General features: G+C 38.7%; 1 protein-coding gene and 2 long non-coding RNA genes across 3 annotated transcripts; 1 reads left to right on the top strand and 2 right to left on the bottom strand.

Moving 5' to 3' along the window:
* Nucleotides 1–54,698: 54,698 nt before the first annotated feature.
* LOC129045447 (uncharacterized) lies at nt 54,699–94,830 on the bottom strand. The gene is made up of 4 exons (XR_008505195.2): nt 94,725–94,830; nt 93,861–94,122; nt 91,768–91,828; nt 54,699–56,666 (listed from the first exon to the last, which is right to left on the bottom strand). It is a non-coding gene; the product is annotated as an uncharacterized LOC129045447 (long non-coding RNA).
* Nucleotides 94,831–97,576: 2,746 nt separating this feature from the next.
* LOC123834631 (uncharacterized) lies at nt 97,577–101,158 on the bottom strand. Its single transcript, XR_008505194.2, has 3 exons — nt 100,849–101,158; nt 97,961–98,216; nt 97,577–97,807 (listed from the first exon to the last, which is right to left on the bottom strand). It is a non-coding gene; the product is annotated as an uncharacterized LOC123834631 (long non-coding RNA).
* A 2,089-nt stretch (nt 101,159–103,247) lies between these two features.
* On the top strand, nt 103,248–105,813 carry RAP2B (RAP2B, member of RAS oncogene family). The gene has a single exon (XM_045903516.3). The coding sequence runs from the start codon at nt 103,754–103,756 to the stop codon at nt 104,303–104,305; it is 552 nt and encodes a 183-aa protein (XP_045759472.1). The 5' UTR covers nt 103,248–103,753; the 3' UTR covers nt 104,306–105,813.
* The last annotated feature ends 38,366 nt before the right edge of the window (nt 105,814–144,179 follow it).

Genomic DNA, 144,179 nt, shown 5'->3' with positions numbered 1-144,179 from the left:
AGGGAGAAGCAGGCTCGGGAGCCCGATGCGGGGCTCGATCCCAGGACCTTGGGATCATGACCTGAGCTGAAGGCAGCCGCTTAACCGACTGAGCCACCCAGGCGCCCCAGTACAAAACTTTAAGTTCTCATTTAGAAGATTGATCTCAAGACACTTTGATTTTTGAGCTTTGCTTTTCAAAATAAATAAAATTTATGGGGCTTTCAGTAATGTTTTCTATGGTATTTGCTTTCATAGTTCAAGATTCCAAGTCGTTCAGATGATTTTATTTAAGAATTAATGTACAGGGGCATCGGGTGGCTTAGTCGTTAAGCGTCTGCCTTCGGCTCGGGTCATGATCCCAGGGTCCTGGGATCAAGTCCCACATCGGGCTCCCTGCTTGGCGGGAAGCCTGCTTCTCCCTCTCCCACTCCCCCTGCTTGTGTTCCCTCTCTCGCTGTGTCTCTCTCTGTCAAATAGATAGAATCTTAAAAAAAAAAAAAAAAAATGAATTAATGTAGACAGTTACGAAGTGGCAGAATCCTCAGTGTGTTTAGTCTCAGGACCGCCTCAGTGTTGCTTCTGTCTACCCTGGCATTTTTTCAGTTTAAAATGCTAAAACCATTAATTGCAGAAAAAAGACGTTTTCTCATTGATCTCCCCAATAGGGTGAGAGACCCTGATACTGCTGTTAAATCCTCCTCCCAGGCTCACTGCTTGGAATTTATTTTTAGCATTTCGTTTTGCCTAGAAATTGGGAGTTCTGCTGTTTCTCCTTCCTGGAGAAACTGCTATCTTGCACTTTGCTTACCTCAGCATGGACTTCTGGATCAACTGTGAAATTTTCATTTTTAATTGGCTTAAGAGATGTATATTATGCATGCAAATTTCATAACATACAATACTTCACATAAAAAAAGCTCCTGTCCAAATGGGATGGTCAGAACACAACACACACACACACACAGATACACACATGCATGCATGCATTTGTATATGGCATTTTAATTTTATATCTATGGATTATGCTATCTTATTTACATCTGGATTTGAACTTGGGATCCATGCAGGACGTCTAGAGAAGGCCTGTAAGCCTGCTTACCACAGTTCTAATCCTCTTTTCTTTCACCTTCATTCATTCATTCATATATTCTGACTGGACTCAATGCATTTGAAGCTGTGACTTCTGCTTTAGGGATTCTGAATCAGGCCAGGACAGACAAGTGTACCTATGGGAAAAGGCAGATAGGAAAGAGTTTGTCTTATGAATGGATAATTAATTCATAGATTGGAAGCCAGCTTGGCTTTAAGGGCATTAAATCGGACCTTAGAAATCTGACGGTCAGAAGCATAAATAAGATAAAGGATTTTCCACCTGTACTTCTGTGACTCTCTTTCGCTCATTTTTCACAGAATTTAGAACAGAAAGAGGCATGTGTAGTATGGAAACCCTACATGATAATGAACATGAAATGGTTAAATATTAGAACCCAGTGATGGGCAACTCAGGGAGTGACAGAGAACACCATTTTTTCATGCAATGGAGGACTGGCTCCGGTTACAACAAACCTGAAGCTGTGCCAGAATCTAAAACAGGATGAGACTTTCTCAGTGAGGGACCAGTCAGAGAGATGGAATGCTGCACAAATACAGAGACGTCATTTTTGGAGGATAAAGAGTTAGAGCAAGCTTTTTGCTAATAAAGCTGGGAACTGAACAACTTCATTAAGCTCTGTGTAATTCTGAATACAGGTAGCTAAAGCCATAGACAGACATTACTTAGAGCCTAAGTTGGAGTAATTGCAGATAAGGAGAAAATTCTCTGTAACTGGTGATTAAGTCAATGTTATAAAAAAGCAGCCTGGCTGGGATCCGTTAAGGATATCAACCCAGAACAAAGAACAAACGGGGGTAAACTATACCGTTTGATTACGTAAGACATTTCTCCTTTTTTCATGTGGATGAGCATGCGTGTAGATCAAATACAGTTTTAAAACGTACTGTAGTTAACCTAGAAGAGCCCTGATACTCAGAATTCTCGGCTCAGTTCTTATTTTAAGTCCATTATCAAATACCTCCCAGACGCATCAATGGAAGAAAACGACACTTGCCACCTCACCAGGATTTTCTTGTCAATGGACTTAAACCTGGTCATAGGTGGCTTTTAACATAGAGACACCAAACACTGCAGAACAAAGTTGGCAGGAATAGAGTGAGACAAGCAAAGCACAAAATTTAAGGTGGAATTCACTCTCAAGGTCGTGCAGGTGCACTCAGCATGTTTAGTGAGTGCCGCCTTGAATTGTGCATCCTACCTACCTCATTTGCCCCACCTTAGTCCTAGCTCAGGCTTCAGGGGCTCTCTCCCCATATTGGCCTTTTCATGAAGTTCAAGTGAGGCATATTTGGTGTCCTTGCCACCATTTTCAGGCAAAACTTGGCAGAAAAAACTGGATTCTTCACTTGCATCATTGCCAACATGCCCCCTTCTACCACCAGCTGTCCCATGAGACAGAAAGGCTACTTCAGCTGTCTTATCCCACCCACCCCAGCAGCTGCTGGGACCTGCTCCAGGCAGCACACAACAGGTGTGTGTGTGTGTGTGTGTGTGTGTATGCCTTCAAGACTTGTCATGATGTAAGCTGTTGGTTAGACATTTTTCCATAAAACCTCTTTATTTTTTAAAATTTTATTTACTTATTTTTTAATTCAAATATAATTAATACAGTGTTATATTAGTTTCAGGTATACAACGTAGTGATTCAACACATCTCTACATTACTCAGTGTTCATCATGGCAAGTATACTCTTAATCTCCATCACCTATTTCACTCGTCCCCCCACCCACCTCCCCTCTGGTAACTATCAGTTTATTCTCTGTTTAAGGGTCTGTTGTTGTTGTTGTTGTTGTTATCTTTTTTCTTTGTTTAGTTTCTTAAATTCCACATATGAGTGAGATCATATGGTATTTGTCTTTCTCTGACTTATTTCACTTAGCATTATACCCTTTAGCTCCATCCATTTTGTTGCAAATGGCAAGACCTCAGTCTTTTTATGGTTGAGTAATATTCCATTGTGTGTGCATGCATGTGTGTGTGTGTGTGTGTATGTGTACCACCCCTTCTTTATCATTTATGGATGGACACTTGGGTTGCTTCCATATTTTGGCTATTGTAAATAATGCTGCAATGAACATAAGGGTGCATATATCTGGATCATATGGTAATTCTATTTTTAATTTTTTTGAGGAAACTTCATACTATTTTTCACAGTGGCTGCACCAGTTTGCAGGGGTTAATATCCAGTAATTTACACAACCCAACACCAAAAAAAAAAACACCTCAATTTAAAAATGGGCAGAAGACATGAACAGACATTTTTCCAAAGAAGACAGACAGACAAATGAAAAGATGCTCAACATCACTCATCTTCAGGGAAATACATATCATAAAACCCGTTTATAATATATCTTATTAGTATACTTGGATGATGTAATGCTATACTTTTCAAAAGCAATTAAAAACCCCTATCAGTTGTTTGATGTTAACGCAGTCTGATATTCCAGCTTAGAAAAAAACATTTTAAAAGACCTCAAAAGATTATTTTACTGAATTATGTACTTTTAGAGCTAAAAGGAAGCTATTATTTCACCCTTTTAATTTTATATACTTTTTTTTATTCTTATGTTAATCTCCATACATCATTAGTTTTAGATGTAGTGTTCCATGATTCATTGTTTGTGCATAACACCCAGTGCTCCATGCAGAATGTGCCCTCCTCAATACCCACCACCAGGCTAACCCATCCTCCCACCCCCCTCCCCTCTAGAACCCTGTTTGTTTTTCAGAGTCCATCGTCTCTCATGGTTCGTCTACCCCTCCGATTTCCCCCGCTTCATTCTTCCCCTCCTGCTACCTTCTTCTTCTTCTTCTTTTTTTTTTTCTTAACATATATTGCATTATTTGTTTCAGAGGTACGGCTCTGAGACTCAACAGTCTTGAACAATTCATAGCGCTTACCAGAGCACATACCCTCCCCAGTGTCTATCACCCAGTCACCCCATCCCTCCCACCCCACCCCCCGCTCCAGCAACCCTGTTTGTTTACAGAGATTAAGAATTCCTCATATCAGTGAGATCATATAATACATGTCTTTCTCTGTTTGACTTATTTCGCTCAACATAATACCCTCCAGTTCCATCCACGTCATTGCAAATGGCAAGATCTCATTCCTTTTGATGGCTGCATAATATTCCATTGTATATATATACCACATCTTCTTTATCCATTCATCTGTAGATGGACATCTTGGCTCTTTCCACAGTTTGGCTATTGTGGACATTGCTGCTATAAACATCGGGGTGCACGTACCCTTTCGGATCCCTACTTTTGTATCTTTGGGGTAAATACCCAGTAGTGCAATTGCTGGATCATATGGTAGCTCTATTTTCAACTTTTTGAGGAACCTCCATACTGCTTTCCAGAGTGGCTGCACCAGCTTGCATTCCCACCAACAGTGTAGGAGGGTTCCCCTTTCTCCGCATCCCCACCAACATCTGTCATTTCCTGACTTGTTAATTTTAGCCATTCTGACTGGTGTGAGGTGGTATCTCATTGAGGTTTTGATTTGGATTTCCCTGATGCTGAGCGATGTTGAACACTTTTTCATGTGTCTGTTGGCCATTTGGATGTCTTTGGAAAAATGTCTGTTCATGTCTTCTGCCCATTTCTTGATTGGATTCTTTGTTCTTTGGGTGTTGAGTTTGATGAGTTCTTTATAGATTTTGGATACTAGCCCTTTATCTGATATGTCATTTGCAAATATCGTCTCCCATTCTGTCGGTTGTCTTTGGTTTTGTTGACTGTTTCCTTTGCTTTGCAAAAGCTTTTTATCTTGATGAAGTCCCAATAGTTCATTTTTGCCCTTGCTTCCCTTGCCTTTGGTGATGTTTCTAGGAAGAAGTTGCTTCGGCTGAGGTCAAAAAGGTTGCTGCCTGTGTTCTCCTTTAGGATTTTGATGGACTCCTATCTCACATTTTGGTCTTTCAACCATTTGGAGTCTATTTTTGTGTGTGGTGTAAGGAAATGGTCCAGTTTCATTCTTCTGCATGTGGCTGTCCAATTTTCCCAACACCATTTGTTGAAGAGACTGTCTTTTTTCCATTGGACATTCTTTCCTGCTTTGTCGAAGATGAGTTGACCATTGAGTTGAGGGTCCATTTCTGGGCTCTCTATTCTGTTCCATTGATCTATGTGTCTGTTTTTGTGCCAGTACCATACTGTCTTGATGATGACAGCTTTGTAATAGAGCTGGAAGTCCAGAACTGTGATGCCACCAGCTTTGCTTTTCTTTTTCAACATTCCTCTGGCTATTCGCAGTCTTTTCTGGTTCCATACAAATTTTAGGATTATTTGTTCCATTTCTTTGAAAAAAGTGGATGGTATTTTGATGGGGATTGCATTGAATGTGTAGATTGCTCTAGGTAGCATTGACATCTTCACAATATTTGTTCTTCCAATCCATGAGCATGGAACGTTTTTCCATTTCTTTGTGTCTTCCGCAATTACTTTCATGAGTATTTTATAGTTTTCTGAGTACAGATCCTTTGCCTCTTTGGTTAGGTTTATTCCTAGGTATCTTATGGTTTTGGGTGCAATTGTAAATGGGATCAACTCCTTAATTTCTCTTTCTTCTGTCTTGTTGTTGGTGTATAGGAATGCCACTGATTTCTGTGCATTGATTTTATATCCTGCCACTACTGAATTCCTGTATGAGTTCTAGCAGTTTTGGGGTGGAGTTTTTGGGGTTTTCCACATAAAGTATCATATCATCTGCAAAGAGTGAGAGTTTGACTTCTTCTTTGCCGATTTGGATGCCTTTGATTTCTTTTTGTTGTCTGATTGCTGTGGCTAGGACTTCCAATACTATGTTGAATAGCAGTGGTGATAGTGGACATCCCTGCCGCGCTCCTGACCTTAGGGGGAAAGCTCTCAGTTTTTGCCCATTGAGAATGATATTCGCTGTAGGTTGTTCATAGATGGCTTTTATGATATTGAGGTATGTACCCTCTATGCCTATACTCTGAAGAGTTTTGATCAAGAAAGGATGCTGTACTTTGTCAAATGCTTTTTCTGCATCTTTTGAGAGGATCATATGATTCTTGTTCTTTCTTTTGTTAATGTATCACGTTGATTGATTTGCAGATGTTGAACCAACCTTGCAGCCCAGGGATAAATCCCACTTGGTCGTGGTGAATAATCCTTTTAATGTACTGTTGGATCCTATTGGCTAGTATTTTGGTGAGAATTTTTGCATCCATGTTCATCAGGGATATTGGTCTGTAATTCTCCTTTTTGACGGGGTCTTTGTCTGGTTTTGGGATCAAGGTAATGCTGGCCTCATAAAATGAGTTTGGAAGCTTTCCTTCCATTTCTACTGTTTGGAACAGTTTCAGAAGAATAGTTATTAATTCTTCTTGAAATGTTTGGTAGAATTCCCCTGGGAAGCCATCTGGCCCTGGGCTTTTGTTTGTTGGGAGATTTTTGATGACTGCTTCAATTTCCTTAGTGGTTATAGGTCTGTTCAGGTTTTCTATTTCTTCCTGGTTTAGTTTTGGTAGTTGATACATCTCTAGGAATGCATCCATTTCTTCCAGGTTATTGAATTTGCTGGCATAGAGTTGCTCATAATATGTTCTTATAATTGTTTGTATTTCTTTGGTGTTGGTTGTGATCTCTCCTCTTGCATTCATGATTTTGTTGATTTGGGTCATTTCTCTTTTCTTTTTGATAGGTCTGGCCAGGGGTTTATCAATCTTGTTAATTCTTTCAAAGACTCAGCTCCTAGTTTCGTTGATCTGTTCTGCTGTTCTTTTAGTTTCTATTTCATTGATTTCTGCTCTGATCTTTATTATTTCTCTTCTCCTGCTGGGTTTAGGCTTTATTTGCTGTTCTTTCTCCAGCTCCTTTAGGTGTAGGGTTAGGTTGTGTATTTGAGACCTTTCTTGTTTCTTGAGAAAGGCTTGTATTGCTATATACTTTCCTCTCAGGACTGCCTTTGCTGCATCCCAAAGATTTTGAATAGTTGCATTTTCATTTTCATTGGTTTCCATGTATTTTTTTAATTCTTCTTTAATTTCCTGGTTGACCCATTCATTCTTCAGTAGGATGCTCTTTAGCCTCCATGTATTTGAGTTCTTTCCGACTTTTCTCTTGTGATTGAGTTCTAGTTTCAAAGCATTGTGGTCTGAAAATAGGCAGGGAATGATCCCAATCTTTTGGTACCGGTTGAGACCTGATTTATGACCTAGGACGTGATCGATTCTGGAGAATGTTCCATGGGCACTAGAGAAGAATGTGTATTCCATTGCTTTGGGATGGAATGTTCTGAATATGTCTGTGAAGTCCATTTGGTCCAGTGTGTCATTTAAAGTCTTTATTTCCTTGTTGATCTTTTGCTTAGACGATCTGTCCATTTCAGTGAGGGGGGTGTTAAAGTCCCCCACTATTATTGTATTGTTGTCGATGTGTTTCTTTGCTTTTGTTATTAATTGCCTTATATAATTGGCTGCTCCCATGTTAGGGGCATAGATATTGACAATTGTTAGATCTTCTTGTTGGATAGACCCTTTCAGTAGGATATAATGTCCTTCCTCATCTCTTATTACAGTCTTTGGTTTAAAATCTAATTTGTCTGATATAAGGATTGCCACCCCAGCTTTCTTTTGGTGTCCATTAGCATGGTAAATGGTTTTCCACCCCCTCACTTTCAATCTGGGGTTGTCTTTGGGTCTAAAATGAGTCTCTTGCAGACAGCATATCGATGGGTCTTGTTTTTTAATCCAATCTGATAGCCTGTGTCTTTTGATTGGGGCATTTAGCCCATTTACATTCAGGGTAACTATTGAAAAATAGGAATTTAGTGCCATTGTATTGCCTGTAAGGTGACTGTTACCGTATATTGTCTGTGTTCCTTTCTGGTCTATGTTGCTTTTAGGGTCTCTCTTTGCTTAGAGGACCCCTTTCAAGATTTCTTGTAGGGCTGGTTTTGTGTTTGCAAATTCCTTTAGTTTTTGTTTGTCCTGGAAGCTTTTTATCTCTCCTTCTATTTTCCATGACAGCCTAGCTGGATATAGTATTCTTGGCTGCATATTTTTCTCATTTAGTGCTCTGAATATATCCTGCCAGCCCTTTCTGGCCTGCCAGGTCTCTGTGGATAGGTCTGTTGCCAATCTAATGTTTCTACCGTTGTAGGTTACATATCTCTTCTCCCGAGCTGCTTTCAGGATTTTCTCTTTGTCTCTGAGGCTCATAAGTTTTACTATTAGATGTCGGGGTGTTGACCTATTTTTATTGATTTTGAGAGGGGTTCTCTGTGCTTCCTGGATTTTGATGCCTGTTTCCTTCCCCAAATTAGGGAAGTTCTCTGCTATAATTTGCTCCATTATACCTTCTGCCCCTCTCTCTCTTTCTTCTTCTTCTGGGATCCCAATTATTCTAATGTTGTTTTGTCTTATGGTATTGCTTATCTTTCGAATTCTGCCCTCGTGATCCAGTAGTTGTTTATCTCTCTTTTTCTCAGCTTCTTTATTTTCCATCATTTGGTCTTCTATATTACTGATTCTCTCTTCTGCCTCATTCATCCTAGCAGTTAGTGCCTCCATATTTGATTGCACCTCATTAATAGCCTTTTTGATTTCTACCTGGTTAGATTTTAGTTCTTACTTCTCCAGAAAGGGTTTCTTTAATAACTTCCATGCTTTTCTCAAGCCCAGCTAGTATCTTAAAGTGATGATTCTGAACTCTAGATCTGACATCGTACTAATGTCCGTATTGAGTAGGTCCCTGGCAGTCGGTACTACCTCTTGTTCTTTTTGTTGGGGTGATTTTTTCCGTCTTGTCATTTTGTGCAGAGGAGAATAGATTAATGAGAGAACAAAATGCTAGCAGAGCAACAATGTCCCCAGAAAATATACTCTAAACAAATCAGAAAAGACCTGAAGCAGTGGAACAAGAAACGGAAAGAGAGAAAAAAGAAAAAGATAAAGATAAAAACAAACAAAAACAAACAAAACAAAACAACAACAAAAAAACCCAGAATGTGATCAAATATGATCAGGCTGGTATATAGATCAGTGCCACACACTAGATTTGGGGTGTATTTTGTTCTTTTAGAAGAAAGTGCCTCCCAAAATTTTAAAGAAAGAAAAACTTATATATGTACAAAAATAAGGTTTCATATGATGAAGGGGTGGAATATGACTGTAAAGATGGAAATTATAAAAAATTTTATAAAAGGAATTGATAAGAAGTTGTTTGAAAAAAGAAAGAAGAGGATTTAAAAAAAGAAAAAAGAAAAAAAAAAAGGGAGAGAATGTGATCAGGCAGGGGAGTAGAAAAAACCATATACTAGAGATTTAGGGTATATTTTAATCTGTTAGAAGAAACTATCTCAAAATTTTAAAGAGAGAACAACTTATATATATATGCCAAAAATATGGGTAACTACTATGAAGAGATAGAATATGACTCTAAAAATGAAAAATAAAAATGTTTTTTAAAAAAGGGATTGATAAGATGTTGGTTGAAAAAGGGAAAAAGAAAAATTCAAAAAAAAAAAAAGAAAGAAAAAAGACAGTTAAAAAAAATTAACTTTGAAAGACTAAAGAATCATGAGGAAAAAGCCATGAATTCTATGTGCAGTATTCCCCTAGCGCTGGAGTTCTGCCGTCCTCATTAATCGGTAAACTTGGTCTTGGCCGGCTGTTCTCGCTGATCTTCTGGGGAGGGGCCTGTTGCCGTGGTTTCCAAATGTCTCTGCCGGAGGCGGAATTGCCCCGCCCTTGCCCCCTCCCAGCTAAGTAATCTGCTCGGGTTTGCTCTCGGCAGCTTTTGTTCCCTGGAAGCTTTCCGTACAGCTTTGGAGGCGGAGAGTGAAAATGGCGGCCTCCCAATCTCCACCCCGGAGGAGCCGAGAACTCGGGGCCCCGCTCCTCAGTGAGCCCCCAGAGAAAAGCCGTCAGTCACTCTCGTCTCCCCGGTCTCCGGCTGCACTCTGTGCTCACCCGGCCTGTAACCGCGCGTTTCTATCTCTGGCACCCGACCCCGGGTGGAGTCTCCAAACCCAGCAGATCCCCGCAGTGCACTCCCGCGCGGCTCCTCCCGGGGGAGGAAGGGGAGTCTCCCCGGACCTGCCGCTTGTTGGGTCCCTGCTGGAGGAGCAGGGGCCCGACTGTGCCGCGGATCGCGGTTTATGGCCACCCCGAGCTGAGAGCCCGCGCCTGGGCTCCGCCTCTGCAGCCGGCTTCCCGGCTCCGATCCCTGGGAGCTCTGCCACACTCAGGCACCCCCGGTCTTTCTGTGACCCCGAGGGTCCTGAGACCCCACTGTCCCGGAGGGTTCCACCCCCCGATTAGCCACCAGAGTGACGTCCCTCAGCGGAGCAGACTTTTAAAAGTTCCAATTTTGTGCTCCGTGGTTCTATCACTTGCCAGAAGCGGCCGACGGAGGCCCCTCCCCCGCCGTCTATCCTCCCGAATATCACCTCGGATTCACTTCTCCACACGCCCTACCTTCCAGAAAGTGGTCGCTTTTCTGATGAGAGTTGTTGCTCTTCTTTTCTTCGATCTCCTGTTGAGTTTGTAGGTGTTCAGAATGGTTTGATCCCTATCCAGCTGAATTCCTGAGAGGAGACGAAATCCAGGTCTCCTACTCCTCCACCATCTTGCTCCGCCCCCTAATTTTATATACTATTTAAAGGCACATTTGATTACAAAGTAAAATTTTACTGGAAGTATTGTGAGAAATTTTTTAAATCCCTTAACAATTCTACCAAATGTAAATACATGGAAGTCTACAGTGTACCAAGACAAATGAAATTAGAGTTCAGGGATATAATACACATGTGTCTTTCCAGAGTCACAGTATAGGGGGGGAAATGACAATTCTAAAACGTTATGTGAGTTGCTTGCATTCGAGAAATTAAGAAGTTAATGAATCAATATCAGTTATGTCAGAACAACTGTGCAAGCAAACATCCTCCAACTTCATAAAACATGGAAGTTACTATGAGTATCTCTATCACCTGAAACAGGACGATGTGAGCATAGGGAAGTAAGGCAAAGATTTTCATCTGGGATGATTATGAATCTATTATCCAGCCATATTTTCTATTGGATTTCTTCAGGTACTCAAAGGCATGTAGTTAGAAGAAGAATCTATATTTTCCACATTAAATGAGTTTCAGGAAGGCATGGCTATCTCTTTCCAAAATCAAGGTATTTTCTCATGACATAAGTAATTTAACATACTGAAATTAACCTGATAAAATAAAATATGCCATAAGATAATAACTGCTGATAAATGGATTCGGTTTTCCTCAATTGAAAGTAATGAAGAGAATATACTTTACTTTCTTAGGAAACTTTTGCAGATAAGCAAACCATCTTTTTTTTAGAAGCCATTTAAATCAGTATTTTTGAATTATGTTCAATATATTCTCATATTATTACATATGAGATAAACAAAATCAGCAAAGTACCATATCCATTAGAATGTATTAATAAGAAGTTTCAGATTTAAGGTTTAAAAATATCACTGCAATGGGCGCCTGGGTGGCTCAGTTGGTTAAGCGACTGCCTTCGGCTCAGGTCCTGATCCTGGAGTCCCGGGATCGAGTCCCGCATCGGGCTCCCTGCTCAGCGGGGAGTCTGCTTCTCCCTCTGACCCTCCCCCCTCTCATGTGCTCTCTGTCTCTCTCATTCTCTCTGTCTCAAATAAATAAATAAAATCTTTAAAAAAAAAATCACTGCAATGACTTCAAATAGAAGAGAAAAAAAGTCTGAAATACTAAGTGAAAGCTAAAAGTCCCAATTTAATTTTCTTTTGGAAGTCAGTTCTTTATTTTTTTTATTATGTTCAGTTAGCCAACATATAGTACATCATTAGTTTTTGATATAGTGTTCAATGATTCATTAGTTGCATATAACATCCAGTTTAAAATAATGTAGTTTTTTTCCAGATTATACAAGTAATACATGCTTAATTTAGACATTACAGAAATTTAGAAAGAAGGAAGAAAGAAAGGAAGGAAGGAAGGAAGGAGGAAAGAAAGGAAGAAAGGAAGGAAGAAAGAAAGAAGGAAGGAAGGAAGGAAGGAAGGAAGGAAGGAAGGAAGGAAGGAAGGAAGGAAAAGAAAGAAGGAAGGAAGAAAGGAAAGGAAGGAAGGAAGAAAGAAAAGAAAGGAAGGAAGGAAGGAAGGAAGGAAGGAAGGAAGAAAGAAAGAAAGAAAGAAAGAAAGAAAGAAAGAGAAAGAAAGAAAGAAAGAAAGAAGAAAGAAAAGAAAGAAAGAAAGAAAGAAAAAGGAAGGAAGGAAGGAAAGAAGGAAGGAAGGAAGGAAGGAAGGAAGGAAGAAAGAAAGAAAAAGAAAGAGAAAGGCAGGCAAGCAAAAGTAATAGTACATATACCCCCATTAGGTAGGTTGGAAGTGGCCTAAACATCCTGACAGGACTAAGACTCATGCATGTATACACAATTATTTATTTCTGCCTGTCAGTAAATCAGAGATGTTTTATTTTGTTGTTTACTTTTGATTTTCTACACTTTTCCAATTTCCTCCCTCCTACTTTTTCAATATCATGTATTTTTTTATGTGAGGTCAACATGGACCTAAAAGGTATCATGCTAAGTGAAATAAGTCAGACTGAGAAAGACAAATACCATATGATTCTACTCATAAGTGAAATCTAAACAAACAAAAAGCACATGAATGAACAATCAAAAAGCAGAATCAGATCTATAAATACAGAGAACAAACTGATGGTCACAGAGGGGAAGACAGTGGGGGGTTGGGCAAAATGGGTGAAGAGGAGTGAGAGATTCAGGCTTCCAGTGATGGGATTAGTAAATCATGGGAATAAAAGGCACAACAGAAGGAATATGGTCAATGATGCAGATGATACTGTAATAGCGCTGTCTGGTGGCAGATGGGAGCTGCGCCTGAGGTGAGCACAGCATAATGTATAAACTTGTCAAATCACCACGTTGTACACCTCAAACTAATGTAACACTGCGTGTCAACTATACTCAAAAAAAATGTTAAACTTTAAAAAGGCCAATGGTATAAAGATAAATTACTGGATTTAGATTTGGGAAATAGGAATTCTAGACCTAGGTTGGTCTGAAAATAACACTTAAGTTCGGCCTGGTCTCACAGGCCCTTCGAACTGATAGATTCCTTGGAAACCCTCTAGATTCCTGATAAGCTTCATCCAATTTCTTGAAATTATTTTTAATTGTATATAGTATTCATCACTACCTGATATTTTCTTACTTGTTTGCTTATTATCTATATCATCAAAGTAAAATGTGGACTCCAGGCGATTAGGACAATTATCTGTCTTGTTTCCTGCTATCACACCCAGCACTAATACGTGATATGTAATAAGGGGTCATTAGAAGCCCTATATAACATAAATATAAGGTACAGTTTTCAAAAAAAAATTATAGAAAAGAAATAACCACATACATTTGGGTCCTTACACAATCTCTGGTATTATGGATCACTTCCATAAGCTATAAAATACTGCTTATGACCACACAGCCACAAACTACCCTGCAATGCTTTTTCTACAATTAATGCTAGTTTTGGTGTTTACAAAGATCATATGTTAAAATTAGTATAAAAAAAGGCAAGAAGATGAACACTTTCAGTATTCATTCCTGGGTTGACTTTATGTTTGCTAGGTTTGGAGGCCATTAGAAATATGGTCTTTAAAGGTCACTTTAAAAAACAATAATGATTCTTGCATTATGAGGATTAGGAATATCAACCCAGAAGAAGAATACAAATTAAAATAAAACTGTACTAACGTCTGTGAATGGGGGCATCCAGTGCCAACATCGCACACACAATCACATAATGCTGCATCTCAAAACAACTGAGATACAAGCGACACTTTTTAAGTGTGGCTGGAGAAAAAAGCAGTATTTCTAAATTACTGTGTTTAGATAATACGAAATTTAAGTGTATGTGTGAATAAAGTAAAAACTTAAATTCTGGGGGTGCCTGGGTGGCTCAGTCGTTAAGCGTCTGCCTTCGGCTCAGGTCATGGTCCCAGGGTCCTGGGATCGAGCCCCACATTGGGCTCCTTGCTCAGCGGGAGGCCTGCTTCTCCCTCTCCTACTCGCCTTGCTTGTGCTCCCTCTCTTGCTGTGTCTCTCTCTGTCAAATAAATAAAATCTTTAAAAAAATATTAAATTCTGTAAGTACACAATTCACCGTTTCATCAACATCCTTTAAAGTTCACATTTTCACAATGGACAAAGGCTTATTTGGGGAAATCTTCTCGTTGGAATACATAATAAATCTATGTTTAAATATATCCTGCTAAGTATTTATACAGTATTTCAAGATTAAATTTTATTCTTTTCAGTTCTGTGTCTTTTCAGGGGTGCCTGGGTGGATCAGTCGGTTGAGCGCCAGACTCTTGGTTTCTACTCAGGCCATGATCTCATGAGTTGTGAGATCAAGCCCCGCGTGGGGCTCCACACTCAGTGTGGCATCTGCTTGAGATTCTCTCCTTCTGCCCCTCCCCCACTCACATGCTCACACCCCCCTCAAATAAATAAATCTTAAAAAAATAAACAATAAATAAAATAAGAATTTTTTTCAACTGCATTTAGTCTTGAGTTCCTCCTGTTATTTTCTCTATAATAATAATATTTTTCATTTGGAGGTTTTTATTGATTCTGTTTCATACGTTACTGCTTTTGTTTTTCATAATCTTTATATTCTTAGGATTGTTATGTTTTCTTTTCTCCCTCTGAAGAATCTTGTTAAAATCTTAAACATGCTTGCTTTAATTTTTCAGATTGCTCCGTTATTTTCATTTCAACCAGAGTGATTATATATCCCAATCTTTAAAATTTTTGGTTATCTTTTCAGCTATAATATTTCTGATGTACTTTGGAATTTTGGTTTTCAAGCTCATTTTCATGGCAGGTTGTTTTCCCTCCCAGGTTCTTTGCTTCTTTTCTTATGCTCTCTCCAAATATTTACCTCTCCCACTGAGCACCACCTAGACCATTGGGAGCTCCAGTCTAGAACAAGGTCATGCATAGGTGATTCTGAGCTTACCCAGGGATGATATTAGAACAAATACGGACCCAGGCACTATACCAATGCACAGGTTAGCATAAGTCCTGGGTGCTAGGCAATTTTTGCTTTCCTCTTCATCCTAGGTAAGTAACTTTATATAAACCATAATCCCAATTACAGTTGGTCAAAAACTGTTTTTCTCTTCATTTCATGGGCTAGGGTGCCCTTAAACCCAGGCCCTTATTTCAGGCAATGGTCAGGTTCTGGTCCTCCACTCTTCTCACACTGTAGGAGCTAAAATTATAGCCATTCTCTAGCTTTTATTTCCAGAGCTTAAGAGGTTATGGAGAAAGGGGAGCCCTCTTACACTGTTGGTGGAAATGCAAACTGTGGCAGCCACTCTGGAAAACAGTATGGAGGCTCCTTAAAAAGGTAAAAATAGACCCAGCAATGGCTCTACTAGATATTTATCCAAAGGATATGAACATAGTGATTCAAAAAGGCACCTACCTGTACCCCAATGTTTACAGCAGCAAAGTCCATAATAGCCAAAATATGGAAAGAGTCCAGATGAATGGAGAACACATTCATCTGTCACACACACACAATGATATATGTTCAGCCATCAAAAAGAATGAAATCTTGCCATTTGCAATGACATGGATAGAACTAGAGGACATTATGCTAAGTGAAATAAGTCAGTCAAAGACAAATACCATATGATGTCACTCATATGTGGAATTTAAGAAACAAAACAGATGAACATAGGGGAAGGGAAGGAAAAATAAAATAAGACAAAAACAGAGAGGGAGGCAAACCTCTTAACTATAGGAAACAAACTTGAAGGTTGCTGAAGGGAGGTGGGTGGAGGGATAAGGTAACTGGGTGATGGGCATTAAGGAGGGCACTTGATGAAGTGGGCACTGGGTGTTATATGCAACTGATGAATCACTAAATTCTACCTCTGAAACTAATAATATACTATATGTTAATTAAAATGAATTTAAATAAAAAATTTTTTTTAAAAAGAGGCCCACTTCCACCCCACTACTTTTCCATCAAAGTTACTAATACTGCTTTTGAGCAATGCTATATTTTTTTAACTTTTTTCTTTATATTATAACTGTTATTTTTATGTGTTTAGAGAATGAGGAATAAAAGGGTCTCAGTGATGAACAAAACAGTTTTGGTGGCATTTATGTCCAAAGCAAGTTGAGTTTTCTCCAAATGTAATTAAAATCTAGAAACTTGTCTTATTCACTGCTGTATCTCCAGTTCCTAGAATGTACTAGGCACACAGTAGGAGCTTAATAAACATTTGCCAGCTGAGTGATTTGCTGTTCATCCCTAAGTTAGTAAGGCAAGGAAGAGGGAAGGAAGAGAGGAATATAAAATTAGCACAGGACAGGATGATGTTGCCTTTGATTCATCCATAGTCAGTGGAAGTGATATAACACATGATATAAAAGACAATCTGCAATAAATTTCTCAACTAGATCATGCCAACTGTAAGTGCCATGGTATTTGATAAATTTACAAAGTATAGCCAGCCATAATTGTGATTGGAGAATACAGCAGGGAGACATGTAAATAATTGTCACAAATTTTTTAATTGGGAGGAGGAGGGTGGTATAAGGAAGAGGAGCATTACTGCCTGCATTATTTATTATATTTAATTCCCTATGGCCAGAAGGATGTAGTCACAACTTTGGGAAAAATAGTGCACATCTTGTGAAACAAGACAAGTTCACTGAAGGGGACAGTAAATGTCAAAGGTTAATTTTTCAGAGCCAGTTCTTTATTAAATATGTCATTTCAGAATGTAGAAAACTTGCTTACAGAGCTGAGCGAATGCATCACATCACAATTGCTTTCGGAAGAAAGACTTTTATTAATAAGCAGCGTCTCCATGGTAACCATAATGGCAACTCTCGCTTGGGAATATTATATCAACACCAATAATAACGGGCATGGGTTGAACAAAAGTGGCAGGGGGGCAGAAGCTGGGGAATTTGGAGTGAGAGGGAGTGAAGAAAATGACAGCCCAAACCAGAAGCTGTGTAACTTAAACTGCCTTGATTCATTAGTACTATGTGTGAAGAAAGCGGACTTTAAAAGCAATTTTTTTCAAGGATACTTCCCCTCCACTCTGCTCAAATCAAAGGTGAGAAAAACTATTACGCCATTTTTTGAAGAAAAATAAATGACTTGAATTCTGTCTATCTTTAAAATCAGTGGGCATTGACAAAATCGATTTACATTTAAAAATCTATGTCTTTGACAAAAGTCACACAAAGAAAATGAGAACCAGACATATATGCCCAGGCTCAGATAATGAATTAATGCAAGAGGAAAGCTGTACCGTTAAGGGATTTCTTTTCACACTTCAAAAAAAAAAAAAACTACTGTATAATGCATGTCCATATAGCACAAAAATAAGGGAGCACTGAATCACTTGTTAGTGGATGAACCACTAACAATAAAAGCAATGCAGCAATGAAGCCTGGCTGCTTCATTGGCCGAATGAACCCTTATTTTTATATCTTACTTTGTGGCCAAAATTACACCCTATAAAATTTTTAATTCACTTTTCTTACAGACATGGGAAAAATAATTCTAATTAGGATAATAGGATTATCTCCAATAATTTTTAATTATACTTTTTATTTTGAGATAATTATAGATTCACATGTAGATATAAAAAATAACACAGAGATCCCTGTGTTCCTCCAATGATATCCTACAAAAATACACTACGATATCAAAAGCGGATATGGATCCTGATGCAATCCACGGATCTTTTTTTTTTTAAGATGTATTTATTTATTTGGGGGTGGGGGAGGGGCAGAGGGAGAGAATCTTCAAGCAGACTCCCCACTGAGCATGGAGCCTGACCCAGGACTCTATCTGAGCCCAAACCAAGAATCTCGGAGGCTTAACTGACTGAGCCACCCAGGAGCCCCTGACATTCACAGATCTTACTCAAATTTATCCAGTTTTACATACAGCTGTGTGTGTGTGCCTATTTCGTTCTATGTAATTTTATCACCTGCGTAGATTTGTGTATCTACCACTGTAGCGATGAGACAAAATACCTCCCTCACCACAAGGATCATTGGTCTTACCCTTTGTGACCACATCTCCTGCCTCCTCACCCAGTTACCCTATCCCACAGCACGAATGACCACAAATCTGCTCTGCGTGATTGTCATTTCAAAAATGTAATACAACTAAAATCTGTCCCTAACCTTTTAGGAATGGCTTTTTCACTCAGCGTAATTTCCTGGAGACACACGCAAGTTGTTGTGTGTATCAACAGTCCGTTCTTTTTTACTGCTGAGTAGTATTCCAGGGCATGGCTGCACCACTGTCTGCCTACCCATTCACCTGCTGAAGGACCCGTGCATTGTTCCAGTTCAGGGCTATTAGAAATAAAGCCACTGTGAACATTCGTAGAAAGGTTTTTGCATGAACACAAGTTTTCATGTCTCTGGGCTACATGCCCAAGAGTGCAATTGCCTGGCCATATGGTGGTGGCATGTTTAGTTTTATAAGAAATTACTAAGCTGTTGGCAAGTGCGTTTGCCATTTTACATTCCCACCAGCAATGCATGAGTGATCCTTTCTGACATAATTTTAACAAGCCAATTAAAATAACTGTTGTCTCACCAGAACAAGGGAATTAAGACAGTGTGCTCTTGCCAGAGTTTTATACTCAGTCTGCCTGGGTTCAAATCCGGACTCTACCACTTGATAGCTGGGTGATCGCACAGGAATTATTCTTCCACTCAGCCTCAGTTTCTCTATCTGTAGAATGGGAATAATAATACATCTATCTCACAGGCATTTTCTGAAGGTATGATAATGATCGTTTAACTTATTATTTCTGACGTAATTGTAAAGAGGTTTATATGAGGTTAATGAAAAATGCCACATATTTTATTGTGATAGCCTAATAAAGTCTGTATAAAAAAATATTCTGGGAATGTCTCTGAGCTGTGATATAAGGATGGTTTTACACATAAATTCTTTCAGACTTGAAATTACGTTATTGATCACAGTGAAACAGTGGCAAAGTATCTGATTTGAAATGTAGGAAGGTAACAGAATGACTCCTCCAAAGCCGTACCAAACCGTAAACCATACTCTCCTAAGCCTGAGATAAGAAGAGATTCAATTTTATTGCAAGTTGATCATCTGACCAACAAGATGGCTCTAATAACCAAATGGAATCAGGGAAAGATGTCAGGGTGTGACTGATGGTGCCCTGTTTCTCCCTACCACCCTCCCCCCAGTTACAACTGCTAAAGAAAGGCAAAGAGAGGAATAAAATGTTTACTCTTTAAATCTTTTACCCAAAAAAAATCATTTCATAGGAAATGATTCAGAATCTTATCCTAAAAGAAACTATCATTTCAGTTTGTTTTGTTTTGCTTTTGTTGTGTGTGTGTGTGTGTGTGTGTGTGTGTGTGTTACCTGAGACAGAATAAAATGCAAATAGCTATAACTTTCAAGTCTTGTTATGGAAATTTAATCCAAATAATTGTAAATTTACTTTTGTAAATTGTAAAATCAATGTCTCAATTAACTTTGAAAATGTTTTCATCTTTTATTTGAGTTTCTTTTAATAAACTATTTTCATTTTTAATGTTTACTTCAATTGGAAGTGCTTGGTTTGGGTTTGGGGAGTTTTTTCTTCCTTAGATTTGGTTTCCAGAAAATGAAGGTAGAGAGCTAAAAAAGTAGATTTGTTTAATTATGGGGGAAATACATGTAGTAATTGAAACTTGTAATTCAGTGTGGAAAATTCACTTTTGGCAGGAACCTGAGATGGGAAAAACAAAGTGATTTTGGATTAACATCTATGTTGATGTATGAAAATATGAGAGCACCATTTTTAGTAGGCAGCATGCTTATTACAATATGGATCTTGTGTGCTAAAGTTTGGCTTACCTATTTTTCCATTTGTATGACAAAGCATTTGAGAAAGTTATTAAAGCTTAGTTGGTTTTTTTTTAAGATTTTATTTATTTACTGGACAGAGAGAGACACAGCGAGAGAGGGAACACAAGCAGGGGGAGTGGGAGAGAGAGAAGCAGGCTTCCCGCCGAGCAGGGAGCCCGATGTGGGGCTCGATCCTAGGACCCTGGGATCATGACCTGAGCCGAAGGCAGACGCTTAACGACTGAGCCACCAAGGCGCCCCTATTAAAGGTTAGTTTTTAACAGTCTATTAAATTGTGGCACCCATGCAGTGTAAGGAGAGTTTCTGTTTTCTTGTCTTTTTTATTGTTCTCTGTACAGAATTTATCTCCTTCTTGTTTCAATTTAAATTTCACCAAATACATTTAGTTAGACTTTTTTCAATGCGCCATTTGTTGGTTTTTTTAAATACAGGATTCTCTCTCTGATGCGCTAAAATAAGACTCATTTTCATATTAATACTCTTTTCTAACAGTGTTTATTTTTTTAAAGATTTTATTTCCTTATTTGAGAGAGAGGGAGAGAGACAGATAGCAAGAAAGAGCGGGAATGGGGAGGAGAGGAAGAAGCAGCCTCCTCGATGAGCAGGGAGCCTGATGTGGCTCAGTCGTCAGATCCTATCCCGGGATCCCAGGATCATGACCTGAACCTGAGCAGAAGGCAGATGTTTAACTGCGTGAGCCACCCAGGCGCCCTTCTAACAGTGTTTAAACAAACCATTTCTGATAATTTATCTCTTATATTCCACTTATATGTTTTAATTAAGATGTTTTCAACTGCAAGTAACAGAAAAATAATCTCTAAATGGCTTTCTAAAGGAGGTTCTTTATTATTCATATAATAAGAAGTTCAAGGTAGAGCAGCCTCTGGGTTGGTTAGCTTAGTAGCTCCCATAATGTCAAAAATACCTATCTCCCCATCTATTTAGTATATGTGCTGCCAAAGCAAGCACTCTTCCCATCTGTTTACTCTGTCTTCCTTAATATGTGAACTCATTCCCCTCATGGCCACAAGATGACTGCAGCAACTCCAGGCATCACATCTTCAGAAACCAATGTCAAGAAGCAGAAAAGAAAGCATGTCTCTCTTATATTTCTTGTTATGCAGGATAAGAAACTTTTCTGGAAGACCTCTTCTCTGTCTCATTGGCCAAAAATGGGTTACATGTCCAACTCTAAACCAACTCCTTGGATGCAGGCAATGGTACCGAAATGATACACTTTCAAGCCAAAAACCTTCAGTGGACTTTATGGCTATATAAGCTAAATCTCTGAGCCTTGTTATTTTTTAAAAATTACCCAATTGTCTTTGTGAAGATTATATAAATTAATGTATAAATAAGACATCTAGCTCATCAGAGAGATACAACGTATGCATATGTGAATCTCCTTCTTCTATCTGTGAAAATGTGCAAAGTGAAAGAAAGAAGAAAGAAAAAGAAAGAAGAAAGGAAAGAAAGAAAGAAAGAAAAAGTTAGCAGATAAAGCTGAGTAATATGAATTTTAGAGCTGGAATATTCTAGATTTTCTGATATTCCATTTCCAACTCTGCAAAGAACCCCTAACATGATTTTGAAGAATCCACAATAACAATGCTTTGATGCAAAGAATTCTAATATTTTTTTATCTAAAACGATTTGTAAAAGTAGCACCATCCCTTTAAAAAACATAGGTGGGTGCAATACCCATGCAGAACAAGATATATATGGTTTCTGAAATCCTGTAATATTTGTCTCCATTTATTCATTTTGTTTCAAACAGGCTCAGGGCAAGTTTATACAGCGGGCCAGATGTCATTCTAGGTGCTGGCAATTGAGCAAAAACTGAGAGGCAAAAGTCCTTGCCTTCTCCAAATTCTTGCTTATACCAATGAGTATTGATTTCCTTAATAAGTTTCAAACTAATGCCTTATCCCTGAAACTCAACTGTTATGTCATACTCATTTTTTTTTTTCCCCTGGGAAGGAAATTTTTAAAAATTCCAACTTTTAGTTGCCTTCCTCCACCTAACCACTAGATGGCACCCAAAGCATCTATGTCCCTCCAATTGGCAGGCGAAAAAATAAAACTGGAACAGTAACTCTTCCCAGTGTATAGGAGACAGAATCTCCACTCTCTATTGACTTTATATTTATCTGTTGTTTGGGAAAAGATGCACAGATGTTTCCATTATTATTTGGCACTCACAGTAAATTTTAAAAATAGTCTTTCGAGTCCACTACGGTTTTATAAAGGCCTTTCCTTCACAATAAGTCATTTCTATGCCTTTATCTTAGACAACCACAGTTATTTACTTTGCCCTTCTCTTATTCTGATACAGACGCTGTTCTGCTTCTCTAGAAACACTTGAGTCATTCTCTTCTCATGAGAGTTAGAGAACTACCAAATGTCATCCTGTACTCCCTGCTCACCATTCTGCCACAACTTGCTGTCAAAGTGCATTCTGGAAAATTCCCCACTGCACTTCTGCCTTCCAGCTATTTCGGAGTTTTCACAACACTGATATCTCCTTTAGGTATTTACACCATGATAGAATCTAGGGAACCAAAATATGTGTGTTTGCTCTCGTGAAAAAAATATTCATCATTTCCTAAGCACTGTTTAGGGAAGGGAGGAAAAAACACTGCAAAGAGAAATTAATTTGGCTGTGAGCAAATTCCAACTGAAGAATTACAAAACTTTTTTTTTTCTCCTCTGTATTCTGCATGAAGACTTGGGGAAACTCTTTGTCTCAGTAATTAGTTAAGAAATAACTGATAGATGATTTATTGAAATTGTTTTTATGAGTATAATCTGGAATTATGTATATATGTGTGTGTGTGTGTGTGTGTGTGAATTCATGTGTGTTCATATATGTGTGGGAGAGTAAACACACACACACACAATCTTGCTCTTTGTCACCTCCACTCAGTGTCCCTGGACCCAGATGTCACTCCCCCTGCCCCTTCTAAATGGCACAGCCTTGCATGCCCAAGGTGGAGGTCGAATTTCCATACCCATTTATTTCATACTCAATATACCCTCCATATTTGCTTCTTTTAATTTATTTATGTTATCCATAGTATCTGGAGACTGAGGGATTGGCTTACGCTCAGGTTTTGAACTTATTCATTATATTTCCTCTTCCCATTAGTACTTTTCAAAGTGATCTTTCATTAACTGGCTATCTGACCCTAGTTCATGTATTGGCATCCAATAAAGGTGAGTCTGGACTCTCAAATTATTACCCTTGGAAAGTTGGACTCTTTTGTTTTCCTGTTCACCATGTGGCTACGGCAGCTAAGTGGTCCTCCAGCACGTGGGGAAGGAAGGAACAAATGTACGCTCAGGGTCGAGCACTGTGCTGGGGATGCTCATGGGCTCAGGGCCCCTGGAGCCAGATAGCTCAGGCTCATGATTCCTGCTCTACCCCTTATGAACTGTGTGACCATGGGGAAATACCTTCATTTTGTTTGCCTCAGTTTCCTCATCTATAAAATGGAAATAATCGTAACAACCTCCTCCCAGTTCTATTGAAAGGATTAAATAAATGAATGCATATAAAGCATTTAGAATAGTGCCTGACCCTGAGTACATGCTCAAAAAGTTATACTCTTGTTTTGATGATTATATTTATTACTCAGGAAAAAACAGTCTTACGAAAGAGATGTCATGATCATAATTTAAGATAAGAAAACTGAGGCTCATACAAATTAAATACCTTGCCCAAGGTAACAGAGCTAGTAAATGTTAGAACTGCAATTCAAGTCCAGACCAGGTGACTTCAAGCCCATATTCCTCATACCTTAAGAAGCTACTTGAGGGGCACCTGGGTGGCTCAGTCATTAAGCTTCTGTCTGCGGCTCAGGTCATGATCCCAGGACCCTGGGATCGAGCCCCGCATCGGGCTCCCTGCTCGGCGGGAAGCCTGCTTCTCCCTCTCCCACTCCCCCTGCTTGTGTTCCCTCTCTCGCTGTGTGTCTCTCTGTCAAGTAAATAAATAAAATCTTTAAAAAAAAAAAAAAGAAGAAGAAGAAGAAGCTACTTGAATCTCTCTAGGGTTAGCTGAAATAAGTGCTTCCAAATGCAAGAGTTTTTATCATTAGAGACTTCTGACAAATCACAGTAACAGTCATGATTTATGAAGCAACTAGTCAACCACTGTTTGTTGAATCCTTAATACCGGTTGCTACACTGAGAACTTTGCAAACATTGTTGACTCATTTGATTATTATAATAACCTTGTAAGTTAGTTGTTATTTTCCCTACTTATCACACAGGGAAACTGAGCCTCAGAGTGGTAAATATCTTGCCCAGCTCCTATAATAAGCATGTGGTAGAGCAGGTATTTGAACCCCCGCCTTGGGGGTCTATCATTTTTGTAGTTAGCCACTCTCTGGAGCCTCCATTCATTGCTTCTGGTTTTCTGTGAGGTGTTAGAGAACAGGGCACTTAGTTCGCTAGGTCAAGCTAACCTTCTGGTTATTTGGAAAAAGAAATGAGGGCTGGCCATTTCCTAGATTAAACACCCAAGTTCCTTCAACAAATCTAGACTGGACATGACCTCATCTTGAGGCCTTTCACCGCCAAAGTCCCTCTTCTCTGAATATGCCATCTACATCTTGGTCACTCAAACCGTGATGTCCTGAACCGTGGCTGAGAGAAGACAGATCAGCTGGAGGCCAACTCCGACTTCTGACACAGACAATGAGTGCTTCTACATAAGTCCATGAAGAGGATTATCATTTCAGTGTCGTGGTGTTTTCTGTTTTAAAATCTAATGTTATAAAGGAGGTTTTGTGTGTGTGTGTGTGTGTGTGTGTTTAAATTATTTCTACCTTGTGGTCTAAAGGTAATCTGAGGTAAACCAAAAAATTAATATTTGAAATTTTTGTGCTAATTTATTCACAAACAATATTTTGTTTAGCCTTAGGTTTCTGACCTAGCAAAACAAGTAATTTTTAAAAAGCGGGGAATACATTCTCCATCCAGCTGGGCTGTTGGTAATTAAAGACTATTTGGGCATATTGATAGTTACATGATAGATCAGAAACCTGTTTTTTCTCTTGACCCGATACCCGTCCGTACAGAGAAATGCTGCAACATCCAACTCATGTAAATGCTGCCATTTCAGATTAAACTGTATTGAGTTCTCTTCACTTCTTGGGGACAAACAAGTTTAATGTCCACATTCCATGGTTTTTGTTTCTACAGAGTAAGTGATTGCTGCTCAATCCCCCTCAGCCCTGGCGAATTCTCTTAATTAAAGAGGCTTATATGTTATTATTATGGGGAGAAAAATCTCTTTCATAGAAACAATAATGTAGTCTTCCTTTTAAAATTGTTGGCTTCATTATTTTTAAATCATATGGAACTGACTCAAACGGCCTTAGAAATTGTCATATTAATCACAATGAAATAACTCAAAGCTGAAAACAAGGGGCGTCATCTTCGGAAACTGAGGAGACGTGTAAGGGAAAAAGATACTGGGACGATCTAGAGATCTTTCAGATTCTTTCTTATGACCCCATTCCAAGATGCTCAGAAAGTTGGATGCAGGGAATCAATCTGTTTTGGTTACCTTTTCATGGGGATTTCTACCAATCAGTGAGAGAAATGTATCCAGTAAGATAAGCAGTGAACAAAAATTATACGTAGTGGAAAGGTTGCATAGTCTCTATGTCTTATCTTGGCCAACTTCAAAGTAACACTAAATAATAAATCTAACTTACTAATACAAAATCTCAAGACTTTCTAGAACATGATTGGGAATTAAAGCTCAGTTACCCAGATTCTGGCAATAATCTTTTTGTTCGTTTGGTACTTGAATTCCAAGTTAGTTTTAGATTTGTTTAGAAAATTATTTTTGTATGAGAAACCCCAGGCACTTTGATGATTTCCTAACTCACTGGTGGACTTTGAGTTCCTACCTGAGTATCTAGTCCTTCAAATTTTGCTTGCAGTAGTACCCAGGTGTTCCTTTGAGAGATTCGATCAATTTCTAATTTGTAGCTCTGACCTAGCACCTAGAAATGGGCCCGGATGGACCAACATTTCCCAGCACCCGCTCACCCTCCTCAACACTGAGTGATTAGTTTGGGAAGAAATATGTGACCTGACAAGAGCCAGAGAGAGAGTAAACCCAGGGCTTGCATGGGCACCACAGTCTACCCGAGCAATGAGGTATGAGGTCCTGCAGCGAGAACCCAGGGCTTCTGGGAGGCACAGTGTAGCCTAAAGCCAAAACCAACACTTCAGAAGACACAAAGGAGAAATAGAAACTGGGACAATGGTGATATATTTTAAGGCTTTGGACCAAACTCTACATCGACCTCTAGACTTCTCAGCGATGCGACCCCATAAATTAATTTTATTATTGAGGTCCCCTTGAATCAGATTTTCTATAGCTTGTAAATAAGTCAGCTTTTCTGAGCTTTGGTTTCTTATCAGGTACGGGGATGTTAATATTATCCACTTAGTCAGGTATTTGTGATGATTACATCAGATGGCATTTGTCAAGCGTGTGGTATATGCTGAGCATTCGGCAACTGTCTGATCCTGTTTCCTTTTCTTTTCTTCTTTCGAGCTTATAAACTTCTGGGCACTGATGAGTCAGACCAATGCTCCATTGATCCAGGGAGTTTTCAGAGAAGGGTGTGGTGCAGGATAAAGCCTGAGGTCATTACAGGCCACAATTCCCAGGGGCTCTCCTCAGACCTGATTCTACCCTAGTGTCTTTTCCAGAGAGCTTTAGTGGTCAGCCAGCTTGGGGTAGTTCTGGTAGAAAGACAATGACAGTTCTTCAAGGCAAGAGGTAAAACAAGTGGCTAGACAAACTAGATTTTTTTATACGAAGCACATCGCAAAGGGGCAACATTTAAACACCAATGGGTACTCTGTCTTCCTAGAACATAAAGCTTATTTGAGACAATATATCTTGAGTACAGATATTTAAAGATGACTCTCGTTTTTGATGAGAAAAATTTTAGGGAACGACAGATTAAGAAGATGCCCAGTCTATATTATGTTAAATATTTCCATTTAACCGTGAGGTAATTTTTTCATTCATTATACAGTTTTGGAACAGGAAGCAACGAGCTAGTTCAAATCCTTATTTGACAGATGAGAGAAGGGAGGCCCCAAGTGGTGACTTGCTCAAGCCCTATGACCAACTGAAGGCAGAGCCCGGGCTGCCGCTGTCTACTGTCTTTAAATAGATTGTGCTCCAGCCATTGCAACCCTTGCTTAAGAGACTCCATTTCACTTTCCATTACAAACACACCAACTGTCTGGGAGACACATACACACCCATCAAGTCTAACAAGCACAGCCAGTTTTCCCAAGGTTCACACAATTATCATCTGTGACTCAGCATCAGGTCTCATAAACACATTTTCTTATTGCTGCCCATGATCAGGCAAGTCTTTTTTTTTTTTTTAAAGATTTTATTTATTTATTCATGAGAGACAGAGAGAGAGACAGAGGCAGAGGGAGAAGCAGGCTCCCCGCGGAGCAGGGAGCCCGATGCGGGACTCGATCCCAGGACCCTGGGATCATGACCTGAGCCGAAGGCAGACGCTTAACCGACTGAGCCACCCAGGCGTCCCTCAGGCAAGTCTTGTAACAGGGCCCAGCCAAGGTCTAGAATGTGGTTGGTTTCTCGACCTCGTCACTGTTGCCATTGTGGCTTGATCAGTCTTTGTTTGGCAGCAGTGGGTAAAGCGGAGAGGTACAGGGTACACTGGAGGATGTTTAGCAACATCGTTGGCCTCTTTTTTAAGATTTTATTTATTTATTTGTTTGTTTGTTTATTTATTTATTTATCAGAGAGACGGAGAGCACAAGCAGGGGGAGCAGTAGGCAGAGGGGGAGGGAGAAGCAAACTCCCTGCTGAGCAGGGAGCCCGATGTGGGACTCGATCCCAGGACCCTGAGCCACCCAGGCGCCCCAACCTCTTCAGTTTCGACAACGAAACATGTCTCCAGATATTGTCAAATGCCTCAGGGCAGGAGGTAGGGACAAAATCAACCCACTGGGAACCACGACTACAAGAAAAGCCTTTGGGCACTGGGCAGTCCTTAAACCATTTCTCTCAAAGTGCAATTCTAAATGTAGGGAGCGGAAAGAATGGACAGAAGATGTGAAGTATGCATGGGACTTGGAGCACGATTAAAAAATCGTCAGGCTTCCAAAGATAGACTTTATTTTTTCACCTGACAGTATTTTAAGTTGATTGCAAAGACTAGACCCAAAAGAGTCTGATACCGTTACTACCACAACAATGAGAAATTTTATGTTAAATAAGAAAAAAATTTAATAGGATGATAACTCCTATAAAGCAAAGGAATGACAATAGGGAGTCCACGGGAAGTAAAAAGAAAGAAAGAAGAAAGAAAGAAAGAAAGAAAGAAAGAAAGAAAGAAAGAAAGAAAGAAAGAAAGAAAGAAAGAAAGAGAGAGAGAAAGAAAGGAAGAAAGGAAGAAAGAAAGAAAGAAGAAAGAAGAAAGAAAGAAAGAAAGAAAGAAAGAAAGAAGAAAGAAGAAAGAAAGAAAGAAGAAAGAAAGAGAAAGAAAGAAAGAAGAAAGAAAGAAAGAAAGAAGAGAAAGAAAGAAAGAGAAAGAAAGAAAGAAAGAAGAGAAAGAAAGAAAGAAGAAAGAAAGAAAGAAAGAAAGAAAGAAAGAAGAAAGAAAGAAAGAAAGAAGAGAAAGAAAGAAAGAGAAAGAAAGAAAGAAAGAAGAGAAAGAAAGAAAGAAGAAAGAAAGAAAGAAAGAAAGAAAGAAAGAAAGAAAGAAAGAAAGAAAGAAAGAAAGAAAGAAAGAAAGAAAGAAAGAAAGAAGAAAGAAAATGCCACATACAGACTTCAAATTCCTTCAAATTCCTGGTCCTTCCTTTCTCGCAGATGTCCTTATAGAAGGAGCACATTGCGTTTTTCTCCTGAGAGCCTCTGCCAAGCTCCACAGAGCTGTGGGTGCAGAGCTCTGAGCAGAAGCTAGGATAAACCAGAGAAGAGCCGAAGGACAACAGCGAGATATAGAAATGTGGAAAAAAGCAACCTGAGAGGAAGCAGGAGAAAAAAAATAACAACAGATAGGGAGTAGGTATAAAGCAAAACATGCCAGAGGATGCTAGCCCCAGTCCTAATAAAACCATTTTTAGGGGTGCCTGGCTAGCTCAGTCGGAAGAGTGAGTGACGCTTGACCGCAGGGTTGTAATTTTGAGCCCCACGTTGGGGGTAGAGATTACTTAAAAATCAAAAAAGTCTTAAAAAAAAATTTTTTTTTAAACTAGATTTTTCCAGATTAGATTATTTCTGTGGGACTTATTTAAAATATTTCTTTTAGGAAGGTTTGCCTCAAAACAGCAAGTGTGTTGCTTTCATTTAGAATATTTGACTATGTCAAATGTATATTATTAAATCTGTTAGAACAAGAAATCATACCAAATACTGTATCAATCCTACATGATCAGTCCTTCTGAATTTCATAATGTTCCTGCTGCTATTCCAAGCTGTTCTTGGAGATAGCAGTACCCAGCAACATACAAAAGGTCTCCTTTCTGCCTTCATAATTGTCTAGGACAACACATTCTTACATTTCATTTTTAATCATCTAAAGCTTTTCTTATACTCCAGTGTATGCCTTCGCTAGTACCATAAATGAGATCCAAGATTTCTAGGGGTCTTATGTGTCTGTCTTCTTGCGGTTGATAACATGCTGTGTCTGTCTTGTATTGGATACCAGATGTGGAGCAGACAGCATAAGGAGAGGAAAATGAGAAGGCTGTTCACGGGAGGGCCAGATTCATATGAGAGTGAAAATAATTTCCCCAAACCAGGAAGCCTCTTTCTTAAAAAGAGTATCCATTTATCTCAAGTGCTGAGATAAGGCAATTTAGAATGATTTTCACCTTAAGTAGAAACAGTACTATTAGAAGAAGATTGAAGAACAGTTCTTGGTAGAGAGAGGGGGAACGGAAATGCAGACAGAACAATAAAAACCTTCCAACTCAAAAAATTCTCCAGAATTATAAAATGGATTATCCATATGCTCCCATATGGAACTTCAGAGAGTTACAGAATTGGTGATGTTATAGTATTTTCATTTATTATTATTATTATTTTATTATCACTATTATTTGATGTATTATTTTAAAAGAAAGATCCTGGTTTTGTTTTTATGCATAAATAATTAAGATTTTTACCAACAAAAGCAAGACAGTAGAGACTGTAAGTAAGTCCTTCTATAAGTAAAAATGTATCTCAGTGGTTCTCAAACCTGACTGGCTATTAAAATCACTTTGGTCCTCCCCTGTAGGTCCTTATTCAATAATTCTGAAATGAGGTTTGCAACTCTGTACTCCTCATAATCTCCCTAGGTGATTTTGATGCTTTTTCAGGTTTAGAAACCACAGGTGAGGAATGCCTGGGTGGCTCAATCAGTTAAGTGTCTGCCTTCGGCTCAGGTCATGATCCTGGAGTCCTGGGATCGAGCCCCACATCGGGCTCTCTGCTCAGCAGGAAGCCTGCTTCTCCCTCTCCCTCTGCCTGCTCTGCCTGCCCTCCCCCTGCCTGTGCTCTCTCTCTCTCAAATAAATAAATAAAATCTTAAAAAAAAAGAAGGGAAAAAAAAGAAACCACAGGAGAATTCAAGTTAAGGGACAATTTTTAGAACACCCACATATTATATCAGAACTATATGTGGAATAATTGAATTTCTAAATATGCCCATCTCACCCACAGCAGGGCCTTGTGTCTCTTTCTCACGTGCTGTTGACTTGTGGGGGTCATCTAGCCCTTTGCTGAGCTGATGAAAACTGCCGACCAGCACTCTAGAAAAATAACGCATGCCCAGAAAGGTAAAAATTTTACACACAATTTTAGGGCGCTTATAGTCTGCTGAAATCCATCAGAGCTAAGAACCCCTGTTTGAATGACTGCCCCTGTGATTTGTAAGGGTTCATAGTTCAGTGGCTTCCCCTCCAGTTTTAGCAGTTAAGGATAGCCTATGTGATTTTTGAAAGGAAGCTGCTCTACTTAAGAGGCCAGGATTAAGAAACAACCAGGAAAGCCATAGGCAGTAATCTGGATTACCACATGAGCCTCTTAAGTGGTCTCTGCCTCCGGTCTCACTCCCCTCCAGCCCACAAGTTGGCAAGAGTAATATGGTCAAAATGAATCTCTTTCATGCCCATGCATGAAACTCTTCAAGGTCATCCTATTACTCAAAGGATGGTATTCAAGTTACTCTCTGTAGTAGTCAAGGTTAGGCCTTCTGTTTGGTACCACCTTTGGTTGTTTTCATCACCTTATGCTGCAGCATCACCTAGGATGCACTTAAAAATACCAAAGCATGCTCACCACCCCTTGACCCATTACTTTATTTATTTATTTATTTATTTATTTTAAAGATTGTATTTATTTGACAGAGAGAGACACAGCGAGAGAGGGAACACAAGCAGGGAGAGTGGAAGGGGGAGAAGCAGGCCTCCCGTGGAGCGGGGAGCCCGATGCGGGGCTTGATCCCAGGACCCTGGGATCATGACCTGAGCTGAAGGCAGATGCTTAACGACTGAGCCACCCAGGCGCCCCGACCCGTTACTTTAAAATCTCTGGGTGCAAAGAGGAAAGGAAGGCAGGAAGGAAGGAAGGAAGGAAGGAAGGAAGGAAGGAAGCAAGCAAGCAAAGAAGTAGGGAGGGAGGGAGGAAGGAAGAAAGAAACAAGGAAAGAAGGAAAGACAGACAGATAGGAGTGGGAAAAACCCAACTCCTCTGGAGGTTCAGCTGCCTAAGAAGAATCAGGAGTCTCTACTGGAGTCAGGACTGAATTACTTGCGGTTCCAGAACCCACCTTGCTGCATCTGGTCTCTGAGCTTTTTCTGTGTTCTTCCTTCTGCTTACACTAGTTTTCCCCCTTCTGCCTTTTTACTAAGCTAAGCCTACTTCTCCTTATTCCTGAAATCAAAATTCCCTCCTTCTCCCAGAGCTGGATTCGTTTTCTCTAATGCGTGTCCACGGCTCATCTCCTTCTGACTACATTCTAAGCTGTTGAAGAGTAGTAGAGAGTTGTGGTGTTTCGGGTTTGTTTTGTTTGTTTCCAGTCCTAGAACTGGAGTGGGGCACTGAACCTGGCACATTAAGTAGCCACTTGACAAGTCTTTGTTGATTAAGAAAGGATTCAGGATCCGCGTTTTCATAAATTCAGATTACACCAGATCCTTTACCTGGAAGGACATGTGATACCTTGACACGGAGACTTGCTAGCATAGATGGGATTTTTTTCCGTTTGCTCAGGCCTACCTGAGAAGACAATAGCCAGAAAGGGAGATGAAACAAATCTTGGTTTGGTGTTCAGACTCTTTCCTTTTTATTATCTCTCGATGACTTTGCTTTGGAAGATGCTACTATATCTTTCTAGCATCGTAGGGAGTTAGAAATACTGTAGTCTGTCACCCAATGAACCTTAGTTCTTCAATATTAGCTATTGCCTGAATGAGTCTCAGTTCGTGAAACGTGGGCTACAGGTCATGTGTGCTCGAGAGCATAGCTGCCTAGCCACACCTGGTCTGATGTTTCTCGAAGGAGACAGTTTGGTATCTGTGAGGGTAGGTACTTTTGCACTGCTGATATCACTTTGGACATCTTATCTTGGAATAGATAATAACAGAAAACTTTTTTTGAGCACCCTCCATATGCCACATACTTTTCCACAGACTTGAGATGTATTAACTCCTTTATGCTTTACAACCCTAAAAAGAAGTTTCCATTATCACTCTCTTTTACAGATGAGGAAACATAAAACACAAAGAGGCTGTTTAACTTTCCTAAAATTACACAGCTACTAAACAGAAGGGCCAGAAGCCAAATTCTGGCACCCTCACTCCAGAGCCCACGTTTTAGCCATTCTCCTAGATTGCTATTCAAAAGACAGAAGCGAGGTCACAATGCTGCTTATTCTATAAAAATGCGTATTTAATCAGAATCCATACCTGCAGTCGGATTTCAAATTTTTGAAGGAGAAATCAAACTTTTCTGTGGCTTACCTAACTAGAAGGCTGACTAATGTTTTTTTTGTTTTGTTTTTGTTTGTTGTTTTTTTCTAGAGATAATTTAACAATATGTATCTTTTCACAGGCTCTAAGATCTCTAAATAAAAGCCCATGTTTCTGTAGCTTATTCTTAAATTTTCAGATCAAGGGACACTTTTCACTCATCATTCATGACAAAATGTTCTTCCTCCTTCCCAACTAGAAAGAGACAACAAGAAAAAGGAAGAAGTTTTGTTTTTTGTTTTTGTTTTTGTTTTTAAAGAAAGGTTAAGAAAGGCATCTGCAGAACTTTTGGAGAATAGACCTCTAAAGAGAATGCCCCACTCATGTTTCTTTTAATTATCATTTAATGTTATAATAATTTTCTTAAAGGTTTTGTTTGTGTATTTCAGAGAGAGAGAGAGAGAGACAGTGGACGGGGGGAGGGGCAGAGGGAATCTCAAGCAGACTCTGTGCTGAGTGCACTGCCCAACTAGGGGCTCCACGCAGGACTCGATCTCACGACCCTGAGACAATGCCCTGAGCTGAAATCAAGAGCCAGATGCTCAACTGACTGAGCCACCCAGGCGCCCAATATTATGGTGTTTTTTGAGGCTCTATGTACCAGTGACTGCACAGGGTGTTGGGAATTCATTTGTGAACAAAGCTGACAAGGCCAATTGCTAATTAACAAGGAAAGATATCACAAAGATCATTTTAGATGGTGATAAGTACTGAGAAGAAAATAAAACAAGGTGCTTTGATAGTAAAAAAAAAAAAGTGAGATGTGAAATGAATCATTTGGAGTAGAGATTAGTTAATGGTTTGATTACAAAGAAAGCGTATCTCACTTCCTGTGTTGTCCTTAAGTTTTACCTGAAACTAACTTTTCATCAAACTTTAAAATCCTTGCTGTTTTTCATATTCTGTACTCGTCATACAAAAATGTCAATCAGGGGCGCCTGGGTGGCTCAGTCGTTAAGTGTCTGCCTTCGGCTCAGGTCATGATCCCAGGGTCCTAGGATCGAGCCTGCATCGGGCTCCCTGCTTGGCGGGAAGCCTGCTTCTCCCTCTCCCACTCCCCCTGCTTGTGTTCTCTCTCTGGCTGTCTCTCTGTCAAATAAATAAAAAATCTTTAAAAAAAAAATGTCAATCAGACCATTTATCCCCCCTCCAAATACAATCAGACTTGCAACTTGTGGAAAATTTAGCTCTGAGATATTTTCTATTAGTTGGTGAATTTTTCATAAAAATGTTTCTGAACAGCAGTATTTCCCACCTGGTCAATCTAACGGGGGACTAAGAATAATTAAGTGAAGTAAAACAAGAGAATGGGGATCTGTGTGCTGATATTGCTTAATTTTATTTACAGATCTGAGCTAATCCTTGAATATCACTGTAATCCTGCCAGAAAACAGAAAATGAAAATGAAACTAGTGGTGTCTCATTTTAATAACTCACAAATTTACAGCTTATATGATTAAAATATGGAAAAGTTAATTTGCACGTTTCCATAGCTCAACTTACAATTTTTAATGAGGTATCCTGGAGTTTAAACTTGAAAAAGTGAAAGTAAATCTGCCGTGATTTTTCTTATCTTCCCTTGTTTTATATCAGTATTTTCTCAAACCATGTTTATGAATCAAAACTACACCTTCGTTAAACATCTGATGCTAGAGCCACTCCCCGAAACAGAATTTCTTTTTTCGGTTCTCTATTATTAATTCTGAATGGTATTAGGCAAACTTTTGGCTACATACAAACATGCAGCTTTCATGCTGATCCCTTTTGGCAGATATAGTATTATATATATTCCCTGTCTTTAAAATAATAATCACAACCATATAAACAACAGCCCCTACCATGTCATATGAGGAAGAAATTGTCCTCTTTAGTTCAATGATTACAGTGTGCATTTTGTGAGACAGCCTTTGAAAATGGCTCATAATGCTTCCATTTTTTTCCCTTGGATTGCAATATATTGTTGGTCATAAAACCTATGAGTTCTGCCAAAAATAAAATTGCAAATCCAGGCTGTAGAGAGACTGCCATCCAATCTGTCACTGTTTATAGTTACCACCATTAATTTTAGTCCATAACTAAGGCTGAGACTCTGTATTAGGCTTCCGACAGGCTGAGTACATATTTGTTTGGTAATTAGACTGTAGGATGTACAGCAGTCAGGTGGTATTCTTACTAAATGTTTACTGTCTGATAAATAGAACTGAAATTGTATGACATCTGAGGTACCAATGGTCGACATAATAACATCTTTCCAAGGTCCCTCTTTCAGAGATCAACGAGTCTTACTTACTAAGATTTTCAGGTTGTAGAATATAACAAGAATTAACATTTATGTAGTACTTTCTAATATAGCATGTTTTCCTACCCACCCAATTATTTGCATCTTATATTAATACTTTAAGATAGGCACAGATATTTCAGTGCCCAGTCAAGAAGAGAGAAAAGCAAAGAGTTGGACCCATGAATGTGGACTCTGAGTGCCAAATTAGAATATGCCTAAGCCAAGTTGTTTATCCTCAGTCTTCAAAGTTCGGAAATGTACATTGCCTTAAAGCCTTTCTAGAATTCAAGATCAGTAAAGCCTGGAGACCAGTTTGTGATATGCTGGCAAGAAGCTCTGAATAGTAGATTTTAAAGTTTTACTTACCACCTATTTAAAAAAGAGAGAGAGAGGTGGAGGTTTGTGGGTAGAAGAAAGAAAGAAAAAGAAAGAAAGAAGAAAGAAAGAAAGAAAGAAAGAAAGAAAGAAAGAAAGAAAGAAAGAAAGAAAGAAAGAAAGAAAGAAAGAAAGAAAGAAAGAAAGAAAAAGAAAGAAAGAAAGGAAGGAAAGGAAAGGAAAGAAAGGAAAGGAAAGGAAAGGAAAGGAAAGGAAAGGAAAGGAAAGGAAAGGAAAGGAGGAAGGAAAAGAAAGGAAAGGAAAGGAAAGGAAAGGAAAGGAAAGGAAAGGAGGAAGGAAGGAAGGAAGGAAGGAAGGAAGGAAGGAAGGAAGGAAGGAGGGAGGGAGGGAGGGAGGAAGGAGGGAGGGAGGGAGGGAGGAAGGAGGGAAGGAAGTTAGGAAGAAGGAAGGAGAGAAAAGAGTTTTTCCTTGCCTGTGAAATGTGCAATTATTCCAAGTACAGAGCACGTCTCATTCTAAAAGGCATGATCTTGTTTCCAAGACTTTTGGTGAGTTCTCAGTGTGGTTTCTGCTCCCTCCCTATCTTTAACCTCTCAGTGCTCCAGCTTTCTACTCTATAAAACTGTACACTCATGCATGTGCACACACACATGCATACCCACACAAAAAATATATTTCAAAATTTTTATCTGGATTAACTGAAACAAACTATAAAAAGGAGCCTCTTTTCTTCTTTTGTTTTCCTTTCTAATGTGTGCATTTTAAGACTATTCAAACTAAATTGTATTTGTGCATCATTTTGGTAACAGGGACTTTAATACAGAATTATACTGAATTAGGAAAAACAGATTTTGACCCTTCTCTGCCCTAGGACCCTTGTCCTCTTGCTGCATATCTCCCAGACCAAATAAGAGTTCTTCACATCAGGGACCAAATGGATAAATGCCAAACACCCTATGGACTAAACCTTTCTCAGTTGTTCTGTTTTAAATATGACCTATATGTGTCTATGAATTAATAGTTATTATTCTAGGGGCGCCTGAGTGGCTCAGTCAGTTAAGCATCGACTCTTGATTTCAACTCAGGTCATGATCTCAGGGTCCTGAGATCAAGTCCCCCATCGGGCTCCACGCTCAGCAGGGAATCTGCTTGAGATTCTCTCCCTCTACCCCTACTCCCCGCTTGTGGGGTCTCTCTCTCTCTCTCTCTAAAACATAATAAAAATAAAAATAAAATAAAATCTTAAAAAAATAGTTTTTGTTTTTATAATAGATAAGTCAAATTCCAATAAGATATTCCATATCAGAAACTTGGCTAGGTTAGATGTTTTCAAAGTATGACTATCAGGGATAAAGTATTTTATTATCTGAATTATTAGGTAAATGGTAGTACCTTTGGATAAGGCAACCCTATCCATCATCATGAAAATTTTTCAATTACTAAACTGTTCAACTTTAGTTGATCTGTTTGTACTGACTTCAGCATTTTGTAGTTAATTTAATCTGAAATCAGAATAGCATTTACAATTTCAGAAAAGCATTGTCCTAAGCACTTTACATGAATTATCTCATTTATCCTCACAACCATCCTGTTATTCCTTTCTATAGATGAGAAAACTGAGGCTCAGACAATTAAGTAACTGTTGCAAAGCCTAACCACTGTATTTACAACTTTCTGGAATTAATTCACTATTAAAAATTTAAAACTATTATCTATGTATATCTTTGTCAGGAAAACAGTTACCATTCTGATTTTTAACTAGAGTCAAGATAGAGATTTTGTTTAACAATTGTTTACAAACTCCTAGCAGTAGATTAATCTTTTTCGAGGCTCCCTTATTACTCAGTTTACACAAGAATATTTAAGTAAGAGGTAGATAATCAAATCCAATATACTGGGTAGTGGTCCTCTAGTGCATCAAAATCTTTATATGAAATGAACTAGTAAGTTAAAGTTAGTGAAGAGGTGACTAAGTTAGATGGTATTCTTTTAATGTAAAAAAAATTTTCACTAGTAATACTACTGTTGCTCATGTTATATCTTTCCTGGTTTCACCTTATACATCCTTTATAAGGAAAGGAGCAATCTTGTAATGCGTAAACTGAGTTTACTTTGAAGAGAAGAGGCTTTCTTTTTCTGCGTCTGGTTTCAAGGAAGTTTCTAGGCAAGACCAAATCTCTTTTACACAGATGGCTGTGGTTAGGTTGAGAAACTGAACAGGGGGCTGACAATTTCATAGTACGGATCTTTCCACTCTTCGGGGATTTCATATATTTGAATCTTACTTCAAAGACCAGATGATTTACTGGCAGAAATAAGACCAGTATTCAAGTTTTCACTCTAAGTTTGGCCATGGAGAAAGGTTTTGAAAGGCAGTGTAACCATCTCTGTTGCAATTAACAAAGAAACTCAGATGATGCTCTAGCATGATTTGATGAACCTAGAGCTGCACCAAACTTCTAAGAGGATTTGCTTTCCCCTCTCTGATTTTGTCTGTAAATTAGGACTATTTCTGATCTACCATAGTGGTGAGCTGAAAAATGGTCAAATGACTGCAGAGTGAAGCTGCTAGTGCTACCATGTTTTTCTGATAAATACCTATCTTGAGATTTCAATGTTGTTTTTATTTTTTTAAAAGATTTTTTATTTATTTATTTGAGAGAGAGAGAATGAGAGACAGAGAGCATGAGAAGGAGGAGGGTCAGAGGGAGAAGCAGACTCCCTGCCGAGCAGGGAGCCCGATGCGGGACTCAATCCCGGGACTCCAGGATCATGACCTGAGCCGAAGGCAGTCGCTTAACCAACTGTGCCACCCAGGCGCCCTTCAATGTTGTTTTTAAAGTAAGCTTGTGTATACTGGTAATTTTCATCAGATCCCTCCAGGAAGCATACTGTGCCTCTAGGCACCTATATTATAATTATATAATTATATATAATTATAGGCACCTATAATTCCTCTAGGGCAGCAGTTCTCAAACTTTTCATGCATCAAAGTTACCTTGGAGGGCTTGTTAAAATACAGATTGCTGGACAGCACCTCTAGAGTTTATGATTCAGTAGGTCTGGAGTGGGGCCCAATAATTTACATTTCTACCAAGTTCCCAGATGATGCTAATGCTGCTGGTCCAAGGATGACACTTTGCAGTCACTGCCCTAGAGAATGCCACAGAGATCTATTTGCTTGGGTTATTATGACCATTCGATGAAATCCATTTCAATGGGCTGCTAGATTGAATGAATGCCATGGACACAGCTTTGTCCTCTGGACAAAGTGGATATGGAAAAACAATGCCTAGATAGACTATTTGGCAAATAAAAGTAGTAGCTCAAAACAGATTTCATTATAAAATATTAAATGCATATCAATACCATGCCCCCAAGGTAATGAAATAAGACCATAGAACGTAGGTGGGTTAGGAGTCAGGGTGGAGAGGGAAATTCCAGACTGTTTTATCTGTCAGCTCTTTAGCATTTACCTAACTAATCCTAGAAGAACATGCTTCTGAAATTAAAGACAACTGACAATAAGCAGATAACATTCCAATAGGAGCTGAGGCAAATGTGTTTTCTGGGGCAAAGGACTCCTCTTTATCTCTCCCTAGTAGGAAATAGCCAGTCGATTATGAGAATTATAGAATTAGTGTTATCATCCAATTGTTTAAAGAATTTGGATGGAGAAAACTGTTCCACTTTTCTCAAGCTGAAAATAGAAGATTAATTTCTGTTCATTTTTTTCTTTATAAAAATGTTCTTGTATAAAAGTCTCAGTATGGTATCCTAAAATCTTCCTAATGTATAGGTGCTTCTTAAAAGTATAGTTTCACAAGGTTCACAAAATTTTCCAGTGCATCGAACCCCATATTTTTTCAGAAACTACCCTTGTAATAATGCCTTGAGCCAACATCACTGAAAAGTTCAAAGCTCTTCCTATATCTTTGTAGTACTTGTTCTCAAAATACCTCTGGGAAGATGCAGACAGGGTATTATTAAACCCATTCTACAAACAGAACAACTGAGGTCCAGGCTGCTTTGTATCACCTAGCAAATTAGTGGGGCGGAGTCAGTTATTGTAGACTCATTTTAGAATTTTCGCACCCCACCTTCATTTTGAAGCCATAGGTCATGTGCTTTCAGAAGGAAGGTGTTCTCTCCTTGAATACTGGCTTGGCAAAATGCCCGGTTCCTGAACTGTCAACTCCTTCTCTAGTTCCTACTTTTCACATGTTCTTGTTAACTCTGCTCTCTCTTTTAACAAACCTACAGCTCTTTTCCTCGTTACTCTAATGATCCTATAATGACTTTCTTCTTCTTACAAAAGTAACATATATGTATGTTTGTAATGTATTTTAACAGTTTAAGAATACATTAAAACTTAAAACACTAAAAATAAAATCACCTCTTAATCCCATCACCCAGAGATATATACCAAGGCCACTTCACGAACATCATCCATTTATTTTTCTATAAAATCCCTTAAGACAGAAAAGGATTTTTATGTTTTACATTAGTAATATATGCTGAACTGCTTTCTTTCTTTTTTGTTTTTGAAGATTTATTTATTTATTTTAGGGGGGAGGGGGGGCGGAGCAGAGGGAGAGGGAGAGAGAAACTTTAGCACACTCCACGCTGTGCGTGGAGCCCAACGCAAGGCTCGATCTCACGACCCTGAGATCAGGATCTGAGCCAAAACTGAGAGTCAGAGGCTTAACTGACTGCACCACCCAGGCACCCCTGCTGAACTTCTTTCTTTGCTATTAATACTGCTTACGGCCTTGCTTCTGGTGTTATTGAAGAATGACAGACATGCAGAAAAGTAAACAATCATCAGGTACAGTTTGATGAACATTCACGAGGTGAACATCCTCATGTATCAGTCTGAGACCCAGGAAACAGCACTGATAGAACTCCAGAAGCCCCCTGTGCCTACCTACAGTCATCAGGCACTCTCAAAGTTAACCACTAATTGTTTTCTCCTCGTTTTGAACTAGACATAAATGACATATATAGTCTTTTGTGCCTGGCTTCTTTTGTCCAACATTGTGTTTATTATTGTGTGTATATTCATGCAGAAACTTGTATTAATGGCAACATGGTATACTACTGAATGGCTTACTATGATTGAATCAAGCATGAAAGCAAAAACAATGGTCTTCTATGAGACATTGAAGCTATTTCTAATTTCTCACTGTCATAGACAATGTTTCTGTGAGCATCCCTATTGGTTTGTTCATATTCTTATATAATCTGTAGGGTAAGTTCCTAGAAATGGAAATGCTGGTTGTAAAGCTAGCCACAATGTTAGGACTTTTGATGAGCATTACCAGATAGCCCTTGAGAATGGTGAAAATATATTTCCAGCAGTAACATGTGAGAAAGCCTGTTTCCCAATATCTTCACCATCACTGCACATTACAAATGTTCTTTAATGGCAATATTTCTGAGTTAAATTTCTGACTTATTTCAGAGGACAAGGACCGTTTTTATTTTTTATTTTTTTATTTTTTTTTAAAGATTTTATTTATTTATTTGACAGAGAGAGAGGCAGCGAGAGAGGGAACACAAGCAAGGGGAGTGTGAGAGGGAGAAGCAGGCTTCCCGCGGAGCAGGGAGCCAGATGCAGGGCTCAATCCCAGGACCCTGGGATCATGACCTGAGCCGAAGGCAGACGCCTAATGACTGAGCCACCCAGGCGCCCCCGTTTTTATTTTTTAAAGCTAAGTTATTCTTATATAATATGATATTCATATGAATTGGGTTTCTGTTTAGTGCAATACTCTTCAGTTAATAACTTGTATTATAGGATCCTTTGAATATATACACGTAGCTTAGCTAAATACTTCACTTCTCAAATATGTACTCTTCCAGGGTATGAAAAGAAATATAAATACTATTTCTTTATGTCTATATTTTAATTGCTTTCTAGTCCCTTAAGTCTAGAGATTTACTAGTCTAAGTAATAATTATTGCCCCATGCTCTCATAAGTTGAAGTTTTCTTCCCATAAGTCACTTTTAAGAACTTTTTTCTTATTCTAAAAGTAATATATGATTGTTTGAAAATACAGATTAAGTCAGAAGAAAATGAAAAGCATCTGTATTCCCTCCACCTCACTGTTTGTCTGTTTGAATGCCTCACTGCAGTCTTTCTTATGTACATTTAGAGAACTATTTTTCACAGAAAAAAATGAATTATACTGCACATGCTGTTTTCCTCTTAATATATCATATCCATCCAATCATCTCTTGATTCAAATAACTTTACGCAATCAAGTAGGGTATTATATGCTAATATACATTCTCTCCAGGGTGTTTTGTAAACACTAAACTGTAAAGAAGGTGAGAGTTCCTTCTTTATAGGGACTTCTCTCTCAGTAATTGCGTTTGGTGTTGAAAGAGTCCTGGCATCCTGGGACCCAGGGAGCCCAAGTGAGAATGTGTTTATTGATGTAATTCTCTAGGTTCTATCTAGCCCATCCCCTCCTCTTAGTTCGCTCCTAGCACCTCTGACCACCAAAAGGAAAGGACCGCTCCTCCTTCTTGACTTTCATGTACATTTCAGCTTCGAGCCATGAGTCTTGAAAGCAGAGATCTGTAATTTTCTTGGATCTTTTCTAAACAGGCTACTTCTGGGAGGTAGTAAAATGGTTACATTTGTTTCCCAGAGTGTCACTGTTGTTTATGCTTCTTTTATAAGCATGCCAGGCTTATCAATTAGAAGTGTTGTTTCCATTCATAAAATGTATGCGTTGATGGTACAATGGTTAGTTAACTTAAAAAAATATGTACTCGCTGTATAGAACATACAGTTTTAAATTAAGTTAGTTAGGATTTGGAATGAGCCCAGTATTTTTGTAATAAAATATGTGTATGTGGTGGGAGGCTTGGGAGAAGCGTATTACTATAGTTTCATGGTAGCATAATTACTTACAGCAATATTACTTTCTAGTTAACCTATCAGGAACTGGTGTATATTTTTAGTGTTCTATTATTGTTTGCATCTTGCATACTTGAGCAGAATGAGAGATAACAATTCCCTGATTTAACCCTTTGCCCAGGATAAGAGAAAGCAACTGTTACAAATCTTAGCTTCAGCCAGGAAGGGGGAAAATACAGGTATATAGATATAGATACAGATACAAATATAGATAGAGATAGAGATAGAGATATTGGTATAGATATATCACCCTGAGAATCAACTGTGATTTATTTACCAAGCCCAGTCAGTGTTTAAGTACCATAAGGAGTATTAAGCATGAGAATATGTATTTGAAAAGTTTGTTGTCTTCATCCTTTGACAGAGTTAAATGCATAAATCATTAGGTCCAGAACTAAACTTGAGATGAAAGGTCATTGTCTTTTTTCCACCAAGCCATCTAACCCCTCGTTTTAGAACAAGTATAAAACCATCTGCTTACCAGGAGGCAGAGGAGCTCAAAATCCATTAACGCCATATGTATCAACAGAAGTGTGACTTCAGAGCCTCAAATGTTTTCAATTTTTTCCCTCATTATTATCTGCCAGAAACTTAGTTGGAATGCTTTCTCTTTCCTTAAAAATGCATTGAATTTCGGTTTAATTATACAAGTCTCCCCTCTTATTAAGTAATTACACACATTTTCTCATCTGTGTGTCTACGTTTTAGAAGTAACTGCTTCATTTTGTTGGCAAAAACAGGAAATTAACCAAAAAAGGGGCAATAAGATTTTATTTTCAATTTCTCTTCTTTCTCCCAAGGGGAACTAACACATCTTCCAATGCATCACAAGATAAAGATGCTGACTCGGTCTCGTAAATCATCCTTGGAGTCTACAGCACAGCCTTTAATGAGAGAGAATTTGCTGTACAAGAAGTTGGTTCATTAAATGACCGAAAAAGAACTTTTCGTCCTCCAGAATTGCCCTTAATGAAATAACTGAGGTCTGAAACCAAACCCTCCCATACTTATCCCAAAACACAGGGGCGGGCAAACAACACAAATTCAAAATGATGAAATGGCTATTTAGTTTGAAACTGTACTTTGGAAATCTCACCAAAAATGGAAGATTAACCGTGGCCAACATATGGAAGTAAAATGCTCACCACCCGAAAGAAAGACAAATCCAGCAGATCTTCAAGGGACGGGGAAGAAAACAAAGTGGAAACATTCCAAATGAAGTTTATAATGATTGTGCCCAATTGATGCAGATGTAGATTGGTCTAAATAATAATCCTGTGCATTTGTGGCTTATAAAACATAAGCACTTTTATATCAGCTACTCCCTTTGATCCTAACAATAACCCTGAGAATGAGGCAGGAGATAAATTATCTTTCCAATATTACAGATATGGAATCTGTGGGTCAGGAAAATTAAATGACTTGTCCAAGGTCCTATGTGGCAAGTCAGTGGCAAACCTTCTGATTCTGAACGAGCCCTGCCCTCCTGCCTTTTTAAATTAACTGATAGAAAAGTACTTACATAGAAGTTCTTAGAACACTATCGTGATTCAGCTGTATCACTGGAACAAATTGAAGTTAAGAATTATTGGAACATATACTCTCCGTAAAATATTAAATTCAAGTGGTTAATGTTAGCCTGCTCCATCCAGATCATTCAAAGATGCTTACCTTCACATACTCAAAGATATTTAAGTTCCTCTCTTTTTTATGGTAACATTGGTTGATTGAGATTTCATTGATTTTCCTTTTACCCACTGGCAGAAAAATCCAATGGGAAGAAAATAAACAAGATCCGTGTATTCTGAAAACTCAAAAATAAAACTTTGATATCATTGATTGACCATGAAGTAGCATCACCCTGAGGATTATTGATCAACCAGCCGACTACAAAACAGCTTCCTAACTTTTCTCCTGCCTCCTCCCTCTCTCCCCTTCCATCCCTCCTTTACATTGCTGGCAGATTATTCCAACTGTAGTTACCTTGTGCAAATCTTCCTTTAGCTGGCTAAAAAAAAATTTAAAAAAATAAAAAAATACACTTTTCATCCTGCTATTCAAGATCTCTGCAAAATAATAATACCTACCATTTACTAAATAACTATTACAGAATTTTCTCAAAACAATTCCAGGAAATGCATGACTAGATCAATTTTATTTTATTTTATTTTATTAAAGATTTATTTTTTTTTTTAAGATTTTACTTATTTATTTGAGAGAGAGTGCTCGAGGGAGTGAGCATGAGCAGGGGGAAGGGCAGAGAGAGATGGAGAAGCAGACTCCCACCTGAGCAGGAAGCCCAACATGGGGCTCCATCCCAGGACCCTGAGATCATGACCTGAGCAGAAGGCAAACACAACCGACTGAGCCACCCAGGCACCCCAAGATTTATTTATCTATTTGAGAGAGAGAGCATGAGGGAGAGGGAAAGAATCTGAAGCAGACTCCATGCTGAGTGTGGAGCCTAATGTGGTGCCCGATCTCACCACCCTGAGATCATGACCAGAGTGGAAACCAAGAATCGCTAAACCAACTATGCCACCCAGGTGCCCCTATGACTAGATTAATTTTAGAAATGAGGAAACCGAGGCTGAGGGTAGTTAAGCGACTCACCCCAGGTTGGATAGTTATCAAGTGGTAGCACCAGTGTCTAAACTCAGGCCTGCCTAACTGCAAAGTCCAGTCTTTCCAAATTTATTTCTGACCACTGGGGTATACATAGCCTATATTACCACGAGCCTACAATGCTAGCTGGGCGAACATTCCTGGCCCCATCACAGTTTTGTGCTATTGCCGAGATAGCTTTTCCATCTGGCATGTCCTGCTCAGTCCTACTATAGGGATGCTGTTAGTTCTTCAGGACTAACGTCAAACATCACCTCTTCCTTAAAGTCTTTGCTGATTTGTATCTTCAGTGGCCTCCCACACATGAAAAATTCTCATTCTTTGAATACTTCTAGGTCTTTGTATAATTCTTATGGCACTTACCTTATTCTTCTACTGCAGTAATTTTCTTGCCCTCATTAAAATGTATCTGGCTTCCTCCCCCACCATTCAAGGTACTCTTTCATCTCCTCAGCTGCAAGGATTTTGGTGTGAGCCATTGGAAGGATGGAGATGCCATTTATTTTGGTGCAAGGGATGTGTTTGTTTTGGACCTGTAGAAGTGAAAATGCCCATTAGGTTTAAGTTGGACATGTAAAGTTGGTGATTGTCAATCTATAGAGGCTAGGTAAGCTCTAGTCCTGGATGAGTTCTCTTAAAGCAATGGTTCTTAAGCCTGGTTGCATATTAGAATCCCCTGGTAAACTTAAAAGTTCCAAGTCCAGGCCCTACTTAGGCCAATTTAACCAGACATATACAGGGTAGGATCCAGGCATCAGTATTGTTTTAAAAATTCCCTGGATGGGCCCCTGTGTGGGTCAGTCAGTTAAGCATCTGCCTTCAAAGCTCAGGTCATGATTCCAGGGTCCTGGGATGGAGTCTTGCATCAGGCTCCCTGCTCAGCAGGGAGTCTGCTTCTCCCTCTGCCCCTCTCCCTGTTCGTGCTCTCTCTCTCTCAAGTAAATAAATAAAATCTTTTTTTAAAAAATTCCCTGGATTATATTTATCTAGGTTGAAAATAGTCCAAAAAAAAAAAGGAATAAATTGCTTCCAAACAGTTAGTATTCAGCACAGCCAGGACTTGACTTAAATGCAGTTCATTATAATCAGCAGAGAGAATGTTTCCACTGAATTTTCTCATGCAGTGAATCTGTCCCACCATGACAAGAAGTTGTCTGAAAACCAGAGTTGGACTTTGAGTTTCCAGAATCCTTCCATACCATTCTCCCAAATTCCTCATTGCTTAAAAATCTACAGCTGTGGATTGTTCTATCTAAGAAGACAGATAGAACAGAGCAGAGAATATTGATCATCATTCATTCAACAAACACATTTAACTCCTGAGACACTAGTGTTAGTTTCAAGAGACTGAAAAATAAGACACAGGCTCCACCCCAAGGCCACTCAGAGTCTAGCCAGGGAACACAGGCTTGTAAACAAATAGGCATAATCAATTGAGCTATATGGGGGTATAAAAGTAAAATGGTCAGTTTCATCTGGTGTGGTGGTGACCAGCTTAGGCTTCACAGAGGAGATGAAGCTTGAGCTAAATCTTGAAAGATGAACTAGTTGCTATTTGCAAGAGAACAAGGACAGATTGGGGAAGGTAACCCCAGGAACGAGGGGTTTAATAAGGCAGCCTGGTAGGTTTGGGAAACTACAAATAATCTGGAGTGGAGAGTGTGTCTGAGCGTGCAAGGGTGGGGAGGGATGGGGGTGGCAGAGAGTTGATTAGAGAAATACCTAAGTGGGGAAGGGGTTGGACTTTATAAATCGTGGTAAAGGCTTTACACTTGCTTCTTCCCTGTAGACAGGTCTTACTGCATGGGCAATGGGAAGCTCCTGAATGAGAGTTGCATAACCAAACCTTTGAGACATTTCCTATCTCCTAAATTACCTTTGTAATCTTTGGAAACTAGGTGTGGTCAAATGGAATCTAGCCATCGCATTTCTAGGTAGATAGGCAATCTCTAAGGTGGGAAAATGAGCTCAGCCACACTAACATCAGGTTTCAGTTGCTTGTCCCTTTCGCCTCTTTCCCTCCCTCCTCATCCTCCTGGAGTCTCTTTCTGTTGTTGAACAACCACTTGCCCCAGGTGGCCCATTACCATGGGTTTCAGAGAGATGGTGTGACCTACAGCGACGGCTCCTGACTCAGAGTAACTGAGGGCCAGGTGAGCTGAGGATCACTGTGACCACTCCTTCCTCCACCCTCCAAGGCCAACTAGGGAAAACCGTCTCTTTTGGTGCATTTGTGATAAACTCTATCGCACCCTAAAGCACCACTACCTGCCGCCCTCAAAAAAAAAAAAAAAAAGGTTGGCAAGATGGTCCAGTGTATTAGTATTCAGTTCTCAAGGAAGAGGGAGGGCAGCAAAGAGGCCTCAAGTTTCTCCACCTGTAGCTCAGGCACTAAAGTTTTGCAGGCAGTGCTGAAGAGGCCCGGGAAGCTGCTGAGGGCAGCACTTATTCAAGAGGTAAATCCCCGGCTATTCTCTTAGGTAGTGTTGTTATTTAATTAAAAAATTCTGTCATTCTTGGACCCAAACAAGAACTTCAAGTTTCAGCTGCCTTCTGGAGAGAGGGTGAGGCCCTTGCTCTTGAAGGACTGTCTCTACCCTCTTCCTGTTTAGAAACACCTGATATGTAGCTCTCATCTCATTCTGCTACCCTCTGGAAGGCAGGAAACCTCTAGCTTTATCCTCAATCCCACTGCTTGACTTAATGATCTTGGCAAGCCACTCAATGTCTGGATGCCATAATAGCTTTTTGCACCAGAGGTAATACATGCCTCTTCCTAACTCTGAAATGCTGGATAAACGCAAATGGAGCTTTTGGGAGAAAATAGTTAAAATGCATGCACCTAATGTAATCAACTGATTCATCTCACAATCATTCTCTTAATTTTCTTTTGAAATGGAAAAAAATATCTTTCTTGTGAGAAATGGTCTTCTTTGGTAACTTTTGAGCATGAACACACCATAATTGTACAAAGTTTTAAAGTATTTGTCAATTCCAAATTAAATGCTTCATTACAAATGGCAACTTTTCAAGATGTTAAGTATTTACTGCTCTCATAGCTTTCCAAAAGATAAGGCAAAACAGAATTCTGGGAACACTGAGATCCTTGACCAAAAGATTTGAACACTCTCTATTTCAAACTACAGATGAAGTCATACAATGTAATATTCCACTAATATGATATAAATGGGTGACTATTACCTTATAGCTCAGAGGTGTTAAGTCTGTTTATTCCTGATAAAGACAGATCCCTTTCCAAAATTGCTTTCTTTACCTCCCAGAACACAGCAGTTGTGTTCCTACAGCTAGGCACTTAATCTACTTTTTACTCAGACCAAACTGAGGCTGTTCTTAATGACAAGAAAAAGGGGCGGAGGGGAGCCTGTCAAATGGGATTATTCAGAGAAAAGAAAACTAAGTGGATTCAAAATTGCAACCTGTCATTACCTTCTACAAGTCATACTGGAAGGACTGAAAAAAATAGCATTTTATCAAAACTATAAATCTAAGGAGGAGAAAGGACTTCTGCTTTGTTTCGTTTTTTTTTTTTTTAATGTGTTATTTTAACCACTATGATTACTTGGTAGCTTAGATGGCTCGATATGAAAGGTATTAAATAAGAGCATTCGGGGTGTGCGTGCGTGTGTGGGCACGCACACCTGTGTGCTTCCCGACAGCACTAACAGCTCTTTATACTCTCGGGGGCGAAAGGTCAAGAGCCCCTGGGAATGTCAGATGTTCTCAGCTGGATGACTGATACCTTGTATATGTCTCCCATTCATTTCTCTATACGTTATCAACGATTAGCTGACAAATCTTCAAATGACTGTGTAGATTCAGGGCTCTCCTCCTGTTTTATAGTTTAAGAAACTGAAAAAGGAGCTTTGTCCTCAATGTTGTAAAACAACCCTTTCTGCTCTTTTGCTCCCTCACTTACACCCCTAACCCCAACAGCCCCTCCCCCGTAAACACATATACACACACTGATGTCATTTGGCTAAGAGCCCAGTAATATAGTATATCGTATATTAAGTCATAGCATGTTATTAGGGTCTTACTGCATTACTTCCTTTTGCTTTTTAAAAGAGAAAGAAGAGGGGCGCCTGGGTGGCTCAGTCGGTTGAGCGTCTGCCTTCAGCTTGGCTCAGGTCATGATCTCTAGGTCCTGGGATCGAGCCCCATGTTGGGCTCCCTGCTCAGCAGGGAGCCTGCTTCTCCCTCTTCCTCTGCTCGTGCTCTCTCTCAAATAAATAAATAAAATCCTTAAAAAGAGAGAGAGATAGAAGGACTTAACACAAATAAACTGACTTTTAAAAATAGAACAACAGGCACTTTGGCACTTGTCTGCAAACAGTACTAGTACCACCCCCCCCCCCACCATTATACTTTGTAAGTGTCCACCCTCTCCTTAAAAACAGTGATGACCTTGTTGCTTTAGGCCAAAACATGAGTCAATAAAAAGACCAGAAATTAAAGTTATACCTCCCAACTCCTTATTCTGAGGAGCTCGTGCTATCAAACTAATTCATGGATCCTCCTAAATGATAATTACAATGAAAAAAAAAAGCAGATTGAATTATGGAATTGTTGTAAAGCAGAGGAAATCCTAAGATCTTCAGTAGGGCCATGCTAGAGTGGTACCTATAATAAAGAGCTCTACCTGTAATAAATAGCTTGTCATACCTATAATAAATAATAACTCCAGACTATTAGTGGCATAGTTTGACCCCAGTTTTAAATTTAGCTTTAAAAAGTTCATTCACATGCTTCTTACTATAAATCTTGCAAATGTATCCTATAGACTAAGCTATTTACATATGGGAGTGAAAATGAAGGTCCTGATGATAACTTAAAATCTGACTTCCTCAAGTGTTAAGTGCTGAAGCAGGGGGCAAAAATAAAGCCCCAGAGGAGTTGGGGAAGGAGGAGAGAAGGGAGGGGAAATTTACTATGCAACTCTGAGGCAGACTGCTGCAGAAATTTAGTTATCATGGTTTTATAGGGAGAACTAATTCAATTAATTTGGAAATGTAAAATTAGGAGAAATCATAGTAAAGTAACATACATCTTAATAAGTGGGATGTGGCAGAGCTCCATGCCATCCACTGCTTTCGTACTGAAATGCCATTTAGGATAAGGTATAATTTCCACAAAACGCTGAATTAAAGGGATGATGCATGGCCTAGGGAATTCCATAGGGTGCATACAGACTTTTATTTTTAGATTGTTAGTTTACAGAGTTCAAATCTTTATTTGCTGCTAGTGATTTGCTCACCAAGTAGAAAGATAGGAAAAAGTGGTTCCATTTGAGAGGGGTTGGGAGGGTAGATCATAGAAGCCTTTCTTGTGTGTTAGCAGGCTGCACCAGGGTTCTGAGTGACCAAGAAGACAGAAAACTGGGCTGCAAAGCTAGATGACCGCTAAAGCATAGCTGTTACAGCCCATCATCCTCCCACCAAAGACTCCAGATTAAAAGGAAAATCTTAGCTGAGAAAAGGAACTCTGATGCCTTAGACCTATGAGGTGGGGGGTGGGGGGGTATTACACTGAAGAAACACTGAATTCCAAAGTTCTAAGGCACCTGATCATCTCAGTACCCTTCTTTATCATTTTCTAAGAATAAGTGCTCTTAGAACACCACTTGAGGCTGTGTCAATGGGAGACAGTTCTTGCATCAAGCGCTTTCCTATTAGTAGCATGGTGACACGGTTTGGGGCTTATTATTACACCAACCTGTCCAAACCATTTGCTCTAATTTATGAGACTTACAGTGTTACTTTACTAGCTAATCATGCATATTCATTCATTCAGTCATTCCTTCTATTGTTCTTCCATTCCAGAACATCTATACATATAGCTAGGCATTTTATGTACCTGGTTCCAGTAAAATGAAAGAGAATGACAGAGTTCCTGCCCGCAAAAATGCTCACGATCACAGACAAGATGCTCAGACATAATTGTAAGACTATGACATACATTATGATTTTCTACAAATGTAGTGGGCCTCTCTCTTCTCTCTCTCCCTGTGTGTGCATTTAAATCTTCATACAGTTTTCTATTATTGAAAAGGAGAGCTGGAGCTGACATAATTAAACTAGGATTCAAGTCCTGACACCATCACTTCTCAGTCTTGTGACCTTGAGATTCTGGTGGAATGTAGCCTCTAAATCATTCCACTTCTCAGGGGCTCCAGTTTCCTGGTAAGAGCTCACACATACTGATAGCTTAGTATGCGCTAGGTACCATTTTATGTTTTACACGTATTAATTTATACAGCCCTCACAACCAACCTATGAAGAGCTTGCTAGTATAATCCTCATTTGACATCTGAGAAAATCATGGTTACCGATAGGCTAGATAATTCACCAAAGATCATAGAGCTTGACGAGCTTTGAACCCTGGCCTCAGCATCTGTGCTCTTAACCAGTGCCTCTTCAAACAGAGAGCTAACAGTGGGGTTAAAATTAGAAAATATATGGGAAAGGGTTTTAAAAACTTGAAGTGTCCACAAAAGAAAAAGCATAATTTCTAAAGACTTTTAAATCCAAAACTGTGTTGGAGGAAATCAGCTAACATCCGCAGGGTCCTGCTTATTTACCCAGCAGTTGTTCCCCTTCCTTGGATAAAGAGTACCTTGATTTCTTTCCTTTACTCTCAGTCTCTCTGTAGGTTAGGAAGGGAGGAATAGTCCCACTCCTGCCTCCAAGCATGGGCATACTGAAAGCTGGTGATAAGCCTGTTCTAGAGCAAAAGTAGCGGAGAGCTAAAGTCAAATCCCAACACACCCTCCAAACTCCAGGGTCCTGGGGATGCCTAGCCTCACGAAACACTACAACCAGAAGTCTTTGCTTTTCCTCCTGGAGTCTGCCATGAAACAGCTGCCTGGTCTCCATTTTCCCAATTATACTAGCCCTCAAGTTTCTTTTTCATTGATGGCCAGGAGTCAACAAAATTATCTGGGTCTATATAAGGCTCTTTACCTATAGGTTGTGTCCAAAAACAAGCAGCGCCATGGACATACTTTTGGGTAAACAGGTTTTCTTCTCACCGTCCTTAGGCCTGACAGGGAAGAAAGGTGGGGGAGCTGCTAGCTAGAGGGCATGCCCCACAATCTCACCAATCTCATGGCCCTCTGAAGTTAAGAGAGATAGCACTTTCAAGGTTGGTCCAACAAATGAAGCCATGTTGTCAATGACTATAGAATTGCAAAGACCAGATCTCTCAGGCTACCTCAAAAGACAACTGAACGTTGGCTCTTTTTTGAAGCTCAATGGGTATAGTCATGGCTCCCAGCATAGTCTAGATAGCACAGAACCTTATTGTGCCATGCAGTTTAGTTAAAATTGACATCCACACATACACATCATTATGGAATTGATGACCATGTTAGGCCCACAGAGTTTCTACTAATTTAACTCTCTAAAGGGAACATCATTCAAATGAGCCAAGACAAGCCAACTTCACGGAGATTTTCCTGGGATTTTCTTCCAGCCATTGGTTCCTTCTAGCTTTCTATTTTTAGGATTCGATTACCACTACCCTGCCCTTTGCTCTCACTGCCCTCTTTCTCTCTCTCAGCTCCCTTCCTTTCTTCAGCATACCTCAACTTGAATAATAGATGTTTAGTCTCTGTGCAAAGAGCAAGGTTTAAGGGCAACAGTAAGGTGAAGCATGCAGCACCAAATAGGATACTCTGGACTTCAGAAACCACCATTGTACCAAGTGTACTTGTTCCTCAGAGTGATTATATCACTAGCTGGGGCATGAAGAGCCTATTGGCAGACTTCTAGGCTGGAATTCAGTGAAGCTGGGAATACATACAGATCCGGTGTTTTGTTTTGTTTTGTTTTAACCTGTAAGACTCCTGAGGCACTCTGCTACATTCCAGTCAGCTGACTAAAGCAACATCTTCCTTACTGCATTTACCTCAAAGATCTCAGACATGGTTTCCTGTATATTATAGCTACTAACTAATACATTAAATATTATAAAACATTTTTTGATTTTCTCCATTATGTAGGTGAATTGCTTGCTTCTAAACAATTCCTTAACCAAGGTTCTATCTTTGTTCAGGCAAGGCTTCCCTCTGTCCCAGCCCACGTAGAACATCTGTATGCAACCTGAATGTTCTCACTGCTGACAGCCCGGCTTCTCCCCAAACTGTCACCATCTGGCCATTGGCTGTGCACTTCTGAGAACCCACGCATGCGAATGCCAATCTTTTCCCTGGAAGGCTGTGAGCTCAGCATTTCTCCCAGATTCTTGCCCAGTGACTCAAGTGAATCTAAACTTGTTTTTTTCTCCACTCTTCTTTCTCCTAGCTTTTAAAATAATAGTTCACACCTCTCAATAAAAACAAATTTCCTTTTTAATTAGAGGAAATATCTTCAATTTGTCTTACCACCAGATTGAAGGTAAAATGTGTGTATATATATATATTTTTTCCATGTCATTTGCTATGACATCATCATGGAAATATAAATAAATTCTGCTAAGAATTATGATATATATACTTGGAAAGTAGTTAGCTTCAACTGTCCCTTTAAAAATAAAAATCTGATAATATTGCTTTAATCAGACCCTTTAATTTCCTCACTTATTTCAAAACAATGTCCCTATTAAAAAACGTAATTCCTTTTGCAGCTTTATACAATTACTTTTTAAGTTGTATATGAAAATCAAAATGCTAGTTCTGCCATCTCTTTATTAATTCAGCCACTAATCTTCCTTAAGTAATAAGCATTTGGCTCAGTTAATTATTTGGTGATTTGCAGAAACATGTATCAGTGCTTATATTAAGTCAGCATCAAAAATATAGAGATGTCCAAGACATGGAAACTGCTCTGAAGCTTGCAGGCTGGTAGGTAAGCAAACACTTCCACTTGAGGTCAGAAAGTAGAACTATAGAGATACAAAAGCCCTTCAGAGAACAGTGCTTTATTTTTCAACCACTTTGGTTTCTTTTAAGGCAGAACTGAATGACTTTGAATTCAGATTTTATTTATTAATACAATAAGGGCCTTTTGTTCATAAATAAATAAGTACATAAATAACGTTAAAACCCTCTTGCCTCCCTGATAAAATTTCTTTTCAAAAGTTATTTTGTTTTTCTTTAATTATAGGTGATTTCCATCCATGCGGTGGTTCTTGACGTTTTGAGGAGGTCCATGCAAATGTCAGAATTAGAAAAATAGGTTTTTCAATCTTCATGTCACCTCACTATTCCAGTGCTCACAAACTTCAGTGTGCTGTCTCTGTAAAAAGGTAAATGGCTGGGCCCACCCCCAGAGTTTCTGATTCAGTAGGTCTGGTCTGGGGTGGGGCCTGAGAATCTGTATTCCCAACTAGTTCCTGGTGATGCTGATGCTGCTGGTCTGAGAATCGAGCTTTGAGAACCACTGCTCTAGTCCATCAGACTATCAAGAAAGGGGTTGCTTGTTATGAACTCTCCCAAATTACTGAGATACTCATGTCTTAACCACTAATAAACTCTGAACTTTCCCCCCAACCTCACCAGATCCTTTTTTCACATTTGGTGTTCATGCTCCTCATATATTTAGAGAAACGTATACTCATGTCTTTTTTTCTTCTTCTTTATTTTTGAATGGCACCAGATTCTACAGATAGAAAGCTACAGATTTGCCCTGATCTTTTACATACTATTGGTGATTTCGGAGTCTCTCTAATTATAAAATAAGATCTGTGACATCATTCATCTACATGTCTATCAGGGATTCAGAAGGATAAACTTATAACAATGACACTAACACGACCATGGAAGTTGACATGGGTCATGTTTTCACGGTTCTAAGAGCTTCATGCATGTTAACTCATTTATATCCTCTCAACAACCCAATGAAGTAGGTATTATTCTCCTCCCCATTCTATAAAGATTGAAACTGAGGCCCACTGAGGTTAAGAAGCTTGCCTCAGGTCATCCAGCCAGGGAATGGTGAAGCCCAGGCAGTCCAGCTTCAGATCCATGCACCCAACCACTCTCTACCCTGCTGTGACCTGGAAAAGGTTAAAACAATTAGTATTATCAGTGATTTTTTTTTTGAAATTTTAAAACTTTTCTGAATTTCCACAAGATTTTCCACAATTATACTATGTGCATATCCTAAATTTAAACAGTCTCACCAGGAAGCAAGAAGTAACTCAAATATTCTTAAATCTCCCAACTCTTCCTGACCACCCATTTTACCAGTATAAATCACGAAGGGCTCCACTTCCTAGTTTATCATATGATAGATGGTTTAATGGCTAGTGGAAAGATAAGCTCTCCATGAATTTTAGAGAAACAAAAGGAAAGAAAAAAATCTTGATACTCTTCAGGAGAGGTTATCAAAACTTAACATTATTCAGATATGACTCAAGGCAAAATAAGGTTTTTTTCTTTCATTTTTTCTGTTTAAAAAAAAATAGCTCCTCAGAGAGGAAGATTAGTAAGAATAACAATAGCATGTCTGCTATATTGGAGTTCCCACTGAAGATATCCATGAAAATAAAGTGTCTCATCAATCAGTTTATACAGGAAATGTTCCATAATTTAATTTAAGGTGAATCCAGACTCTGGGTAAGTTTTCAAAGGTTGGCAACAATAAGTAAATTTCACCCCAGATTCTAATACTCAAACACGTCCCTTCTCCCCTGGTTCCAATGTGGAAGCCTGAAGACTGTCTCCCTCCCTCCCCCTCCAGGTACCCATCTTGAAGGTTCCACGTGTAGGGTGTTCTTACCACTTAGACCACATGATGCTATCTCTTTGAAACATTTTAACAAAGGAAATTCCCTTGGCTGAGTCATCCCAAACTGTACTGTTCTGGAGTGCCAGTGTCTGAAACTGCAGCTTAATTTTGATCTCCAGACTAGAAAAATTTGATTAAAATTAACAGAATATAATATATTTCTTAAAGATATCCTTTTAAAGCCCATGAGGTTTCCTGAGGAAGAGACAGTTATTGTTTTTAACATTTAGCATTTCTATTTAATCAAATTATAATATCTTAAAGTTTAAAGACAAGGCATGATTTGAATTAATAAAATCATAAACACTTGCAATCACAAATATTATGTTCAAGTGTTCCCTCCCCCTCCCCCCAAAAAAGCCAGGAATCCAGATTCTAGACCTGCTTTGGCCAGTAGTAGCCATGTGACCTATAGCAAATAATAACTCCTCAGCCTCTCAATTTCCACATCAGAAAAGAGTATACAACCAAATGTATAGAATATTAGAGACAGAGGACTATAATAAAGATGAAGCGATCCTCAGTCTGGGTGGGGTTCCTGGGCCAGCCAAGTGAATGATGCTTTTCAACGGATGGCAGACAATGATCTATTTTACTTATAGGAGTTCCTCCAGAGACCCCTGGTAGGGGTACCAGTTGCAAAGGAAATAAAGTAGATGTAACCTGAAAAAAAAAAAAAAATCACTCAGAAATGAACCACTCATAAAAAAAAAATAGCCCCCCTTTATTCCCATTCTACCACTAGATCTAGCCTTGCCTTTGGCTTCAGTATCTTTGTTCTCTTTGACTTGATGTTTATAATCCTTCAACCACACAATGCAAGTACAATGCAAAAATCAGCTGCAAACTGAAGTTCAAGATTGGGCACGAGGATGATCAGGGTGCACAAGAGAACAATTTGATTAAGGATCAAAGGATTAAGGAAGTCTTTGGGCCTTGACTATTTTGTACCCACTATGCCCCACACCATCCTCTCCCCCAACCAAAAGGACCCTTCTTGCAAACTTCTAAGTTAACTGTGAGGTGAGGTCTTGTTGGGAAAAAATTACATCAAAATAAAACAAACAATATTCTTGTCACTCTATTATTCTATGATGTATTCAGGTACACATATACCCTTAACTACAAGTATAACCTGAAATAAAATAAACTCATTTTCATAATTATAAACTTCAAATTTCAAGGCAGAATGACCTGTGTTTTACATGGACTCACTGTAAATGGCCCTTTTCTGGAATCAATTATCCTCATACAATCAGCACTGCCTATATTTTAAAATGTCTGATGGAAATAGTAAATTTTACCACAGGCAACCTGCACAGGTTAACTAAAATATCAAATTTCTTTGGCTTTGGCCAACAGTATATCCACCCAGTGTGGTAATCCTGGATATCTTCTACTGATCACAAACAGTGATTAATATGTTTCATTAATAAAAATCTGAGAAAGGATTTATTACTCATCAGATGCAACTTGGTTAGCAAAATTTTTGAATTATATGGCCCACAGTGAGTGAGTGAAATAAAGGTGGTCTTTAGTATTAATAGCCTGGGATTCGACAACATACACCAACCCTTAAATTTTACAGAAGCAGAAACTGAGGCCAAATGAGGTTGCAATTTGCCAAAATACCCTTCCAACTCTGAATTTTTATTTGTCTGATGAGTCTACATTCCCAAGCCTTCCATATATTGTAAGGCTTAATAAATCTCACCGGTGATAAATCTATTCAACCTCAATTCCTCATGGTTCAACTAAATTCCATTTCCTCTGTAGGTAAGTTCCATTCCATCATACTTTAGGAAAGTGACTGATTAATTAAAACAATCCCATGGCTTGTGTTATAATGGGCTAATGTTTAGGCATGGTCACCTTAGCTTAGTAATCTCTACTAGTAGAACATATTTATAAAAACTTTTGTAACATATGCATTAAATCCCCTTCATAGAACATGTGGCTTTAAATAATGAGGGAAAAATTTGGCAAAAGCATTTTGTGTTCTGCCAAATCCAGAACAAAATGGTTTATGAAATTTAACTAAGGCTAAAGCACTAGTTCCTGCTTTTTTCTCTCTGAATTCTTTGCCTTGAGGACAAAGCTTTTCTTAATTTATAACAAATTCTCAAGGCAACTTTTTGTTGTTTTTCCCCTGTTTTCTGGAAAGATGTAAAAGAATGTTAATTGAAAACTAAGAAATAAGGAAAATATTCATTCAAGTGGTCTCATGTTTAGTATTATTAAGGGCTTATTTAGAATTGCATGACTAGTAAGATTAATAAATTTTATTTTTTTATGGGTCATGTCGACATTCCCACAGAAAATTAAAGATTGGAATTAAAGAAAAAGAATCCCCTAAAATGCTGCTCTGACTGACCTAACCACTTTGATTATACACATATATCTCCTGAATTCTATCTGACCCCCAAAGACCTTGAGTGAGAAAGGGTTGGCCCCTCCCCAACAAACTGGCTACCACCTTATAATAAAAAATAAATCTCAGACGAACTTTGCCATACATATAGAAGACATTCATTTAACAAGCACTTGTTAATGACCAGGTTCTAAAGCTTGAAGATGTGCCAGAGGAGTTCTTTAGGCATCCTGCATGAAAGTTTACTCAAAACAAAAACCCACAGGCAGGATTCTGTCCTTTACAGTCTGCCTTGGACAGCCAGTCAACTAAAGAACCATGAATGGACACAAGATCATCTAGTAGTCCAGCCTTGGCTCCCCTCTCTGCTGGCCTCAGTTTCAGGATTCACCAGATTCATACGAAGGTAGAAAGTGTTTCTAAAATTCCTTAGCGATCCATGAATACCTTTAATGTCACCAATGATGGCCCATTTCTAACATTCATCATGCCTATAAATAAACCATGAATTTTCCAGATAAAAACCACTTCTGACATTTAGTATGCTAATTAGCCAAGTCTCAGGTGTAGAGACGCAGATAGCTGAGGCACTTGTACCAGTTACCTCGGAAAAGTGGCATTTTTCTGATAAATTGCTTGCCTCCCATCTCTGGAATCTCTATTAAGGCAACCAGCTGCCCCTTGGGTTAAAGCCGAAACCAACAGACACATACATGCTGTTATACCATCTATGCTGGAACCTTTTAAAATAGGTTACAGATTTCATTAAACAAGACTTGATTATTATTAGTAGTAGTAGACATTTTGAGATAGCATGTATAGCAGTAACCAGTGAAATCACAAAAGGAGAAATTCTGTCTCGAATTCTCTTTGATTGCATTTCTAAAGCTGTTGGGTGTTTTCTCTGTCCAGAGAGTTAATTTTCATTTCACCATAGACATTTCATTTTACCATCAACCTTTACCTCTATAAATTGGTAAATATATTCATGGCAGGGATCTTGAATAGTTAATTTACTGCTATGTTAAACTTGGAGTTTATTTTATTTTGCCTTAATTCCTGCTGATTTAAAGCACTCACAGCTAGAGATGGTTTTATAAACAGAATGGTCTTTAAAGGAAAAGGAATGTTACTGTGCTTTTCTTTCCCTTTTTAATGCTAGTTGCTAAGCATTAGAATTGTGAAAACTATTTTTATATTTAAAAGCATTTTCATTATCTAGCTCCTGTGAATTCATATATACACAGAGGCATCTACTGAAATAGCGAACAGGCTTTGACACTGAGTCGAGAGAACCATTATGGCCCATCTTTTCAAGACGTGTATTCCAAATTGGCATTCCAGAAAAACCAGGAGAGAGAGAAAGAGGTGATTCAAATGCTATTGTCCTTTAAGCCCGTAGTGTTAGGGGCAGTAAACTGACATTTGTTGAGTCATTATGTGTTGGGCACTGTGCCAAGTACTTTACATGCACTATTTTATTAGATACATTCACAATCGTTCTATTAGGGATGGCAGCACTGTGTAGTTGTTAAAAGAACAGGCCTTGAAGTCATGAAGATCTGGGTTTAAATACTAGCCCCGACCTTCTATCTCTGGGATCTTTGCCAATTTGTCTTCTCTCAGCCTCAGTTTGTGCATCAGCAAATAATACTATTTACCTTATAGGGCTAGTGCGTGCGTGTGTGCGTGTGTGTGGGTGTGTGTGTGTGTTAATGACTGGCATACAGTCATCACTAAAAAATGGGTCTATTTTCTTACTGTTAAAGAATTAGCATTTGTAACAGACAAATATAAGTTGTGTTCCTCCCAAATTGTATCGAGGCTCTAACCCCCAGGACCCCAGAAGGTGACTGGATTTAGAGACAGGGCCTTTAAAGAGACGATTGAATTAAGGGAAGGTCTTTGGGGTGGGTCCTAATGCAGTCTGACTGGTATCCTCAGACAAAGAGGAAATTTGGACACACAGAGGGATACCAGGGCCATGTGCGTGCACAGAGGAGAGGCCATGGGAGGACACAGTGAGGAAGTGGCCATCTGCAAGTCAAAGAGAGAGGCCTCAGAAGAAACCAAACCTGCTGCCACCAATCTTGGATTTCCAGCCTCTAGAACTGTGAAAAAATACATTTCTGTTGTTTCAGCCACTCAGTTTATAGTATTTGCGATGCCAGCTCTAGCAAAATAACACAAAATGTAAACACATCCATGTATCGGACACCAATTTAATTAAATATTTTAAAAATAAAATGCTTCATTATCAAATAATCCCAAAGTAGGCATTAACATGAATTATCCTGAAAAAAAGAATCTTCTCTGAATAGCAGAATAGCAAATGGGATACATTTTAAGGAGCCCATGTAAAGTTTATATAAGTAGAAATGAAATGAAATTGGAAATGAAATTAACATGTCAGTATTTATTCATTTACTGCACATGCATTTATGAGGAATCTATTGTGCATTTGGTGCTGAGCCTAGGTGAAGAACAAACAGCCCCTGCTCTCAAAGGGCTCAGAGGCAAACAGTAAATCATGCATTTTTGTAAAAATATCCCAAACTGCTAAAAAAGGTGGTGACTTACGAGTTTTCTCATTTCCCAGAGGCATAAGAGGAAGGAACTTTATAAGTCTACATAGACCTTTCTTTTTTTTTTTTTTTAAATATTTTATTTATTTATTTGAGCGAGAATGAGACACAGAAAGCATGAGAGGGAGGAGGGTCAGAGGGAGAAGCAGACTCCCTGTCAAGCAGGGAGCCCGATGCGGGACTCGATCCAGGGACTCCAGGATCATGACCTGAGCCGAAGGCAGTCGCTTAACCAACTGAGCCACCCAGGCGCCCTACATAGACCTTTCTGTGAAGACATTGATCCTATGAACTAGTTTGTTTCACAAATGTCAACAGAATTCTAATAATATTAATTATGGTATTAGAAATAAAACAGGGCAATATACCCTTGTAAAAGAGCTATAAAATCTTTGTATTTTGTAGGTGCCTCTATTGCCTCTACCTCCAAATTATTTTTTTATTTTTATTTTTATTTTTTTTCTCCAAATTATTTTTAAAAATACATCCACTTTGGGGCACCTGGGTGGTGCAGTCAGTTTAGCGACCAACTCTTTATTTTGGCTCAGGTCATGATCTCCCCCTCGTGAGATCGAGCCCTGCATTGGGCTCTGTGCTCAGCGCAGAGTCTGCTTGAGATTCTCTCTCTTTCTCCCTCTACCCCTTCCGCTCATGCTTTCTCTCTCTCTCTCTCTAAAATAAATAAACTTAAAAAAATATACCCACTTCACTCCCTGTCTCCTTCTACCACACTGTCCAAAGCCCTACTGTCTCCTGTCTGGACAACCTTACCCCTCTGCAATCCATCATTCACAGAAGAGTAGGGTGATCTTTTTAAGTCCTAAATCTGATCATATTATTCCTGTGTTTAAAATATATCAAAGGCTCCTATTTTCAATTAGAAAAAAATGTCCGGTCCTTTACCTTTGCCTGTAAAGCCCTATGTGATCTCACTCCTGCCTATCCCTCTGACCTCATTTCCAATCACTGTCTTCCACACTTACTACTTTGTGTTTTGTAAGCCATCCCAGCTTCTCTCCATTCATTGTAAGGCTTTTTCATTAGCTGTTCTCCCTCTGCCTGGAATGCTCTTACCCCAGATGCCTGCATGCTTGACATCTTCTCTGCGTTTCAGCTTAAATATAATCTCCTGAGATGGACTTCTTCTGAGAACACAATCTAAAGTTACCTACCACGTACCATATATCAGATTATTTTATTGTCATCACAGCACTTCTCATTAATTGGTGTTTCCTTATTTGCATTTGGTTTGATTTGGTTTGGTTAGGTTTAGGTTTTATTTGCTAGGTAGTCTTTTGTTTCTTGTCTGCCTACTCCCTGCCCCTCTAGGATATACGTTCCCTGAGAGCCATGACCCAGCCCATCTTGTTCCTGGTTATATCCCAGCTCCCAAAGCGCCCCATTACAGTAGGCACTCAATCAACATCTTTCAATCATGTTATTGATATAGAATGAAGCCTATGTAGAGTCACGAAGGTATGGCAATCTACTCTGGAAAGATAAAGGCCGCTGTGGCATAGAAATAACTTGCACGTTTAAAGTGTGCTTAGTGCGAACATGGACTCTGAACGCCGTTCACATAATTGCAGTTTATTAGGCTTAAGAGAAGCACTTCTTAACACCGGTTGTTTTGAGAAAAAAATAATGACCAATATAAAAACCAATGACTACTTTTGCTCAGAAGACAGTCTGAGCATGCAGATTCAAGCGGTTAGTTTCTTGGAGATATAGCCCTGCTGTTGAGGGTAGACCCCAGAATGGCTTAGGTGCTGGATTCTTCTTTGGAAAGAAATGCTTACTATACACTGATCCGTGAGAGGCAAGCTCCAATCCCGAATTCAGTTTCAGGAAAAATCAACATGAAAAACACCTTTGTCCTGAGCTACTTGCTACAGTTATAGTCTATTAAAGTTTTTGCTCCATTCATAAAACTGACTAGCTTGTCAGATTTCTGAATTGATCTGGAATTGGGTTAAAAGTAGAGGTTTTCACATTTCAGGTATTTAACTGATTTGCCATGGGAGACTAATGTACTAGAAGTCTTAAAAAGACTTAGGTTAGGATCTAGAACTCTTGGGTTAACTTTGTTGTAACAATTTGATTCCATACTTATATCTTGAAGGATATGACTTAGAACAAAATATTCAAAATACACATTAATCAGCAAGTTGGTTTTTATTCTTACATTTTTAGATGTTAAAAATTTGACAATGGACATGGATGGCAGTACTCCATAGGAGAGTTTATCTGGAGTTGAAGGTCTTCAAAGAAAATTAATTCAAAATGAATTTTTTCATTTTGGTAATGGTAATTACCAAATGGTAAACCTTTACAAATTTTACCTCCGTTGCTGATAGACTACTTCATTACATCTAAAGAAAAACATGCAGTTTTTAAAAAATCTTTTTTTTTTCCAATTTGTATCCTCAGTGATGTAAAACATGCCATTTTAATTTAGCATATATTTGCTAATCACCCTGACTCACCTACTTCTATTTACTGGATAATTCTTTTGATTTAGTATGTTCTTGTACATTTTTGTTGATTTGACAAACATTTCCTTAGAATCCACTTTAAACATGGCATCATACTAGGTATTGATTTACTCATTTATTAATTCATTCACAACTGATGAGTCTTTTCTTTGTTCCAGGCACACTTCTCGATATTAGGAATAGATGAGATTTGGCTCTGTCTTTAAGCCACAAGCAGTCTAGAAAGAAATCTTATCTTCTCACTCATTGATTGTTGTTTTTATTTTTTTAAATTTCTTCATTCAGTGGAAAATTTTAAGTTTTTTTAGCATGATTTATCACAAATAAATTTATTATTTTTTATAAGATTTTATTTATTTATTTGACAGAGAGAGACACAGCGAGAGAGGGAACACAAGCAGGGGGAGTGGGAGAGGGAGAAGCAGGCTTCCCGCGGAGCAGGGAGCCCCATGTGGGGCTCGATCCCAGGACCCTGGGACCATGACCTGAGCCAAAGGCAGATGCTTAATGACTGAGCCACCCAGGCGCCCCTAAATTTATGATATTGAGGGATTTTTTTTTTGCTTAGATATTTGATTTTCTCTCACTGTCACTGATATATGAATGTGGAAATTCTAATATTATTACCTCTGCTGTTTATAGATTGATGCATGAAAATTCAGTTTTGTTTCTGAACTAAGAATAAGACTTTCCCGGGGGTGACTGAACGCAACTCAATGTATAAAGGAATGATGTTCTAATAGCTTACTGTAAGTTAGTTGTCCAAATCAGAAGACATTTCCCTATGGGTGCTATATTGCATGCCTTAGTTAGACTCTTAGGCCAGTTTTAAAACCTACTTAACCCATAGGGTAATTCAAATCCATTAGTAACAGCACAGGCATAAGTCCTGGCTCTGGGAAGTAGGAAGTCATTTGGAATAGAAGAAGGAAGATTAGAAGCATTTCCTGATTTGCCTAGTCATAGAGACTCCTTTTGGTCTCTGCATTTAGATTCTGCATTTCTTTTTTTTTTTTTTTTAAGATTTTATTTATTTATTTGAGAGAGAGAGAATGAGAGAGAGCACATGAGAGTGGGGAGGGTCAGAGGGAGAAGCAGACTCCCTGCCCAGCAGGGAGCCCAATGCGGGACTCTATCCAGGGACTCCAGGATCATGACCTGAGCCGAAGGCAGTCGCTTAACCAAATGAGCCACCCAGGTGCCCTAGATTCTGCATTTCTAACAAGCTTTTGGGTGATACCATAGTGGGGTCCTCAGACCACACTTTGAATGACAAGATCTTAGATTACCTTAACTAGTCATAAGATGTCTGTACTTGCAATCCTTCTACCCAACCCCCCTTGTTGATTGTTCTCCTAATTTACTGTGACATCCTGCTGTCTCTCCTCTTAAAATATTTCCTACAAAAAAATCCCCCATCTTTACAAATAAACCTGATTTCAACTAATAGGTAGGAGAAAGCTACCTAATTTTAATTGCTTTATCATCATCTGACTAATGTCACATTAACCCTAAAAATGTAGACTGATTTTTTAAGGGGGGGTGCCCTAACCAAATGGAGGCTCCAGGTGGGGGAATTTGGAATGTTGTACAAAAATAAAAACCAAAAAGCTCCCACAGGGTGCTGAGGGAGGGATATTTTTGAGACAAGTCCTTCCATGGAGCCATGCATAGAGGTGTGCCTCAGAGCTCACTGCCCCAAGGTTGTCCCTGCTTCTTAAAGGTTACTTCTCTGGGGCACCTGGGTGGCCCAGTCAATTGAGTGTCTGCCTTCAGCTCCGGTCAAGATCTCAGGGTCCTGGGATCGAGCCTCATGTCTGGCTCCTTGCTCAGTGGGGAGTTTGCTTCTCCTTCTCCCTCTGCCTCTCCCCACTCTTCCCCTACTTGTGCTCTCTCTCTCTCTCAATTAAATAACAAAATCTTAAAAAAAAAAAAAGAATTAAAAATATATATATGGGTACTTCCCTGCCTCTACTTTTAGACTGAGAAGGCCTTTGTGACAGCAAGCTGACTACTTATTTATTAAGTTCTATTTTAAACCACTAATATTTATGAGGCATCTACTTTGTACAAGACACTGTGATAAAGTTGTTAGATGTACATAAATAAGCTCTCAGGGGATTTATGGTTTAATAGGGGTGCACTTTTACCTAATTCTTTCCTTAGAGGAAACTAAATTCTGTATCTGTCCTGGTTGATTCTCCTGTTGCCTAGCTATGAACTTGGGAAAGTCACTATCTTTGGGGAATTTTGTTTGCAAATCTATAGAACTTTCCAACTCAAGCACTGAGGTTCTAATAATATCACCTCTGTGTACCCTTTTTTGTGTCTCTCCCTTACTGCCTCTGGTCAATACCTCAGCCCTCACAGACCCAATCTACAATGCTATTCCCCCTGCCCTCTATTAGATTTGTTACTTCTTAATAAAGTACGCCCTTACATGTCCTGTATCAGTCCTATGGCAATATCTGTGAGATCAAGCTCCTTTGAAATTTCAAGTTCAAATCTATTGGGGCTCAAAAATTTAACAACCTAATGTGGTTTACAATGTCTTTTTTTGTATTAGACCAGTATAGTATTAACTTATGAAGACTAAGAAAGAGAACATAAATGAGAATGAGGAGGAGGAAGAAGAGGGAAACTAGACTAGATCCAAAAATTATTATTTACCACACACTGCAGGCCATACTATTATCTTAAGTGAGGACCTTCTACCTGCTACATGCTGGTAAGCAACCTGAAGGCGTTTGTGTCTCCCAACCTCTGCACTAAGTACACTCCATAACACGAGGGGATAGACCTACATTAATTTGTTCACCCACTTCTCCGGTAGTTTTCAAAAGAATTTCTTTTTACACTATCTCATTCTGGTGCCACTATATACACCATGTCTATCATTTTCCAGCAATTGATTTTAGAGCTTTATCTAAAGTATTAAGATTCTCCAGAGAAACAGACTGGGATATGTACAATAGGACATGTACATATACAGAGAGAGATTTTATTTTCAGGTATTGACTCCCATGAAAATGGAGGCTGGCAAGTCCAAGTGCTTCAGAGTGGGCCATGAAGGCTGGACGTGCTGGCAGAATTCCCTTCTGGGCAAGGAAGGTCAGTCTTTTGTTCTGTTTAGGCCTTCAATGGATTGAATGAGGCCTACCTATATTATGAAGGGTAATGTGCTCTACTCAAAGTCTGCCAATTTAAATGTTCATTTCATTCAAAAACACCCTCACAGAAACACCTAGAATGTCTGAGCACATATCTGGGTACCACGGCCCAACCAAGATGACATATAAAATTGACACCACAACAGGAACAAAAGTGAAAAACAATCATGTTCTATTCAAAATACTATGGGGAAAATGTCCTCATGCATAACAAACATCCTAATGTTTCTCAGGACTGATCTGACCACAGTGATTTGAACATTTTGTCCAATGTGACTTTTCTACCTAGATCCCACTATCGGTGCCCATACAACTGGAGGTTTTCCAGTTCTATGAATGGGAAGTGTGTAGGGGATGATGGAGAAAGAGTGGTAATATGGTCATTTTTGGAGAGATTAGTAGATATTTCTTCCTTCCAATATAATTAAAGGATTTTATTCCAGTTTCTTTTTGAGCAGTCTTCACTCTACAATTATTAGAAACATTTAAAAACTCTTGAAACTCATATTTCATGTATTAAAACCATAAAACAGAATTCTTTATCAGAAGCACTCATTTTCATTTTGCATATATATTTCTGTATGGAACTCTGAACAATTTCTAATTCCTTCCATGTAAAGAGACTTGTGAGACGTTTGCAGTGACTCTGAGTGGTCCCTTTGTTGTTCCGTATTCATTTTATTTGTGATTTTGCCAATTAAAAATTATTTAATCTTTAAACTTGCATAAAGTGGGAGAAATGGCCAAGTTGACATCAAAATACAGATCAAAACCATAGACCCTTTGGCTTCTCTTTAAACTAAGAATGAGAATTGACAATAAGCTCAAAATAAAATTATCATAGATTGTTCTTTTACATAGTCTGGTGGGATTTTTCTGAATAAGATAATTTGGAGATCATTGTTTTGTGCATGTGTCAGTTTATATGAAATAGTTTATCACAAAGCTAACATTCAGTTTTTAAGTATAGAAGAGGTTATTAGACTGTGAACAATGGAAGTCTATGTTTATCATATTTTTCATAGGATAAAACTTTGATCCAGGAAATAATTAGGAAGTCTGTGTCTCATATACCAGCTTCAAGAGAGATCATTCCCTTATTCACAATGGCCCTCTTTTGTGGAGGTCTTATACACTGTTGAGGAGTTCCAACAACTTCCCTTTACATCTTTACTGACACAGTTTTGCTCAAAAAAATTAATGTTTCTGTTTTGATGGATTCATTTGCAGGAACATCAAGTTTACACCCTTTGGTAGGAGGGGGTCACAGAATAGTGGAAGTGGGGGAGAAGGCTTTAAAAATCCATCAAGAAAGCACATGAAGACATGAGCACCAGTACATACTAAACAAATGCCCTGCCTAGGAATAACTGTCTTTCTGCAGACCCATTATACAACCCTCCTATTCAATTCTTGTGTTAGACCTTCATTACTTGTCTTCAACGCACATACATTATGGAAGCTAGTGCTAATATGCATAGAAATGTGGGGGTTCTCCTGAAGTTTTATGATAACCAATGATGCCATGAAAATCTTACACATATTCATTGCCAGGGAGAACCACATGACTTCTTTTAAACTCTTCTCTAGGGGCTCCTGGGTGGCTCAGTCATTAAACTTCTGCCTTCGGCTCAGGTCATGATCCCAGGCTCCTGGGATCGAGTCCCACATCGGGCTCGCTGCTCGGCAGGAAGCCTGCTTCTCCCTCTCCCACTCTCCCTGCTTGTGTTCCCTCTCTCGCTGTGTCTCTTTCTGTCAAATAAATAAATAAAATCTTAAAAAAAAATAAAAAAATAAACTCTTCTCTAATAATAATGTATTGAACAGGAATGGCTTATTTACAAGTCTGCTTTCCTTCTAGATGGTAAACTTCCTGAGGGCAAGGACTGGACCTTATTACTCTTTGTTGACTGAGAAGCTGGCTTTAGTCAAGTGCTTGGCACACAAAGAGGGTCTCGATAAGAGCAGCTGAATGAAGCACCGACTAAGACGCTAGCATAAGTAGTTAATGGTAGATGGTTGAATAATAAATAAAACTCAAGAAATAGTATGCAACCCTCAGGCTCAGTTTTTCTGGCTAGTTTTCATTTGCAAAAACATGACTGAGAAATTGTCCTTTTTTCTTTTCTTTTCTTCCTTTTGAATTTGCAAAACAGCGATTTTAACTTTAAAGGCAAGCCACTCACTAGGGTTATTATCCCATCCCTCACACCATTCTACCAACCCTGGTTATTCCCATTAGGATAAAATTTGAAAACTTCAGAAAGCAATTTGAAAAAAAGTAATCGGCAGTTTTCACAGCCATCGTACATACTATAAACTGCCTATCAGAGAGTACGGTAAGCACAGTAATTAATTAAACCTGATAAGTAAGGAAGCAGAAAATTATACCTATTTTCAAAATAATAATTACATCTTCAAAGCATCCTTTCTTCCTCACATCTTATAACTTCAATTTATATCAAGTCTATTAAGTAAAATTATTCTTCCCATATTAAAGATGGGCAAGAAGATTTTTCCTTATTTTCTGATAGGCCAGATGTGTGTGGACTTTTGTTTAAACACAGAAATGGAACATCAATGCACTAAAGTATCTGCAATGATACGTTTAACAGTAAAACTTTAATACATTTCTCATAATAAGGTTTTGATTAAGTTCTCTTTTCTCAGTATAACTACCACTCCTTAGATTCCATTGCACTTTGTAGATTCTGTAAAGGGAATGCTTTGGTTTTGCCTGCTCACAGCTACCTCCTTTTAAATAAAGGGGCAATGAAGCCCTTCATCCATGTATTATCAGGGATTTAAAAGTACAATAAATAGTAATAATAATAATAATAATAATAGCTTACATGTAGAAAAAGTTTACCAGATGCCAGCACTGATTTAAGTGCTTTGCAAGTATCAACTCACTTATTTCTCAGCAATTCTATGAGGTAGGTATTATTATTAACCCTCTATGACTTATGAGGTCTCTGAAGCATGGAGCAGGTTAAATAACTTGTCCAAAGTCACACCTAGTAAGTAGCAAGGCTGGGATTTGAACACAAATTTGTCTCCAAAGTCTGTGCTCTTAACCATTAGGAAATAAACATTTTAAAGTAAACTGTGTGTTGTAAATATCAGCATTATGTAGGCAGGGATTCCCGTCTATTTGGTTTACTTCTCAATACGCTGCTTTACATAGTGTCAGCCACAGAGTTTCATAGATGATTATAAAATGAATGCCAAAGTAATACAGGTATATTGCAGAGCATGCAGAAAATGCAAATAAGAAAAAAAATTAATCTGGAATCTCAAGATATTACATTTCAGTATATGTCATTTCAGTCTTTAGTAAACATATACCCTTTTTTGCATACATACACACAAAATATCATTATTATTTTTGTAGACTTTTTTCACTTAGAATTTTCCATATCAAAAAGTGCTTTTCTACAACAATAGTTCTTCCCTTCAACAATATTAGGTATTCTTCCATGATTAATTTTAATTTATATTTTGTAAATAAAGTCCATGTTGATGGGAAAGTTGTGCTTGCTATATATATTTGGGAATGTATCATGTCAAAATGTAAAGTATTCTCATGTTTCCTTGTCTATAACACAGAATTTATCGTCTATAATTCTCACATTAGTAACATTTGAAAAGCAATCTGGTTCTTAGGAGACATAAGAATGAGCAAATTAAATGAGTATATACATGAGAGTACATTTTGTCAACCAGTAAGGACATGATATCGCTTCACATCTTTGTTTAGATGTTATTCAGAGGATTTATCTGCTGTTTTGTCTTGTTTCTTTGGATCATTTTGTATTAATTATGTTGTTTTCAATTACAAATTACACCTCTTTAGATCTTTTGAGATCTGAATTTAAAAATGCACATCAAAAGTATGACAGCAAATTTATACTCAAACTGACACCACCTAATTTCAAAGCTTGGCATTTCTATTCTAGAGTCAGTGGACTCTTTTTGTTAATAAGAGGGATAGGAAGCAGCCAAAATTGATATGCTTTTTTTGGTTAAATGTTCAAACATTCAAGCTTCAGTACACTCTGTTATACAGGGATGATGGGTTTTCAGGTCTTTTTTTAATTTAATTAGTTGAAAATGGAAAAGTTAATTACATATAATTATAACTTTGCTTGAGTATAGGACTTCCATAATACTGACAGTAGATAAAAAGCGGTTCTTTTACTAATAGGTATGCTGATTTAGTATATGACATTCCAGGAGGGGTTTTCTGGTAATGTTTTAGATGACATTAACCTAGCTCTATAGACTTGTCAACCAAAGCATACAAAGAGTAATAAAATATTTTTAACTTAAAATAAACAAATATATTTTCTTTCTGATTTGAGTCTCATTTGGTGAATATCTCTGGATGACCTGAAATCCCTTACATATCATAGCCTCTATCTTTAACAAGCAACAATTTCATAGAAACCTTCAAGGGACAATGGGATTACAGATGGACTTTCTTACTATTGTCCATATGATCAAGAACAAATAAGAATCATCAAAATGAGATTAGTGTTGTTGGTGGGAACGAAAGCTGGCACAGCCACTCTGGAAAACAGTACGGAGGTTCCTCAAAAAGCTGAAAATAGAGCTACCCTAAGACCCAGCAATTGCACTACTGGGTATTAACCCCAAATATACAAATATAGTGATCCAAAGGGGCACCTGCACCCCAATGTTTATAGCAGCAATGTCCACAATAGCCAAGCTATGGGAAGAGCCCAGATGTCCATCAACAGATGAATGGATAAAGAGGATGTGGTGTGTGTGTATACACACACACACACACACACACAATGGAATACCTCTCAGCCATCAAAAAAATGAAATCTTGCCATTTGCAATGATGTGGATGGAACTAGAGGATATTATGCTAAACAAAATAAGTCAATCAGAGAAAGACAATTATCATATGATCTCACTGATATGTGGAATTTAAGAAACAAAACAGAGGATCATAGGGAAAGAGAGGAAAAAATAAAAAAATAATGAAACCAGAGAGGGAGACAAACCACAAGAGGCTCTTAATCTTAGGAAACAAACTGAGGGTTGCTGGAGGGGAGGGGGATGGAGGGATGGGGTAACTGGGTGATGAACATTAGGGAGGGTATGTGATGAACACCGGGTATTATATAAGACTGATGAATCACAGGCCTGTACCTCTGAAACCAATAATACATCATATGTTAATTAATTGAATTTAAATTAAAAAAAATGTTTTAAAAAAATGAGACTGGTGTTGGGCACATAGAAAGTTTGTTCCATAAATATACAGGATATTTCAAAAAGTTGCCCCCAAAAATGCATTAGTTAAAACAGATAGTTGAAGTACAAAAGATATTTTCCAAACTCAAACAATGCAATAAATCAGTAAAGCCAATGGCTTTTTCCTTGATCCTCACACTTCCTAATCTTTGTTATATTTGATTTGATTATTATTTACTATTCTTTTTTTTTTTTTTTCCAATTCCCACGTCACAGATATTCAATGACATTGTACTTTTAGATTCTCTTAGTTCCTGCATCCCTCTTTCCTTCACTGGCTCCTCTTCCAAGTCCTTTAACTGTGGACCATTCCCAAAGCAGTTCCCCTGGCTGCACTCTCTCACATGATTTCTCTTAGTCAGCCAAACTCTATCTTGGCATTATCTGTGTGTTAGTTATTTCCAAATTTTTCTTTCTTTGATCAGGCCCCTATCACATAATTCAGTCTTTCACCTCCTGGCTATTCAAGTATTACCTAAAATTTTAGCCAGCCTCAAGTGACATATGAGCCCAGATTTGAGCAAATCTGGAGGGAGACTTCTAGAGAAAGTAAACAAAATTGGTGTTTTGGAAGAAGAGCAAACAGTTCAGTTTGTGTGAAATGTGGTGAGAGGAGAATGGACGGACATAAGATTGGAGCAGTAATACAGGGCCACATATGTTATTGGGCATCTAATGGGTTATCGATTTTATGAAGCCTTTGGATTTTATTCTAAATATGGTATTTTTAGAGATTTGAGTAGCAAGTTCTGTTGACACTTTTAAATAATCACTCATTGCTGGGTGAACACTAGAGAGCAGGAGAGGCAAAGACAGAAGTAGGGAGAACAGCTAAGTTGGATGCTATTGTATACTTCCAGGTAAAACATTAGGAATGAATGCATAGTAAGAGTCAAGGCTAGCCGAGTAATGCCTATTTAAACCATAATATGACTGGGGTGGTTTAGCTTACAGTAAAAAATAAAGAAGCACTATTTCTGTAATAGTAATGAAATAAAACAGAAAATATCATATAATATGACTTCTTATTAAAAGCTGGCCTTATTAAAATGTTTGGAGTTAGGTAGAGATTTATAAACTATAGCTGTTGGGAACTTCTAAATACTTTCAAGAGCTTTAGAAGGTAAAGGAAAAAGTTCTTTGTTATATTTACTCTTACTTTAAAACTCATGGCTTTCCACTGTAAGAGTGTGGAGTATATCCTCCATGATGAACATTATCTTTGAGATTACAAAGAGAGAGGGGGAATATGAGAGAGAAAAAATATAAGAGGTTTTTCCTGAGGTAAAAGAGAAAGAGTTGGAATAAAGCTGAGGGAGGAATGGAATGAAAGAGGATGTTGGGTACATAACAAACACTAGTGGAGTTAACCGAACTATGGAAGGTAGGGAGATAAGAAAGTGTAAGACCACACCTTGTGCATGGCCCACCTCAGTGGGAAGAAAGAATCAGTGTGAAGAAAAAAAAAAAAAAAGCCTTTTTAAATAATTGGATAATGAGCACCTCACAGCTCTGGAGATTAGAGGCAGAGACCCATGCAATAAAAGATATAAATGGTAAGTTTGGAAGAGAGGGTTGTTCATTTAGACAAACCTTACACTGTGAATTAGTTGATTTCAAGAGATTGCCCAGTCTTAGAGCTACTGAAGAGTACAAGATCCTTTCTGAAAGTTTAGGGAACAAAAATTATAAATGTGCTGACTTAAACTTATTTCAATGGTGTCAAGGAATCTACTACTCGAGAATATATGGAGATATTAACTACATATATTCTAGCAAATGATAGTTTTCTGAGATCTACTGGCAAAACACTGTCATGCTTTAATTTGTAAGCAGTGTTTACTCTTATGAAATAGGATATTAGAGGGTATATAATTCTCAGTTATGTGTTCTCATAGAAGTAGTCCCCTTTTTTATTTGATAATATATTCTAAAGTTTACACCTGTTTATATGTGTGCATGCATGCGTGTGTATAAGCAGAAAGGTCACGCCATGTTCTTTCTGGACAATGATATCATAATTTCAACAAGCCCCTATTAATGATTTCACTGAAATTGCACTTCAGGGCTCTACATGTAGAACTGATCATGAAAATTGAGCTCAAACACACTGATATAAGGTTATACTCTACGAAAATATCATATATATTTTAAATGTCACTAATTCATATCCCCTTCATTCTAAGCCATTATAAAACAGACAAAAGGATAAGTACATGCTAAAAGAAAAATACATGCATTAGCATTTATAACAGTAAGAAAAATCAATAAGTTTTTTTTAAAAATATGCCCCAAAATACCTCATGTATTTTTATCTTCCCCGGCCAGAGAAATTGTGTTAACAGCATGCTAGCAAGAATCATCCTAATTTTTGCAAACACGATTTTTGCTGCAGTGTAGGCAGGGCCTTAAATACATTTCTCACTACTGCATCTATTTTTAATTTCTAATTCAACATGGAATTCTTAATTCACTGTCTCTAAATTGCAGGCTATTTACAAAGGCTTAGGTGAAACACTAAGTTTTTACTGGATATTTTATTTTTAACTTTTCTCTTCCCTAGGAATAACACAAAATGGACCTCTTTTGGAAATGTGATAAGGATATATCTGGTGTATTTGTCTTCTGCAATATTCAAAATAGATCTCCTGCATCAGCAATGACAGTATTCTCTCAACCAGGCAAGTATCAGCCAAAGTACATTCTGAACATAAAGTACACAGGGTTAATCAACCTCAACATACGAAGATTAAGCTAAGTGAGGTGATTTCCAAACAACAACAAAAAATTCTTAATAGTGTTTAGATTAAAAAATATATATCTTGGTCTCTCTCTGCCTCTGTCTGGAAAGTTTGCATGTCTGGGTTTTGGATTTCTTGTTCTTGTTAAGATGATATGCATGACCACATGGTACTGTGTGGTACACTTTTACTTTTATCCATCATGTGACTTTGAACAACATGATTCTACCCACTTACAAGGTTCAAGTATCATCCATGGGACAAGGGTAAACTTTCTTATACACCATACAAAATGTGCATTTTCATTCCTCCCTATAGACAGGTATGGATTTTTAATGTTCTCCATTGCTCTCCTTGTATCCTCGGAATGACAAGGAAGCAGCATCCTATGAGGAGATTTCATAGTAAATGTTCCCTCACAAGCTTTATAGTGATCACTTCTGATTCATATAAGCCGTGAAACAACAAATAAATTGGTTAAATTTATTTTAATAAATGAGGTTTTGATATTTATTTTATCTTAAAAAGTGGCCATGTAAACCTAATCATGGGTGATAATAGCAAGAATAGTTATTACCTGGGGGCAAAGGCGGCTAGTTGCTGACCAGAAAGGAGCTGAGGGAGCTTCTCCTTACCTTGTTCAGGATGGTGGTTGCATGGGTGGAATCCTATGTACAATTCATCTAGCTATACACTCAGGGCTCATGCCCTTTATATATATATATTTATAGTATATATACTTGCTTGGTTGAGAGAACACTATCATTGCTGAGGCAGGAAATCTATTTTGAATATTGCAGAAGACAAATACACCAGATACATCCTTATCACATTTCCAAAAGAGGTACATTTTGTGTTATTCCTAGAGAAGAGAAAAGTTAAAAATAAAATACTCAGTAACAGCCTAGTGTTTTGCTTAAGCTTCTGTGTGTGTGCGTGTGTGTGTGTGTAAGCCATGATGTATGATAGTCAAAATTTAACCAAAAAAGCTTTAGGCTTTGGTGAGAATCAGACACAATTGTATTATAGGGACATAATATTCTGATTCAATAGTCAATTCTTATTCAATACCAATAAATAACACTTGACAGAAAGTCTATGTTATCAAACAATGGATCATGGAACACTACATCAAAAACTAATGATGTAATGTAGGTGATTAACATAACAATAAAAATTTTTAAAAAAGAAATTTATTAACCAATAGAAAGTAATATCTGTTAAAGTGAAATCAATTTTCTTTTTTTGTTCAACTCTCATTTTGGGGAAAATTAGACATTAATTCTATACAATATCACAGCTTACATTTCTTAGCCTCTTCCATAGCCTTTTCTACACCCACGTTGTCCACCCTCACTCTTCAGCAACAGAAAAGCTGTATTCTCTTTTCTTAGTAAGGGCAGCCATTTGCCCATTCTTTAAAAAGGACAATGCTAGAGCTGGATCACAGTGCAAAACTTGTAGGACTCTAACTCCATTCTTTTCTGAGCTAGGAATATTAGGACAATCTAGGTTGTATGTATTTTAAGCATAGTAAATCAAAAGGTTTAGGGCTTAGAAAGAGCCCAAAAAGTTTTTGTTTTATTTTTGCTTTCTTGTTTTGTTTTGTTTTGTTTTGTTTTGTTTTGTTTTAAGGCAGAAAGTAAACTAAGCATCAACTAGGAAAAAAATTATCACCTATGGGAAATTTTTGGAAGTGTCTGGGAAAAAATCATCATAAATCTCCTTTAAGTATTTCTGGTTGCTTAAAAAAAATTCTCATAACCTCCTGTTTTGATTCATAGACCTTCTTCTTTTTTTCCACATGGATTTGGGGAATTTACAGTTTCTGAAATGTGTTGAGCACATTTTATGAATTGAATGATCTTTTACCACAAAACAAAATGAATCCTGCCATGCCAATGTCAACAATCTTCCCTGAAAGATTTAGAATCTTGATCACAGAGACAATAAAGCCTTTTTAAAAGGAATAACAAAAAACCAAAAACATGAGATTTTTAAAATTCATGATTCTAGGGAGAGGATAATGCTCCAAAGTTTTACACAATGGAGGGATGAGAGAGAAGCAAGCACTGAGAAAAAGCCCATGCTACTTTTTAATTATTGGCTATACCTTAGCACATTTAATTTTGCCTCTAAAAATTCGACTGAAGGAGAGCATTTCTTTAATTGCCTCCATCAAGAATAGTAAAAAGTGGTAATTTTTGGTCAGAAACCCCTGAATAAATTTGGTTATAGAAATTACGTTTAAGGGGCGCCTGGGTGGCTCAGTCGTTAAGCGTCTGCCTTCAGCTCAGGTCATGATTTCAGGGTCCTGGGATCGAGTCCCACATCGGGCTCCCTGCTCCGCAAGAGGCCTGCTTCTCCCTCTCCCACTCCCCCTGCTTGTGTTCCCTCTCTCGCTGTGTCTCTCTGTCAAATAAATAAATAAAATCTTTAAAAAAAAAAAAAAAGAAGAAATTACGTTTAATCTCATCACTGGCATGTTCCTACTTGTTACAATTATAATTGGTGAGTTTTGAGTAGTTAGGTAACTGGTCAACCTCAAGGTCACCTCAGGAAAAATTGGTAGGAAAAAAATAAAGGTAAACCTAAGGATATCTAGGTCCATAATGATTTATAATAGTACACACAAGTACATTTGAAATGAATATGCCAATCTGCCATTTTAACTTCCTCAGTCCTAAAATGATTGCTGAAAAATAATCTCTGAGATCAGTTAAATGGTTGAGGTAAGGATGTTTCTCTGTAACAAATTACCTCCAAAACTCAGCTGCTTAAAACAACAATAAAAAAATTATTATCTCATACAGAGTCAGGAATTCAGGAATGGCTTAACTGGATGGTTCTGGCTCAGAGTCTCTCGTAAGGCTACAATAAGGTGTTGGCCAAGGCTGTGATCATCTGAAGGTTTGCTGGGCCTGGAGTATCTTTTTCAAAGATGGCTCACTGGCAAATTGGCAGTTTATTATTGGTGGGAAGCCTTAGTTCCTCCCCATATGGACCTCCACATACATAGGGTTGAATAAGTGTCCTCCTGACGTGGCTGCTGGCTTCCCTCCAAGCAAGTAATCCAACAGAAAGCAAAGTGGAAACAATGACTTTTATGATCTAGTCTCGAAAGTTGAAGTCTACCATTTGCACAATAAGCTATTGATTTTAGAGGTGCTATTCATTGTAGAAGTGGACTACAGAAGGACATGAATAACAGGAAGTGAGAATCACTGACACAAGGACCTGGTTACCCCAGGTCTCCCTGGCCCCCAGTGATTGATATCCCTCAAATAAGCAACATACATTGCCTCCTTCCCAAGGCCCCCAAAAGTCTCATCCTAGTACAGTGTTAGCTCAGAGTCCAGAATGTCATCTTACTAAGTCAAGTCCAGGTGCTGATGTAGCCTCACAGGTGTAGACCCTTGAGTACAGGCCACTGGGTACACTTTCTCCATGATTTGAAGGCCCAGAGACAAGCTATCTGCCCCTCCCCCCCAACACCTCGCAAACAATGGTAGAACAGACAAAGAACATTCCCCGTGGAAAAGGGGTAAAACAGGAAGCACAAAAGGGGTTGCTGGTCCATCATAGTTCTGAAAAGAGGATAGTATTGGAACCGGAAATTTCCATATGAATTCAAAATGTCCGTATACATTGAATACCTCATTATTTCTGCAATATCCTATTGGTTACAGAGGTTAGACCTATTTGGTGTGAGATGCTGGCTACTACCTCTGCAAATAGCAAAGCATAGGAAACTCTTAGGTTATGAAAGCTTCCCATTTTCAGTTGCATATGTTTTATGTTAAGGGGCTTATAGATTGTAAATAAGTAAACTAGTGTTGCTTGTGTACTACAGCATCTGTTAATGATACCTAGGAAGTAGTTTCGGAATACCAAAGGGAAGGATATCCAATGCTTAATAAATAGAATATATCCTTCATCCTATATGTGTAGTATACCATACACGGACTTGCTGTTCTGCTAGCTTTCTATCTATTGGCTGAGTAGCCTCTTGAGAGAAGTTCCTTTTTAATGCTAATTAGCCACCCTGGAAGAAAAAGTTCACAACTGTAATACAGCATGGCAAGTTGGTTAAGAGCATTGGCTTTGGCATCAGAAACTTGGAGTCACGGCCCTTCCAGTTACTAATTATGTGACCTTGAAAAGGTTATCTGTTACCTGAGCTTCTCACCTAACTAATGGGGACACTGAAAAAATTAAATGAGATAATGTATGTAACGCACTTAGTACTGTCTGGTCCAGGGTAAGCCCTCTAATTATTATTTTTATCATATAAAATTATGGAAATTATCTGTGTATTTCACTACTCTTTGGGTTAAAGTGTTTCTACTTGCAAAATTAAGGGGTTGGACTCAATTTCTCAGGTTCCTTGCAGCTTTATCAGCCTACAGTTTTTCCAGCTCAGTTGCCTACAGCAGCAGCTTTTTTTTTTTCTCATAATAATCACTTGCATTTACATAGTACTTTTAATTTCAAAATCTTTTCATATCTGTAATCTCTCTTGATTTTCATCATCACCCAGGGAGACAACTGGGCAGGGTAGGCAATATTATCCTCGTTTGACTGATGAAGGAAATGAGATACTGAGAGGTTGTAACTTGCCCGAGTTAGTCAGCTGCAAAGTCAAAACTACAGGAATCTGGGGCGCCGGGTTGGCTCAGTCGTTAAGCGTCTGCCTTCGGCTCAGGTCATGATCCCAGGGTCGTGGGATAGAGCCCCGCATCAGACTCCCTGCTCTGCAGAAGCCTGCTTCTCCCTCTCCACTCCCCCTGCTTGTGTTCCCTCTCTAGCTGTGTCTCTCTCTGTCAAATAAATAAAATCTTAAAAAAAAAAAAAACTACAGGAATCTGGCTCTTAGAGTTATCACCTTCCAGGTCTTTTCTCCAGGCAACATGGCCTATTTTAGTGTTTTAATCTACTTTAGTTCAGCCCAGGAAACATGAAAAGCAGTTAAAAAGTGCCCAGAAAAGACCACAGACATTGAGTACACATAATATGGGTAGTTCCGATCAAAACCAGCCGGCGATAGGATGTGTGTTACATCTCATCTGTCCACACCAATCTGAGAAGGCCAGCTTACTATGCACCTTGACTCCCTCATGACACACTAGGATGCTGTAATATGTATGGATATGGTGCTGTCTTTTCCAGGAGCTGTGTGTAACTTTTTAACCACAGGATGTGAGTAATTACTCAGTTCATCAGCTTTCTTCCTTTGCTGTTGTTTCCAGTTTCAGCCAGAATTTTTACATTAAAGGGATTAGCTTCTTTACTATTTTAATCAGTAGCCCTGTTTGAAAATCAATGACTAGAAAACTTGTCCATAGGAAATAAAGGGCATGTAGTTGGTGAGCCCAAATTGATAATTTAGGATTGGAATAGAGTGAAGGCTGAAGTAGATAAAGGAAAGGAGTTGGAGGAAATGTCAGCAGCCTCTCTTCTGTCATGCTCCTTCCCTGAAGTGGGACTCATGCTAATATACTTGGGGCATTGAGCCAAAACGTTGGTCAAATATTGACTTTTCATTGGCAAGACTATCTGGCCACACCCTCATTCAGAGTAACAAACCACTAGCATAGTAGGTGAAGCCCCATTACTCTGTGTTTCGTCAACGAATGTATTATTATTTTTTTAATAATATCAGAATAATAATATTCTGAACCAAAATATCATACCGGTTTTCACAGTATTTATTTGGCCTTCAATTCCTATGAACCAGACAGCTTCCTTTCTGATCTTAGAAATAGGGTAAAGAAGATTCCAGCTGAAATATCCTGTTAGCTAGGAGACAGTGTGCTCAATTCCAAAGGAAAATCTAAGAAACTTTAATCAAAAAGCTTTACCAAGTCACTTCAACCTTCTGAGTTTTCAGCTCCAGTCTGTGTGGAACTCTGGAGGCATTGTTTTAAAAAAATTATAGCTATGTTATGTATATTATATATGTTGATGTTATATATAAATATCTTTTATGTAACTATCATGTAAATGTAATGTTTATTATATAATGTGTAAGTCATACATAAATATATCTATGTTTGTATAAGAACAATGAGATCTGCCAGCAACATAGCATTCTTTCAAGGATCCTGCAACAAGAAATGAAATGTTGTTGAAAGATGGAAAGTTTTTTAACAAGTTAGTGAAGTGTCTTGACTAAAAATTTATTTTAGGTAGTAAACTTCCTTTAAAACATTTATATCAAGTTAAATGCCTGTTTATAAGAAGCTGTTGACTGGGTTTTAATATCCCACTGGGAAGTTTGGGTGGAACAACTCTACCACACTTGCCTGTCCTTAAAGTCTTAAAATCAGTACTTCCTCAGGCCCAACTGAAATACTGTAAATTCATCCTGAACACCTCTAGATTTTTTTTTCCCCTGAAGAAAAGTTTGGACTGTTTGGACACATGCAAAAATAGTGTTGTTGTTCTGTTAAGAAGGCATGGAACACTACATCAAAAACTAATGATGTAATGTATGGTGATTAACATAACATAATAAAATAAAATTAAAAAAAAAGAAGGCAGCTTTGGGGATGGCGAGATTTGCTCTCATCTTGTCAGTCCATGAGTGTTAGTCCATGATTTCGCAACCTTCTTTTTGACATGGTTCTCTATTAGTAAGTTCAGTGGGAGTATGCTGTAAACAGGTGCACAGTGTCTTCTGCCTCTTTGATAAGGAAAAACTACACACCTCAAAAAGAGTACCCACCAAATATTTTGGAGGCTTCCACCAAACCTCAACGACAAGGAAGTTACAAGAAGCAAGTTTCCAATTCTGCACCTGGGCTCTTTGCCTTGTCTGTATGTAAGCTTCTCACGGTTGCGGCTCAAATTGTTTTGACTTCCTTTTTAGTAGTTCCCATTGCATTGTCCTGGGGTCCACAAAACCTCAGTTTAATAAATGCTTGCAAAATTCAGTCAGTCCCTAGACTGATGAGAGAGGGAGCTGAGAGAGACCCGTAGGCCCAAATCACAATCCAGAAATAGAGAAAGCCTCCACACCAGACTAGCCTGTGTTTGCCCTGTGACATCATTGGTGAATTTTAGGAGACATAAAGCTGTAACATAGTTAAAAAGGAGCAGACCCTTTTATTTCAGTTTTACCCGACCTCTGTTTTCTCTGTGATTGAAGACAGCACTAAAGAGTTCTCTTCACTCTTTTTCTGTCTCATATATAATTTCCTGCTATTGCATGATAGCAAAGATATCTGCATTATTACAATTTAGCAAAGTTATTGAAATGTACTGGAAAGAATATGTTATGATAACTTTTGTTTCCTTTTTACATTTGAGACGCAAGTTATAAAATATAAATTATTTTCTTTTTGCCCAGCTTTTATTAGCTTCTCATATATTTTTCAGAATTATTTTTTCCCAAAAGAGAATAGCAAAGACGACAGTTTAAATGACAAGTATCTGTTTTTCACAATTGTGGTATATGGTCTTCTCTAGAGGCTATGAAATTTGAGAGAATTATTCTCTCAAATCTCTATCACCTCCTTATAAATAAATGACTGCCTAGACCAAGGACGGCTGAGTGTTTTCCATTTCCTGGGCATGTCAGCATATCATTCAGAAATGAATTTCCCTTCCAGCCAGTCAGCAAATGTGTAAAGAGTGTCTATACATAAACTATTTCCTAGGAAGTAAATGATTAGAACACTTTGCTCTTGACATTTTCTTAAAAATGTTACAGGTCAGTACTGGCCAACAAAATGAATGAAATTGGGGCAATTTTATAAGACACAGATGGAAGAGGTCTAAAATATTGTTATTGCTAATAAAAAGCATGTCTGGCAATAAACAAAATATGTCAGCAGAAGAGAATGCAATTTTGCATTGATGTTACCACATTGAATAGTTACAATATAGGGATGTTTCTGCAGAAGGATCTTGGGTACTTTCAGCTCTCTTTCTGTTGAGGTCTGATTCTGCTGGGATTTGCAGTAAATGTAAATCCATACTGTAAATCATTTCCTGAGACCTCCTATTGGAGGCTTCTTCTTTATTTATTTGTTTGTTTGTTTGTTTTGCTTTGTTTTGTTGTAGGAAGTTTTGTATTATTTTTGGCATTAGGTATTTGCTTAGAATGTATTTCTTCATTAACTCCATAAATGAAATAATTACAGAAAATTGGTCAGAAGAAATTTTAGAAAAGAAAATATTGACTGAACTCACAGTCATGTAAAAGATACTATTTTCCAATTCCCTTAAAACTGACATCTGGTAACCACTGCATTTTAAACATATTGAAATGAAGTCCATCTTTACATGTTTCCAGATGCTTTTCTTCATATTCCTTTTAATGGGCAACACCAACCTACCAACTGTTGTACAGTAAGTGTTTGGAAACATATTTAATGTCTTTAGCAATATTGCTTTACAAAGGAAAATGGTGAATTTAGACAGTTGCATTTTTAACACCAATTTAATTAGTTTTGTCCTTTTCTGCCCCTTGTAAGATTAAAGGACATGTTCCATATAATCTACTTCCCCTCTCGAATCTTCCCAAATCCTCAGCTGGAGGATTTCTACCCATAGCATTTAAGGTAGAAAGACTAATAGGACAATGGAACCATCAGGTTGGTGGAGCCATTATGGGTCTAGGAAATATAATTATCCTAGTTACACCAGATCTTTGAAGTTTCCTTCATGAAGTGAGAAGCAAACCCAGAAAAATCTGTGCATGAAGCCATTCAGATTCAAAAGAGGCATATCTACCAGGAAAGTAACTTATTAGTTTAGAATAAAGGGCTAAAATGTTGAGTGTGCAATTAAAAAAAAAAAAAAAAAAGATTCTCTAAAACACAGCTCAGCTGACTGCCCCTCTCTTTTCTACTTCCGGCTATCAGGGACCCTCAGAGACCATCACTCCATCTTAGAAATTGCCTGGGACATGCTACCACATTATGGGCCTCAGGCTGTTTTTCCAAGATTCCAAGTGTAAACTTCTCTATTACTGGTGTCATTACTATACCAATCATTGCTCTTTCCAAAGACTGTCACAATTGGTTAGGATTCTGTTTTGAACCTCATTTTACATAGATTATATTCTTGGTTTTTTGTGGGTTTTTTTTTTCTTTTTTGTTTTGTTGTGTTTTGTTTGTTTTTTATTGTGATAGAGTTTTTTAATGGCAAGCACCTGGTCTTAAATGTAAAAATGAATTTTACACGTGTATACGTGCATGTAACGCCTATCACCCAGATCAAGATACAGGACATATCCAGCCCTCGGAAAATTTCAAGCCTCTCTCGGGCAATCCCATTCCCAAAAGTGAACATCTATCCTGAACTCTATATCCATGATTGAGATGATCATGTTTTAGTTGATATGTCTTGATCTCATCTAGAAATGTGCTTTAACCTCATTTGAATCCCAATTTTAGCATAGAAAAAATTAATTTAGGGAAACTTTCCTGTAAAAGATAACCCTGACCAAACTATGTGGATTCTACCAAAGTAGAAAAAAATGAGTATGTTTAAAAATTGCCTTTCTGACTTTTTCATGCTGTATATCTCCCTGGTTTTAATGCCCATTTACCTGTATCCCCCCCACCTCCTTACCTTGTAGCTTTAATAAAATCTCAGAAGGGAAGAATTAGGCCTGCTGGGCAAATCTCGAGAGGGATGAAAATCAAGAGCAGTTGAGAGAAATGTGGGGAGAAGACTGTTTAGGAAAGTAACTGATGATAGATTAGGGAGGAAGAGGAGTTGAAGATCTACTGGAGAGATAAATTACTAAAAAGGAAGGATTTTTAGTAATTGGGGCAGTATTGTGGGCAGAATTTAATGATTCAAGGATCCACAGATCCTTAGAGCTCACCAGTCTCAACAAGCCAATTCATGCATTGGTCAACACCTGATTAATAAATGTTTATTGAGTGCTTCATAGGATTGGTTAAATGCTATGTATTTTATCAGTGTGAGGAGCCATTTAGCATCTTGTCTTCTCAGAACTGTCTTCCATGTTTGTTATCTAAGCAAGCTTTGCCTTTCAATCTGGAACATACTATTTGGAAGTACTACTAGAAACTGTTCTCTGGCTAACCGGCTAGCTGAAGCAGGATTGGTTAATGCCAATTGGTCTACTATGGACAAAGATATCCTAATAAGGAAGGTTTAGGGACCTTTCTTGTAAGCTAATAGAAAAATACAATGACTAGCATTTCAAAATAATGGCTTAAATGATTTTCATATTGCATATACATGGATTAGACTACTGCAACAGACGATTAGCACCTTTGTATAAACAGTTAAGGTAAAATACTTTGTAAATAAAAGCACAAAGTACATTTCTGGATCAGGCTTTCCTTCGTACTGCTTCTTCTTTACAGGTTTGACATTTCTCCTAAATTCTACTTTTTCAATAAAAAACCTGCCCCTAAATTAAAGCCAAATTAAAGCAGACTTGATCCTTTGTAATTGTTTTACACAGTAAAACTCTCTAGCTTCTGAATTTATTCTTGGGATGATCTAGAAATACTACAGGTCAAATTGATGCCATAAAGTGGAGGTAATATCTATATCTAGATTTTTTAATAAGCCATGAGTATCCCAAGCTAATCTTAATGAAGTAAGCGTTTGCAAGTAAATCAATCTGATAATTTCCTCTTTTTTAAATTAAAGCTAGTTTCAATGAACATCTTAAATAACTAGGTTTAACTTGGTTGAACAACTAGGTTGAATTAACATCTTCAAGAACAATCTGGAAGGAAAGAAAATGTCACAAAGGCTTACCATGGTCATCCAGAGCCTTTACATGTGTAGAAGGAGAAGAAATTATTCTATTTCTTTGACTTGGTGATTAATGTTTACATGCTCTGTTGAACTTGTAATTCTCTTCCAGTGGTTGCCTCTGTAATTACTGCCCAACCTGTAAATACCTGATGTTTATGAAAAGCACCCCCTCTCCATTTGCCATGGGATGAATCTGACTGCAGTAGTCTAACTTTCAACAATATTGTAAAGGGATTCTCTTGTATGATCACAGAAGTAACAGAAGAGTGGTGAGATCTGATACATCCTAGGTGGCAAAGAAATGGAAGTTAAAGTCATAAGCGAAAGAAAAAGCACAGAAGGTGCTAAAGGAGAGAGAGGAAATGTAAATAAAGCTAAGTCTTCTTAAAAGAAAAATCTTCTAGGGACAGATCCTAATGCAAACAGGAAGTGATTGGAGAAAGTCAGGATTAGACACCTTTGGAAAGAGCCTCAGGGGCTCTGAAATCGAACCCCAAAAGCCAGTGGGTGTGGGCATGTGAGCAGACCAGGTGATATCCAATCAAAGGCAGCTGTTGAAGGCCTTTCTTCCTTCCCTGAGCCAGTACATACTCATTGGGCACCTCTAGGGCTCTCCTGAGATCCCTTGAGGCAGTAGCTTTTCCTTTGTAAGTCCTACATTTGGTGCCAAAATATCCCCCCTCCCCCATTCCTGTGCTGATGGAGGGGCAAGTGAGGGAAGGGATGCATACACTTTGGTATAACCTTTTGATATCAAGTCATAACTTAGGAGAATTTTGCCCCAAGGATACAGTGTATGAAGCTCATTAAAGGAAAACACTTGCAAAGAGCTCAGGTGAAACTGCTCTGCCCACTCCCTGTGACACACAGTGTGGTGTGTGACAGAAACCCCCGGGTGCTTAGGGAAAGCATGACCAAGCATTACCAAGGCGGAAGCTGGCAGAGAGGAAAACCCCCAACGTGTTCTGTCAGGTCAGCAGTCAGTTTGGCTATAAACAAGTAAGATTGCGATGTTGTGAGGTAATCCTGGTCTGACTCAGTCCTCTATCAGAAACTCACAGGTCATTTTCATGAATCTTCCGTTGAGCAAATAAAACAGTTTCACAAAGATGCCGTATTTAAGTGTTATTATGTCTCTTCTCATCTAATCCTCTACTTACCCTCTCTTTTATTTACTTCTCTTGAAATGGATCCAGTCATAATACAAAGTGAAAGAAAACAAGGAGGGGAACGGTGACTCTCCCTCTGTTTCTGTCCCACTCATCTCTCTACCTAAGACCACCTTCTATAGGAGCAGCCGCGTGGGGACATCAGATAAGAGAGAGTAGATAAAGCATTTTAAAGCAGAAGCAACCTTCAAAATCACTGCATTCAATTCCCTCAGTTTCTAGATGAGAAACGTGAAGGCCCAAAGAGGAAGAGTGACTTGCCTAAATGACACAGGAAATTGGTGGAAGATCCTGAATTAGAATTTCAGTCTTTTGATTCCCAATCTCAGTCTACAAGTTTTTAAAGCTGAAAGAGGTCTTGAAAATTATGGGGCACACAAGTTTTCAAATTTTACTAGTGTTTTATTCCAAGAAAGTCTTCTCTTAGAGTGTAAACTAGCTAAAGTGGCATTGCCCTTGCTCTCGAACCAGAGAGGAAGAGGCTGAAGTCCCTCCTCAGTCCCAAAGCTTCTCCCTTTGGAGGAGGCCATTGGAACACTGCTCCAGAATTACGTGAAAACCACCCATGTTTCCTGATGTTGTCATTTTACAGAAGGAGACTGCGGAGGCCTGCTAAGTTAGAGTGATAATGCTCACTCTCCAGGATATTCAAGTGGAAAAGTTAGAGCCTAGAGAGACAGCCTCTCAAGTTTTAAACAATTTAAAACTTCAGCATTGAAGGTGAGGTTTGTATTTCCTCGAGGTCAAAGAAAAAGGGGAAACATGATTCACACTGACCTCAAGGAGCAAAGGTACCAACTGCTCAAGGGGAAGTTACACAATGTTGCCAACCCTCCTTCCCTCCCAAAAATCAAACCCAGACTTCGCAGTACTGTGCATCTCACAAATTGTACACTTAGCTGAAGTGTAAACATCTGAAGTAAGGGTACAGAAATCACCTTACCCCTGATTGCACATACATGTCTTTCTCAGGGGTTTTAGGTTATAAAATTCTAAGGCCATGGAATATGTATAAGCAAATCAAAGATTTTTCTCAGTGACCCATCATTCAAAGATGACTGGCCAGATTTCTTTTATGAAACTTGGAGAATATATTTGGGATAGTCTTGTTTCTATTATATGCATACATGAAATTCACTTTAGGGGTCCTAAGAATTATTCAAATTTATAGCCAGTCACCTTCTTGGAGAGGCCATTGGTGAACCTTCCCCCACTGCTTCCCCACTGAGCAGTAGAGATAGACATGCTCTTCGCATTAAAATGCTGCTATGCACAGACAAAACAATACATGGTTTTATGAATATGCAGCAAAGCTCAATAGGAGCTGCAGGGATATACTTTTATTAAACCATGGCTAATGAGTCACCTAACAGCACCAGGTAGACCAGCTAATATTCCATAACTTTAAGTGGATATAAATAAATTACTTAGGTTTATTAGGCTCTAGCCTTCCTTTAGCATGACCTGCTCCCCAACGCAGCTCCACATCAGAGTACAACCCATTAGCCAGATTTCACAGGAGCAGGATCAACTCCATATTCATGCCACTATTTAAGTGAGAGTATAGCTTTTTCTCTTCATGGAATTACTGCCCAAAATAGTTACTCCCAACTTTGATGCTGAGACTCTATTTTGTGATTCCTGAATAGCAAGGTTTCCTTGGCATCAAGTCACTCTACTCTCTAGACTCCATAGCTTAATAGAGGACAGGGCAGTGTGCAGCCTGAGTGTGAGTAGTGGAAAGGCACCTGGGCACACTCTCATTAGCACGTGGGACAGTCTATCCCTCACTTTAAGTTAGAAAAAAAGGGCTCTGGAAACTTAGATCTACATAGGAAATCTCTTGAATCTTAAGCCAGGTTAAAAGACACATATCTGTACTACTGATCCTAGCTAATTTCTAAGGTTAAATTCCTAATGGGTAAGAGCTCAAGACCTCTGGCATTGCTAGGAAACAGATCAGCTCCAAATAATAAAGAAGGTGTGGGAGTCAGGCCTCCAAGTGAGCAAAAGGTGACATCTCAGTGGATGAGAGGAAATCAGCTGTGGGTAGAGCTGGAAGGAAAGAGCCCAGGGCAGGAGAAATAGCAAATGAAAACCTGAGATCTCTACTTTTCTCTGGGAGCTTGCCTCTCATCCACAAGTGAAACCATGGTAGAATCATCCAACTTCTATATGGGCGTAGCATGTATCATACTATGGAAGCCATCCAGAAATTAGAGAACTCAAAATAAAACTTAATGTCCATAAATACTGCTGTTCCCATTCTATGAACATGTGTTTGTGTTGGTTTAAAATATTATAAATGGCTGCTCTTGATTATCAGGAGAAATGGGCCCCATCATTCTGCTTCACCTATATAGAGCAATATGGAAATAAGGCAAGATGCTTCATCCTGGAGGCTGTAGTCCCACTTATTTATTTTATAGTCATTCAACAAATATTTATTACACTTCTCTTAGTAAATCTACTTGCTTACTGAACCGGGTATAATGGAGACAGACAATGTCTCTGTCCTCATCAGGCTTATAAGTAAACAACTGAATTAATAAATAAAACATAATTACAGATTGACTAAGTACAGTGAAACAAGTTGGGTGTTATGTCAAGAGGTGACAAACTTCCTGTGAAGAGCCACACAGACTGTGGGTGGGCTATATGGCCTCTGTGGTATCTAGTCCACTCCATCCTTGCCGCCTAAACATAGCCATATACCATATATATATACATATATATATGTATATACACATATATATATGTATATATATGAACAGGTTGGCTGTGTTCCAATAAAACTTTATTTATCAATCCTAAAATGTGAATTTTTTGTAATTTCCATATATCATGAAATAGCATTTATTTATTTAAACTATTTTTAAAAAAGGTTAGCTTGGTGAGCTATACGAAATCAAGTGGAGGATCAGATTTGGCCTGTAGACATGCTTTGCTAAGGTCCGAATGTTTGTTTCCACCCAAAATTCATGTGTCGAGATCCTAATGTCCAACGTGATGGTATCAGGAAGTACGACCTTTAGGGGGTGCTTCGGTTATGAGGGTGGAGCCCTCAGGAATGGGCTTAGTGCACTTTTAAAGAGACCCTACGGAGCTCCCTAGCTGATGCTGCTGTGTAAGGACACTAAGAGAAATCAGAAGTCTGAAGCTCGCACCCCTGATCTTGGACTTCTAGGCTCCAGACGGTGAGAGAGAAATCTCTGTTGTTTATAAACCACCCAGTCTGTGGCATTTTGTTATAGCTGCCTAAATGAACTGACATGCCCTTTGCCTTAACCCCTGGCTACGTGACGCAGGGAGAAGGGATGCAGTTAACTTGGCTGGAGTTTGGTACGGCTTCTTTGAAAAGGTGACATCTCAGTAGATGAGAGGAAATCAGCTGCGGGTAGAGCTTGAAGGAGAGCTATTTCTCCCAAGGCAGGAGAAATAGCAAATGAAAAACCCCAAGCAGTGAAAGCCCAGAAACCCCATGTTGTACATTGGGGTTTGGTAAGGAATGAAACATTGAAGCCAAAAACCTTTAAAAATAGATGTCTTACTGCATTTGTGGATATTGATCTCCAGTCATTAGTTGATAAATGCTGTAAAAGGGATGGCATAAACGTGGCATAAATGATCCTTTAATGAAATCTCACATTCTTTGTTATCATCTCTGGGTTGATTGAATGATGGGTTGATTTTTTTTTCTTCTGTGTATGATTACTTGGCAGAGTAAAAGATGAATCATTTAAAATCTCTGTGTCAATTAAAGTGAATTATCCTGTAGAAATGGTAGACATTTTTCATTGAATGTTTTTACTGTATGTCTATGTCATTGAGTACGTAACCATACGTTTGCCGGCCAAATGTTATCATTCACTTGGGTAGGCTTTGTACAATGAGATTATGTGCAAAGATGAATAAAATATACTTAGTTGTATATCCATTCAGAAGTCTATTCATCAGTGTTCTACTTATATATAAAAGGCTTTTATGTTACCGCAGACTTGTAACCTGGCCATCTGGATAGTACGATTGGAGAACATCTATAAAAGTGAATGATGAAAAGAAATGTCCAAATACTGTTTTATATAGTGTTTTTTTCTGAACGCATACTTCATTTGTGATCTCAAAGCTGGCACAGAAAAAAAAAAAAAGAAATAGGAAAAATTACTTGCAGAGACACCTTATGTGGAAGAGAGATGATTATTTCTGTCTATATTTTAAATCCATGACAGAACTCCAAATCTTACCCAGATGCTGGTAAAGGGGAACATTTTCTTCATGTTAGAAATAATACCCAGAGAACACACCCATCTGTCTGTTGTAAGAAAATGTCCAAGTCACATGTTTATCAAGAGAACCCAAAGTGTTAGTGAGAGCTAAAATATGCCAAGAACAACAACAACAAATATCAAAGAAAATAGTGGGCAGTAGGGTTTTAAAATGTGTTTCTGGTAAAAATGGTATCTAGGGTGTCTGTTATATGCAAAATACCTCACGATATTAAATTTATGATGTTAAAACAGTGTTTAAAAAAAGGATGGCTAGGAGATTCCTCATCTCAGATGTGAAATAGAAAAATGTTGGATGATATCGTTAAACCACTTGGTGTCTATTTCAAATTTTAACCAGGTGAATAAACATATCTTAGTTCACAGATCTTTGACCTTTGTTAACCTGTATCACTGCATAGTTTAAGGATGTGGCATTGTGTAGGAATTCAAGTGTTTTAGGTTTTATAGTGGGTTGTGACAATCTTTGGACATAATTTTAATTAAATTCAACAATCACTGACCTTACTCCTTATGGGGTCCTAAATATGAAGATGAACAAAACTGAAATATTTCCCCCAAGATTTCGTGTCCATCCAAAAAAACAATCTCAAAGAACTCAAACTTGAAGCAGGGAAGTTAAATGCTATAATAGAGGGGGAAAGTGTGAAGGGAGCAGAGGTAAGGAAATGGTTAATTCTGCAGGAAGAAACTGGGAACGTTTCATAGATGAGCTGGCATGTGAGCTAGGCCTGCAACAATGAGGATACAGGGGAAAGCATCCGGCCACAGACTTTCTCATCCATGGGAAACCATCTTACAGATTTTGGAGCAGGAAGTGCTCTGATCAGTTCTGATTTGTTTTTGTTTTTCACAGTTTTTTAAAAGTTGTAAAATGGAGTAAACTTACAGAAAAGTATGTACCTTATAAAGGTTGGATATCTGGCTTTTTCTGAAACGAATTCCTGTAGGAGTGACTCTCCTCCTACCAAGGGAAAAACAAAATAAAGCATTAGTGCAGAACCCCAGAACTTCCTGAGTCAGAGCTGGCTTCGTGGGGGTCCAACGTGAGTGAGCAATGGCACCAGGCCTGGCGCTGGGCGGGGTCCCTCTCTTGCCTTAGTGTTCTACTGCTGCATCTTAAAATTCTTAATAATTTTGAACAAGGGATCCTGCATTTGCATTTGATCCCCCAAATTATGCAGCCTTTCCTGTCCCCAACCCTCATTCTCTAACACATTCAAATGTGCAGTTTCCCTCCCGAGTGCTAACCATTATTTTTTATTTTCTTTATGTAGTTTATTCCCTAATTACACAGGAACAAACAAAATAGTTTAATTTTGTTTTTTATGTACATTATGTAAATAGAATTACACACTATGCATTTGGTTGTGTCTGGCTTTTTTCACTCAACATCTTGTGGGAAAGAATCATCATATTGTGATTCATTCCTTTTCTCAGTTACATTTGTGATGAGCTCCATCTACCAGATTACACAGGATTGATTGGTACGAAGGAAAGAACAAGACTGGGAGCAAAGGGACCAGGAAAAGAGAGGCTGGAGTTATTGAAAATTACAATGTGAGAGCCTGGGACCTATAAATAATACCACAGGAAAATCTCTGCTCTCTAGAAACCAGTATTTCAGAACCCTCAGACTTTTAGAAGTACTGCAGAGCAGAACAAACTTATTCCAAAACAACAGCAACAACAACAAAATCCTGTTTTGGGGCAAAGAAGCGGGCCCTGAGCATCTAGCAACAGATGACAGTTAAGTTTGTTCAACAAACCAAAAGTTATCCCCAGCATGCCATGTTAGCCAAGAGAGAAAAGTATTCTAATCGTATATACACACATTGATATATATACAATATATACATTTTTATATTGCTCACATACACTTCGTATGGTGCACATGAACTAAGGTATAGAGGTAGCATAGACAAGAAATAAGAAAGTAATTTTTTATGACCTGAGGCTGTGCGGCAAAGTTGGCTGCACCTGGGATCCTGGCGTCCGTGATTAGAAATGGATGGGACAGTGCCAAGGGGCGAGGACTAGAGACAAAGCCAAGTAAGACTGGACGACTCTGCAGAGTGGGTGGTGGGCAGTGGCTTTTACCATGTACTCCTTATATCCATGATTGGGGCTGCATTTTCTGGGTGATATTAAAATTACCAGAAGCCTGGGGCACCTGGGTGGCTCAGTGGTAAGCGTCTGCCTCTTGATTTCGGCTCAGGTCATGATCTCAGGGTCATGAAATCCAGCCCTGCCTCGGGCTCTGTGCTTAGCACCAAGTCCACTTGGGATTTTCTCTTTCTCCCTCTCTCTCTCCCCTCCCCCATCTGCCCCTCCCCCCCCATGCCAGCACACACGCACGCACGCACGCACGCACATGCACTCTAAATAAATAAATAAAATCTTTAAAAAAATAAAATAACCAGAAGTCTTCTAGTAGAAGACAGGATCTATTTACAGCAATATTTTATTTAGTTGGTAGCCCCTGAAGATATATCAGACAGTACAGGTTAGCATTCTGGGAGAGACATTCATTATTAAATACACGTGACTTTTTTTTTTTTTAAACACAAGTGACCTTAACTAACAAAACCATCCCCAGTGCAGTAGAATGCTAAGGCGATGCCGCGCAGCCAGCCGTGTTCCACAGCATGCATTCCACACTAGCACTAGGGAAAAGCAAAAGGCAGAAGCATTTTTAAAAACTGTGCTAATCTAAAATAAAAAGGTGAGCTTACCCTGAAAAGGGTAAACATGTGAAAATGATTACAAACAAATAATATTTGTCCAATTAATTTTTTCTATGTCCTTATTCTGTTGCAGGAACTGCACTGGGCAGTTTCACATAGGGTATGTATTGTCCTCATAACAACCATTTATATCCCCACTTTACAGATGATGACACTGAGGCTTGAAGAAGTTCAGTTAGTTACCTTTTGCTATACAACAGCTTACCCCCAAATTCAACAACTTAAAATAAGGAATGTTTATTATCTCACAGTTTCTGAGGGTCAGGACTCTGGGAGCAGCTTAGCGGAATGGTTCTGGCTCAGGGTTCTTTCATGAGGCTGTAGTCAAGCTGTTGGCTGGAGTAGCAGTCATCTGAATGCTGGAGGATATTAACTTCCAAGTTCACTTTCTGGGTGACTGGCAGGCCTCAGTTACTCAGAGCAGTTGGAGTAAGGACCTCAGGTCCTAGTCACATGGGCCTCTCCACATGTTTGCCTGGATGTCCTGAAGACAAGGCAGCTGACTTCTACACTGAGAAATTCAAAAGAGAGAGAGCCCAAGGCAGAAGCAGCAGTCTTTTATAACATAATCTTAGAAGCGATACATCACCATTTTGTACTGTGGTCCATTGGTCAACGCTGAAACACTGTGGGAGGGGACTATTCAGGGGTATGAATGCCAGGAGGTGGGAACAGCGGGAGCCATCTTAGAGACTGGCTACCACAGAAGTTAAATAAGTCACCCAGTTTTACATCTAGGAAGTGACTGAGCCAAAATTTGAAAGTATGTCTGTCAGACTAAAATTCCTTTCTACTTTATAGGAGTTGCCGGACATCTAATTTTTTTTTTAAGTTTTTTTTGTTTTGTTTTGTTTTTGTTTCTTTGGCAAGTTTTTGTATAAACCAAAGCTGGGCTACCCAAAACGTTGTATCATATACACAACCAGACTTGAAAACAAATAAGGATTTTTTAAATGTGATTTTTCAATGAACAGATAAGGGATTGTACTTACCTCTCATCCAATATTTATTGAACAGGCATGAAAAAATGATGTGCACATTCAATTGCATAAAAAATCCCGAGTTTCAGAAGACTGGTCTGATGTTTGTCATAAACATTGTAGGCTGACTTACCCAACACCATTCTTTATTTATTTCTCTCTTATCTTCCTTCACTGTAAAAGGTGGAAAAGTTAAATGGGAATTTTCCCAGGCTCCTTTGCAGCTAGAAGAGCATTCAGTGCAGCACTGCCCCAGGAAATTTAACTGAAGTCTCCTGGTGCTTTTGTTCCTTGATAAAGTGGAAGGTCCTCCTTGTGCATCCTTGGCCCCTCCCTCCCAGCCCCACCTTCTTCCTGCCACAAAAGCAGCCTTGATCACTGGGTCTCATTTCTCTTCACTGAGCTGTTGAACCACATCCAGAAGAACTCCAATTCCAGACTTCTTGTTATGTGAGAAATAAACTTTTGTTTGGCCTCCCCATCCCTTAGCTGGGTTTCCAGTTAAGTGCAGCCATAAGTATTTCTAATTCTTTCAGTGTGAGGCAACTTTAGAAGATGTTAAAAAAAGATCAGCAAATCCTAAGGGAAAGAGGGGGTGTTAGAAAAGTTTTGTGGCTTGTTAAGAAAACTTATTTCTAAACAGTTTGCCATGTAACCTAAATTCCTACATTATGCCAGCTGAGGGGTAAGATAGCCACAGTGATGTATCTTATAATTATTATTTTTCCTTAGATTCTAACAACAGCGTGGGAAGTTAATCTTTTGCAAATAGTGCTGGAACCTTCTAGGGGCGTCTCTCCTGCCCTTTCCCCGACCAGCCCTGACCAGCCTCCCTGACTGCTCTATGGGTTGGACCATTCCCTTTTCTCCTGTGTCAGCTCATTATATTGAGGTCTTCGCCGCAGCTGCCAATGCCCAAAGTGACAATTTTTCTGCTGCTATCCACTGAAGAGATATGTGCTGCTGTAGAGGTCCACCCCGGGACCCTCTGTAGTGGCTGCAGTTGCCAAAATACCACAGGCCCCAGCATCAAATGTTGCAGAAGCTGTGGGCCAAACGCTGCTGGCGTCTCAGTGGTTTAAAGACTGTGCTTCTCTATTGCACTTTTCTTTCTGTTAGGGAGTCTCGCCAGGGCAATCCCAAAGGGTAACCTGAGAGGTGAGCACTACATTGAACGGACATCTCTCTTTCTCTCTGATGATTTCTGCTGTCCTTGCATCACATTTATGAGCCTTGACAATCTCTTCTCTTACTTCTCCAGTGGTACCTTGGTCCCTTATAAAAGCGTGCATTCACTGGCCTGATTTACTGGCTGTGACCTTCCTCCCCTGGCTTGCCCACCTCTTAGAATGAAACCACCTTAGGCTCAAGCTGTAATTCTTGAAACATAAAGGTCATATAAAGTTGGCCTAATTTAACTTGTAGCTTTATACACTAATAAAAGTGTATCTGAATTAAACAGAATAAAAATAGACTATTTAGTATTTGGGAAATTACATGGCACAGTCTCAAAGCATCCTAGAGGTTATCTGTTGCCTACAGAGTACAAATAATGCTGGGAGAGTCAAAGATAGTCTCGCTTGTCCAACCCAACCTCTTCCCAGCATTTTAATTGACGTTTAACGAAGGATCTTCTCAGTACCATAGGCTTACCGAGGATAACAAAACTATTGTTTTTACAAAATTATTCAGCTTAGCCAGAGGAAATACAGTGGTGTCTGTGAATGTTATTTCTATCTTCCAGCCACCAAATATTAACTCGCTGGGTCACCCTATAGGAAACGTGTTACTCAAGATAGGAAATTTTACTACATATGAGGTTCAATGAGAAAGTAGATTTATCAGACATGTAATTTTCAGAAATTTCCATTCCATTATTACAATGAATATACAACTTTAAATGTTGCTTATGCCTGGTATTCTATTCAAACCAAACACTGAGAACAGTTGAGAGAAAATTTCAGCCTAAAACCATGTCAGCAAAAGTATCTTTTTTTTTCCTTTTTCCTGATAAAGAATTTACAGCCGTGAGAATAATTCAGTTCCCAAACACAGTAGGACACATGGAAAGAGTGAGGGGCAGATTTCTTATAAGCCCCAGGGAAAACTTAGGGCAAAAGAGATGGAAGCCTGGGTGCAAAGTGACAAAGAAAGCACAAATGTGTTAATGATGCAGAAGTCACAGCGAGGCTTTGAATGGTGCTGACACATCAAAGGGCACTGTGTGCCACAAAGAGGAAGATCATTTCTGGAGAAGGACAAAACCATTTGGGAGAATGCAGCTGAAGCCCTTGATTCACTCGTTAATTGTGCAGACAGGCTGCTGTGTTTTGCTGCCCAGAGGTCACGAACCTGAACATGCTTCATCCCACCTTCTGGACAAACAGGCAAACAACCCCAAACCAGGCTGTGCTCAGGGACTTTGTTGAGAAAGCAACTTCCTGGGCAACTTTAGCATACGAGAGACAAATATTCCCATCAAAACCCATTAAATAAAAGGGGAAAATTCTTTGATAAATAAGTACTTAAGATATTTGTCTTATTTGACTTTTTATTTCTTGGCTATAGAATACGTGAAGCCCTACACTGAGCTGGAAGTTAAAATAGCCACAAGAAAACCAGAACTAGTTTTCTACATTTTAAATAATTCTATACTAAAAGACATAGAATAGAAAACTATAAATATATAAATAAAAGACAATAAAATAAAAATAAAAGACAATAAAATAGAAAACTAAAAAAAAGTTAGGGTTTTTTTGGGGGGGGTCATTTGTTATTTTCATTTTATTCTCCTTTTTTATACATTCCAAATTCCTTACAGTAACCATATACTACTTCTCTAATGAAAATAATATAACTCTTTTTCTTATTGTGACAGAACCCCCTACACAAGTACATTTTCTAGACAAATACTTCACTACTCAAAATGACTCATTTTCTGAGCTTAAGTACTCAAGGTTTTATTTTAATTTAGCATGCAATAGAAAGAAAAACTCAAGAGACTGCATACGTAAGACAGTTTTATTGAGTTCATTTAATTTCCCATTAGTAATGAAACTTTTCTTCACATAAGTCAGTGGTTTGTGTGTGTATTTTCACAAAGGTTGGCATATGGGAGATAAGCAGTTAATTTTGTAATTATTTATTTGTATGTGTTGATACAAAGCCCTCAGGAATTTTAATAGAATATGACCAGAAGAGTTATCAAGATCCTTCCTAAAAAAAAAAAAAAAAAAGGAAGTTGAATTGGCATCTTCACAGATTCACGTAAACCAAATTTAGCACCTTTAGCAACTTCATGTTGCGAACCACACAGTCACTGTTAAAAACAGTTTCATTTCTACTCTGATTCCCAAGCCCACACCTGACCTCCTTCTTTCAGCAGATGCCTTGCCATTTCTGTTTATGGAGAGATGTTTGCTTGTTGCTTGAACTTCCTCAACGTCTCACCCTCTCAGCTCCAGTTCAGGTCTCTTGGCTTTTCTTGACTGTTGAAGAGAAAGGATGTGTTTTTGGCATTCCTACTCGAGGCCTCAGACTCCTCCTCTGTTCTCTCCTCAAAACTTCCATTCAGCGGACATCCTATTGCTTGGATTTCCATCTCTCCATCTTTACTGATGCCCTCCTTTCAAATGAAAAACAGAGCAAAATGGGACCATAAAAAATGAAACCTTAAAAAAGCTCAAAGGAAACACTAGTTAAAATGTTTACCTAGAGGTGCATCGGCTAAAACTACAAACATGATGAAATAAACCTCTACTTTCTATAAATGTAGAGGACAGGTAGGTACTTATGTTCTTAAGGACTTAGAAGATTCATAGTCTAAGAAACCATCCAGCTGTTTGAAGGCCCAACTTCAGCATCACAGAAGCTCAGCAGTCCCACTGTAGGAGCAAAGGCCAAGGGATGGTACCCTTGTTTATGCAACATACATTGTCAATGGTTAAGCAGTCCTTACCCGGTAACTTTTACATTAGATTGTTTTCAAAAAATGCCTTTTCGTGTTATGTGCAACATTAAGTCATCTTCAAAGGAAGGGTTTATCCATTGGACACGTGGGTATCTTTCTTCAAGACCACACTGATTTTGTGCTTTCACCCAAATAAAAGTAGACTCTGCTCATCTTTTTTTTTTTTTTTTTTTTTGCGAGAGAGAGAATGAGAGAGAGCACGAGAGGGAGGAGGGTCAGAGGGAGAAGCAGACTCCCTGCCGAGCAGGGAGCCCGATGCGGGACTCGATCCCGGGACTCCAGGATCATGACCTGAGCCGAAGGCAGTCGCTTAACCAACTGAGCCACCCAGGCGCGCAAGCATTCGACTCTTGGTTTCAGCTCAGGTCACGATCTCAGGGTGGTGGGATCGAGCCCCGAGTTGGGCTCCACGCTCAGTGTAGAGTCTGCTTGAGACTCCCTCCCTCTCCCTCTGCCCCTTCCCCCTCGTGTGCTTGCATGTACACTCTCTCTCTCTCAAGTAAAATAAATAAAATCTTTAAAAAAAAATGGTTCAGCTCTTTTATTTTTTAAAGATTTTATTTATTTGCGAGAGAGAGAATGAGAGAGAGAGAGCATGAGAAGGGGGAGGGTCACAGGGAGAAGCAGACTCCCTGCCGAGCAGGGAGCCTGATGCGGGACTCGATCCCGGGACTCCAGGATCATGACCTGAGCCGGAGGCAGTTGCTCAACCGACTGAGCCACCCAGGCGCCCCAGACTCTGCTCATCTTAAAAGTCATTTGTATGACTCAGGGAGACTGAAACATTAGTATACATTTTCCTAAGAATCCAGGAAGTGTTCTCTCTCACCAAGGATTAATATAATCTTCTACTACAAGCGGAGTTTGGAAAAGGAATAAAATGCGATTCACATGTTCTCCAATAAATGCTGCCGGAGGGCCTCCCGTGTAGGCACCCTGCTAGGCGTACAGGGACAGAGGTGTCTCCAAAGACAAACCAGATATGGACTCGCCCTCAAGGCATTCACACGGTGCTGGGCGACAAGACACAGACATGTAAATAATTATGGTACGGGATAGATAATGATTCACGCCGTAAGTGAGGCAAAGACACCTAACAGATTTCACAGGAGGAAGCGACCAACCTTAAAAATCTGTGCATCAGCAATTTCCTTACTTCATTTTCAGTCCGAAAGCCCTAGTGCAAATCTTTCTGTGGGAGACCATCTGAAGGTAGTAAAAGTTACTACTGAAGAATCCCTAATAGAAAGTATTCAAACTGGGCGCCTGGGTGGCTCAGTCGTTAAGCGTCTGCCTTCAGCTCAGGTCATGATCTCAGTGTCCTGGGATCGAGCCCTGCATCGGGCTCCCTGCTCCGCGGGAAGCCTGCTTCTCCCTCTCCCACTCCCCATGCTCGTGTTCCCTCTCTCACTGTCTCTCTCTTTCTAATAAATAAATAAAATCTTAAAAAAAAAAAAAAAGAAAGTATTCAAACTGTGGCATCTTTCTGGTACTCGTACCAAGGTTCAATAATACCCACCCACATGACCACCTGAAGTCCTGAGGGTGGTATCTTCTAGATGGGGCTGGGTCAGGGTAGTAATTGCCATGCGTTTATGGGGCACTGCAGCTTTAAAAGCATGTTCCCATCCATTATCTATTAATTATTATCCCCAAGGACAACCTGGCACCATGTAAAGTGCTGCTAGGATACCAGGGTTCTAATTCTGCTCAGTTCTCTCTGATGCAAAATGAGGGGTTTGGTCACTAGACTCTCTCCAAGGTTCTGCATGTAGCTAAGTGGGTAGGGCAAATTTTATTATCACCATTTTATAGACCAGGAAACTAAAGTGAGGAGAGCTCAAGGGACCTGCTGATAATAACTGATACCCGGTTCTTGAGATTAGACACCAGACCTGAAAAGGACAAAGTATTTTGTACTATGTCATACTGAGAACCACACCCAGTATTTGTGGGCAAGAGGACAAAGAGAGGCCCACATAGCAGTAATCTAAGTATTTAAGTTATAAATCAAGATAACGAACTGTTAACAAAATATACTTGATCTCTCCTCCCACCCTGACAAATACCTCTTTACAAGAACCTGGATGGTGAGGTGTGAATCATGAATTCCTGGACTCTTCTAAGGAGGAGGCTGGAAAGGGGCAGGGAAGGGAAACCTGACTCCACTGAGCCCTCTTCCCGCACCTAGTAGGGGCCCAAAGTGCCTGGGAGTGCACACCTCAGCCCTCAAGTCCAAGCACTGCCCACACTCCAACAAAGAGCCATTCCTGGACCCAAGACTGACCTGAGTTCAAAGGTCCCATCAAGTCCTGGGGGAGGGTTGGTACTCTTTGGGCAGAGGATTCCAGAATTCTGACTCCCTGCAGCATCCTCTAGAAGAGGGTTCGGGTTCCTTGACCCCATGGGAGGGGGGGGCATTACAAGAGAAGAACCACAGGGGAGAGGTCCCTCTTGCTTGGGTTTAAGAGACAGTCTGATCACACTACCTGAAGACTGAACCTAAGAAAGAGTAAAATCCGGGAACTGTCTTGTGAGAAGGTAGTATGGCTTAGTAGTTACAAACCAGGTTCTGCAGCTAAACACCTGGGTTGGGATCCTACCTTGGCCCCTCACTGGCTGTGAAATCACAAGCAAGTTACCCAGTATCTTCTAGGAACTCAGTTTCTTCACCTTTAAAATAGATATAATAATTATTATGTGGAGTATATGAGACATGTAAAACGTTTGCCAGACATTAAATGCTGGGTAAATAAATGTTGTGGGGGTTCTCTTCAGCTGCGTTAGGTGAATATGCCTTTGAGAGGTTTTTCTGGAGAATTATATAAGCATAGTTATATCCAGGTTCTCTGATAGTCAAGGTTAAACGGTTCTCTCCACTAAAATGGTGGGGCAGGGGGCAGGGGTGGGCACCACCTACCCCACCCAAGGCGGTGGCTGCCGCCCACGTCCCGCCAGGTCGGGTGGCGGGGGACTTCACGCTGCAGATTCTGAGCTACAGCCAGGGACTCGCAAACGTGGCCGTGAGTCACGGCGGGACTAAGGAACTGAAACCAAACGTTAGCACACAGCCTGGTTCGTCTGTCTGATGCGCAAGGGAGTGGGAAGTAGCATCGGATAAAAAAAAGGCAAGACTCAGAGCCTGGGTTGACGCAGCTCAGTCCCCTCCTACCCGCTTCACTTTAGGGCTCACGCAAACTTCGCCGAGTCTTCTGACAGGTCTTGACATCTCTCCTCCGCTAGGAAGGAGAGAGACTCAGAGCAAGTCGAGGCATCTCCCTCGCACCTCCCGTGAGTGCGAGCCCAGCCAAAATTGCAGACCGCCCGCCCAAAACGAAGGCGTTTTATAAGGGCAAGCCTGGGCATTCCCCCACCCCTCCGAGTGACACGAACTCAAAGTGGCCCATTTCCACACCCTAGTCCCCCACTTCCCTCCCTGCAAAACACTTGGCAACTTTGCTGTTGCTTGTGGACCAAGAACTGTAACTAGACCTTTCTGCTCCCTTTAAGGGACAGTCGTGACTGGGCACTGCGAAGTCATACTCTCTCGAAAACACCAACAAAGAACTATATTTAGCTCTGAGCTCTCCGCCTAAATTCCTCTTATTTTTTCACTCGGAGCTTCAAAACGACTAGGTTGGGGAAGTGGGAGGAAGGGGGCGGGGGAGCAGCAGAGAAAGAACAGCTGTGCCTCCGCCTCCCAACTCAATCTCTATAAATAACCAATCGTGAGCCGAGGCTACTTTTTAGCCAATGAAGCAACCCAAACTGGTAAAACCTTGGCGGTAGCCAATGGAACAACAGTTAGGGGTGTGAGATTTGCGCCCCGGAACCAATGGGCCCCGAGTCTGGGAGAGGTAATTTGAGCTGGAGTGTGGGTGTGTGGTGCAAAAGCTTCCTATTTCTAAGCCCGAAAACCTGTTCTGCCCACTGAGCATGCCCTGACTAGCTGCAGGCGCCACCACGACTTTTGGATTGGGTTTTCGTCCGACCTCCGGGTTTCCGCCCCAGCCGAGTGGGGACGTGGGTGGGACGCGCCAAGTCTCAGCCCCTGAGAGCTCCGGTCCCGAGAGGCAACCCCTTCCCCTGTCGGGACAGGATTTCAAGCCCCGAGTTCCCGTTTTCTTTGTCGAGGAGATGAACTGCAGGAGGAGTGGCCAGAGAAGGCCGAGTGGTGTTTCCGAGGCGAAGGGTTTAGAAAAAGCTGCACCGTGGGTGGGCAAAGATGCTCCACCCGCTGCTCTCGCACTCAGATGCCCTTTGCGTCTCCGGCCCTGAGACGGCGCACACTCGCTGCGGGCTCGGAGAGTGGAGTCCACGAGCTTTTGATACCCGGAGTCCGCAAGAGCACAGCCCAACCCTTCACGGGAGCGGCCCACCGCGCCCACGCGCTTCTCGCAGAGCCACCGCCCTTATGCACGCACCCGTTCTCCCACACCTCCATCCTCTCACCTGAGCTTTCCCAGCACCCCTCAAACACCTACACACTCCCACACATTTCTCATCCTGCTCCTGGACCAGAGCCTCTCGCAAGCCGCTCCACCAAACTCAAATCGTTAGCCCCACCCTCAGCCCCGCCCCCGCCCGGCCCCCCGGAAAACCAGGAGCGGCGGATCAGCCGGGCGCGGCCGTCGGCTCACTGGGCATGCTCGCCTGGGCGGGGAGGGCCGGGCTGCGCGCGGCGAGTAGGAAGCCCTCGCCCCGCGGAGGCTGCGGGAGAGAGAGCGCGATGGGCCGCGGCGGTGGGCGCACGCTCTACGGGGACTCATGCCACGCGCGTTCCGGCCCGGCGCGCAATTAGCAGCCACCTCCGCAGCCCACCGCCACCACCTTTTCGCCCTCCCGGGCGGCCGCAACGAAAAGCTGCAACCGTCGCCTCGCACAGGCTGCCGGCATTGTCCTCCAGGTCCGCCGCCAAGGCTACCGCTGCCGCCGCGGGTTGCTGCGGGGCCCCGGACCCGCGCCCCAGGGACGCGCCGCCGCCTTCGCCAGCCCGGCCCCCGGCCCCCGGCTCCCGGCCCCCGGCCCCCGTTTGGTGATTTCTGAGCCCTGCGTTCCCTAGCCACTCTCTCCTAGGTTTTCCCTGCAAGGCTGAGGAAAAGGAGACTTCGTCCAGCCGCCAAGCCTAGGCTTCCTCCGGCGCGCAGCCCCGACGGGGCCGCGGCAGGCGCGGCGAGAGCGCCGACGGAGCCATGAGAGAGTACAAAGTGGTGGTGCTGGGCTCGGGCGGCGTGGGCAAGTCCGCGCTCACCGTGCAGTTTGTGACGGGCTCCTTCATCGAGAAGTACGACCCCACCATCGAGGACTTCTACCGCAAGGAGATTGAGGTGGACTCGTCGCCGTCGGTGCTGGAGATCCTGGACACGGCGGGCACCGAGCAGTTCGCGTCCATGCGGGACCTGTACATCAAGAACGGCCAGGGCTTCATCCTCGTCTATAGCCTCGTCAACCAGCAGAGCTTCCAGGACATCAAGCCCATGCGGGACCAGATCATCCGCGTGAAGCGGTACGAGCGTGTACCCATGATCCTGGTGGGTAACAAGGTGGACCTGGAGGGCGAGCGAGAGGTCTCGTACGGCGAGGGCAAGGCCCTGGCCGAGGAGTGGAGCTGCCCCTTCATGGAGACGTCGGCCAAAAACAAAGCCTCGGTGGACGAGCTGTTCGCAGAGATCGTGCGGCAGATGAACTACGCGGCGCAGCCCAACGGGGACGAGGGCTGCTGCTCGGCCTGCGTGATCCTCTGAGGCGCCCGCGGCTGCCGCGCGCCGGCCGCGCTCTGCGCACAAAAGCCAAACGCACCCGACTCTCGCAATGTGATTTTTCTTTTTGCTTTGAGATTGGAGACGACTTTGCATTGGCCGGGGTGTCCCGGGAGCCCGGCTGGCCTCTGCGGCCGGCGCCCCCTGCTTCCGCCCCGTGTCCGAAGGGGTTCCCCCGTCCTCACCATCCGAGACCCGGTGGAAATGTGGCTCTTGGAAGCATGTACGTTTCTCATTGATTTTGGTTGACGCGTATTTCCCCGTTTAAATAGCCGTTAGGGCGCTGTATTGGCAGCTTGACACCAGCAAGCGAAAGTTTCAGCCTGGAAAAAAAAAAAAAAAAAGTGGGGTGGGGAGGAAGAGTACGGGGAGAAGGTGGAAAGGGAGGGGGGATTTTTTTTTTTTTTTTTTTTTTCCCCCCAACAACCCTTTTCTAGTTCCAAGTTTTAAATACATGGAAGGAAGTCCGGGAGAACCAAATGAAGGAGCAGGAGGAAGGGAAGAAACTTTTGTTTTTTCCTTGTTTTCCAGGAGTAGCTGGAAATTAAGATCGGGTTCCTTTTCTGCCAGCTTGGAAGGGCAACCGTGTGACTGATTGTGATTCTAAGGATGTCTATGCAAAGTTGGATTCTTATTACAGTGTATCCAATCTGAAGTATGCACATCTGAACTGGGACTGTAAACACTGATGCCAATACAGTGTGGGGTGCCAGAAAGTGTCTGCTGATATTTGTGGGAAAAAAAAAAAATCTATTTTGTTTACCTACTGTATCAAAGGGGAGTCTGGGGGAGAACGGTAGTATTTTTTTTTTTTATCAGCTGTGAAAAAAAATGTTACAGATCTGCACATTTTTGTGTGTACTGTTGTGTGCGTGTGTGTGTTTTTTGTTGTTTTTTTTTTTAGTTTAGCTTTTTGTTCTTTTTGGTTGGCAGTGACACGTTTTGATGACTAGCTCTTTAAAATACAGTACAAAGACTTCAAAAATGTGATTCAGGGCCCCCAGCACCCCTGTGTCTGCAGAGTGCCTTCAAAACTCAGCTGTTCCAGCCGGTGCCAACCTGTGAACTTCCCACCATATCCCAGAATCTGCTCTTCCCCAAACCACTTCCTAGTTTCCTTTCTGTAATCTTCCTGAAGGAGCCAGGACAATAGGGCCTGTTGTTTGGTGAATTTCTTTATTATTTCCAGCCTTTAAAGTGTAATTTCCATGTCTTGCAATGTTTTTTGTTTTTTTTTTTTCCCTTCTTTCTTTCTTATTTTGCTTCATTGTGTTCAAATGTTCAGGTATTTAGCTCCCCTTTTATATTATTTTTAAAAAATTTTTTGGTTATCTGTTCTAGGGTGTTCCTCCAGAAGCAAAGAGCAAAATTTTACTGTTGTGATGTACCAAGAGAATTCTAACTAATTGTAATTTTTAATTCCAGATACGCGTTTAATCATTGTCTCTTCATTTTAAGACTTTTAATACAAATGTCATTTTTAAAGAAACAAACCCAAAACTATTGTTTGTGTTTCTGTGTTTCATATTCAGTGATTTAATATAGGATCATGGCTGAAGTGGATAGGGGCAGGTGCATGATGCCCCCAACAGAAATACCTCAGTGACAAGTTGGGTGACATTACTTCCAACTCCTTAAATATGGGAGAAAATCATAAAGGTCTAGGCAGCCCTGGGGGTATGGCCATTATCATTTGACTACAAGATAGGCAGGATATTGAATCTGTTCTGCTAACAGGGAGGGGTTTACTTCACTGTGGGTAGAGAAGGGGAGAAACCAACTGCTAATACTGCCTTCGATTTGGTAAAGTCACTCATCACCTGACCAGGCAGGGCAGTGCTTTTAACTTTTCTTTCTTTTCTTTGTCTTTCTTTCCTCTTTTTTTTTTTTTTCCAGTGTTTTGTTTTGTTTAATTACATCACATAACAAGTCAAAAACATGTTTGAGGAAGGTCATTTCCAACCCTGAAGTTACACCTAGTAGTGTTTTCTGCAGTACATTTGTATGGGTGGCACACAGTATCTTAGTACTTGAGGTTTTGATTTAAAAATAGGTCATTATATTAAAAAGAGAAAGAAAAAACTAAGATAAATTCTTTACTCCCATTAAATGGCAATTTGTGGACCATTTTGACCTCATGAAATTTTCCTTCTAACAGTAGGAGGCAGTGTGAGCTTTTTACTCTATTTTATTTCAGTTAAGGGCCACTTTACTAATATAACCTCTGTAGAATAAAATAAAGTATATGACTATACATCAAGAGCACATGATACACCTTAGCTGTGTGAAGTGTAGGTGAAGTCGTCTGTTGGGGAAGCCAAAAGAAGTTACAGGCCACAGGCATTTTTAAAGCTATTAACATCTTGCCTTAAAATGTTCTGTCCTTTGCCCAGGTGACCTGTCACTCTTCCAGCATGGAGGAGGAATAGAGAATAGGCCTGTGAGGTCCAATGGCCATTTTTTTCATTCTTGATCTCACATAAGTTTAGAATCACTCAGTTGAAAGGCAGTATGTATATGATAAATACAGAAATTAAGAGAAACATTCATGTCTTTGCAAATGTTAAGTCTTGCATTTGAGTAAATTTTAGTTCTTCAGTAGATGTAAAGTGTTGAAAATTCTGAAGACCTATACCAAGTGCTATGTGAAGGATTTTTTAAAAAAGACATTTGGTGACTGTTTCTTACAGCTTTGGTTCTTGTTTGTTTGTTTGTTTCTTTAGAAACCTTTGACATAAAGCGCTGCCAAATATCTAACTAACTTAAGACGTATATACTCCTGAAAGGAGTTTGAAAATGTTTGAAAACGGCAAATTGGAAATGAACTAGGTTGCTAGATGCATTAATCATCTTCACACAGGATTTAGTCACTTGCATGACTAAATACTTTATAGGTCTGAGATGCCAGGGCAGAAGATTTTAATATGCTTCTACTGAGGACTGTAAAATAAATGCTTTCTGGATTCTCAATGAAAGCAATTCTGTGTGTGTGCCTGGAGCAGAAATGTAGTAGTTCTGGGTTTTGTAGGTTTCTCCATTATTTTCTTGACAAAATTGAGGGACATTGAGGGCATTGTTTTAAAGAATATGTCAGCTTATTTGGCTAGTAAGAGCCCCTTTTAGTAGTATGGTGTGAAAAGATAGGAGCGTTTGTCTCCATGAAAAAGTTGGGTTGACGTGAGAGTGTTAAAGGAAGCGTGGGAGTTTGCTGTAAGGCAATCACCTGCCCCAACAGAAACTGGGTGGGAGAGGAAACTTTATCTTGGAGAGCAAAAGTTAACTTTTAAATTTGACCCCTGCTGTTTTTTTAACAGCTTTTCCTTTTGGTCCCTGTCATCCAAGCTTTGTGTCATTTCAAAGGATTATTTTTGTCCTCCTTTGGTAAGAACCTCAGAAAAATGGAAGGTATCATCATCGGAAGTCTAACAATGTCATGTTTGGGATTTATGGCTTAAGTAAAACAATTTCTGGGTTGTTAACTATAGAAATAGACTTCACCGAATCACATGTTAGGATCCTATCTGTTTGGGGTTACTTTAAAAGTATGAGGCTTTGTGCTTCCTGACTAGTTAACCTTTTCTGCAGGAGGGGATCCTAAAATGCCTCATTTCTTTGGTCTGTTCTGGGAGTTTCATAAATGTTTTCTCCAGCATGTAATTGCACCTTTTGAGTCAAAGTCCAGTATTTCTCACAGGTAGGGTGGGAAAGTGAGAGAACACTGCTCGTAGCAGCTGACCTTGAGAAATAGATGCAAAATGTCACAAAAAGTATATATTTAGTTTTCACAACAGCTGGAATAAGGCACCTACTTATAAAGGAAGCAAAGATTTAATTCAGAGATCACCAGTGTTAGTTAAAGTGATCTCTAATATTTGTCACACTGTCCACTTAATCGGGAAAAGCTTGCTAATATAAATGTCCTTGTGAAAATGCAGCAAATTTCTAAATACTACTAATAGAACGTGGTATTTTTTATTATGAGATTTTACTCAGATTACTAGGAATAATTGAGTGCATTTGATTGAATGTGGTTCTAGTTCCAGAAGATCTATTTGATTTAATAACAATGGATTTTGATGGTTTGAGAAGGCTTTAGGATTATGTAGCGAGAGGTTTTTAAACTTGTCTACATATCAAAATCACCTGGAAGTTAAAACAGGTATTGCTGGGCCTTCTAGTTTCTTATTTAGTATGTCTCAGTATGAGCTCATAATTTTTATTTCTGACAAGTTTCCAGGTGACATTGGTACTGCTGTAGTAGGGACCACACTTTGCAAACCAGTAGAATAGTCCAAACTCCAAATAAGTACTATGTCAAGAGCCACCTAGATATTTAGGGACACAGGCCTGTGTCACACATTTTAGAGTGCTACCTATCACAAAGTCATAAAGTAATCTTGATTGAAATTTATAGCTGAAGAAGGCACAGACCATTTACAATCAGACGGTTAAACTGTGGAGCGTGGACCAGTATAGACACATTGCCGGTAGAGTGTTTAACCGTTTTCACATTATTATGTGAACAGTTTGGCTATGGTTTCCAGTGTTAACTTCAGAAGTTGACTAAAATGAGAAGAATAGGATCATGGCCTAAATAATAAGAATCAACATTTCTTCCCCTCAAAAATTTTGAAAAGAATGTCTTAGTATTTGTCTTTTCTTTGTTGCAAGATTAAAAAGCAAGGATTTTAACTTTCCACGTATCCCAGCAAGGATTCTAAAAAAAAACACAAAACAAAACAAACTAGAGAATTTTAAGTCTTCAGGTCATGGTAAGCACATGCATGTGTCATGTGTGTGTGTATGAATACACACACTCAGTTTCTTAGCTGGACTTCCCAGGAATCTGGTCATGGGACAGTGCATACCATAAACCTGCCACACATCTTGTTTTCTTACGCATTCTAATCTTTTGGAAGAATGAGTATTAATCTGTTTTGTAAATTAGAGGGTGCAGCTCTTTGTAGTCTTCCTTTGGTTTTAAGCAGAAATCTTTGAGGAAAGGTTTTCTTAGAAGAGAAATTATGTGCTTTTTTTGTCCAACTGACTGAACAACATTTTTTAAATGAATTATCTGACAAAATTATGTGTGGTTAAGTTTATCAGAGGTTTGAATATGTTTGGTTGGCTTATTTGTGGTAATTGTGCAATGTAACAAACACACTGTTTTTTCAATAGAAAAGAGAAAGATTATTGATGCCTTTAGGATACAGGTGCCGAAAAATAGCCCGAGATTATTTCTTGACTGTTAAGAATATGTTTGCAGTGGAAGTCCATAAACGTAGCTGAAATTGATTTATTCAGTATTCAATAAGCATTTGTTGAGCACATACTATTAGCTGTGGTATAAGGACTAATGCTTAAATAGGAGGAAGCCAGGCAAAGGAGCAACAATATTGTCCTTTTATCACTCTAAGCTGTGAAAATAGCATATATTAAACAAAAGGAGTATATGGAAAAGTGCAGCTGCATGTGCCATCAATTATAATACAATACTGTGGGTCTGTCTGGCAGGCAAATAGAGTAGGTAAATTTGTTGAGAATTGGAACTTTGAAAGGTATGTGGATATTGCAAATAAAAATGGATCCCATGAGGTTTGTGTAATTAATAGTTGTTCTTTTGCACGTGAGAATCTGTAATTTTGTGCATCGTTTCCCACTTCCTTTTTGAGGTTAGCTAAAATTGAACATTTAGAAATAGGAGATCAGGTTGCTTCCATATTTTCATGTCAAAGGGAAGAGGGGAAAATGGAGGAAAAGACATGAGATTTGTATTCACTGTTTTAAAAAAAATTTAAATGAGGAAACAAAAAAAGAAAATACAATTTAGATTATACTCTTTAAAAAAAAGAAGCAATTGTTGGCATACAGTCTTTTGGGGTTCTTCGCGCAGAGAAGATTCAGGGTAAGAGATCTCTTTTGTAGGAGATATTCTTCTAAAACTGAGTGTGCCAAAGAATTAGGCTGATGCTTTAAGTTTGCTAAGCTTATAGTAATTTTATACAAAGGCTCTGGTTTTCATGCCTTTGGTACTCATTGGAAGAAGGCAATCAGCTCTGAGAAGGAAGTGTTGTTTGAAAAGCTGTACAAGGTAACAATAATAACAATTATTGTAAAACCATAGAAATTGAAGGGAGTTGTAATTATTAACATCCTGCAGTTTGCAAGATGATTTCTAGTGACTGTTTTATGTAGACTATCTCCTGAATTAACAACATACTTTTTAAATGTGGTAAGGTAGAGAACTACAGAGATAGCAGAATAGTTCATCTGAAGATACTTCACTGCTTATTTTTTTAATCTGATTATAGAACCATTTATGAGATGCAAATTTACTACTTATAGTTTTATAATGAAAGCAAAGGTCTTAATATTTTACACCTATCTGACCATTTATAAAAAAGTTTTCAAAATTTGGTTTTAGTCATGAATTCAGAATATTTTAATGTTATTTAATATACATATTAATATAATATTTTTAAACATTCTCTTTAAAGACTAACATTATATTGAATTATATCTCATTCAAGAAAAGAGCCTCTATAGAGATCTGTACTAGCATAATTCTTTATGAACATATATGTCAACAAAAAATATTTTAAAATATATTTTAGATAGTTTTGCATTCTACATTGTAAGTGGGTAAGAGAATTGCAAAAGTATATTTCTAAGTTTGATTTCAACATCTTTATCATCTAGTAGAAAAAGGCTTGAGTTTGGAGTTCTTTACTCTGAGTTTGGTTACTTAGCTTTTTTTGTCATAGTACCTGTTATTTTTCTTTTTGTATATCATTTCATTCATCCACATATGGCTTATGCAAATGGTTTTCTCTGTTACAAATGTAATCTGTATTAATTGATAAAAAAAAAATCTAAGAACTGATTACCTAATGGCTATATAAATGTGTTTTCTGTGTAATAGTGTAAAGAGAGAAGTCTTCTCCAGGCTATGTTTGAAGTCCAGCCTGAAACAGATCCAACTAGTTAGAGAAAGCTGCCCACTAAACAGATACGACCTTTGGGCATAGTCTCTGTGCTTCATTTTAAAAACTAATGAAGGAAGTTTTTAAAAAATGAATTCAATCATAGGAATATTCATTTTAATGTATTTAGGACTGCCTAAAAATATTTCCAGACCATCTCTTCCTCCTCACTAATCTTGAGCAGAGGTCAAAAACTGAGATAGACCCCAAATGCATTCTTTTTTAAAGAGAATCTTTTACCTTGAAAGGCAGAGACAACAGCAAACAAAAACTTAATCCAAAGAACAAAACTGTCTTTTCTGCATCTTTGTAAAAACCAGCACTTATTTTGTTCTTGAGGAAGCATAAATAGTGGGAAGGGCAATAAAGTATTTTCCTTTGTCATTTGGGCATCATTCAGCAGGCGGTCTGGTACCCTTGTTGCTCAGGCAGGTGAGTGTGATGGAGCTGAGGGAGATGAAGGGCAGGGTGGGCTGAGGTAGAACTGTTCCTCAGCCCACACCCCGACTCCTGTATTCCTCCAGGACAGAGCATTTCCTCGTGTTCAAATCTGTGATTCACTGTGACTCAGGATTTACTGAGGCTTAGTTCTGCTAGCAGCCAAGGGTGAAGAAGTCTATGGGATGGCGTGATAATGCTACTGTAATAAATTTGACTCTTAACTCAGGGCTTCTCAACCTCAGGACTATTAACATTTTGGGCTCGATAACTCTGTTTTATGGAGGGTTGCTGTCATGCGCACCTTAGAATGTTTAGCAGCATCCCTGGCCTCTGCACCCTCGGTGCCCATTGAAGCCCTTCAACCCAGCCAACAATCAAAAAGATCTGCAGACCTTGCCAAATCATTCCTTGGGGCCAGGGGCATAAAAGCCCCTGGTTGAGAACCATTGCTATGGACTTGACCATGCAGAGATGGAGGAGACAGGCATAAATCAGAGGAGAGAAATGTTGAACCTACAGCACACTTTTAAGACTTTCCTTACTCCAAGAAACTATTGTGAAATCCAAGATTCAAAAAAACAAAACAAAACAAAGCAAAAACCTTTCCTTATTCCAGAGCATCACAGTTAATGCTTTTCTATTAAAATATCAATGTTCTCTCTTGTGCTTGGGATATATCACTTTGATCAGCTCATTAAATGCACACAAAAGAGAAAAACACAGTATTCAGGGATTGAGATTTATTGGGGATTTTAGCTACCTGGAAGAAGGAATATAATTTAAAAGGAAGGTGTGCTTTGGTTGGGGCAATGAACTTGGATAGTCGGGGAGCAACTTAGGGCAGGCTGATGACTAATTAGAGAGACCTAGATGTATAGGAGGAATCCTGAAAGGGAGGTCAAGGGCAACAGTGTTTTTTAGTTTTGTTTGGGATCCCTTAAATTCATTGGAAGACATCTAGGAGGTTTTTAGCCTTACTCCGCTTCCTTCACTTCACAATCTCTTCCCTGTTTATCCAGGCCCCTAGTCAACATCTGGACTCCTCACTTTGAGGGGAGAAAGGATGTGTTTTATGCATCCTGTCCCTCTTTATTTTGCCTTTTACAATTCCTCCCTCCACCCCTCCCTCCATTTCCTTCCTTCCTTTTTCTTAGCTACCTTCCGAACAAATGACTGAGTTTGTCCAGGGTGGACTCCTGCTGGTTAACTGCACACACCTACCTGTGTCCAAACCCCTTAGCCAGGCTGTCAAGAAGGGGCCAACAGAGGCAGCGGTGATTGCTTTGTAATGAAGTGCCTCTGGAATCTGGAGTCTCCAGCCAGCACATATGTTGCGGCTGCCAACCCCTGAAACACAGCATTAAGTATCCTGTCAGCAAGTTCATTAATGTGGAATTAACTCAGTGACCACGGATATTTGATTTATTCTGAACCAGACATGGTTGCTTTTGTTCTTAAGTTTTAAACGAAATAGATATTTTAAAACCTGTGCAATATACCCCGAAAAACTTTAAGCAACCAGACAATTAAGACACCCTAGGGGTAAGACAATTGTGATCCTACATTTCATACTGGGCACATTTGGAAATCTGACGTTCCTAGTAAGTAGGAGATGTAACAGTTTTGTAACTGAGCGAGAACAAACTCCAAGCCCATCAAAAGGCTCTAATCAGCCAGAAGAGGCTCTGTAAGAAAGGTAGGCAGCAAATGAAACAATTCTGTACAATAAAAAGTATTGTTTGGTGAAAGTGGATGAGTGATTTGGGTGCTTCTCGAACTTGCTTCTCAAATTTAAGAATAATCTTATATTAGAATGAATGACATTAGTAGAAATATTTCATTCTCTGTAATATCTTTGTATTAAACTGAAAATGGAAACATCAGATTTAATTTGCAATGTGATCACAGTTAAGATAGAGAAAACAGATTTGGTTAATCTAAATTTCTAGTTTTTCTTATACTAGTTTTCCTCTTTTATAATCTGTGCTGTTCTGCAACATTTTTTTTTTCCGTATCTCTAGCTTTTATTGGCTTTGGGGAGCATTATGTTTTCTTTCTAATTAAAAAGTTTATAATGAGAGAAATATTCAGTTATGAATCACTGTAGCCAGTAGCCAAGAAAATATATGTATTCATAAATTTAAACATATAAATTAATTGTGTAGGATGTTTTTGCAATGTCATCATTTGTGTTTACCTTTTATAGCTTAGAATGATTTTTCAATGCAGTGTTTTTGATGGAAGTGAAATTCACCCTTTGATTAATCACCATTTGACTACTATTTGAAAAAAAAAGTAGTAATTATTTTCTTAAAGTACTATTATGAAGGCTCTCTAGTTTACATTTTGTAGCAAATTACTAACAATTTTTCTTTTTAAACTTCTCCTCAGAGGAGTAGCATTTATGAACAGAAAAAAAAAAAAAAAAAAAACATGCATGTGAATTCCCAAAAGTCATATAGCAGTTGTTTGGATTTATCATGGTGATGGTGATTTTGGCAAAATATTTGCCCTCTTAATTACAAGTAATATAATTGATGTGTACTAGCCTATAGGGAAGCATCAAAAGTGCATGCACAGGGGGACTATAGTGCCATTTTGCTGTTAACAATTCTGGAAACTGTATAGAGTAATAACACTAGAAATAAATAAACAAAATTTTGGCCTCCTAGAAAGTTATTTCTGTTTAGTCATTTTAACATGCAATTAAAAAAAACTCTGTGATGAAAATGATAACATAGTGCCACACAGTGAGAATTGCCAAGTTTCACATTACAAAAATTTTCTGACCATCCAAATTCTTTTTTTTCCCCCCTGACTTCCCAAGTCTGGCCCATTTTGACTATTAAAAACACAGTCTTTCATTTGCCAGAGAATATGAACAGATTTTGTTGTCTGCAATTAATTCCAAATGTATTTTAAAGTATTGCATATCAGAACTTAAAGAGATTACAGGAACCTGATTTTTACATTTCTACTATCAGAATACAAACCTTGTATAGAATCCGGTTTCTCTAAGCAATAGGACACAAATAAGGAATATAGTAGAGAAAGTGAGGAATTTTATGATTGTTGTCAGTATCAGTGCCACTGAAATTTCATTCCCTTATTCAATTTGTGAAACAAGTATTTTCTTGGCTATTCTTTATATGCATTTTAGAGCAAAAATAAAATCTCTGTAAGTTTGTTATTTAAAAAATTGATCTTTCAGGGTATTTTTCTCTTGGTATTATTCTTTAAAATATAGTTGACCTGAATAGAATTAAAGCTTTTGCCCCAAATACCAAATTACGTTTCCTATAGCAATCATAATTTACTCTCTTATATAACTCCCTGCTTCACGCCATGGCTAATATATACAATATAACTCTAATTACCTTTCATCTTTCTTTAGATTAAGTGTGTGGTTTCTGGGAATAGAAGTGGAGGAAGGTGGGGATTGATGCTGTGTTTGTAGAATCTGCAGACTGAGAACAGAAGGATTGCTAAGTAATAGAAGAAGGATTTACTTAGGATTTCGACCATAATATTTTACATTTTGAATCGGGAAAAATAATTATATTAAAATGCACATTTAAATTTATGATGTATTATATGCATTAATGAAGTTTCTTAACTGATATTAGAGTCTCAAAAATAATTTAGAGTCTCAAAAAATAATTATCAGAAAATTTAGTTAGAATACGGTATTATACAAGATGATGAGGTCAAATATATATTTAACTCATTATCCTTATTTTATTTAAACTATCTGTAAACCGCAAAGAATGCATTCATATAGTCAGTTAAATATTGAGCATCAAATGAGCACTGTACCAAGAATAAGAATCCATCTGTGCCTTTGATATGTGTAATATGTTTATAGAGTGAATTTTATTACCGATTTCCTCTACTAGAAGTTAGGTCTATAAGGGCAAGACTCATCCTTTTATCCCCACTGCCTAGAAGAGAGGCTGGCATGAATCAACACTCAGCTGAATGAATGAATGAATGAATGAATGAATGAATGATTAGTCACAAGGGAAAAGGAAGTAAGTTTGACTAGTACCCTAAAAATAGTTTACAATTACCAGAAAAGTTAGAATATTTCAAAGTTCTGCATCAAATGTAGGCAAACATAGAATGAAACTTGTGGCCTGTTCTTTTATACATTAATCCTGAAAATTTATAGTTTGGAAAAGCAATGCTATTATTTTTTTTTTAAAGATTTTATTTATTTGAGACACAGAGATACAGAGAGAGAGGGAACACAGGCAGGGGGAGTGGGAGAAGCAGGCTTCCCACTGAGCAGGGAGCCCGACTCAGGGCTCGATCCCAGGACCCTGGGATCATGACCTGAGCCGAAGGCAGACGTTTGATGACTGAGCCACCCAGGTGCCCCTGGAATAGCAATGCTATTATAGTGTTCATGGGACTCAATTTTCTGTAAAGTTGTCAGGAACAAACTCAAAAGAGTTCCAGACAGAACTTATGGGAAATTAGTATATTTTGTTATAAACCTGCACCCTGCTTTGCATTGGTTTTCCAAATGCAGGTATGCCTTGGTTTAGGCAATGGATATGATTGTGAGAAAACTAATATAAATATTTAATCATATGGGGTGCCTGGATGGCTCAGTCGGTTAAGTGTCTGCCTTCAGCTCAGGTCATGATCCCAGGGTCCTGTGATCAAGTCGAGCATCGGGCTCCCTGCTCAGCCTCCCTCTCTCTGTCTCTCATGAATAAATAAAGAAAATCTTTAAAAAAAAATTAATCATATGTTTTTTGAGATTTTATTTATTTATTTGAGAGGGAGAGGGAAAGTGAGTGGAGGGAGGAGCAGAGTGGGAGGGAGAAGGACGAGCAGACTCTGCGCTGAGTGCAGAGCCCTGCAAGGGGCTCAATCTCACCACCCTGGGACCATGACCTGAGCTGGAACCAAGAGTCAGATGCTGGACCAAGCCACCCAGGTGCCCTAAATTTAATCATATTTAAGATGAAATTAAGAAACTTACTTGTTAATGGTCCCACCTCTGAATCATTTGAAAATGGATAAAGTATTTTATAATACAAATAACAAGTAGCTAACACTCCGAATTTCTATTATCACATACTGGAGTTTTCTTATGCTAGACCTTTGTTTCTTAAATTACTTTATCTTTTTAATTTGAACACCTGGAATTCTATTTATCTGAATGGCAGATTCTTATTAAACTTGGTAGTATTGGGGCACCTGGGTGATGCAGTCGGTTAAGCGCCAGACTCTTGGTTTCAGCTGAGGTCATGATCTCAGGGTCCTAAGATCAGGCCTCGCATCGGGCTCCACGCTCAGCAGGGAGTCTGCTTGAGATTCCCTCCCTCCCTCTCCCTTTGCCCCTCCCCCCACACGCTTTTTCTCTCTCTCTAAAATAAATAAATCTTAAAAAAAAAAAAAGTAAAGAACAACAAAAAGGAACTTAGTAGTGTTCACCCCAGTCTTGTTTGCCTGGATTGTTTCTAATCTATGACTCAACTTCTCATCCCTTTGTCTTCCTAAGCCTATTTGCTGAATGAAACTCCAGTCTCTTTGGATTTAGAGTATTTTTGACTAACTGGTACTGAATAGAATTGCTGTCTAAGCAAGAGTTTCAAAACTTTTCAAGAAACCTATAAAGTAATTCACTTGAGAGAGAACCTAGAAATATGTAAACTAGTAGAAACAAATTGAATTTTCATATTACAACATGTTAAAAATAATCTCATTTATTACCCTTAAGATTTTTAAGAAGTTTCTATGTTTTTTGGTGTCTGTGAAAGCTGAGGAGATCCCAGCCAGGTGGAGGACTTCAAATCTCATTGTTCTCCCAGCCCTTTGACCCTCCCCTAAAGCCTCTCAATAAAACAGTTTGATCCCACCCAGCCCCCCCAAAAAAGTTTCTTTGTGAAGAGTAATAAGCCATTTAGAAAAAGAATAATAAAAAGTATACACTATGCTGTGTTTATCAAAGACTATAGGACATACACACAAGTGAAAGTAATAACAGGTCAGCAATAATAAAAGGATGACTTTTGCCATAAAATCATCATAGGTAATGTGTAATTGGGATTTCAGGGGAGAGGAGGCTACTTTCCTATGGAGATGATATCCCAATCATTCATTCGTTCATTGAGGCATTCTAGGTTCTGGGGCTAAGAAAGATAAAATCTTTGACCTAACCCCTTAAGTCTTTGACTCAAGCTCATAAATAAGTCATTCTATTGGGTAATTATTTCACAGCTAGAAAAACTTTTGAAATCACATAATCCAACGGTCTCCAAATTTGAGTACATCAGAATCATTTGGCTGGCTTGTTAACACACATATTGCTGAAGCCCACACCCAGACTTTCTAATGTAGTCAGGATAGAAGGCCTGGGAGGTAGCATTGCTCACAAATTCCCAGGTGATTCTGATGTGGTTTGTCCAGGTTCTCAATTTGAGGATCACCGATATAATCGATCACTTCAAGTTAAAGATGGTAATATGAATGCCCAGAAATACGATTTGACCAACCAAGTTAGCTAATGGCTAAAATGGAGATCAAACCAGGTTGTCAACTCTCAATAATTCAATATAACCTCCGGGGCAGACTGCCCAGGGACACTTTGAAAAGAGGATGCCTGCAGGAGCTTGCAGTGATTCTAACAAAAACTACAGATGTGAAGAATTGATAACTTGGTGATATTTCATCCAGCTCTTGTTTATATTGTATTTTAATTCTTATCCCAAATCAGGCATATTCTTTACACTTACAATCCCAATTTTGAGCCACCCACCATTCTATTTTGTGTTATAAAGATCTGATCTGTATATAAAAGCAACATTTCAGTCACAGTATCATTTTAGAAAAGGCAATTCTAAAACTTACTAATATTATCTTCCTGATAATACGTTCTCAGAGCAAAAGATCTTCTATTACAAAAGCACTCTTCTCTGTTACCACCTCTTGGATAGATGACCAGTTGTGGCGCTAACAAAACTTACCACGTCAGCCGAGAGTAAAGAATTAAAATAGGTACTGGGAGACAATTAATGGAAATCACAGGCTGTGAGTTCTTGGACTGCTGATAATTCACTTCTATTTCAGAAATGTGAGTGCTTTATCCATAAATCCATGATTAAGTTCTCTAATTCTGTAAATTAGAGAAAATATATTAATCTTCTTTTGAATGGTGATAAGGATAGATTTCCCCCAAATTTAATTAATCTACTTTGCATTCTTGAATGATTACATGAAAAGCTCAGACCCCTCAGCACAAATCATGTAATTGCATTTTAAGCGATAACGTGGAAAAATTGAGCATGAATGAAGATAATATATTTTGAATCATAATATAACTTTCTCTGAAAATTTCAAAATCTATTTTTAATTGCCTGCATTTTAAATGAAGTCTTGTAGGAAAACTATTTTGGTTACCTGAAGGTTAACACTGAGGAAGGACTAGAAATGAGGAAGAGGAATACCAGCCTGATGGTATTTTAGACTCAGTAGATGAATCCTTTGTGGATATTAGAGAGATGATCTGCATAATCCCATTGTGACTAATGGCCTATCAACGAATGAGAGTGTGTTTTAGACACTTGTTTCACATAGGCATATACTTGCACACAGACTAATTTCCTACCACTGAATCGATGTTACCACATAAAGGACAGAAGAAATACCTCTGTCTCCACGTCTCTTCTTCCCTGTAGTTAATGTCTCCTATCTCCCGTTTTGTCAAATAGGGTATAAAAAAATGTTCAGACTCCAACGCAGTTAAATCTTAGGCACTTTCACTTGTCACAGTCATCATCCAGTCTCCCAAATTAAGGAACAGCTGTTCAGATTCTCTTGGGTAGGACATGATGAGCCTTATTTCCTACTTCCTGTGGAGCTCAGTATGAACTATTTCTGATTCTCTAGAACTTCAAGTAATCATCCACTCTTTAAAAGAAGACAAAAACTCAGTATTACTTCTCCTGAGTAATTTGGATGACCATTTATTGCTTTCATGCTGAGGAGAACAACTGGTTTATTTTTCCCTAAATATAGCATTCTTAGAATTACATGAAAAAGTTTCTTCAGTGTACCTATATTGTGTTGTTAGAAATAGCACAAAGTTGTTTCTCCCTCTGTAAATAAAGCCAAATAATTGTGTGATCTCTTTCTTAAAATAGAGTATTCATGCCTTCAATAAGCCTACTCAGTAGAAAGCTAGCTGTTTTCTAGTGCAATTGACTCAGTTTCCTGAAATTGGTTTCTTGGGCTCCAAAACAAAACAAAGAAAGCAAAGCAAAACAAAGCAAAGCAAAGCAAAGTGATGGTAGATTTGAGAGACAAGAGGTAGTTTAAACTAAGGATGTAACATGTCTCTAATAGTTTTGTTTTGTTTTGTTTTCTTCTATTTAATTCTCCTAAGGGTGGAGGTTTAGAGGAAATTACAGTTTTGAAGTGCCATTCAGCCCCGATTTCCTAACATTTAAGTATATAGAGTAACTTCATCACTGGATCAACCTGATTTCATTGTTGATAAGCCTAAGTAAGAATCAGATGTTTCTAATATCTGTGGACCAAATCGTTTTACCATTGCGGCTCAAACTTTAATATGCACGAACATCACTCTTACCACCATCAGATCTTACGAACAAGCAGGGTTTTTTTTATTTATTTATTTGACAGAGCGAGAGATAGCGAGAGCAGGAACACAAGCAGGGGGAGTGGGAGAGGGAGAAGCAGGCTTCCTGCCGAGCAAGGAGCCCGATGTGGGACTCGATCCCAGGACCCCGAGATCATGACCTGAGCCGAAGGCAGACGCTTAACGACTGAGCCACCCAGGCGCCCGAACAAGCAGGTTTTAATTGAGTAGGTCTGAGAGTCTGTGATTCTGACAAGTTCTGTGATGATGCTGATGTTCCTGCCATGAACCTCAGTGGTCATCTGGAGTGTGTACGGTGCAATGTACAAGTGAGTTTTATAGCTAGGTATCTTGTTCTCTTTCCTATCTTTTTTGATTCACATACAGATAACTTCTCAAGATAAAATAATGTCTCTGGAGTTCAAGGATTTCATTATAGTAAAAAAGATTATGAGAAAAAGCTTAAAAGAGAATTGTTTTTCACAGTAAAGAATTTGGACTTAGAAGGAGATGTAATTTTTTTCATTAATGGAAACAAGATACCAAATTGAAAACCTGGCATCTCTTTTAAATTAAGAAGTTTGAAAATGTGTCTAATTCCTAATGATTCATTTTGACTATCCTGAATTCTTCAGTTCTCATTTAGAAATGAATGTCAGTACTTAGAAATTTAGTGTCACTCAAAATCAGGTTCCATTTTATGAATATTAGCAAGTGATTTTCAGACTAAATTTAATTTTAGAATGTTATGTTTTAAGTGTCTGGATATTAGCTAAATACACCAAGATTCAATGCTAGTGGAACTGTTACAAGATTCTTTTTTTCTCTTAATAAAATATACATTTGAAGAAATATTAGGAGCTCAGGAAATTTGGTACACCAGTGAAGGAATGGCATAATCTGCATCCAATTTATATAAAATTGTTGGCCAAAAACCTTACAGATGAGATTAACTCATTTAGATTATATTGTTCATATACTGTGGTGATTTACATTAATATAATAAGCATCAATGAAATTTTACAGTTTATTTCTTTTATTTTTTAAAAGATTTTATTTATTTATTTATTTATTTATTTATTTATTTATTTATTTAGAGATAGAATAAACAAGTGGAGGGAGGAGTAGAGGGAGAGAGACAAGCAGACTCTGCGTTGAGCCCAGTGTGGGCTCCATCTCAAGACCCTGAGATCAGGACCCAAGCTGAAATCAAGAGTCATATGCTTAACCAACTGAGCCACCCAGGCGCCCCAGAAATTTTACAGTTCTTTTCAGAATTGCAGATAGAATTTTGATCATTAGTAACGTAACACAATTTAAGCCAGTAGGGTTATGGTGGTTTTCATTAATAATTTACATAAGCTTTAAATTTAGAGTTTAAGTTTGAATTGCTTTGTACTTAAGGAAGTTTTATTTTAAAATAACTATTTTCCATAATAGTTTAATCTTGCATGGTAATACGTAAGTAATTCACTGCTCATTATATTCCCTTGGAAAGATGTTTACTTTTTGGCAGAATACTAAAAAAAAAAAATCTCATTAGTGTATAACATAGGTTTTGCATTCAATTTGAAGATACATTTTAAAAGCTTTTGATTGTTTCATTATTTAGAGTTTAATTACTTGAATGTTTATGATTGAATTAAATCTCTTAATATAGTATATATATTTTTAAATGAGTTATGTAAATCTGTGTTCATTTCTCCTGATATACATAATTCTCAGCTTTTTATGAATGAAAAGTTATTTTGCATGTCATTTAAATTTTGGGCAGCCCCTTTGCTGCCTTTCCTAACATCTAGGTCATCTTCTGTTGGATTTCTGGCTGATTTACAGACATGTTTATTTATCAACTGCAATGATCAGCTGCAATGGTTTATTTAACACCCACTATGTGCCATGTACTTTACATGTATAATCTCCTAGAAGCCTCAGAATAATCCTACTTGTGGATAACATTCTTCTTTTTCAAACCCAGAGAAGTTAAGTAACTTATGAGTCTCTCTGGATAAAAAGATACTGAGCTGGTTTTTTCTAAGTATCTGTTCTCTGTCTTCAAAGATTATGTTCTCAATCTCATGTGCCTCCGATACTGCTGTCCCTGAAATGCCAACTAATTTTAAATATTTACCTACAAAGAATACAAATGTGATTCATGTTGTTACTATTGCAGAAAAAAAAAGGAGGTTAGATTACATTCTAATATCAGATTGTTGGTATGTTGTGATTATTGTACTTTTCATTTTCCCATTCTATTGTTTTATTCTGTTAATTAAGGATATTTCTTTTTTTTTCCATTACATGATCATTATAATAATTGTTTTAAACATTCTAATCCCCTCCCCCCAAAATTCTAATCCAATGTTGGTAGTTCATTTGAGGGAACATGAGTACTGTCTCTGAGTCTCTACCCTGATTATAGTTACTAACATTTCTTCATGATTTTATTGTCTAGTTTTTTGTTATAAGAGTAATGAATGTTCATTGTAAAAATAATTCCAACCTTAATTTATAAGTAAATATATTCATTTGAAGTCTAATTTCTCCAATGAAACTATTATGTTACAACTAACCTTTTCATAATTGTTTCTACCACTTCCTCTTCAACACTGTCTAAGGGTAAGTGCTTTGTCTTGTTCATTTATAAAACCAAGTGTGAGAACAGAGTGGCAAGGGGAAATGATACAGATTGTATCTGATGAAGCTGCTTATATTTTCCTGTTGAGTCCTCCATTCTGGTCATCTCCATTTAAAATCTAACTCTAACTTGTCACACAATACCCCAGTGAACAAAGCCTTTTGTAAAACCCTGGCAACGTGTTTGGATAATAGTTGAAAAATGGTGAATCAATTAATTTATTTGTAAATTTGTAAATTAGTAAATTAGTTTTAAATAAATTTATAAGTACATTAACTTTTACTCTAATATAGCTGTTGAAGCAAAAAAATCACTTGTCCAGGAAGGCATCTAATTTTTTTTTTTCCAAGAAACTTTTCCACATACTCCTACAACTCTTATTCAAGTAATTGTGGCTAAAAGTGTAGCTAGAATATTTCCCCAGAAGTTATGTCTGCTTTGCAGAAATAAAATGACCACCTATCCTCCTCTGGCTGTGAAGGAGAAAAAGGGGAATGCAATCTAGTAAACATTGTTCAGCCAATTACATTTGTTCAATCACTATCAAACACATTAATCTGATATGCTTTTATTTTTTATTCCCCCATTAGTTTGTTAGACAACTGGTGTGTCACCATCCTCACTGAAGGAAAATAATGTTTGTCCTATGTTCGCTTAGGCAAGCTACCCAAATGCTGGCTCTCTGTTTTATAGTTGCTTAGGGATTTCTTCTGCATCTATTAGCAGGGCTTTTTACTTTTTAGAACTTTTTGACCTATATGATCAATGCAGTCACTGTCAACTTGCAATAATTATTTCAGCGCAACAGAAGTGTCCAACTGTAAATGCTTCAAGCACACACTTTTTCTAAAAATGAAATTTTAGGTACCTAACCATCGTTAACAGAAGTGCTTCCTTGGCCAGAGTCAAAAGACCAAAGTCCAATTTTTTATTATATACCTTGGGGAGATGTTTGTAAATGTGATTTTTGGGGAGCTGTTTGTAAATGTGATTGGGATTCTTAATTCTATTAAAGGAAGCTTTTCATTTATTCTTCTGTTGAATCAAACTGTACTGTGCGTATTTTAATTCGCACATAGCATTGGTTTGTGCTTTAGGTTTAAAAGAGTAACAGGAAGTAGCTTATAAAATATTAATTTTAAGAACTCAATCCACTCAAGCATTTCAGATTTTTAAATAATTGCTGTCAAAGTCAGATAATTTTGAAAGATTGCTGGGCAAATGGTAGGCATAACCTGAAACAAGACAATGAGATGAATGTTGCAATCCTAAATACTGGGAAGCACAACTGAATGTATTTTCTTAGTCTGCATGGAAACATTGTTTTTAAGAGCTTTCAAATACAAGTCTAAAATGCAGGTGTATTTAACACAAATAGTAGGGTCTAGTGTTTGGAATTGAATATTCACAGGAAAATCTTATTTTACAAAATCCAAAATATGATTCTCCACTGAAATCAATGTATCCTAAGTAATTCTTTACCATTAATAATTGCATTATAAAATTTTGAGGAATGGCTACTTTGTTTTCCTTACAAAGCAAGGAATATTCAAGGCTCCCCATTTTTATTCTCATTCACTTGCATTCTGATGGACTCTCTTGAGAGGAACAAATAAGGAATGCAGTTAGAAGGAGCATTCCAGAACCTGGGCTTGGGAGTGTGTCTGCTGTGGGAGCATCATCACTCTGCAGAATTTCTGCAAAAAAGGGCAGAGAACTATGGCCAGAGTGAAAGCTGTTTTTTCATCCAAAATGTCCTATTGTGCAGAAAACAATGGGAAGTGGGATAAATCTTATACGGTGAAAATAAATGCTTACCTTTCCTTTTAACTTAATTACCAAAAAATAGGCTCGAACCATCCCTATTTGGCTCAGATGAATAAAGAATTGACCTTGAATAAAAGAAAAGCCTCAAATTTTTATGTACTGTAAGCGAAAATCAACAAAATTTCAGAAGGATGAGGATGATTTTTAGATGTGCTTTAAGGGTGCTGCTAAAGATAACAAGAAATATCCTTAGTTCTGAATTCCTTCCTTTCAAATACATTTTAGAATTTGAAAATTTGGGGAGAATTGTATTACAGAAATAGAAGAAATGATCTGGAGCAAAAGACAAAGAAATGGGGACTTTTTATTGTGTGCTTGTGAGGACATGTGTCCATGACCTCACAAGTACAGCATCTGAATTAGATTTCTGGAAAAATGGAATGTGTGGGAAGGGGTTATAATAGTGTAGTGACATGACCTGTTGCTCTCTTTTGTGAGAAAGGAAATGTAATTCCAGGCTAATTTAGGGAATGTAGAGCATTATCTTGAACGGTTTTACTTCTGGAGTCTTTATTAGCTTCTCCTTCTCCTATTGTTTCTCAAATACTCAGATTCAGCAAGTGCCGAAGGGTACAGCACCTCACTTGGGCTCCATAGGGAATGCCCAGCAGACAGATGTCAAATTGGGAAAACACAAACCAATCCTAACAACTGGTAGTAGGGGTTTCAGAAAAGAAGCCCGCATTATTTAATTACAGAAGATGATTTATTCATAAGCATTAGGAATATGAAATAAATTCAATTTATGAAGATTGGTTTCTTACTCTGTGCTGTTATGTGCAATAAGATATAAGGTTAAGTGGCTTATCCTCAGTGACTTGACCTTTCTCTTTATTTTCATTATCTTAACGATTTGATTTCATTAAAGAAACATTAAACAAGGCATTTTATAGTGAATAACTCAGGCCTGGCACTTCAGAATTCATCTCTGTGGCTATTAGTTGCAAATATATTAAACTGTACATCAATAACTCCTACAGCATTTAAATTTTTCATTCAAAAATTCTTAAAGCTTTGCTTCTTATCAAAGTCATTTGTGCTTTACGAATTATGGAATTTTATCAATACATTTTATTTTTGTAGTGACAGAAGGTAAAGGGTTTAGGAAATCTGATTTATTATCTATATCTTGTATTAATCACTAAAAGCAAGAAAACACATAACATGATCTTTGTCCTTTAATGCTATAAAACAAAAGATATATTAGGAGAGCAGGTGGTACAGCAGTCTGTTTTTGTTTTAAAATGATTTCCTACCTAATAACTTATTTGAGCATAGCTCCTAAGCAAATTTATTTAACCCCAGATAAACCCTAAAATTTATAATACCTACTTTGATTCATTTTTTTCCTCCAAATATTTGCTTTTTAAAAATTTAAAATTTTTAAGAGAATAAATCTGGTTGGAATCTAGGACTGAAATATATAACCCTTAAAATTTTATTAATTGCTTGTATTATTTCCCAGATCTGCATTGATATAGACATAGTTTCAGGGACCAATCCATCTGCAGATTGACAGATGATAGTAGCGAGAAGAAAAAGCTGATTTAGGATTTATAAAGTAATGATGTTAATTAAAAAAAAACCAAAAATATTGATGAAACTAACCTAATTTTTAAAATTGAATTAGTGTCTGTAGTGCCATCAAGTTTGTGTATTGCATTTTCAAGTTTTATTTTATTTTATTTTATTTATTTTTTTTTTAAAGATTGTATTTATTTATTTGACAGAGAGAGACACAGCGAGAGAGGGAACACAAGCAGTGGGAGGGGGAGAGGGAGAAGCAGGCTTCCCGCAGAGCAGGTAGCCGGATGCAGGACTTGATCCCAGGACCCTGAGATCATAACCCGAGCCGAAGGCAGACGCTTAATGACTGAGCCACTCAGGCGCCCCGATAATCCAAGTTTTTAATCAAATGAATTTTATAAGAAAATGTTAACTGGGTCCCAGTAAGAAAAGGATTTAGGATTTTCAACATTCAAGACTTTTTTTTTTTTTTAAGATTTTATTTATTTATTTGACAGAGACACAGTGAGAGAGGGAACACAAGCAGGGAGAGTGGAAGAGGGAGAAGCAGGCTTCCCGCAGAGCAGGGAGCCTGATGTGGGGCTCAGCCCCAGGACCCTGGGATCATGACCTGAGCCGAAGGCAGACGCTTAACCAACTGAGCCACCCAGGCGCCCCTGCATTTTCAAGTTCAATTAATTTTTAAGTTACTGCTTTTTAAATTAGCCTTGAAAAAATAATTTAACTCATAATTTTTATTTATTTGTTTGGCTTTGGCCATATTTTCACTGACAGTTGCAAATGACCTCTCTTTTTAAAATATAAAATTTTATCAACATGGAAAAAAGAAATAATGATAGAGGATTCATCTATACTATTTTTCACCATAACATTTAAGCTGTGACTTGGTGTTCTGTTATATTTAATTTGAAAAAGACCTTTTTCCACCTGGGTTCAAGTAGTAATAATTGTGTTTTTCCAAAATTTTTAATTCACTGGACAATGACTTATGATGATGATAGATTTCATATATTTAAGTACCCATAATTTATGTCAGCTCTGCAGAAAAGTAACTAGAAATTAGGGATGTGGTTTGTTCTGAATTGAATTGTATCCTCTAAAATTCATATGTTGAAGTCCTAACTCCCAGTACCTCAGAATGTGACTGTATTTGGAGATAAAGTCTCTAGAAATGTAATTAAGTTAAAATGAGGTCATTAGGATGGGCCTTAACATAATTTGACTGATGTCCTTATGAAAAGAGGAAATTAGAGCTGCACGGGGAGAAGAGCGTGTGAAGACAGAGAGATGACCATCTCCACACCACGGAGAGAGGTCTCAATGCTGCTGACACCTTGATCTGGGACTTCGGCCTCCAGAACTGTGAGAAAAGACATTTCTGTTGCGTAAGCCACCCAATCCATGGTACTTTGTTGTGGCAGCCCGAGGAAACTAATACAGAATTTTAAGACCATCTTTAAGAACCCCCCGCCAAAATATGAATCGCAATTAGAACTGGAATTACAAAGTTTAAACAACATAATTTCCTTGTGTGTTGCTTTTACCTACATAAGCATCCAATGTGAGAGTAAAAGAATTTAAAACTCAGAATCACGTCAGAAGCATTGAGGAGGAAGGCGAACTTACTGAAAGTGTACAGTGCAACCCAGTCAAAGCACATCTATAAACTGAAAGCTGAGACTGATATAATAATAACAAAATAATCACTAATGCATCTAGTCTTTACCATGTGCCAGGTACTATTCTGAACAGTTCACATTTATCGAGTCTTCTGGCCATCACAGGTCTATGAGACCTAGGCATTATAATTACCCTCGTTTTCCAGATGAGGGAACTGAAGCCAAAAAAGTTTAAATGACTTGCCAAGGCCATGCCAAGAGTAAAGGGCAAACAGAATTTGAACCCAAGTAATCTAGTTCTGGGGTCTATGCCCCTTTCTGTGTCTTATGTGTCTGTTGGCTTCTCTTCCAATGGTCCCTGGGAGCTGCAGTTAAGAGCCATGACCAAGACAAAGAGGCTGTGTTTTAGCTGCGTGTGCACTTCTGTCAGAGAAGACTCAGCAAGCCCGTGTCCCCAAGGAAGAGTGTAGGCCAGGGGTGTGGCGAGTAACCATGTCCTATGCTATGGGGCTCTTGGGGAAGATTTCATTCACGGATAATGTAGTCACATTTACTTCTCAGTGGGGAGGATCGGTTCGAGTGGGTCACACCAGAGGTAGGAAGATGCATTACAAATTGTTAAATGTGGCCTGAACTAGTGACTGAGTTACCAAAATTAGAAGCAGTGATGGTGGGAGTTGCTGAAGATGGCTTTCAAGGTGGCCAGAGGAAAGCATCAATTTAATTCCTCCCAGTCCCACCATGAAATGTACAAAACCAAGAGTGAACCCTAGTGTGAATGACAGACTATGGATTATAAGGATGGGTCAGTGTACATTCATAGATTGTAACAAATGTACCACTTTGGGACCAGATGTTCATAGCAGGGGAGACTGCATATGTAGGGGCAGGGGATATATGGGAACTCTCTGTACTTTTTGCTCAATTTTGCTCAAAACTAAAAATGCCCTAAAAAATTATATATATATATATATATACATATATATATATATATTACTGATTCATTTTTTTTTATTGATTCATTGATCCAATAGTTCCATGGATATTTATGGACTACCTACTATGTGCCAGGTACTGTTTTAAAGCTGGAGGATAGAATAGAGAATAAAACTCATCCAATCACCACCTTCATGGCAATCATAAGACAGACAACAGCAGATGCATATATGGTGTCGATAGCTGTAAGTACCATGAAGAAAAATTAAGTATCTTAAAGGGACGGAAAGCGATGTGGGTGGTGAGGAATCTTTCAGAGGATTTTCAGATATCTTTTCTTTTACATATCTTTTAAATAGGGAAGGCCTCTCTGAGGAGGTGAACTTTGACAGACACTGGGGAGAAAAGTATGAGAGGCTGAGCCACGCAGAGATCTGAGGAGAGAGAAATTTAGGCAGGAGAGCAAAGGCCCTGAGGCTAGGACAGGCTTGGTGCCTGTGAGGAACAGCAGGAAGGCTCGTGAGCCTGAAGTTCTGTGAGTCATCGGAGAGCATGGGAGATGGGAGAGGAAGTCCAGATCACACAGAGCCTGGTCAGCAGGGGTGAAGATATTGATTTTATTTTGATTGTGATTGAAAGCCACCAGAGGGTTATGAGCTAGAAAAAGATAAATGATCTGACCTAATTTATACAATGGGAGGACAAGAGTAAAAGCAGGCTGGCTATTGGATCCTGATGGCTTGGAATAAATTCAAGGTGATGGGAAATGAGTTTGAGCCCCAGTTGTACTTTTCAGGTAGAGCCAAAGGGATTTGCTAATGAACTGGACAAGGGTTGAGACTGAGAATCAAGGATGATACTGAGGATTGGTTCAAATAGGTGAATGGTGACATGGGGAACACTCAGGGGTGATCAAGTCTGGGTGCAAAAATTAAGAGTTTGGTTCCAAGATGCTTATTAGACATTCAAATCGAGATGTTGAGGAGTCAGTTGCTCTGTGGAGTTCAGGAAAGAGGTCAGGCCTTGACATAGAGAGTTGAGAGTCATATTCGAATTGATCGCCCAGGCAGGGTGTGTGTATGTGAACAGCTGAAGCCTGAACTCTGGGTTTCTCCAACATTTAGGGAAGAACAGATCCAACAAAAGAGGCTCAGATGGAGGCTATAGGAGGTAAGAGGAAACATATGTATATGTATGCAAATCAAACAGCAGGTCGCCTACTTAAAAAAAAAAAAAAAAACCGGTTCAAGTTGCAAATATAATAGGAAAACCATTAAAATTATTAAAACAAGAGACTGGGATATGCCAGGTTTTGGTGAACCCAGAAATTAATTTATACCTGAAAATATGCTCCCAAACCTTCCTTTTCTCCCTGGTTCTATTCTAGGGTATAATTAAGCTGCCATTTTTTTCTCTGCTACCAGAGTAACTATCAAAACCTGAACTGTTTGGAGGTTTAACCATGGATGAGAAATGCCAACACAAAGAATTTATGAATATGTGAATATGCCAAGTTGTGAATAAGTGAATGTATAAAAATGAAATATGTCTTGACTTATTGGGAGGGGCTTACCGTTCATTTTTTTCCTATACTAAGTCTTTTATTAAGGATTGCACATCAGGATCACTTAGAGAGCTTCAGAAAAATACCAATGACCACCCCAAACCAATTAAATCAGAATTTCTGAGGCATCAACATTTTTTACATTTTTAACAACACTCCCCAGGAGGTTCTCCTCTGCAACCAGAGTTGAGAATTGCTTTTCTCCATCTATATATCATTTTATACAGCTGTAATTATTATAATAAGTACAATGCTTTCTGACCCTTTTTACTTAATATTATATCATATTTCTTTTTTGCATAATCTTTAAATTTAAGTCTTGCATAGTATAATATTGATATACTATCATTTACTTATTCATTGTCCTACAGTTAAGACTTAAGTTGTTGCATTTAATATTTTGAGGCCATATATACACTACAATTAACAATTATTCACCTGCCATATTGTATTCTTAAGCAAAATACTAGAACATAATTTGTAGGTCATTATGTTGATATTGCTTTCCAACCCTTTAAAATGATTTACAATCCCCTGGAGTATTTGGGGAATCAGGGTCATCATAATCTCATCTTACTGAGTACTAGGCTTTTTTTCTTAAATTGTTAGAGTAATGGATGGTGTTAATGAGGGTGCTTTTCCCTGCAAGCTGTAGAAACCAACTTGAAGCTCCTTAAAGCAGAAAAGAGAATTATTTTCTTGTGTGACTAAAGAAGTTCAGAGGTTTATTTGAATTTGGGCAGTCATGAATCCAGGTCCTCAAATAATGGTACAGGATTCAATTTCTCTTTCTCCAGAGGTCATCACTGCGTGCTTCTTGATTGGCTTTATTCTTGGGCAGGGTCATATATCCTGCTACTGTAGATTTGTTCATAATTCCAGCCAATGATTGGGATTCATTCTGATCAGCTCAGTCTGAATGAATCATTGTGGCTACTGCGACTAGAATTTGGAATCCTCACATGTCTCTCTTGGATTCAGCTTTGAGGTTACCACACCAGAAAGACATCAATTCAGAATTGCAGGGGAGAGGGGCTCTAGAGAGATGTCAGGCAAAAGTGTCTTGCAACATAGATTTAATGTGATGTTTAACTTTTCTTTTAACATGAATTCATGTGAATGTTCATACATTTTTTTAACACAATGTTTAGGATGTTGATATAGCAATACATACATCATTATTTTTAAAAATTCATTTATGTAAATAGAGTACTATGGAATATTTATAAAAAACAGAATGGGAAGTCATCAGGGAGGGAGAAAAACCATGAGAGATTCTTAACTCTATGAAAGGAACAGGGCTGCTGGAGGGGAGATGGGTGATGGACATTAAGGAAGGCAAGTGATGTGATGAGCACTGGGTGTTATAAGCGACTGATAAATTATTGAACACTACATCTGAAAGAAAAAAGAAGTAATTTTAGGAATAAGACCTTTGCTTTTTAAGAAATATATATATATATATATTCCTTTGCTTGACATCTGTAGGCCAGGGCTTGGCTTGAAAGCTTACTTATGAAATTCAAAATGGAGACTATCCTATTGTTCCATGTGATAGTTATTCAGAACATACTGTGCTTCCACTAGTCATGTCTCTGTTGAATTTTGGGAAGGGGGAGTATTCAGCAGCTCCCAGGAATATTCCTTTTTAATTTGTTGGTGGCTTATTGCAAAGATAAACCACAACTTTAAACAGTTTACCACCATAATTTTAAAGTTTGCAAACCAAGCCAGCAGTCATATATAACTGAAGTTGTTTTAGTAATGCTGAAAATTATTAATCATTTATTCAAGATGATAGAGTAGAACACTCAGGCCTAAAATGTTCTCATCTGAAGGAAAGATGAGAAAACAATAAAACAATTTCCCCCAGAAACAGCTTATCATTTATATGATTCAAGGTAGAGAAGCAAAAAGATGGAACTTATATTCATTTCTCAAGGCAGCACTGATAGATTGGAATCTCAAATGTGGTAAGGTCAAGATTATATCAAATTTTATCTATAGTGATACTGAAACATTTGGTTACACTAAAAAATATTGTATACTGTTTTATATTTGCTTCTTCCTGTTTTCATCTATTAAAATTAATGTGATCTCTAACAGCAGAATGTCACGTTCCTATGATACATAAGGTGCATTTTAATGTGCTATATTAACAAGAATTCTGCCTAGGAAAGGTTTTGTTTTTTTTTTTTAATGTTTTTCTTTAGTGCTGACAAATTGAAGTCATTTGGTAAGAGAAACAGTGGAAACGTAGCAAGCTGGAAAACATAATTATGACAATGTATAATATTTTGTATTAATTTTTTATATAGGCTAAAAGTAACCAATAAAATGTATCTGCTACAGATAACATACAACAAAATAAAATGTCTAGTTGATACTCTTAAAATTGATGTTCCTAGTAATTTGGCTTTTAATTTTATTTTAACTTATAAAGTTTACCTTTGATTCACTGTATATTAAAAGTAGTCCAGAGACTGAAAGGTATAGAAATAATATTGGTATTAATTTACCTAAGAATGAAGACATTCATCACACTTAGAATGTGGAAAAAAATGTTTTTGCAATTATTGATTAGATACAAACTTCTCATTACATGTCAATTTCTAGAACTTCAAATCATTAGGCTCTTTTACACAATCCAGCCTTGCAAATGTCCCAGTAGCAGGTGTTATATTTATAGATGATCTCTACATTTCTGTAATTTTTTTAAAGATTTTATTTTATTTATTTTTTAAAAGATTTTATTTATTTATTTAACAGAAAGAGACACAGCGAGAGAGGGAACACAAGCAGGGGGCGTGAGAGAGGGAGAAGCAGGATTCCCGCAGAGCAGGGAGCCCGATGCGGGGCTCGATCCCAGCACCCCAGAATTATGACCTGAACCAAGGAAGACGCTTAACCAACTAAGCCACCCACGTGCCCCACCTCTACATTTCTATATTTCTAATATGGGTTCATTCTTGCAAGTTGAGTTCTTCTTAATTTATTCTTAAAATAAGAGCTAATACTTAACTATTTCTATATGTCACTATTCTTCTAAACAATTTACCTGGATGTTGGTACTATATTACAAATAAGGAAGCCGAGTCAAGGGAAGTTAAATGTCTTGCCTACAAACACAGAGGTAGTAAATGAAGGTATTCTGGCGTTGGTGGGGGGTGGCAACACTATATGACTTCTCACGATGCTTTACGTAACCTGTAGGGTAGAACTTCTCCTTTGAAAGAGCTAACGTGCCCACCTATAGTGATATCATAGAGTGGTAAAGGGCTATAGAGGTACCTGAAGCTTTTTTCTAGGACACTGATCGATCAACTTTGAAGGAGATGCCAGAAATCAGTGGAATTTTGGCTAAATTTTCCCATAAAACACGACCAACCTTAGAGATTCATCAATGACTGTGTCTTTCAAAAAGCCAATATTAAAATTAATTTTAATTATTTTTATTGACTCAGTGATAGTAAATCCTACAAAAGACTTCAAAAATTTCTCCTACCATGGCTCTTGCTCTTTTGAAGAATCACATGGATGTTATCAAATTAAAAATGATATTCTCTCTCTCTCTCTGGTGGTATGAAATGTAATGACTACTAATAAGCCCAATTTGGTGTCATTGCCTTGATTTGTACTAAGGCACAACATTTTTCCCAACTTTTTTTTTTTTCTATCTTCAGTTAAATGCTGACATAATGAAAAGGCAAATAATATTTTAGTATATTATAAAAATAGTTTGGGGAGGTTTGTGGGTGGCCCAGTCAGTTGAGCCATCAACTGTTGGTTTCGGTTCAGGCTGTGATTTGCCGGTGGTGAGACTGAGCCCAATGTTGGGCTCTGTGTGCTCAGTAAGGAGTCTGCTTCTCTCCCACTCTCTCCCTCTGATGCTCCCCCCCCACGCCCCCTCCCTCTCTCTCTCAAATAAGTAAATAAATATTTTTTTAAAGATTTTATTTATTTGAGAGAGAGAATATCATTTTTAATTTTTAATAAAATTAATAAATTAAATTTAAATTTTTAATAAATAAAATCTTTAAAAAAAGATTTATTTACTTACTTGAGAGAGAGAGTCAGCGAGCGAGAGAGAACATGAGCAGGGACAGGGGCGGGGGGTTGAGAGCCAGAGGGAGAGGGAGAAGCAGACCCCAGCCAAGCAGGGAGCCCCATGCTGGGCTCCATCCCAGGACTTTGGGATCATGACCTGAGCCCAAGGCAGACAACACTTAACTGACTGAGCACCCAGGTGTCCCTCAAATAAGTAAATTAATCTTTAAAAAAAATAGTTTCGGCTTCATGGAGGCCCTGAAGAGCTCTCAGAGACCTCCAAGGCTTTGCAGATCTCACTTTGAGAATCACTGATCTAAGGGAATATTGTTTATATAGTATACATCACAGGTATTTGACATTAATTATTTTAAGTAAACATTACAACAGTGCCTACTTTTGCTCATTGTCATAGAGGGTAATATCTACGTTCAAAACCATATGCATCAAAAAAACCCACATGCATCTCTGGGGAAAAATACCTCAAATATCTGTCCAGTTATGCATCAGAAATCTTTTCTCAATATGCAGAAGAGTAAATTTTTAAAAATATTCATTATCTGTATGATCTTGAGCAAGTTGTTCTTCTCTCTGTGGTTTTAGTGAGGCAGTTGGCTTACATTAGTGACTGGCAGTCGGGGAGATACTGCCTACCTGGGGTTGTGGAGATATGTACCATAGGGTTCCGTTCTGCTGAATTTGTTGTTGCAGTTGGGAAGGGGGCTCGCTGGCATTCAGTGTGCCAGGGTCAGGGTTGCTAAATGACTTCCCAGCCAGTAAGTCCTACCCCAAATGCCAATAACAATAATACCATCTTTGAGAGAAACACTGTAGCTTTCTATAGTCGGATAACAAATGCCGTATTCCTCCAGAAGGAAAACATTTCGAGGAACAGTAGGTGCTATGTCAACGGAGAAGGGAAATGACAACATACTGCTAAAGGGCTAGGGGCTAGAGGGCCTGAGCTATCTGTCCTTGACCATAGAAAAGTTAAGAATGGAGGGAGGAGAGATTGACAGCATCTGTGAGAACACCATGTCTTCCTTGTCACTTACCTTCTCTATCTCATACCCAAGCTCTGGTTAGTATATCATTATGACAAAATCCATTTTTAAATTTTTATTTATAATGTGATATTATAACTGGACTAAATATTCCAAAAGATCTTGTACCTATATTTCTTTATCATGCAATCAGTTGCAGTGTGAACAAAGTTCTGAAACAGATAAAGTTCTTGTTTTTTCATACATTGCCATAGAAAATCAGAATAGAGAGACATTTATTGTTTTCAGATTCACTGAATTTTTAGCTACCTAATCCTCATTGTTTTAAAATAGGAAACTTAGGGCGCCTGGGTGGCTCAGTTGGTTAAGCGACTGCTTTCGGCTCAGGTCATGATCCTGGAGTCCCTGGATCGAGTCCCGCATCGGGCTCCCCACTCAGCGGGGAGTCTGCTTCTCCCTCTGACCCTCCCCCATCTCATGCTCTCTCTCTCTCTCTCATTCTCTCTCACAAATAAATAAATAAAAATCTTAAAAAAAAAAAAGATTTTAAAATAGGAAACTTACACTCCAAAAAGAGAATAGATTTAGTCAAAATCACATACTTGGTGGCCAAACAAAAGGAGATAACTGGAGTTTAAAAGAGTATGGCTGGACCAGGTATTTGGAATTTATTTGCATTTTAAAATTTGAGTCACATAATACTTTTCAATTATTGCAAACTTGTATGAGTGAAGCTCAAGTTTTGTTGCTGTTGTTTTTTAGTTTCAGTGTCTTATAAAGCCCAGTTTTTTAAGTTGAAGTGACTATCAGAAGGAATTATTAATTAAAACAAGAGGTATTAATATTTTATGCAATTTTATCATACAACACTCTTAGATTTCCTTCCTTCCTCCCTCCCTCTTTCTTTCCTTTTTCTTTTTCTTCTTTTCTTTCTCTCCCTCTGTCCCCCTCTCTCTCTTTCTCTTTCTTTTCTTTTCTTTTATGAGTTAGCTGGGAACTTAAACTCCTGCCTGTTTTCTTCTCCAATATTTCGTGTTTTGAGACTCCTAACACATTACCTGCCAATGGATAGAGAAAGACCAATACTAATTACCCACTTAATTTCTATTTCTTTGGTTGCCTTAGCAAGATAAGTGATTGAGGAAAAAGAGTTTTAAACAAGAGAATTTTGCCTAATTATCATTTCTACTTATCTAGTATTTGGTACTTTAGATCATACCCCTCTTACTCTTCATTTTATTAGGTATGAGAAACTGATAAATTCAGTTTGTTTTTGAAATCAGAACAAGTAGGGATTATAATCCTAGCTGTGCTTCCACCAGCTGGGTGACATGGGCGGGTGTCTTAAGCTCTCTGGGACTCTTTTTTTTTTTTTTTTTTTTTGAAAAATAAGGAATGATGTATATTATACTATTATTTTGAAGATTAAATTATTTTCAATTTGTAAATTGCAATGTTTAATGCCTGGCAGAATGTTGACACTTAATAAAAATTGTTCTCCTTTCTTTAATTCTTCCTTAAAAAAATAAAACTAATAAATACAACACTTATGGATATGTACTTATTTTAGGTTATTTTTCCTTTGCTTCACCCTACTTCTGATTTAGGGTTCAATTCCTTTGGCGGTCTTATTTTAAATTTTGATATAGGCTTTCATAGATTTGAAGTTTGGGTGTAGATAATAATGACTGAGGTTGTTCCTCTTCTGAAGGGGAAAAGTTTGGATAAAGAGTGTTTTCGAAAGAGGAGATGGAGTTGGGCACCTGAGTGGCTCAGTCATTAGGCGTCTGCCTTTGGTTCAGGTTGTGATCCTGGGGTCCTGGGCTCGAGCCCCGCATCAGGCTCCCTGCTCTGCGGGGAGCCTGCTTCTCCCTCTCCCACTCCCCCTGCTTGTGTTCCCTCTCTCACTGTGTCTCTGTCAAAAGAAATAAAGTCTTAAAAAAAGAAGAAGAAGAGATGGAGTTAAGGAGACTCCATGGCTATCTAGGACTTAACACAGCATCTGACATAAGCATAGCTCTTAGGAAGTACTTGCTGAACCATGTGAGCATCTTGTCTCTGCCATTCATTGCACAGACCCCTCTGGGTGTGTTCACGGGCAAGTGAAAACCTCCTTTGAGAGTTTGGCTCAGCACTGGACATTTTTTTTAACGTATTTTTATATGACTATAACAATTATAAACATTGTATAACGATTAGAAAACACAAGCGAGAACAAATAAGAGGTTAAAAATAATCTACAGTCACAGTTCTCATCAGACCTGAAGGTTAACATCATATCCCTGCCTGACTACTTTTGGGACAAATATACGAGAGCTGGCTACATTAAATCCACACTTTGAAAATCAGCTTTTAGCATTAGTGAGGCAAAATGAAGTTTAACAGAAAATTCAAAATGAAAATTTGGGCAGTTTTAAGGCATACGGAATTCTTTTTATTTTTTTAAGGTTTTATTTATTTATTTGACAGAGAGAGACACAGCGAGAGAGGGAACACAAGCAGGGGGAGTAGGAGAGGGAGAGGCAGGCTTCCCACGGAGCAGGGAGCCCAATGCTGGGCTCCATCTCAGGACCCTGGGACCACCACCTGAGCCGAAGGCAGACGCTTAACAACTGAGCCACCCAGGTCCTACATTTTCAAAAGATTGACGATTGTTGTTAATAAACAGTAACATTTAACAGTATCTTATTTATAGTTTCTTCAAATCCATATTAATACTATCTACTGAACTGTATTCTTATGAATTATGAAGCTGCTAATATTTCGAACCTATTGATCTGGAGGACTGGTTTCAGTGTTCAATCATTTCTCAGCTTGAAGTCTAAAATTCCTCCACCAGAGAAAGGAAACAAAAGGCAACGGAGGGGACAGCAAGTCTTTACTTGCTTGGCTTCCAGCTTTTAGCACAAAACTGTTGTCTACATGAGTGGTATCACCTGCTTGCAAATGTGCAGACAGGCAGGACCTCGATGGGTCCACCTGGTATTGACTTCAAGCATCTCACTTCAAAGGTGATTGGGATTCACCAACTGTCTCAGAGATGTGTGAAAACTTGGCTTGACCAAGGAACTCTGTGGCCAATCATAGGCTGAATTTGAGAGCACTGCTTTGAAAGTTTATGAAGATTTCCCAGGGCAATGAGACTTTGAGCTCTGGATCTAGCCCTCTCAGCTAGCACTTGTAACAATTCTTTTAAATCCTATTGCCAAATTTTAAATATCACATTGAGTTTTTCTAATGATAGTAAATTATGGGAAGGAAAATCTCGCCTTTTACTTTTGAATAATAACTATGTACCTTTTAAATTCTAAATGTGGTTCCACTGTGGTAAGGTCTGCCTGGTTGAATCAGCTAAAGACTTGCACCTCTTCACATATGACTTCTAGAACAGGTCGAAGGCTTGTTGGTGTTAAGTGCTTATAGATACACAATTAAAAGCAGAGGCAGAAGCCGAATTGGCCCTTATTGCACCAATTTTGTGATTTAAAATTTGCTTGGAGGTTCTCTAAAAATTTTCATACAATTGGCAGCTCAGCCTATCTAGAGAAAGCACAGGTCTCTAACTCTGTGCATTAGGCTTCACATTAAATTTTCGTTACTTTCTGACAGCAATATTTATTATCTTTATAATTAAATCCATTTTTCACTTACCATCTAAACCAGGCAATCAAGCCAGGCAACATTAGCCTTCTCTTCCCTTATTTTGAAAAGCGTCAATGGTGACCCCTCAGTTTACTCCATCTATATTCAAACACCACGACTGACTCTCAGCCTGTCCCTATCTCACGAGAATGTATACAAAAGTGATTAATGACAGAAAGAATTGAGATTTATAATTATAGAGAGTATTGACCCTCGGAATAGCATTTTCTAAATGATCATTCTTTAGTTTTCTTTTAAAATTAAAGATTCAGGTGAAGAATGAGAATTCTGGCCTTGCTCTTTGGCTCATCTACACGAAGACGTTAAGAAGAGCTGTTCTGCATTCATCCTGTGTGTAAAACAGCCTTCCCAAAGGAACTCTACACCATTATTGTTCTCCCCTGTTTCTCCAGTAATTGATTCAGGAAGCTTTCTTGAAGAATGTGGTTTTCCACTTTATTATCACTACGGCCGAATATGTTACACATGGATTGTCAAAAATTTGAATGCAATAAAATGAATAGCAATACATCTACAATGAATATAATTTAGTCCTTCACGATGTAGGATTTGCAGTTGTGCAGACCTCCATTATGAACATCAATGATAATTATGTCATAGCTATAAAAATATAGGAAATGGACTGAAACAGCCTTTATCCTTTAATACTCTGCAAGTCGTTTGACAAAAGGAATGCTTCTATCACTTGTTTACTTGTCTCTTATATAGGGGAAGGCAGTAAGGAAGTGGGGAGTTGGGAGATAGTGAGATGAGAAAGGGCGATGGGTGTGTGGGGTGTAGCTTTTTATTTTGTAACTGTATTGCAAGTATATAAGAAACAGTGACATGAGCCACCCTCCACAAGGCTCCACCATAAATGTAATGAAAGGCAGGGACAGAGAGCAGGACACCTACCGAGTCATGTTATATGGCCTCAGAGATGAGAACATGCCAACTTGTTCTCTTCTCTCCTAGGGAGCTCAAGTCCAACAGGAAGTGGGAGATTCTCAAGCCTAGTCACAGGTCATGACAGGTCATGACAGGACAGTCAACTTGATCTCTCTCGTCACTTCTTTCCACCCCACAGGAATTCCCTGCATCCCTTGGAATTCTGTGCCTGCCAGACTATGGAAAGAGAGACACATTGCAGGGCTATGGTGCAGGGCCTCGTGTCCTCGGGAGTCACCCCGGCTTCCCTCAGGCCTCCTGGCTCTCCTTTCGGGAACGTGGTTGGTGGTGAGCCAGTGTGGCAAGGTGTCCCTTCTCCAGATCACCAGGTATAGAGGAGAGAGCCAACCCTGCAGCTGCTGGGCCTGCTTTCCTGTGTGTTAATTCCGTTTCAAAATGTAGTTAGGGTTTATCCACTGTGTTCCCAGAGTTACTTTTTTGAGCAGGTAAATCAGGTACTTCTAACGGGCTGCAGCTCCCTGCTGAGTTGAGTCCTTCTGGAAGGCTTCCTTTCCCACTGAATGCTTGATGAAAGGTGCTGCTCACGGTGAGTCCGGTTAATAAATAGCTCCTCCAGCTGAGACCATTTGTCCGAGGGATATTTCCATCCGTTACAACTGGATCCAGAAATATTTTCCTGTAGTATGCTGCAAATCTTGAGCACTAGAGCAAAAAAAAAAAATTTTTTTTTTAAGCTCTGTAGTTTTACCAAGAGGAGGAATCCTCCCTCTAAATGAGCAAGACTCAGCAGGTCTGGCACAGCAGACCTTGAGCCTTCCTAGCTGGTGTCTCAGTGCTGCTTCTTGCCCAGCCTCCTTTCTGTTTGTTAACCTGGTCTCCTTTTTTATGTTCACTTATTCCATGACTTGAAAGAAAATAGCAGGACCTGGAAACTCCAGTCCAGTCATGCTCCTGGACTCCTCTGTTTTTGCCCTGCGGTGTCTTTTGATCTAAATTTCTTTCTCACTATTACAAATGTGGTAGCTTGAGAACCCCGGGGACTCTGAAATAAACCGAGGGATTGTGCGAGGATGTGTTTGTCAGTGCGTGAGGCCAGGTACATCTCCCAGACCACCGTCTGATCTCGGGTTGGCTACAATTGCAGATGTTGCAGCCTCCCTCCCCAAAGAGAGGTTTTATGACCACACAGAAGTGCGAGTTCCTACATTTAATTACCACATATGGTGAGTTACAACATGCTCGGTGCTGATTTCACACTTGCGAAGCCATTGAAGGACTGTCCATTCTTAGATATTTAATTGCCTCACCGCTGGAGAATAGGTATTGCCACAAGTTGGTTTCACAAAGAAAGGAAACTGCCGGGATGCTCTGATTTAGGCTAGCTTGCTTTTCTTGGGCAAAGACAACATGAAGTCTGGCCTGCCTTTGTAATACCATGTTTGATAGACAGCTCTTTCATCTGTATTTCCTGCTTTCTCCACTGGCTCTTAAAACAAAAACAACTCAAATTTTAAAAGAAATGGTATTTAAATTGGAAATTGACCACACAGTATTCAGGGAAGGATGGCATAGGGAGCATTCTATTACATATACCTATGCAATTTTATACCTTTCATATGCATGTTTTTATTTGGATTTTTATGAGTGGCTATCTTTTTCTTAAATCTCTCTAATTCAGGGGTGCCTGGGTGGTTCAGATGGTTGAGCATCTGCCTTCGCCTCGGGTCGTGGTCCTGGGGTCCTGGGATCGAGCCTGGGATCGAGCCCACCTTCAGGCTCCCTGCTCACTGGGGAGTCGGCTTCTCCCTCTCCCTCTGCTATTCCCTCCGCTAGTGCTCTCTGGCTCTATCTCTCTGTCAAACAAATAAATAAAATCTTAAAAAAAAAATCTCTCTAATTCATTCAATAAAAGTGTCGGCCCCTATAATATGCCAGATGCTAAAGTTTTAAATTTCATATCTTATACTTGTTTTTTTCATATGGTGTATTTCATATTGTGTATTTCAAATCATATTTTGAGTTTGTGTTTATATACTCTTTTCAAGCTGAGCAATTTTGACTCTCTTGAAGAATTCCAAAATACAACTTACATCTTTATTTGCAGTGTTCAATGGAATCATAATGATTTTCAGCTCACTTAAAATACTAGGTTTCTAATGAAATTGATTTGTTTTGCAGAATGTTATGTGGTAATTAAAAAATTTCTTTGATACAAACTTCAGTATATTTTGTTGCTATGGATTTGTTTCTCACATTTACTTCCTAAGCCTAAAAAAAAAAATTAAAAATCAAGCCCAGAGTATTTTCATTCTAGATGAAACCTAATGCTTTTTCAGTTCTGATTCTTTTTCCTACGTAAACCAGGAGATGAGCTGTGAAAGGACATGACTGACCTCCATGATGTCAACTCCAAAAATCGATCAGGCCAAACACTATTCCCCACTAAAAGGAAGGAGGACTTCTTGAGAATGGGTGATTCCTGGACAGCAGCAGTGAGGTACACGATGAGAAGGAGATTTGTGTGTGTGTGTGTGCGCCAGAAATAGGGAAATTCTCAAAAAATGATGAGAATATATCAAAAGTACACACAGGCAGTTTGGATGAGTTCCCACAGCCCACATCTAGGACAGTTTGGGCATGAAAAAGAAAGAAAGGAAGAAGTGCGTTAATGGAATATAACTGGGTAAAATAAGAATTCATGGGTCCAAATTGATGATAAATAAATAAGGAAGAAAAAGAAAAGCTGTCCCTTACTGCCTGGTAAACAGAGAAGACTAATATATAAAATGGAGTTTAAAAATTGCCATTTTGCAACCATCCCCGTAAAATTGATTCATGCTAGGATGATCAATGGGTTATGTCTAGGGGAAGGAAGTTTGATGAAGAACAAGATATGTAGATAGTCTCAAAATATCTCTTCACAGGTTACTTACTAATTATAAAAGAAAACATAGCATACAGTGGAGAAACAGGGTAACATCTTAAGTGGGTTGACATTTACATTAGCAATAGGAGGCAAAGTTATATCCAGTGCCTCAAAGGGAAACCGTGAGAAAGACACATCACTCGCGTAGAAATCCAACCAAGAATGGCTCATCTGAATTCAATCATGAGGAAACCAAATCTTAATCATATATTCAATGAAATAACTGGCCTGTATTCATCAGAAATGCCAATGGCATGAAAGACAAAGGAAGGCTGAGGAACATTTCCAAATTATATGAGACTAAAGAGGCATGACAACTAAACTCAGTATGTCATTCTAGACAATCTCCTGACTCAGAAAAAAACATGTATATTATATATGTATATTATTGTAAGATTTGATGAAATTGAAACATGGATTTAAAAATGTCATATCAGTGTCAAGAGTCTTAAACATAATAATTGTACTGTTATGTAAAAAAATATATAGGAAATATATGCTCTTAGGAAATACAAACTCAAGTATTGAGAGATAAAGGGGCATGATGTGTGTGACCTGCTCTCACATGGGTCAGAAAAGATATGTATATTTTTAAAATGTGTAATATATAATACAGATAGATGAAAGAGATAAAGAAAATGTTAAAAGTTGGTAAGGCTTGGTAATGAGTAATCAGGTGTTTTTTTTTCTACCATTTTTGCAACTCTTTTATAGGTTTGAAATGATTTCAAACACAAACTTAAAAGGAAAAAACACAGAAGAGAAAGAATAAGCCAACTCATTATTATAGAATGCTTACTATAACCCCATTACTCTGAAAAACAGAGGAACTAAGAAACATCAAACTCCCCATTAGAATTTTTAAATCTATGTGAGAAAATTTCATTACATTAGCACAGAAATATTAAACAAATGAATCTTATATAATAAAATAGTTATGATTGCACACAGTTATGGAATAAACCTTCAGAAGTTAGGAAGGCACATTTATTTATACCATGGACATTCTCTGATCATATGTAACTACAGGGTTCTACATTATTCCTGAAGTCATGCAGAATCAAACTTATTATCTGGACTTATTGTTGTTAGGCCTTTTATCTATCTATGTAGCAGAAAAGTATTGCCCTAAGACTCAGGACACTTAATTTTTGGGCCAGTTCTGTCATTTAAGAGCTATTT

Source organism: Mirounga angustirostris, unplaced genomic scaffold (genome assembly GCF_029215605.1).
Source record: "Mirounga angustirostris isolate CCGP_5_RB_7025 unplaced genomic scaffold, mMirAng1.0.hap1 SCAF_1, whole genome shotgun sequence".
NCBI classification, from domain to species: Eukaryota; Metazoa; Chordata; class Mammalia; order Carnivora; family Phocidae; genus Mirounga; species Mirounga angustirostris.
Note: the sequence above shows the minus strand (reverse complement) of the source record. Positions and strands in the feature narration are given on the sequence as shown.

Coding starts and splice junctions, on each gene's coding strand:
- RAP2B (XM_045903516.3), top strand. CDS start 103,754: ATGAGAGAGTACAAAGTGGTGGTGCTGGGCTCGGGCGGCGTGGGCAAG.